Raw genomic sequence first — 144,179 nt, forward strand, 5'->3', positions numbered from 1 at the left:
CTGAGCCCCTCATCGTAATGGAGGCTTGCCAGGAATTCCTAAACAGACGGGATGTTCATAGATCTGTGGGTGATGTTATTGTTGTGACAGTACATTTCCCATTTCTTGATGTACACCAAGTACTGTTTTTTGGTGGACTGTCTGTGGGCCGCTGAAATAATATCCACTGTTCGGCCCGTCAGTCCCAGGTGTAGTAGAGGTGCTTTCAAACTCTACAAATTAATAGGTTTGTATAATTATGACATGGGTGACTTCCCCTTGTTGCGGGATGAACCAGTAAATTAGGTCTATGATGGATGGTGATGCATGGTTCTAATACCATGTCGAGTATCACCGGGAACCATGGTTGAGTAGGCCAATCGGGTACTATCAAAATACCAGACGCAGAGTCTTGCTGTATTTTCCTTAATACCCGACTGATGAGGCAGAAAGGAGGGAATGCATAAATAAACAATTTCCCCCAATGCAGCGAAAATGCATCTGTTGCCGCTGCCCCAGGGTCTGGTTCCCATGAAACACAATTCGATAACTGGTGATTGAGCCTGGATGCGAATAGATCGATATCTGGTGTTCCATACCATGCTGTAATTTCAGCAAATACATTTTTATCCAACATCCATTCAGTGTTTTCATTGAATTTGCGTGACCTGGTGTCTGCTACTAAATTTAGTTTACCTGGTAAGTAGGTAGCTGATATCCAAATATCTCTCTGGATACACCATTGCCAAATTGTGTTGGCCAGATTGTCACATGATGTCGATTTGTTTCCACCCATATGGTTGATATATGCTACCACGGTGGTGTTGTCAATTTGTAGTCTAACATGCTGGTGATATAACCCAGAACAATATGACTTAAGGCCATGGAATGCACTTAACATTTCCAGGTAGTTTATGCCCAGTGTTTGTAATAATGATGCCTCCTGTGCATTCCATCTCCCTCCACAGCTGGAGATGGAATTGGTAGCACCCCAACCAAGTGCACTGGCATCAGTTTGTAGTACCATAGACGGGTTGCTGATAATGATTGGATTGGAACAATGCCCAATGTTATCTTTCCACCATTTTAGTTCCATTATGGCCTCTGTTGGTAGACTCATTGGTCTGTCAAAATGACCACCATTAATTTTGAGTGCTCGTATTTTAGCCCTCTGTAAATTTTGATAATACAAAGGTCCGAATTGTGTGGCTGGAAACGCAGCCACTATTTTGCCAATTATTCTTGCTACCAGTCTGATGGGATGGTTTAGTGATGTCAATGATTTTGCTGCAAGCCTCTATTAAGGCTGTAACCTTTTCTTTCGGCAAAGTCACTGACATGTGTACTGAGTTAATGGTGAACCCCAGATAATCCATTGTGGTTGAAGGCGTTAATTTAGATATAACTGGATTGATGATAAACCCCAGTTTTTCAAATAATAATTTTGTGGCTGTTACCGTTTGTTTAGGTATTCCAAAGTTTTGCCCACAATAAGTATGTCATCTAGATATGCCATTACCATGTGTTTTTGGTTCCGCAGAAAGGCTAGGGTTGGTTTCAAAATTTTAGTGAACAGCCTGGGGGCTGATGTTAGGCCATTAGGTAGTGCCCTGTACAGCCAGCGCTGACCCATCCAGTTGAATTTTAAATAACATCTGTGGTCACCTCTTATGGGTACTGTATAGTAAGCATCTTTTAAATCGATGCTTGCCATGTAGTAACCTTTGGAAATCAATTGCTTAGCAGTAACAAAGGTTTCCATCTTGAAATGAATATATTGTACGAAAGTATTCAAATTAGTCAAATCTATGATGATGCGGCAACCACCATCTTTCTTGTTTTTGATAAAGATATTGGACACGAATTCCTGTGATTCATGTTGGGTTTTCTCAATTACTCCTTTTTTATAAAGCCGCTGTAGTTCAGCATGTGCTTTTGATTTTTCTTTGCCTGTAAGCACGAACATTCGGTTCGGTACATGCTGAACTGGAGGGTTATGTTTTTGTATAAATTCTATGGTATAACCCTGGATACTGCTTAAAATATAAGTGTCGGTAGTTAACTTATTCCATGCATCCAGATAGAAGTGTAATCTCCCACCAACCTCCATGCTCCCTTCAATTCGTAAGGAACCAGACCCACCTACCTCCATGGTTACCAGTGGTAGGTTTGTTACTTTTTCGGCATCCTCCGTGGACGTTGAGGCGCCGGTGTCTAGGTCTGTAGTTGGGTCGGTGTTGAGGGTTTGGGCATTTTCCAGGAAGGCCGGTCTGGGCCATGGCCTAAAAAAGACCGATGTTGAGTGTTCCTGGCCTTCGAGCTTTCACCAGTTTGTCTTGGCCGACTGGTGGGTGCGTAGGGGTGCTGTTTCTGGCCAAAGTAGTTTTTGGACATTGCTTTAATGAGCCCCAGGGTTTTAGCCTCTTCGTCAAGTTCTTTTACCTGTTTGGATAAGTCACCTCCAAATAGTAATATTGGTGGTTTGGAGGTTCCAGGTTTGCACAGGCCTATAAATTTGGGGTCTAAAGCCGGTTGGATGGCACTCTTCCTAATACTATTTAACTCGTATTGGGAGTTGCAAAATAAAGCCAGTGCATCCTGGTGATCTTGTGTCATGTCTTGTTCGTTTAATGTGCGGGCGAAAGCCGTAATTCCTGCTGTTAGGACTTTCAGAACTTTTAGTAGTTTCAAGTCCCTGGCTCTGATTGATGCTCCGACATGTTTCCAAATACACTGGTTGACACTGGGAACATTTAGTGATTTGCAGTTCCCTGGTGGTAAGTGTCTTGCTGTGGTGTCCAATAATGCCTGTCCTTGTAGCTGGTTGAATGACATGTAGTCGATACTTGCAGCTATTTTAGGCTCCAGGTTTTGGCCAGTTTGGTCGGGTTGAATGAACTGGGACACCATATCCAATAGGTTTTCTTCCACCCCATGCACACTAGGAGTATGTTCTGCACACCCCTCTTCAGGGTCAGCCCAGAATTGACCCCCCGTACTCCCCTCTGATGAGGGAGAAACACTGTGCAGCCCTACAAGAGGTACTGCTGTAGGACTTACTAGCTGCCCACTGTGACTAGGCTCCATCTCCCGGAGCCTGCCACTTTGGAGTATTTGCTCCAACAGCCGCTCCAACTGGCTCCTATGCTCTCGGGCACTGGCCGCTCGCGGCTGCTCCTGTTCCTCAAGCCGCTCCAACCGGCTCCAATGCTCACGGGCACTGGTCGCTCGCGGCTGCTCCTCAAGCCGCTCCAACCGGCCCCAATGTTCACGGGCACTGGCCGCTCGCGGCTGTTCAAAGTCGGACTCATCGGAGTCAACGACTCTGTCAGTTTTTTGCTTCGCTTTACCGCCCGGCCGCGGTGTTGATTTGGCCGGTGCGGGAGCGAAGTCGGGCACAGCTGTTCCCATTACGGGAGATTGGTGTGCCGTTGGCCGCTGCTGGCTGCCCGCAACTCTGCGGTTCTCCCCCGCCATCTTTTTCGCAGCCTTCTTGTTTCTCGTGGATCTGTCCATGCCTCCACCTGTGAAGTAAGTGGAAAGAACGCAGAGTCTCCTTACCTGCTGTTCCCGGCTTTTATATTCTGCCGCTAAGGGGAACGTTGTTCCCCCTGCTGTGACTCGTTGCAATGCGTGCAGCGATATGACACGCATGCGTCCTGGCGGGGTTCTTCACGTAGTCACTCACGTGACTCCGAAGTAAAATCTCTGTTAAACTTTGGTGCTTCTAACATGCCACAGCCTTTGCATAGGCGAGGAAATAGAGAGTGATTCACTGCGGGGTTGTCTTTAATTGGGTTCTATGTTTGGACAGTATACACTTCTACTTGTTTGATTTACCCTGTGTGCCAAGTGACATCATTCCAGCAATTCATTTCAAATAGAAATAGAAAAGTCCCATGTGGGCATGTAACTTAATAGGTTGATGTTGTAGAAAGCTTAAAAGCTCAAACTAACTGTATTAATACAAATCTCTTCAACTGTCCACAGAATTTCTCTCAAGTATTGATGGATTCAACAAAAATATATTGAACAATAGATAATTTCTTTTGAGAAAGGTACAATCCATATCTCCAACAAAAGCATTTAATCAAATTGAATTAACCTAATAAAATATAATGTAGTTGAAAGGTACAACAAAGTCCAAAGGGCCATTCTAACATTTTTCGGGAAATGATTGGTGTGGCAGTTAGCAGTAAAGGTTTTTTCAATACGCAGTGATTATAACTTATTTTTAATTATATTTTGTTTTGTTTGTATTTAACAGGCATCTAATGGTATTGGTTAATACCAGAACGTGCATATGGTGCCAATTTGCAATCCTCTTTAATTGTAGTCATCTTTAAAACATAAAATACTAAACTCACATTAGTAGTATAACTTCATTTGGATTTCCTGACTTTGGACCATGAAAGTAACTTATAAAATGGATTAACAGTACCAGAATACCATGCACATTTTAAAAGTGATGTGGTCAAATGTGTTATTGAAGTGTCTCAGGCTTCGATATGCTAGCAAGGAGTTGCATTTATAACAAGATTTGTCCAACTCACAAAAAAAAAAGTTTTTTTCCATTTTACAACCATCAGACCCTGGAAATTATGTTTAAAATTCAATTTTTCCAATGGGACACTGGTTAAAATAAGCCGCAGTTGTGGGATTGAACCAGGTCATATATTTGAATTTATCCTTGGAGATAGAAAGAGAAATTGCCTCGCATCATTGGACTGTGAAGGGAAAACTTATAACAGTGGCCCCTACTTCCCAGTCACAAATCGGCAGTCTCTGCAGCAAGGCAACAGGTGAGAAAGATCAGGCTGCAAACAGTCCATGTTCAAAACGTTCACTGACACTCATATATATATGTGCCATAGATATGGAACAGCCACCTGGGATGAAGCACCTGAGGGGTTTTGTCTGTAAAATTAAAGTAGTGCCAGTCATAAGGCTGAATGAGCATGTGAGATAGAAAATCTGACAGTAAGTGGGAGGGGAAAACGAGGGCAAGTTGTTTCTAGAGTAAATCAAATACTGTGCTTCTTTGTGAACATTGCAGTATGAAAATTGCATACCCATTGGATAATTTGTAACAATCACTGTCAGAATAATTCTGCCTTGCGATGGTTTTCTTCTGAAAATAATTAAAATTACCCTTCCCAATGGCCATATGGTTATAAGAAAGAAAATTATAATCATTCCAATAACAATATGTTAGGAAATGTAAGATCCTGTCATTTTTTATTTAGAGTTTTCAAAAGAGGGTTGGTTGGGCGCTTGAGGGATCAGGTGAAAAAAGTGAACAGAATACCAAAAAGCAAAAATCTGCAAATGTCGGAAATCTGAACTGAAAACAGTGCTGGCAATATTCAACAGATCTTGCATCATCCACGAAGAAAGAAACAGAATTATTATTTCAGTTCAAATACCTTTCATTAGAACTGTGAAAGATTAAGAAAATAGACATGAGAGAGAGAGAGAGAGAGAGAGAGAGAGAGAGAGAGAGCGAGAGAGAGAGACGAGAGAGAGAGAGAGAGAGAGGGAGAGAGAGAGAGAAGAAGAGGAGAGAGAGGAGAGAGAGAGGAGAGACACGAGAGAGAGAGAGAGAGAGAGAAAGAGAGAGCCACGAGATGAGGAGAAGAGAGAGAGAGAGAGAGAGAGAGAGAGAGAGAGAGAGAGAGAGAGAGAGAGAGAGAGAGAGAGAGAGAGAGAGATTATATATATTTTTTTAATTTATTTTTATTTTTATTTATTAGAAGTAATGTACATTACAATGATATAAGCCAAAAATAACATAATACATTTCCTGTACCACTTCATATTTTAAACTTTAAAAAGAAGAAAAGTAAAGAGAATTAGATAGGATAGTAAGTGCGTGAAAGAGTGATCAAGAGTCTCGGCTCTTGATCACTCGGTTTGTACTTGTTAGAATTGAGAAGATTGAGGGAGGATCTTATAGAAACTTATAAAATTCTTAAGGGGATTGGACAGGCTAGATGCAGGAAGATTATTCCCGATGTTGGGGAAGTCCAGAACAAGGGGTCACAGTTTAAGGATAAGGGGGAAATCTTTTAGGACCGAGATGAGGAAAACATTTTTCACGCAGAGAGTAGTGAATCTCTGGAATTCTCTGCCACAGAAGGTAGTTGAGGCCAGTTCATTGGCTATATTGAAGAGGGAGTTAGATGTGGCCCTTGTGGCTAAAGGGATCAGGGGGTATGGAGAGAAGGCAGGTACAGGATACTGAGTTGGATGATCAGCCATGATCATATTGAATGGCGGTGCAGGCTCGAAGGGCCGAATGGCCTACTCCTGCACCTATTTTCTATGTTTCTATGTTTCTAAGAGAGGCCCTTAGAGACGAAGAACTCGAAAAAGAGTTATGAAGCAAGCCAAAGAAAAAGAAAAAAAGAAAAAGAGAACAGAAGATATATTAAAAGTGAAAAAAGAGATAAAAGGGATATACCAACTTCGTATTTTTACTCACCCCTCCCCAGGTCCTGAAACCATTTATTTTCAGAATTATGTTGCACCTTATACTTGTAGTAAGTCGATAAATGGAGACCAAATATTTTGGAAATGGTCTGGTTTCCCTGCTAGGAGGAATCTCATATCTTCCAGGTGTAACATTTCGGACATATTTGAAATCCACATATTTATCGTTGGTGTTGGGGCATTTTTCCAGAATATAAATATGAGTTTTTTTCCCATTATTAAACCGTAATTAAGTAAGCTCTTTTGGGACGAAGTTAGCTCAAGGCTGACTTCCATTGTTCCAAAAATAATCAATTCTGCGTTCGGTTTCAGTATTATTTTAAATAATTTTGTAAAAATTTCAAAAATTTCATTCCAAAATTTTTGGATTTTTATACAAAAAACAAAGGAATGTGCTATAGTTGCTTCTTGGGATAGACATTTATCACAAGAGACAGAGAATATATAACTGCAACATGAGCTCCCAACTTCTTTACTCAATACTCTGACCGATGAAGGCCAATGTGCCAAAAGCCTTTTTGACCACCCCGTCTACCTGTAACACCATCTTCAAGGAACTATGTACCTGCACTCCTAGACCCTTCTGCTGTACAACACTTCCCAGAGCCCTACCATTCACTGTGTAGGTTCTGCCCATACTAGACTAACCAAACTGCAGCACCTCACATTTCTCTGTATTAAATTCCATCAACCATTCCGCAGCCCACTTGACCAACCGATCAAGATACCGCTGCAATTTTTGATCACCATCTTCAATAATTGCAATACCACCCACTTTTGAGTCATCTGCAAATTTGCTAATCTTGCCATGTACATTCTCATCCAAATCATTGATAAAGATGACAAACAGTTATGGGTCCAGCACCGAACACTGAGGCATGCAACTAGTCACAGGCCTCCAGTCCAAGAAGCAATCTACCAAGCTCTCTGCTTCCTTCCATTAAGCCAATTTTCTATCATTTCTTATCCCTCCTCGGATCCCATGTAATCTAACCTTCCAGAGCAGCCTTTGTCGAATGCTTGGGGATATACTGGGGATCGCTCTCCTGAACTTATCATAGAAGAATTACAACTATCAGATGGGTTTGAATTAATTGTGTTTATTCAAAAAATATAATTGTCTTGTGTACTTACTAATGTTTATGTTTCCACTTTTTATATTATATTAATTTTATTTTTTTGGTGTCCAATGGTTCAACTTTGTATTTTTACTAATAGCTGGAATGTTTTGAAGATGCCTGAATAATAGAGATATTCACAAGTTTGACACTTTGTAGGTGCGGCCTAGCTGCTATCATAGATTTCTCATCATTACTGTGTTCGTTGCCATTTACATCTGTACTGTGTGGAGTGTTAGGAACCAGCTGGAGCAAGCTCTGTTACAAAGGTTGTTGCTCATCACATCACTAAAGCTAACTGTGGACTTAGTGGGCAGATGAGCTGACTGGCTCATTATAACATTCTGGGCTACTATATCCCTGTTTTTAAATGCTCCAACAAATATCCAGGATAAATCATTAACTTTGATAGCTGTTATATAAAGGCAATAATCCCAATTTATTTGTTACCAGCTGAACCTTTAGTCAAATCAAACATCTTTTGCAGCCGACATTCATTTACTGTCTGGTGTCAACAATCAGCTGTGTAAGAAGGAACTGCAGATGCTGGTTTAATCCAAAGATAGACACAGAATGCTGGAGTAACTCATCTCTGGAGAGAAGGAATGGGTGACGTTTCGGTTCGAGACCCTTCTTCAGACCAACTGTGTAAGATCTCCTCTTCCATTTGTGCTGTAATCAATCTGGGGGGAGAAGCAATTTTCCAGTACTCCTTATCCATTCACTATTCTGGTTTTCAAACTCCGTTTCAACTTTATTCAACCACTTTCCACTATCTTATAAAAACCTTGCATGACCATCTCACAAAATAATCCAAAAAAAAAGTTGGAACAAATGAAAGTGTCAGCTTTGTTTCTCTTTCCCCTGTAAAAGGCAGCTTTGTTCTCTGAGACTGCCTTCAGTAGGTTACGTCACAAACAGGCTTTTCTACTACTGACAATTCCAACTGTTATATTCCCAAGCAGAGGTGTGAATTCAACACTCATTTACTTCAAAGCAATTGACGACATTGGGTAATGTTTGTACTAATCCTGCCAATTTAGTTACTACCGAAACTGTGATACCGCACAAGAAAGCAAGCCTTGCAGTGCCACAATGAAACAATGACACCAGATGTAAGCATGGTATGTTTTAGCCTGGGGATAGTTATTGCAAGGGACCTCCTGAACATCAGGTACACAGGACTATCTCCTTCAGATAAAAAGACAGAAACTTGGCAGAAACAGGTGAGTTATTATCAAGATTGAAGCAGAAAGAAATAATGAAATAGAAAGAGCAAATGGTTCATTATGGTAAACAAAAAAATAAATTGAAAATATTACATTCAAAATACTAAGTGATCGATATGCCACCACAATAAAACTCCATCATTTAAATTGTTCCTTTTCTGGCACTCTATTCAATGTCATGGCAAATCCATAATTAACTCACTTTGAATGATGTAAAAGACTGCAACCTAGTTTATTCAAACTTACAGTGAAAACCCAGTAATTTCTTAACCCCCTTAAAGTAGAAAAAGAAAACTTCTATAATTATGAAGTTGCTAGTAACATTATAGGGGACTATTGAGGACACTAGTAATAACGTGAGTATGATGAGTGATCATCTCAAAATTAGGCTAAAGAAAATATGGATAAATTCAAGAATTCTAATTCAGAAGCCATTGACTTTCAGTTGATTTTCATGGATCCTGATCTGGAGATGCCTTGAACCAAATGATACATTTGGCACTGGAGGTGAGTGCAGAAAAGCAAAATTGTGATATGTAACATTAATTCATTTCCCACCACTAAACCCTGTGAGCTTACTTCTGCACTGCAGACAATACTGCTTTCTCAATAAATATTGTCTCATATATAGGCAGGCCAATTCAGATCCAACTCCGAGAATGATCAGATCCAAATTAGCAATCTGAAGAATTACTTGTTTTTTATGGACTCTGGCAATCCCATTACTTCTTCATCAGTATTGTCCCCAGACATTCCTGAGTATTATTTTGCAGCTGCTGTGAACAGAAATACAGTTAAAACTTATTCGATGTATAATATTCTCATTTAAATCAAAAATAAAAGACCAATAATAAACAAAGTCTAGGTATTGGCTCCTGCATTACTATTTTGTAATCTTTTCTCCATTTGATTCCAATATTTATCATTGATCCTTTATGCCAAAACAATAAGATCATCTGTTCCATAGACATCGACACAAATATTATATATATTTTAAATACTGCATGAGAATTATGTGTGTACTTCCAGAATTACCCACTGCAGAAGTGTTAATCATATCAGAAAGCTCAACACCTCTGTGGTAACTTTGGAAATTATATCTTGCTTATTTATGACTGGTGAGGGTCTTCTTGATCTGCAACATTAATCAAACAATATGTGGTTACAGTAGTTTGAACGGCCTAAACCAGTTCGACAAAGAAAGGGACAAATTGCCTTGCTAAAAGTATGAGAGCAATTTTTGACAAGCACTTTGTATCTTCTTTTGGAAACTAGCATCTGCAGTTTCTTGTTTCTACATTTCACGGCTCCACTGCAAACTCTCCTCATCCTCCTGGGCTCCAAGGAATAAAGTCCTAACTTACTCAACCTCTCCCTATAGCTCAGGTTCTCGAGTCCTGGCAACATCCTTATAAATCTTCGTTGCACCCTTTCCAGCTTAACATTTTTCCTCGAACTGGGTGACCAAAACTGAACACAATACTCCAAATGTGGCCTCGCTATACTAAATACTCTGACTGATGAAGGCCAATGTGCCGAAAGCCTTCTGGACCAACCTATGTACCTGTGATACCACTTTCAAGAATCTATGTACCTGCACACCTAGGTCCCTCTGCTCCTCCACACTCCCCAGAGCCCTGCCATTCACTGCCTAGGTGCAGCCCATGTTAGACTTCTCAAAACTCAATACCTTGCACTTCTCTGTATTAATCTCCATCATTCCTCAGCCCACCTGCCCAATGGATCAAGAGCCTGCAACAAATTTCGGTAACAATCGTTGCTATCTACAATACCACCCACTTTAGTGTCAACTGCAAACTTACTGATCACGCCTTTTATGTTCTCATCCGAATCATTTAAAATAGATGACACACACCACTGTTCACAGGCCTCCAGTATGAAAAACAACCTTCCACCGTAACCCTCTGCTTCCTTCCATGAAACCGATTTTCTATCAGTCAACTAACCCTCCCTGGATTCCATGGGATCTAACCTTCCAAACCAGTGTGCCATGCAGAACCTTGCCAAAAGCCTTGCTGAAATCCAGCAACAACATCTACAGCTCTGCCCTCATCAACTTTTTTGGTTACCTCTTCAAAACACTGAATCAGATATGTGAGACACGATCTCCCAATTACAAAACAAATGCTGATTATCCCTAAGATATACATGGATTTAGATGTACATCTTAGCCGAAGTGTCTATCGTTAGTTTGAATCAACATCTGCAGTTCCTTCCTACACATCAGACCAACCATGACATTATTGAATGGCAGAGAAGACACAAGGGAACATAGGATACACTTTGGTTCTTATTTGTTGCCTTATGTCCCCACGTTTAGTTTGAAGGTGAAAACAGTGGAAGGAACGGGTTGATTCAAGGTTAGCAATTTCGGACAAAGTAGTTTCCCTTGGGTCCTGCTTTGTTTAATAGTGCGGCCATAGTTTGAATCTGATTCAGAACAAATGGCCAGTTGTTCAACCTCAGAAGACTTGCAGTGAAATTAAAAGTGCTGGACCAATTTGTTCCTGAACTCTGGAATTCCCTTGAGGCACCCTCTCCCTGGATGAAATGCAAACTATTTTAAATTGACCTTAAACAATTTGCCTGTGCTTTAGCTGAACTGTCACTGCTTGATAAAGAATACTGTTCTTCCAGCAATACCGTAAATGATCACACCCATCTGGCTGCAACCAGATTTAACATCTTGTGTAGCATCCGGTCCAGAAAGCATTATGACAAATGCACCTGACACTACTGATTTATGCCTGTTGAGGTTTGAACAGCATATGCACGACACATTAACAGACTGAACCATGTTTACCTAAGGTACCTGAGGCAACTGATAAAGATCAGATGGCAAGTCAAGATGTATGAGAAGAAGGTTCTGAGAATAACTGAAATGCCAAATAGGAAAACTGCACATAGAGGCAGAATTATGCTGTTCGAGATATGAAATGGTAAGATCAGATAATCAAATGGAAAGGAAGACTTTATAGGACATTAATAACTGGAAAGCATTGATTATCAAAAGGAACATAAAAATTACATAAATATGGTACTAAAACAGCGCAAACTAAGAATCTGCAGTGGGTGCAAATCTTTTAAGATAAAAAACATGACCAAAGGCAGATTGAAAAGGCAATTTCTACTATGAAACCTGTCTTATCATACTTACTGAGTATAAAACCTTCCTACGGAAGGTTTGACTTAACAATCAAAATCACTAACCACTTTTTGCGTTTTCACTGTTCACATATCAGGCACTCACACGTTGGTCCATGGGTCATCAAAATGCAGAAAATGAGATGATACTTAGATTTTCTTCATGGATAAACAAGGAGCAAGAACTTGGATTCACAGTCTGATGTCATCCTGTAGTGTTTTGTATCTAATAAAGTAATATTAGATTTACTGTTGTAACTGCAGGAGTTTAAACTAAAAAATCAATTAAATCCAATTTCCTGCCAATATTGTAAAGTTGCAAGTCGCGTTTACAGAACATTAACTCTCATTCACTAATATTTCTCAGCTCCACCCATATAGCCTCGCTGGACGAACCATGAAATCTCTTACCACTGCTGTGACATCCTCCTTAATCAATAAAGTAATACTTCCTCTTTTAGCCCCCCCCCCCCCCCCCCCCCCCCCCGCCCCCTACATCTCCTAAAGCATCTGTACCCTGGAACATTAAGCTGCCAGTCCTGTCCCTCTCTTAACCTGGTTTCTGTAACAGAGATAATGTCCCTGTCGCACGTACCCACCCACACCATGACTTCATCTGCCTTAGCCAACAGATCTCTCGCATTAAAATAAGTGCAATTCAAACCAATTGATTGTTGGTTAGTTTGCAGTTCTAGTTTCTCCCGTTAGAGGATGGATGTGGAGTCTTTGAAGAGGGTGTATGAGAGTGGCTGACTGGATTTGAGGGTAGTAGCTAGAAAGAGAGATTGAACATACTTGATGTGTAGGAATGAACTGCAGATGCTGGTTTAAACCAAAGACAGATACAAAATGCTGGAGTAACTCAGACTGCTTCAGACCGAAGAAGGGTCCTGACCTGAAACATCACCCATTCCTTCCATCCAGAGGTACTGCCTGTCCTGCTGAGTTACTCCAGCATTTTCTATCTTTGGACATACTTGAATTGTTTTCTACAGAGTATCAGAGGCTGAGGGAAGACCTGTGAAGTTTACAAAATGATAAGAGATATAGATGGGATTCAAAGTTAGAATCTCAGGGTGGTAATGCCAAATATTAATAGGGATAGCTTTACGATAATGGTGTTTAATAGCACATGAATATGCAGCAAATGGAGGGATGTGGATCATGTGCTGGCAAGAAATATTAATTTAATTTGGCATCATATTCCATAGCCTGAAGGGCCTGGTCCTGTGCTGAACTGTTCTGTGTTCTATATTGACCTTTTTACCTTGTCCTTTACCAACTGAACTGTCAAGCTGAGGTATCTCTGAGATAATGTTTTTCCATTTTTCTATGAAAATATGTGTTACCTGACCCCCTGTGAAAATGGTTGATGAAAGTGAGGCAAATAGATCTCTTTCAATAATTAATCATGGAAGGGAAGACTGTTGTTTTTTCAGAGCAATTTTTCCAAGATAGTATTCTTTAATTTTGTGATCATTATCCTGCATTTCTGACTATAATTTTGGAATTCACCCTTTATTCCTGTTGCAATTTTTTTGATTGCTACAATTGCAATTCCGTAGATGAGTTTCCTAGTCTGCACAGTCATGGGATAAAAAGGTTTTATCCTTCATAAAGGCTCAAGTAGTCTCATATTTGGGGGGGCAAATTCGTGTTAATAAAGCTCAGTGTTGTGGAGCAGAGGGATATAGGAGTGCAGGAACATAGTTCATTGAAAGTGGCATCACAGGTACATAGGGTGGTCAAAAAAACTTTTAGCACATTGTCCTTCATGAGTGATTGAGTATAGAGGTTGGGGGTGTCATGTTATATAAGACGTTGGTGATGCCGCATTTATAGTATTGTGTTCATTTCTGGGCATTATGATATAGGAAAGATATTGTCATGCTGGAAAGGGTGCAGTGAAGATTTACGGGCATGTTGCCAGGATTCGACAACCTGAGCAATAGGGAGAGGTTGAACATGCTAAGACTCTATTCGTTGGAGCGCAGGAGGGTGAAGGATGATTTTATAGAGGGTTACAAAATCATATGAGGTATAGATCAGGTAAACGCACAGTCTCTTGTCCAGTGTAGGGGAATCGAGAACCAGAGGACATAGGTTTAAGGTGACGAGGAGAAAAGATTTAAAAGCAACTGGATGGGTAACTTTTTCACACAAAGGGTGGTAGATGTATGCAACGAGCTGCCAGAGGAGGATGTTGAGACAGGGACTATTGCAACATTTAAGTAACATTTAGACAGGTACACGGATAGGACTGGTTTAGAGGGATAAGGGCCAAATGCAGGCAGGCAGGACTAGTGTAGATGAGATATGTTGGTCGTTGTGGGCAAGTTGGGCCGAAGGGCCTGTTTCCACACAGTATGACTATGACTCAGGATTTTATAGGCAGATCTCTCATTTTTTAATCGGGGAAGTAATTTTTTTGGGGGGTTTGGAGAGATGGGGGTGAAGGAGATAATTTGTAATAGAGATGGAGTGTTGTCCCATCCTAACCAGGCCAGCTGCATCCATGTACTGAGACACTCCCACAAAGGAGTGTCTGAGTGAAATGGCCTTCTCAGTGAATTGTGCCATCTGCTGGAATCTAAATTAAAATCAAGCTTCATCACAGCGATGTGTTGATTGTGAAGTGAAGACAGTCAAAGCCATGAATCTTTAGCAACAGACGCTTTCTGTACAGTCACAGGGACATCAAGTAATCTTACATTGTATGTCACGTAATCTATGTACAAGTAAGATTTGAACAAAACTTACTCACCAACACAAATATTCTTGCTGTGGCAAATTGACCACATGATGGAATGCATGTTTACTGCGTTGAATAGTTCCAGCAGGTCCTTATTCACATGCGTGTACACCCAATATTACTTTGTTTCAGTCTGTGTGAAGAGCAAGGGTGTTTCATCCCAACCCTGTGCCAACTAGAAGCTGCCATTCACTTTAGTTGCTCAATGTCATAACTACCTGAAGAAAATAAATCAGCCAAGAGGTCTTATGAAACAGAACTTTCTACTGTCACTTTTAGCTTGGATATCTTGGCAAAAATTTTATTTATTAGAAGTACAATACAGTGGTACCTATTTTCAGGTGCCGAATATATGTTGACATGTTATTTCTCTGTACAACTTCATTTTTTATTTATTTTTTTAAAGAGAGAAATGAGAAAGGGAGAGATAGTAGAGAGTAGAAAAACATGTAGTGTGTATAAAAAAAGAAAGAGATGGTGAGGAAGAAGTAAGAAAGAAGAAGGAGCAAGAGAGAGATTAGCAAATAGGCGATAGGAGATGAGTTTTTATATTGTTGATCATCTTTCACCCAGACCTGAAACGATTGGTTTTTACGATACTGTTGCACCACATTTACAAGGATGATCACCTGCTGGGGCAGCACGGTGACGCAGTGGTAGAGTTGCTGCCTTACAGCGCTTGCAGTGCCAGAGACCCGGGTTCGTTCCCGGCCACGAGTGCTGTCTGTACGGAGTTTGTATCTTCTCCCCCTGTCCGCGTGGGTTTTCTTCGATTTCCTCCAACATTCCAAAGACGTACAGGTTTGTAGGTTAATTGGTTTGGTATACGTGTAAATTGTCCCTGATGTGTGTAGGATAATGTTAATGTGTATGTGTAAAGGTATAACTGATTATTTATGACTGATTCATTCTTCACTGTGAACAGAAAAAGGCCAAAGAATGAACAATGAACAATGGTAAAAGCAGTGTCCAGTGTTCAATAATTGAAACAAGAGGTGGGCAATACAGTTATGTTGAGGGACAACACAAGAGAGGATGGATCAAATCAATGTTCTGTTGCTAAGGATGGAATAAAAGAATGATAATACAAAGAAGTGTCTTTTTCAGTGTCGGGGCAGCAGCGGGAGAATTCAAAAGGCAGCTGTTAGATTGGTTGTGTGATCAAGCTTGGCTAATAACATGAAGGCAACGTGTAGCAGAGCGTCACATTGGGAGCGCCCATGTTGGGAGAGAGCCAGTGTTGAGGTGAAGTCTGCGGAAGGATAAGTGTGAGTCTTTGGCTCAAGAGGCTTTGGTGAGGAGGCTGAGCAATGACTGAGCAGAGGGGGGCAGGAGGTAAAGGTACAGTTTGCTGTTTCTTCTGTGTGATTGTTGCGTTTGTTTTCCTCTTGGTTTGAGTACTGTAGTGATTGCAGGTAGAATGGTCCAAGCCCAGGGTCAACAGTGACATAAAGGCACTTCTCAACCAGAAGAAGGGGGCCTTCAGGAATAGACAGGGAGGAGGTGAAACGGGTGCAGAAAGACCAGAAGGCGAGACTGAGACGGGGTAAGGATCACTACGGGAAGAAGCTGGAGCTGAAACTTCAGCAGAACAACATGAGGGATGTGTGGGGTGGTATGAAGAGCATTACAGGCTACAAGAAGGCCAGTGGCCTGGGGAGGGAAAGCAATCAGGACTGGGCCAACGAGCTAAACCTGTGTCTTAATAGATTTGATGGTGGCGCCTCTGCCCACCCACCCCCCTGCTCATTGACAGACTCTCCCCTCAATCGCCCTTCTGCTGCCCTTTCTTTGTCGTGCCTGACCATCAAGGCTGAGCAGGTGAGGAAGGAGCTGAGCAGACTCCGCCCAAGCAAAGCCACGGGCCCCGATGGTGTCAGCCCGAGGGTAATCAAGGCAAGCGCTAGCCAGTTGTGTGGAATACTCCAGCATATCTACAACCTAAGGGTTGAAGAGGGTTCCTGTGATGTGGAAGACATCCTGCCTGGTTCCTGTGCCAAAGAGGACGCACCCCAGCTCCTCCAATGATTGCAGACTGGTAGTGCGGACTTCACACATCATGAAGTCCCTGGAGAGGTTGGTGCTCACTCACCTGCGACCCCTGATTAGACCCTACCTGGATCGTCTGCAGTTCACTTACCAAGCAAAGATGAGAATAGAGGACGCTATCAAACTGTACAACTCCTCCCCTTTCTGTCATGGGGTAGACTAAGACTGACACCCCCCTCCCCCTCCCCCCCCCTCATTCTTTGCTCATCCCCAATCCTTTCCACGTCACTTTAATTTTATGTTTCATGTATTTTGTGTTTTTATGACTGTTGGCAGATCAATTCCCCTCCTGGGATAAATAGAGTATTATCGTAACATATCGTATCGTACAAAGTTCCTCTGGCAAGATGTGGGAAGTCAGGGAAACTGCTGGTATCCATGACGACTAGACCTGTGGGATTTATGTCCAAGTGACCTCCATAGGGAACGGGGGACTCAGCTGGACAACCTCAGGATCATCCGGGAGAATTGAGAGTTTCATAGATAGGAGATAGAGAGAGGTGTTCACACCTAAGATCTAGGAAAGGAGTGGATGGGTGATACTAGAATAGGGAGTAGGCAGAGAGTACAGGTGACCCCTGTGGCCATTTCCCTTCAAAACAGGTATATACTGTACGTTGGATACTGTTGAGCAAGATGATACAACAGGCGTGAGCAATCAAGTCTGTGGCGCTGGCTCTGGGGTAAAGTGGGGAAGGGTGATGTAAGGCAGAGCTATAGTGCAAGGAGACTTATTACTTAGGAGGGCAGGCAGAAGATTCTGTGGCACCAATCAAGACTCCAGCATGGTGTGTTGCCTCCCTGGTGCCAGGGCCCAGATGTCTCTGAGCGGCTTTATTTGATTCTCAAGGAGAAGTTGGGTACATGTTGGCACAAATGATATAGGCAGGAATAGAGATGAGGTCCTGTAAAACGAATACTGGGAGTTAGGCAAAAGGTTAAAAAAAACAGGATCTCCAGAGTAGTGATCTATAGGTGACTCCTGTGTACTAGTGAGGGTAGGAACAGGAGGATAAGACAGATGAATGTTATACTGGCAGGCAGGTTTGCCAGTGCTACAGGGGTGGGTTTAACCAAAATTGGCAGGAGGGCAAGGGGGGAGTGGGGATCCTTGGACGGAGTCAAGGAGGGGGGGGGCGGGGGGGGGGAGTTATAGGGTCAGGTGTTGCATCCCCTGCGGTTGCAGAGGAAAGCACCTGGGGAGGGGGTGGTTTGGGTGTGAAGGGACATTGACCAGGGAGTTGGGGAAGGAAGGTCTCTGCGGAAAGTGGAAAGGGGTGGAGATGGGAAGATGTGGCTAGTGGTCAGGTCCCATTGGAGGTGGCAGAATTGTTGGAGGATTATGTGCTGTATGCAATGGCTGATGGACTAGAAGGTGAGGACTGGGGACTGTCCCTGTTATGACTGGGGGGAGGGGGAGCAAGGGCAGAGCTGTGGGATATTGAGGAGACCCTAGTGAGGGCCTCATCTTTGATGGAAAAGGGGAATCCCCGTTCCCGAAAGAATGAGGACCTCTCTGACGTCCTGGTATGGATCACCTCATCTTGGGTGCAGATGCAGCATAGATGGAGGAATTGGAAGTAGGGGATAGAGACTTTACAGGAAGCAGGGTTTGAAGACGTGTAGTCTAGATAGCTGTGGGAGTCAGTGGGTTTATAATAGATGTCAATTGATAGTCTGTCTCCTGTGATGCAGATGGTGAGATCAAGAAAAGATAGGGAGATGTCGAGATTGGTCCAAGTGAAGCCAATAAATAGGAGTTTCATATGTGCCCTTGTAGTCTAGGTGTTCCAGAACTTGGGGCCAGGGCAATCGTGTCTGTTGTGCATCTGTTGTGATGATTGGCAAAGTTCAGTGGATCAAGGCTGGCTGGGAGGCTGGTGTTGATGTGCGCCTTCACCAGTATCTCGAAACACCTCATGAGGGTGGATGCCAGACCCACGGGATGGTAGTCATCACCTTACCTTTCTGTGGCACCAGAATGATTGTTGCCTTCTTAAAGCAGGAGGGGACCTTAGAATGAAGTAATGAGCAGATATCTCTGAATACCTTTGCTAGCTGGTCCACACAGATTTTGAGATCGTGGCCAAGGGACCCTCCAGGCCAGTTACGTTCCATGGATTTACTCTCAGGAAGGCTGACCCTATGTCTGCCACAGTGACCATTGGTACAGGGGTAACTGAAGCTGATGGGGGCGGGTGATATGTTCTGCCGACTTTTTGTTCGTTCAAAGTGACTTTTGTTCAAAGAATACGGACCAGTGTATTGACTAAAGTCACAAAGGATCTCATCTGCTTCCTCATATCAGTTTATTTCCCAGATCCTCTGACTTCAGTTTCTGTTTGTATGCAATGTGTAGAAGCATAGCCAAGTGATCAGATTTACCAACATGCAGCTGAGGGATGGAACGGTAGGCACCTTTAATGGTTGTGCAGCAGTGGTTAAGGTTGTTTGAGACTCTGATTCAACAAGAGACGTGCATGTATCCATTTCTCTAATTTATTGCATCTCACTGATATCAATGCTCGAGAAACTATTATTCTTATAAAATGTCTATTAGATGTTAGCAAAAGCCTCTGATAATTCAAATTGTGCTTTGCCAGATGCTGGTATTGAGATTCACAAAGAAAGAATTGTGGGGATGTATGTGGACTTGGCTTGACAAAACAGCTCATGTAAATTCAGCGATACTTTGCAGCGAGCATACTCGGATTAATCTCCTGGTAAACTATATTGTTTAAATGCCCCAAATAATTGCAGTCATATTGGAGGAAAGGATTTGAATGTATCAGATTTCAAAGGAGTTAAGCAAATGCTTCCTGATGCCTTAATTGCTGAGTGAGTAAGCCATTGTGGCAAGAAGAGTCTGCGGAGTTATTCGATCTCATCTGGGCATTAAAACTGATTCCAGCCATCCAAGTTAAAGAGTAAAATCAACAGGGTTTCATTATCCTGGAATCCCTGGAATCCCTGCTGGAATCTTACGTGGTAAGGAAAGAGTTGTGCTATTCTATGAACGGCCTGAATAAAGGCACATTTAAATGCTGCCACTTGGGCAAGGCACCAGAAAGCACCTGCAAATTGAGACTTTGGCAACAAGTCAATGCTTTGACAAGAAGAAAGAAAATTATCAAGCAAAAAGAAAGTAAAACCATGTTATTTTCCCAATAGACGTTTGTACAATCTATTGGGGTTGGAAGGGCAGTTTTACTTCATGAAGGTTGTCTGGGTTATGGAAAGAGTGCACAATGGATAAATAGAAGTGACAGGAGTGTTGAGGAGATATATTTGTGTATTACAGAAATGAAATAGACTACCCTAACTCAGCCCATGCAGTGGATGGAGGGCGTTTATAGAGTTAAAGATTCTGGTAACAATTACAGGGGCAGTAATTGGGTTCCACAAACGAAATGTACCATTTTTCATGAGCTCCTTCCTTGTCCTCGCAGAAGTTCAATTTCAAGAGGCAGAGCACTCCAGCTTTAATTACACACTTTAGCAGCTCACTCTGGACGTGAAGCAGGAACTGCACATTTTGACATAAGGGTAAACTTTGGCTCTGACATTCTCTCGTTGCTTGCAGGAATTACAGGAGTGTCAATTTGATGTACATCAGTAACTGTCACAAATTGGACATCTGGTTTAAACAATGTAGAGCCTGGCTGTTCTGAAGAATTTGATGAACTTTTATTGCACATCTGTAGTTATTGAGCTTGGCATTTTCTCAGAGGAATGCACGTTGACCTCCCAAATATAAATCAACCCTGGACATTGAATTTTAAGAGAGGAATTTCACAGTGATAATAGAATCCGATTAGCATTGTTAAAACACGGTTATATTGAAACCTTCACTGTCAAGCAGAAGTGAATGTATCATTTAATGGTCTACCGTTTGGGCCAGTGAGGTTCCTTCAGAGGTTCTCATTTTTAAATGTTTAAGAGTGTCAAATAAAGCAGGCTTTTGCATGTGTATATAGAACCACAAACATTGAGCTCTCTCTCTCTCTTTCTTGGCCAGAGGATATCGATTCACAGCCAGACAGTATAATTTCACAGCAGCCAGCTGTAAGATTGGTAGCCACATTTTAACCACAGCCTGAATCACCAGCCCTGAAACATAAGACTCCTGTAAGTTACTGACCATTTCTCATTTCAGAACATGATCACTGCCCTAAAGCCCTTTTAGTTTTGGATGCTTCTTAATACTTTCTGCTTTAAGGGGAAAATTTTCCTACCACAACCAGAGAGCAATGCTGAACTACCATCTACAATACCTCTTTGATAATAATAATAATAATAAATTTTATTTATGGGCGCCTTTCAAGAGTCTCAAGGACACCTATATGATGACCCTCAGATTATCCTTTGCTGGCTTTACCTTGCACTAAACGTTATTCCCTTATCATGTATCTATACACTGTAAATGAAACCACTGTAATCATGTATGTCTTTCTGCTGACTGGTTCGCACACAACAAAAAGCTTTTCACTGTATCTCGCCCCACGTGACAATAAACTAAACTACTCTTCAGATGAAGATCAAGAATTGTTTTCTTCATAATTACTCTGTTAAGAAATCATTTTCTTAAGGTGATGCTTGGTCTCATGCTTCACCTTAAAGTAGAAATGTGAATTGTTATGATGGATGTTTAATAAAATCTAGAATTTTCATCATTTAAACTACTTTCATTAATGGTTCATCAGCTCTCCTTCCCCAGCGCCAACCAATTCAGCAACCATCACCAATCCAAAGGAAGCAGAAAGCCAGCAGCAGTACATTTCCCACCCCAGTCACCCACCAACTTTGTATATATTACTGTGTGTAAGGAGGAACTGCAGATGCTGGTTTAAACCGAAGACAGACACAAAAGGCTGCAGTAACTCAGCGGGTTAAGCAGCATCTCTGGAGAAAAGGAATAGGTGATATCTTCAGACTGAGAGTCAGGAGAAAGGGGAACGAGATATATAGTCGGTGCTTAGAGAAATGAATGGCAGATATGTAAAAAGCAACAATTATCAAGGAAATGTGGGTCACACAATAGGTCATTGTTGACTGTGAGATGGTTAGGAACGAGTATACAGATGGAAGAACTCAACAGGACAACAGTAAAACTAGTACGACGACTAGGGTAGGGGAGGGACGGAGAGAGAGGGGATGCAAGGGTTACTAAAGTACAGAAATCAATATTCATACGGCTGGGTTGTAAGCTGCCTGTGGGAAAGATGAGATGCTGTTCCTCCAATTTATGTTTGGCCTCACTCTGGAGCAGGCCAGGACAGAAGGGAAAGGGGAGTTAAAGTGTTTGGCAGCCGGGACATCATGTCGGTCGAGGCGGACTGAGTAAAGTTTGGGTCACTGTTCACTGTGATCACTGATGGGTCAAAATTCTGGAATCACATTGGCACACCTAGTAGATTCTAAAGAAGGGTTTCGGCCTGAAACGTTGCCTATTTCCTTCGCTCCTTAGATGCTGCTGCACCCGCTGAGTTCCTCCAGCATTTTTGTACACCTAGTAGAATGTCTGCTTCACAGCTCCAGAGACTTGGGTTCCAATCCGACCTTGGGCGGGGACTGGTGGAGGTTGCACATTCTCCCTGTGACTGTGTGGATTTCCTTTGTGTTCTCCAGTTTCCTTCCACATTCTAAAGATGTATTGGGTGGCCAGTTAATTGACCATTATGAGTTGTCCCTGTGTGTGGCTGAGTGGTAGTTGAAATCTGGAGGAGTTGATGAGAATGAATGGAGATTTTGTTTTTAAAGTGGGATTAGTGTAGAATTCCTCTAAAGTGGGTGGTTGACGGTCAGCTCAGACTCAGTGCTGCAGAGTTCCATCAATTCAGTGGCTCAGGAAAGAGACTCACCATCTCCTTCTCCAGAGCAACGTTTTACTCCAATTACAATTCTTCAGAAAATGAAAATTTTCATGTCTACATGTACATTACAGCAAGACTTGACTTGAGCAGATAAGTGGAAAGTAATTTGTTCACCACTCCATTCTTTTCAATTGCTGTCTCCCCAACAAAACAGGGTCCACTGACCTAACGTTGATATTCAATCGCATCACCATCATTGATTCCCCCCCCAATATCAAGATGGTGCTGGATCTAGGAGACTCTTTGTAAGCTGGTTCCAGAATAGGATCTGCTATCTTCCATTACAATTGTTGCACTCTTTTACATCTTTACTTCTCTTTAGCAGCACACTGTAGATGATTTGATTGTAATCATGTATCGCCTTTTCTTAGGCTGGATAGCATGCAAACAAAAGGTTTCACTGTACCTTGGTACATGTAACAAATAATAAACTAAACTAAAACTGAAGATAGCCAGCTGTATAGCCAAATAAATAGTCTTTGCAAGGGAAGGTAACGCGCCTGCTATTCTATTACAAGTAACACCTCCTGACACCACAAACATTTCCACTGTTGACAGGATGCTCAGCACCCGGATGGGTGGAGCACAAACAACACTCAAGAACATAGAATAGTACAGCACAAATCCTTCAGCCCAGAATTATCACCTCTGCCGCACATGCTTCATATCCTTCCATTCCCTACATATCCATGTCCCCAAGTCTGTGAAATGCCACTATTGTCTCTGCCTCCACCAACAACCCTAGCGACAGGTTCCAGGCACCCACTATACTCTGTGTAAATAACTTGCTTTGCACATCTCCTTTCAACTATACCCCACTCACCTTATAGCGATGCACTCTAGTCTTTCCATGGCGAAAAAAAAAGGTTCTCACTGTCTACCCTATCTATGCCTCTTATAATTTATATACTTCTATCTGGTCTCCACTCAGTCTCCAAAGAAAACAATCCATGTTTATACCACCGCTCCTTATAGCTAATACCCTCTAATCTCTTATATTAGGAAGTCATGATGCATCTCTACAGGAAGTCATGAAGCAGCTCTATGGGACGTTGGTTTGGCCACATTTAGAGTATTGCATGCAGGTCTGGTCATCACGTTGCAATAAAGGTGTGGAGGCTTTGGGGAGGGTGCGGATAAGGTTTACCAGAATGCTGCCTAGATTAGAGGGTTTTAAACTTGAATTGTTTTCTCTGGAACATTGGAGGTTGAGAGGAGACTTGATAGAAGTATATAAAATTATGAGAAGCATCGATAAGGTAGACAGTCAGAACCTTTTATCCCAGGGTGGAAATGCCTCATACTAGAGGGCATAGCCATAAGGTTTAATGGAGATGTGTTATTTTTACACAGAGGAGTGGGATCACAGTGGATTCATCTTCTTGCGTATGGCGTGCACCGCCTAAAGTTGTAGGTCAACTTGGTTTATTTGATCTTTTGTTTGTGCACATTGGGTTGATTGCATTAGTCAAAACAGGATGGACCACATGAAGGTTGCAATCTCCCACCCCGGATCCTGGATTGCATTGCCAAGGTTGATGGTGGGGGCAATTATAATTGTGGCGTTTAAGAGGCTTTTAGATAGGCATGTGGAAGTGCAAGTAACAGAGGGATATGGATCATGTACAGGCAGATGAGATCAGTGCAATTGGACATCATGTTAGGCACAAACATTGTGGGTTAAATGGCACTATACTGCGCTGCAATATTCTATGTTCTACACTCAACATCCCAATCAATGAAGTCCATACAACGTTATTTCTACACTATCTACTTGTGTGTCATTTTCACGAAGCTATGGATTTGGACCCCAAGATCCTTTTTACCTCAATGCCTGACATTTGCCAAGGCTTTTCCAAACTGCTCACCAAAGAGTGACAAAGGCAGCAGGCGCACAGGAGCACCACCACCTGCAGGTTCTCCTCCAAATAACATAATTCTGATGTGTGTATTGCTGCCACCACCACTGCACGTTCTAAGTCCTGGAACTCACTGCCCACAAACTCCCCACTATCATCCCCCACCAACCCCCACCCCACGTAAGATCCCATTGTGAACCACTGCAGTTGTTCAGCAGCAAATACACTTTCTCAAGGGAGGTCAATAAATGTTCTTTCCACATCCCTGCAGTGAACAATAAATAACTTGTGATGGGCAGTAATTGGGGGACTCTCTCTGCACATGGGCTAAAGGTGATTCTTCAACATAAAACAAAATCTGGCATACTGTATAATGTACAGCCTGTTTCCAAATCAATTATTTTTAAATACACACTCGAAGATAATTGATCGGAGTAAGCTACCAGGTTTGTGTTAGTTCAATTTTCAGTTACAGGCTGCTTAAAGGCATCCAGGCAGACTTGACCTGCACTAACAAAGTGATGATGAAGTCAATGAAACTTCCATCATTGTGGGGAGTGTGTACCTGACTCACATCCAACTGATGTGCCGAGCGCCATGCTTCAACCTCAGGAGGATTGCAACAAATCTTAAGTTTCTAGAGTCATAAAACGTGGAAACAGGCCCTTCGGCCCAACTTTCCCACGCCGACCGATATGTCCCACCTACATTAATCCCACCTGCCTGCATTGGGCCCATATTCCTCGAACAATATCCTATCCTTGTACCACACTAAATGTTTCTTAAAGGTTGCGCTCGTACCTGCCTCAACTACCTCCTCCAGCAACTTGTTCAATACATCCACCACCCTTTGTGTAAAAATGTTACCAAGTTCCTATTAAATCTTTCCCTCCTTACCTTAAACCTATGTCCTCTGGTTCTTGATTCCCCTACTCTGGGCAAGAGACTCCGTGTGTTTACCTAATCTATTTTTCTCATGATTTTGTACATCTCTATAAGATTACGCCTCATCTTCCTGCGCTCCAAAGAATAGAGTCCTAGCCTGCTCAACCTCTCACTATAACTCAGGCCCTCGATTCTTGGCAACATCCTCATGAATGTTCTCTGCACCCTTTCCTGCTTGACAACATATTTCCTATAACATGGTGCCCAAAACTGAAGACAATACTGGCTTCACCAATGTCTTGTATAAAATGCAACATGACCTCCCAACTTCTATACTCAATATTCTGACTGATGATGGCCACTTTCAAGGGACCATGTACCTGTACTCCTAGATCCCTCTGCTATACTACACTCCCCAGAGCCCTAGCATTCACTGTGTGGGTGCTGCCCATATTAGACTTCTCAGAATGCAACACCTCACATTTATTTGTATTAAAATCCATCAACCATTCCTCAGCCCTCCTGCACAACCAATCAAGGTCCTGTTGCAATTTTTGACAACCATCTTCACTATCTACAATACCATGCAGTTTTGTGTCAACTGCAAACTTACTAGTCATGCCATGTATATTCTCAACCAACTCATTGATTTTGATGGTAAAATGCAATGGGACCCAGAACAGAACCATGAGGCGCACCACTAGTCACAGGCCTCCAGTCCGATAAGCAACCATCCACCAGCAACCTCTGCTTCCTTCCATGAAGCCCATTTGCTAACCATTCCGCTTGCTCTCCTTGGATTCCATGTATTCTAACACTCCAGAGCAGCCTACCTTGTGGAATATTGTCCAATGCTTTGCTGAAACACATGTATAACAACGTTTACAGCTCTGCACTCATCAACCTTTTTGGCCACATCCTCAAAAAACTAGACATTCCTCCCACATTGCTGACTATCTCTTTTAGTTTCATTTAGTGATACAGCGTGGGAGCAGGCTGTTTGGCCACCGAGTCTGTGCCGACCTGCAATCCCCGTATACTAGCACTACACACTAGGGAGAATTTACCACCTTTACCAAAGCCAATTAACCTACAAACCTGGAGGAAACCGGAGCAGCCGGGAAACCCCATGTGGTCATGAGGAGAACGTACAATCTCCTTACACACAGCGCCCGTAGTCAGGATCGAACCCGGGTCTCTGGCGCTGTAAAGGCAGCTCTACCACTGCGTCACCGTGTCGCCTGCGGTGTTCGGCTCACTGTTCCAAGGCTTTTGTCTGCCGCCCTTCTTAAAAAGAGACACAACATTTGCCACCCTTCAGTCTCCCTGCTGAACCCTTTGGTTTAAATGGAACGGACGCAAATTAGTTTCAATGGTGCTCCCAGATCACTGGAGAAAACAAGCCATTGTGGACGGGTTTCAGCTGATTATATTAATCAAAGGAGGGCCTTAGCGAGTCGGGCAGCATCTGTGGAAAGAAACGCACATGCGATGGTTTCTGGCCGAGTAAATCAGTTCTGAAGAACGGCGCTGTCCCGAAACGTCGTCTGCCCATTCCCTCCACAGATGCAGTCTGACCCGCTGAGTTCATCCAGCGGAGGTACACAAAAATGCTGGAGAAACTCAGCGGGTGCAGCAGCATCTATGGAGCGAAGGAAATAGGTAACGTTTCGGGCCGAAACCCTTCTTCAGACTGGAAAATCGAAGGTACACAAAAATGCTGGAGAAACTCAGCGGGTCCATAGATGCTGCTGCACCCGCTGAGTTTCTCCAGCATTTTTGTGTACCTTCGATTTTCCAGCATCTGCAGTTCCTTCTTGAACACTGAGTTCCTCCAGCGGTTCGGTTTGTTGTTGGCAAGATTCTAGCATCGACAGTCTCACAGAAGGACCCGTTGATTATCAATCGCTTTGGGGCCGAGGGGCTTGTTTCGGCCTGTATGACTATTTCGTCCTCTTCCTCTACAGTCGATGAAAGACGCATCCATTTTCTTAGTGAATGGCAGAATCTCTATACGAAAGTAGATTCCAGAGTACACTTTATATCAATTATAGTGGCAATGTACCCATTCGGCCGTGGAGATGTTGATTGACGTTCGACTGTATTCCTTCGAACAATGTAAGCCCTTTCCCCTGCGGCACGGTAACGCCTTTCCCACTGCTGGGGTGGAGAGACGGTGACCAGTCGGTTTCTGCAGCTTGGGGGGTGGTATCAGAACCATAGCTGTAGCCCTCTCCCTCACTTCCCTGCAGTTTCACCTTCCTGCTCCCACTGCCACCTTTGACAGTTACGTATATAAATACACAAACTGTACAAATTATTTTTCCGTTTTTCTTAGATAAGATTTTCTTAGATTAGATTTTCTTCCTCAAAAACCTGCAGCCAAGTATATTAGAACCCCTTCAAACCAAATAAAACACACAGTTATCTCACAATACGCAAACAACTTCTTAAAAAAAATTCCGAACAACTTACTGATCCATAATTTGATGCAAAAGGGAGATTTTGTTTTCATGTATACATTTGAATGAATACAGAGAATTGCTACTGACTCCGTTAGCACAGTGGTGCCTTACCATTTTTGTCAAAGGCTATTTCCAGTTCAGTCATGTGCTGGACACCTTAAAAATTGGCACCATGAACAAAGCAGTTGAAAAATTGAAATAAATGTGTCTTCGTGAAAATGTTTCACATTAAGTCACTGTTTTGGCCAAGTTCTGTTACTACAGACATCATTTTCCAAACAGTTGGAGCAGATGCTACCTTGAACCCCATGAATGAAGGGCAGCAGCAACCGGTCCAATTTGGGCTGCAGATGTTACATCTGCTGTAGCAGAGGTTTGTACAACACATTTTTGTATTCAAGGCATTTCTGACTTAAAATATAATGAATAAATAAAACACATGTCTGATCGTCTTGAACATTAAATGACTTGTTTGTTTCCTCTGGTTACTTGCAAATTTGTATTATTAACAATTATACATTGCCTCTTGTATATAGGTAGGCAAGTGGTCCGATCAACTTAACACGTTACTTCATTGCTGCTGCTGCTGCTGGGCAAGCGGCTGATCTTTTATAAAAACATTTCACTCTCTCACTTAGATGGAGTCTATTACGACCTGTGGGTTTGCCCGTGCATCTAATAGTCAGTGACTGAATGAGAAAAATCCTATACAGCGCTGCAGACTTGCGTCAGGGGGTCTTTCGTTGAGGAGGAGGGAAGGAGGTGGAGAAACAATTTATCTTTAAAACCGGGGACTGGGTTTGGAAAGAAAGATGAAAGGGTTGGCGTGTGTCCGAACGGTAGTGCGCGTTGCTGGCGACCGGTGCCTGTGTCTATGTTGGAGGGGGGAGGAGGGAAGAGGTTACTGCACCCTCATTGGTAGTGCTGGTGAAGAGAGAGGGGGGGGGGGGGGGTGGTGGCGAGGGTTACGACTACTCTAATGTCAACGAAACGCCCACTCGCACGAGTCCGCTAAGTTGTGGAGGTGGGCGAGCGCTGGCGGCAATATAGACTCAGGACCACAGCTAATGGCTCATCAATCGCCCCCTGCTCGGCAAAGTCCCGCATCCAGGCTCTGACCCCGTGTGTGTGTGTGTGCGCTGTCGCTTCACCGTGCCGCTGAATTCCGTCCCCTCGCCCCATTCCTTGTTGTTTCTCAGCCGATGCTCACTTGCTCCGAGTCTCAGGCGGCCGACGAGTTCTGTACCGCTTCCAGTGAAGGGACGGCTTCGACTGGGCTGCGCCGTTTCATCTGGATATTAAAAGGCTGTCACGATGTTAAAAAGCGCGTTGGCGTCTTCTTCTCTGATTCTCTCCTGCCTTGTGGCGTTGACCCTTCTCACATTCCTCGACGCCAAGGGTAATTTCTACGTTCCGTACCGTTATAACCTCTTCACCTCAGGGACAAGTCCCAGTCTGAAGGGAGCAGGGCGGAGCACTGGCCGGCAGAAGTGAGTTCCTTCTACTTTGCTGAAAGATAAAATACTTGTTAAACCCCTCGCCGTTTCAAACCTCAGCCTATCTTCTGTAGTGTATAATGGACGCGAACTTTGCAAAACTAAACGCGAACTCAACTGGGACGTAAACTCAGACATGTCCACGATTATTTTCTACATTTTCAATCTAAGTTCTTGTTTTCCAAAATAAAATCGATCATTTGCACCATTTTCAGGAAAAGTAAGCTCATTTTGTTTATGTCTGTGCACTTTGTGTAAGGAAATGTATAAACGCATGATTTGTTTTTTTCTGCAGGAATTATTGTGCCTACGTTGTGAAGAAAAATATCACTTGTACGATGCTGGATGGCACAGATACTTTTGTGAAAGCCGAATACCATCAGTGCACTTGGGGTCAAATCAAGTGCCCAGGAGTGGTCATGTAAGTCCCCCAGCGCTGCAAAGAACCGAACACCAACCGAGAGGAAACTGCCTGCGAATTCGCAATTCCACCGCGTGACAGTTTCCAGTCTAGTGGTGCCCTGAACACAATAGACTTTTAGAGACCCTGTCACGGCGGAGTGTACTCTGCAGATTTATATTGACGGCAGCCTCCATCCGCCACGTTTTAAGGGACACGTTTTAATCCGAGCCAAAACAATAACGTTTAAGCAGTGGGGGGAAATTAATGGATGTTGATTGATGTTAAATATCCTTAAACTCCAAATTCATAACTGGACTTCATAGTTAGCAAGCAATACCAACTTTGTTTACTATGTACAAAATATGCACTGTCGTGGTGTTTAGTTGTAGTTTGTATTGAGTGGGTTGACCTGATTTACATTTAAACTCCTCACGTAATATTAGATATTTAGGACTATGGGAACTAGTAGATTGAACTGTAGTCAAACAGCCGCAGTGTTTTTATGCACTGGTGCGCAAACTTGGAGTAATTTACGCTGAATAAAGGGGTTGAGTTTTTGAACGAAGAAACCGCCCTGCACTGCACATGATCATTTATCTTTGAGGGAGTGGAAGCCTCTTTGGTGGAAGCTTGTGAACTCTGGTGCTTTTGCGGCCTCTAGTGGGCAACAAAGGATCAGCGGACATCCCTGTATAGGTATAATAAGTACAATACCTATTCGCAACAGATAGCGTGTTTTATCGTCTTTTGATGGCTTTCGTGACATTAATGTGACTCCCTACCGCCATTAGCATGTTAAAATTGCATTAAGATCAATTTGTAGTGTCTTGTAGATTGAATTGAACAAAGACTGCAGTCAAGACCGATCTTGAAAAAATAACTAACGTATTTTGTCATGCAATCATTTTAAGTACACAAAATTAGTCACAACACTTTGGAATTGTTTTTAATGATGTATGTATGAGAACATGAAGATTTTTTTAAAGTTCTTTTTAAGAACAGAGATATTTAAGGGAATGTGACAATTGCGATAAGTTTTGTACTTCTGGGTGGATCAGAAACTGATTTAAGATAACTGGCAAAAAAATCACAGGTTTGCTGATGGAAGCTTTGATGCAACTTTTGTTACAATCTGGGATGCATTGCCTCGAAGATGGTTCGAAGCTGATTCAGTATTGGTTATCATAGAAACTTACAAAATTCTTAAGGGGAAGATGCAGGAAGATTGTTCCCGATGTTGGAGAAGTCCAGAACAAGGGGTCACAGTTTAAGGATAAGGGGGAAATATTTTAGGACCGAGATGAGGAAAACATTTTTCACACAAAGAGTGGTGAATCTCTGGAATTCTCTGCCACAGAAGGTAGTTGAGGCCAATTCATTGGCTATATATAAGAGGGAGTTAGATGTGGCCCTTGTGGCTAAAGGGATCAGGGGGTATGGAGAGAAGGCAGGTACATGATACTGAGTTGGATGATCAGCCATGATCATATTGAATGGTGGTGCAGGCTCGAAGGGCCGAATGGCCTACTCCTGCACCTATTTTCTATGTTTCTATCATTTAAATGTATACTTGAAAAGGAAAGTAAAAGTATTGAAAAGCTTGGAGAATGGGTAGAGAGTGTGGTTAATTGAATAGCTCTATTAAAGAGCTGACCAAGACATGAAGGGCTAAATTTCTTTCCAACATGGACTAAGATTCACTGATCCATAATTTGATGCAAAAGGGAAATTTTGCTTCCATGTATAAATTTGAATGAATACAGAGAATTGCTATGCCGACTCTATTAGCACAGTGGTGCCTCAACATTTTTGTCAAAGGCTATTTCCAGTTCAGTCATGTGCTGGTCACCAAGAGCAAAGCAGTTGAAAATTTGAAATGTGTATTTGTGAAAATACTTCACACTTGGGCGACCTAATCCGCGAGTTCTGGTGAGTTTACCCTCGACTCGTACTCGCAGCATGGTCGACACGAGGATGTAGGAGGTCTTCTTAACTCTCCTTCATGCTCGAGAGTGGTCTCCGCGTACTCGAGGCCTCAGCTAGGTCGCGGTGTTTTTTTCAATATGTTAAAAAAGGGCCACTAAAAAAGGTCGGCATGGAAAAAATCGATACTTTTTTTACTCGTAGGTTTAGTAGTAGTAGGTCGAAGTAGGTCGGCATGTTATTCGTAGGTAATCGAGGGTAGTCAAAGGTATCGTAGATAGTCTTCATCATAGTCGAAGGGAGGTCGAAGGAGGTCGTCTTCACTCCCCACTATTCGGTGTCCAATTTTCCCGAAGTTAGTCTTAGCTCGTCGTAGCTGGTCTTCAACATAGTCGAAGGAGGTCTTCAACATGTCATTTTTTTCAAACTCTCCTAAACTCTTCTAAACTCGCCAATTAGGTCGCCCAAGTGGGTCAGCCCCTTTAAATTACTGTTTTGGCCAAGTTCTGTTACTACAAACATCATTTTCCAAACACTACCTTGAGCCCCATGAATGACGGGCAGCAGCAACCGGTCCAATTTGGGCTGCAGATGTTACATCTGCTGTAGCAGAAGTTTGTACAACACATTTTTGAATTCAAGGCATTTCTGACTTAAAATCTAATGAACAAAAAAAAACATACCTGATCATCTTGAACATTAAAAGACTTGTTCGTTTCCTCTAGGTCCTTGCAAATTGGTATTTATGACCAATTATAAATTGCCCCTTGTTTGTAGGCAAGTGGTAGAATCTGGGGGGTAGTTGATGGGAATATGGGGAGAATAGATTACAGGGAAAATTAGGGGGATTAGGAATTACTTTCTGAATCCATACAGACTCAATGGACCAAAATGACCACCTTCTGTGTCATGAGAATAATTCAGCATTGTATAGAGGGATTCCCAACAGCATAGCTGGGAACATTGACAGGCATTTTATAAATTCCACATTAAGCATCGGGTTATGGGTAAAATAATTGCATTTGTTTTTTGTTAAATTTGGAGTATTCAGTTATAAACATCATGGGAAGTAAAGGTTGGTCTGATTGAGCAACTTAACCCGGTTCTCATATGTTCCCCCTTGTGTGTCCTGATGTAACCACATTATATGTCTAATTTTAATGAAAAACTCTTTGCCTAATTTGACCAGCTATTTTAAGACAATCAAGAAAGCTAAGCAACTTTGATCAATCAGGTGCTGTAATGAATTTCACAGTTGTCCTTTAATTTAGATTTAATAATAATAGTTGTATTCAAAGTTGCCGAAGGACGCTAAAGCCCAAGATATTCATGAACTTCCAAATAAAGCGTTTTGTTTTCCCATCGATGTTGCGGGCTAAGTTTGGAAACTGCATAAAGGAAACCCAAAAATAAAGGTAATTCGTTCCACTCTGTCTGTGCTCAGATTGAGGCTGATTGTATTAAAGAACACATTCTGCATATTTGAATCAGGATTAACTTTCAGTGCATATCCTGTTAGGATCATATTCAATTTGGCTCCAAACTGTCAAGAAAAAAAACAATCTTTCATCTCTTTAACCCAATTTCCACCAATCTGAATGATCTGGAAATGTAAAAGCATGCTAATGACATCCTTAACATGCCACAAATACATTGTACTGATTAAGAAGTATTTAATTGGAACGGTGCTACTTTTGTCTATGGTTCCATGTCATGATGGAGTGCTGCTACAGTGCAAAATACATAGTTGGTTATAATTTCAACTGCCCAGTTGTAATACATTTTATCGATGACAAAAAACAACAATTTATTTATACAGGTATCGGACTTTTCTAAGACCTAAATATAAAATTGGATACAAGACGGTGACAGAATTGGAATGGAGATGTTGTCCAGGGTATTCTGGTGAAGCTTGCCAGGAAGGTCCCATGGGGCTTCCTGAACTTGGACCGTCACACCCAGGACCAAGGAAAGGTTATTATGGTAAGCATTAATGTCATCAACAAAAATTGTCCTCTTTTTAACTATAGATGAAGTGTTTTACAAAAATGCGCTTGGGGGCTGAATCCAATACAAACCAGCAAGAAACTCGAAGGCTAATCTTACAATGAAATAACCATTTATAATTAAGTTGTAGCATACTTGTAACTTATGAAGTAACAATGTTTTAGTTCAGGATTAATCTAGTGTGATTAAAGCTGGTTACTCTATTTCTATTTGCATATCTTTTATTCATTTACATCTTGATGGAGTTAAGGGTAGGAAAATGATCCTTTTATTGTTTAAGAATGTGTAAGAAAGAACTGCAGATGCTGGTTTACACTGAAGATAGACCCAAATGCTGGAGTAACTCAGCAGGTCAGGCAGCATCTCTGGAGAAAACGACTCCTTCCAATAAAAATCCTTTTATTGTTATGTCAGGCAACAATATCTAGAATCAAGACATCAAGGAATGCTAAGCAAGCAGAAAAATATGCTGAAAATCAACAAACTGCAGATGCTGTAAAACAGGGAAAACAGTAACTTGCCAGCATGTAAAATAATGAATTAAAATGTAATCATGAATGGTAAATTGATTTTTGAAGTCTTAGTGAAGATTTGCATATAAGATTGATTATAGTCTTGGGAATTACACAGTGAAAGCTAATTAGCAGGCCATTTTAATCTAGGATCAAGGAACTGCAGATGCTGGTATACAAAAAAGACACAACGTGCTGAAGTAACTTAGTGAGTCGGGCAACATGTCAGACCCGAAACAACACTTATCCATGTTCTCCAGAGATGCTAACTAACCCGCTGAGTTACTCCAGCCCTTTGTGGCCATTTAAATCCCTTTTCTATTGGCTTGAAAAAAAGGGGTTGTATATAAAAAGACAGCCAATTTACAGCCACCCGTTTTGTACCATTGACAAACTGTGACTTCAGCCTCTTGGTTTTAATTCCTTCAACTTTCATCGAAAATATCTTTACTATTAACTACGTTATGCCAGCAGTGTGAGAAATCTCACAATTACTGAAATATTAAGAATGCACATAAGCCACTTGTTTGACTCGATATAATCATTGATGAGAAGGCTGATGATCATTGGCACTTTACTAGAGAATCTGTCTTGGAATTCCATGTACAAATTCCCCAGTTCCGTGGTTTAATTTCCATATTCAAACAATCAGATTAAAAAATTCTAATTTCTGATTCAAATTTTACAATGTAAAAAATATATTCTTTTTAGCCAAGTTAAGCTTGGACTTATAATACTTGGAAGATGTTCTGTATTAAGGTATTAGTTGAACACCGAATTTCTGGCACCCTCGGTTCCAGAGCCTTTCTGGATTATCCGTTTTACTGGATCAACAAATGGCACACGATATTGAAATGGCAATACAACCTCGTCCACTAATGACACCCCTCACGTATATCTCTAAAGCAACATGGAGTGCCAGAAACTTAAATAAGGTCAATAGAAAATGTAAACTGAAGGTACACAAAAATGCTGGAGAAACTCAGCGGGTGCAGCAGCATCTATGGAGCGAAGGAAATAGGCAACGTTTCGGCCCAAAACGTTGCCTATTTTCTTCGCTCCATAGATGCTACTGCACCCGCTGAGTTTCTCCAGCATTTTTGTGTACCTTCGATTTTCCAGCATCTGCAGGTCCTTCTTAAACAAATGTAAACTGAATGTCAGTGGAATGACCTACTGACCCATCCCCGGCTCCCACCATCTCCCGGGCCGTTTAGAGGCCCAACTTCCAATCCCACTCCCTACTTGCAACGTGCACCATCGAGCCCTTCTTCACCAGTAAAAAGCTGGTGGGATGCTCAGGACAGCCGGAAGGAAGTGTTACAGGTTCAAAGACGAGTAGCTGAAATGGAGGGTGTGTGCAGTAATCCTTGCTCCATCTGAGGGGCGGGGGGGGGGGGGGGGGGGGGGGGGGGGGAGGGGAGGGTGAGTGTCACCTATCAGAATGTTCCTACACGAAACATCTCCTATCCATGTTAGTCATAGAGTCATACAGCAAATGTTCACCAGAGATGTTGCCTGACCCGCTGATTTACTCCAGCACTTTGTGTCTTTTTTATTTAAACCAGCATCTGTGTCCAGCAGCCACTCATAGTTGCCTTAGAGATCACTTTAGCTCAAGCCCATGGAAATTGAACTTCTTATAATCAATAGCATTTTTCGTGTATTTCCATTTGATGAATCGGTCTTTACATTAAGTCCTTCTATTAACAACTTTGTGGAGAATAAACATTAAATTTAGGCACATTTGTTTCATCACTTTGGGGAAGTCCAGGACAAGGGGTCACAGTTTAAGGATAAGGGGGAAATCCTTTAGGACCGAGATGAGAAAAACATTTTTCACGCAGAGAGTGGTGAGTCTCTGGAACTCTCTGCCACAGAAGATAGTTTAGGCCAGTTCATTGGCTATATTTAAGAGGGAGTTAGATGTGGCTAAAGGGATCAGGGGGTATGGAGAGAAGGCGGGTACAGGATACTGAGTTGGATGATCAGCCATGATCATATTGAATGGCGGTGCAGGCTCGAAGGGCCGAATGACCTATTCCTGCACCTATTTTCTATGTTTCTATGTATGTTGGGAGCCAGGAAATGGGAGTCAAATGTAATTCCATTCAATTGAGCATCAATCTATTAATACATGCAACATGTTTCTTCTTGCATCCTTCTTATTTCATCGTTATGATGAAAATTGAAGGCAAAAATACATAGTTTCTATGTTTCTATCCCAATTTGTGTGTATTAATTTTATAATACTTGTCCATTCTAGGCCCTAAAGCTCCGGATATATACGGGGAACGAATAGACCGTTTAGAAGATGAAATGCGACGATTTTCACAGTCATTTGAGAAACTCCAAACAATGGTTAGTGGAATAAGTGATAGCCTCAGGCTATCAATTCAGGAGGACACCAACAAAATGATTGTTTCTTTGCTGAATAATCTTAAATACCCTGATGCCGCAGTAGGCTTTGGATATATAACTGATGGCCTAGAAAGCCTGGGTAAAGGAGAACCCACATATCCACCAGCAATGGGAGACTTGGTCGTCAAGGTGACCGAGGTTAAGGATGTATTGAAAACAAAGAGTGACTTGCTTGATGAAGTTCATGGGATGGTGATTGGCCATGATGGGCAACTCAGGCAACTACTGGAGGCTAATAGACCCTCTTCGCCTATAGCAACTGTGGATTTCATTGATACTTACATAGATACCAAACTCACCAAGTTCAGAGCAGATCTATTAGATGGCTTTGAAAACAAATTGACAGATGTGCAATCTGTCTGTGATTACAAGGTAAAGTTGGTCCAACAGCAATGTGATGAACAGAAAGACATAAACCAAAGGCTTCAGGAAACGATAGATGGGAAAGAATTGGACCTAAAAAAGGAGATTAATAATTTACAGACTCAAATTGATGGATTACCTGTAACCGAAAATTGTTGTGACACAGTTAACTATTTGATGGAAAAAGTCAATACCCTGGAACAGAACATACATGAAATCTCAAACTATCAAAGTTCACTAACAACTCGATTTGAGAATGAACTCCCACAGTTTTCTACCATTAATGTAGAAAATATTTATGACAGCAGGTTAGATTACATTGAGGCTAAAATCAATGCAACAGAGCGAAGTATAGAAGACAATTGTTTGACTGTTGAGAACAACATAAAGGGACATTTTGGAGTCGAATTAGATGGCATGAAAATTCAACTGCATGATAAGCTAAAGGAAATCGAGGGTCAAGTTACAATTATCATTGAAGAGTTAAGTAACGTAACCACACCTGCAAACCTGGAGGGAGAGGTAATCCCAATGCTGGAAACAGAAGTTGCCTTGCTTAAAAAGCAAACTTACCACGATTTGGATAAATTGGAGGGAAGACTTATTGCCCTGGAAAATCTGTGTCCAACAGATTGCTTCTCAGTTGTTGGCAGCATTGACATTCTCAGAACAGATATTGATGACTGCCAGAAAAACTGCCGAGATATTGTGACCCGGCTAGATAAGAACTCTGGCCTACTCAATAAACTCAACCATTCCATGTTTGAAATACAACGAAGAATTAAAGAAGAAGAGGAATCCAGTAGCGTGCATGGAGAAATTACTTTACTGAAGATCAACATCAGCTCTGTTAACAGAACACTAAAAGGGATCAAAGAGGCTGTCAGCAAATATGCTGAGGATTTTGCAAATGTTAACTCAACCTGGGATGAGCATGAACGCAAAATGGTAGATGAAGTTCATCTGATGCAACAGATATTGAATAGCCAAGGTTCCCAGCTTGTGTTTAATGACAAACGTGTCCATGAACTCAAAGGAGATCTGCAGCGAATTAACCACAGGGTAATATCCGACCTCCACAACTGCAAGCACAATGCTCAGGACATCCAGAAGGAAGTGTTACAGGTTGACAGGCGAGTAGCTGAAATGGAGAGTGTGTGCAGCAAACTGAATGCAGTAACAACCAGTCTGGATTTTATTAAGGATGCTTTGGATAATCATGCTGGTGATCTGTGGAGTTACTTAGACCAAATGAATGGAACTCTAATGACATACGGTCATGAAATCACTGGTCTGAAGAATTCAGTGCACGAGTGCAATTCCATGATTGCTGGCATTGGAGACCAGACATTAATTGGTGAGTATTGTATATTCTTTACTAGTGATCAACACAATGTTTGCCAACTGGATGCAGAGTACTAGGCTCAAATTCTTCACCCAGTCCCTTGGAACAAATTCACTTCTATTCCATTATTTTAACTAGTATATATGAAATCAGGGCGAAAAATGTGGTTAAACCCCGTATTCAGTATTAATGCTGTAACTGAATCATGTGATAATACTTCGGAGAATAGAGTTAAGACAACATCATAAACGGCTGAGGCAAATTTCAATTTACTTTTCATTTGAATAAACTAATTGGAACATTGCCTTTAATCTAAGGATTTGGTTTCCAATAGTTGCCATTAGTTTCCAACAGTTTGAAGGGGTGGCACAATGGTAGTGTTGCTGCCATACAGCGACAGAGACCCGGGTTCGATCCTGACTGTATGGAGTTTATCTGAGACTGCATGGGCTTTTCTCCGGTGGCTACGTTTTCCTACCACACTCCAAAGACATGCAGCTTAGTTCGTTTCTGTAAATTGCCCCTAGTCTGTAGGATGCAAAACTGGGATAACTGGTGATTGTTGGTCTATGCGGACTCGCTGGGCCAAAGGGCCTGTTTCCATTCTGTACAGGGCCTGTCCCACCAGCATGTGATTGCATGCGTCTAGTGCGACCAAACGTGGTAGCTTGAGGCGTACGGCCTCGCGGGGCCGGTCCCACTTCCAACCGCGGAGCCGTCTGGAGTTGTGCGGGGCTGGTCCCGACATCATACTCACCAATCAGCTGGGCAGGAGGCAGGCCGACTGAATTTGGACATCGCACGGCGTCGGGCGGTTACGTCATCACGCAACGGCACGCCGGGCGGTGACGTCATCGCGCAACGCCACGCGCTAGGCATACGCCGTCAAGACGCTGCGTACGGCGTCGGGACGCTGCATACGGCATCGACACGCTGCGTACAGCCTCAATGTGGCTGCGGGCCGACAGGCCGTGGTCGCTTGGAATTTTTGGACAGTCAGTTTTTCAGAGCCCCGCGCGATGTCTGGACCAACCCCGCACACCTTCATACGGCTCCGGCGATCAAAGTGGGACCGGCCCCGCGAGGCCGTACGGCTCAAGCGACCAGGTTAGGTCGCGCTTGCCGCATGCAGTCGCATGCTGGTGGGACAGGCCATTACCTCTAAAAGTAAAACTAAATCAACTCGTTTTTAAAAGTTAGAATAGGGAGTTAGGCCGGAGGGTGCTGAGGGATTTCAGTTCATGAAAGAAAACAAGGATTGTTTTGCCAGAACAAAAGGTCATACATTTCTGATAATAAAGGGAAAAACCTTTGCTAATAGGGTTGTGAATCATTAGCCCAGATGCGATGAATGTTCAGTTTATTTTGGAATGAAATTGCTGTATAGAGAATAAGGGATTTATAGCAATATACAGTTAATGGCCAGGCCTTTAAAAGCATTGATATGCAGAGGGATCTTGGAATCCAAGTTCATAGCTCACAGAAGATCATAGAGTTATACAGCACGGAAACAGACACTTCAGGTCAATCTACCCATGCCGACCAACATGGCCGCCCCACCTTCTCTAGTCCCAACTGCCTGTGGTTTGCCCCATATCCTTCTAAACCTATTCTATCAATTTACCTGTCCAAATGTTTCAGGTGGAAGCACAAGTAGATTGATTAAGAAGCCATATGGTATACTTACCTTCATTGCCAGGGGCATTGAATATAAGAGTCATGAAGTCATGATGCAGCTCTTAAAGACTTTGGTTTGGCGGCATTTGGAGTATTGCATTGTAGTTCTGGTTGCCCCATTAGAGGAAAGATGTGGAGGTTTTAGAGAGGGTGCAGAGGAGGATTAATAGAATGCTGCCTGGATTAGAATTGAATAGGGTTAGAAGGAAAGGTTGACCTGCAAGTCTTTGGGATGTGGGAGCACCTAGAGGAAACCCACGTGGTCACAGGGAGAATGTGCAAACTCCACACAGACAACACCCAAGGTCAGTATCAAACCTAGGTCTCTGGTGCTATGAGGCAGAGCTGCTGAGAAGAACTTGGCAGAATGAAGTGGAATGTATGCTTCTTTGCCAAATCTGTTGCCTCGGTTGTGCCAAGTGGCCCATCAGTTTTGCATTAATTAAGATTTATCATAGTTTGATATATAGTAGCTTGCTAGGCCGTTTCAGAAGGCAGTTAAGAATCCACCACATTCCCATGCGTCTGGAGTCACAAAAGCTTAGTTTCATGTTTATAATTATGGACACAAGTTTGTTTTTGTTACAGATAATCTAATGAATTGAAATTGGATAGGACAGTGTTAGAGGCATATGGACAAATGCAGGTAGATAGGACATGTTGGCTGGTGTGGGCAAGTTGGGGCGAAGGGTCTGTTTCCATACTGTAAGACTCAAAAGCACTTTAAAATTGAATTCTACAGAACCTGATAGGGTCATTAGTCAGGTGAAGCTCCTTAAAGATGGCATTAGGGAACTGGAGTTGCAGTTGGATGACCTTGGGCTTGTCTGCAAAAGTGAGCAAGTCATAGATAGAAGTGATAGAGAGGAGGTCACACTTGAGTTGTAGGCAAAGAATAAATGGGTGGCCACCAGAAAAGGAAGTGGGCAGTGAGTTCAGAAATCCCCTGTGCCCATTCCTCTGCAAAATAGGTATATGCTTTTGGATACTGTTGAGAGGTTGATCATTAAGGGGACCAACAGCGGCCAGGGTTGCCTCAAAGGCACAGTGGGGTAGGGTGAAGTCAGGCAGAACAGTAATGATAGGAGATTCATTAGTTAGGGGAACAGACAGGAGGTTCTGAGGCATTAAACAGGTCTCTTGGACGATCTGTTCCTTTGATGGTGCCAAGCTCTGGGATGTCTTAAAGTTCCCACAGAGCATTCTTAAGAGGGAGATGGGGCAGCCACAAGTCAAACGGGTGGCGAAAGGGACGAGATTCTGCAGAGTGAATATTGGGAGTTAAGCAAAAAGTTAAAATGCAGGCTGATAATCTCTGGATTATTACCGATGCCACGTGTTGGTGAGGACAGCAACAGGAGGACTGGACTGATGACTACATGGCTTTGATGCAGTAGACAGGGGTTCAGATTTTTGGACTATTCGGATCCCTTCTGGGGCAAAGGTAACCTGTACAAGAGGGAAGGGTTGCACCTGAACTGGAGGGGTACCACCATCCTTACAGGGAGGTTTGCTCGTGCTCTTTGGGTGGGTTTAAATTAGAATGTCAGGGGAGGGGGGAGGGGGGGGGGGGGACCAGAGCAGCAGGTCAGCAAATGGAAGGTCTGATGAGAAAGTGGAGGTTATGACGAGTAACTCTCAAAGGAAGGACAGGCAGAGGGAGTGGTTCGTGACTATGGTGATAATGAAGGGCTGCAGTGTGTTTACTTCAATGAACTTAGAGCCTGGATCAGTGCCTGGAATTAGGATGTTGTTGTTATTATAGGAAATTGCTTGAGATGGACTGGCAATTCAACATGCCAGGGTTTCAATGTTTCCGACATTATAGAGAGATAAGAGAGGTGGAGGAGTTGCTTTACTTATCGGGGAGAATGTCACAGCCTTACTCAGAGAGGACATACTGGAGGGTGCATCTGCCAAGGCATTATGGGTTCTACTCAAAAATAAGAAAGAAACAATTACTCATGAGATTATATGGCCAGTGGGAGATAGAGGATCAGATATGTAGACAGATTACAGGAAGCAAGAACCACAGGGTTGTTGCAGTGGGTGACTTTAACTTCCCCAACATTGACTGGGATCTACTCATTTCAAGTTGATCAGATGCGGCAGAATTGTTAGGTGTATCCAAGGAGGTTTGCATAAACAGTAAGTGGATAGTCCACGCAAGGAGGGACCATACTGGACCTTGTATTGGGAAATGAGCCTAGCCAGGTGACTGATGTTACTGTGGAAGAGCATTTTGGATATAGTGATCAAAGTATTAAGATTGTTTTGAATAGGGATAGATCGGGATATTGGAGGAAGGTACTTAATTGGTATAGAGCAGATTACAATGTCATTAGGCAGGAGCTAGGGAGGATAAATTGGGAGCATTTATTGGGTAAGTGTACAGTTGACATGTGGGAGTTGTTTAAAGGCTGGCTGATCAAAGTGCATGCTCAACATGTTCCAGTAAAGAGGAGTGATATGGACAGCAATGTAAGAGAATTGTGGTTGACCAAGGAGGTTGTAAACTTGGCCATGAAGAAAAAGGAAGCATATGTCAAGTTTCAGAACGTGCCATCAGACAAAGCTAATGAGGGATATAAAGTGAATAGGAAATAACTCATGCGGGTGGTTAGAATGGCCAAAAATAAGAGGGTGACCAGGGAGAAGGTAGGGACAGTTCAAGGATAAAGAAGGGTATCTATGCTTGGAGTCGGAGGATGCAGGTGTTAAATGAGTACTTTGCATCTGTGTTTACCGAGAAGGATTTGGAGGACCAGGTGGATGAATACAAATATGCTCTGGCAGTTTACAAGAAGGTAATGGTGATGAGGCTCTTGGAGAACATTAAGGTGGATTAGTTCCCAGGGCCTAATAGGTTCTAATCCAGGTTATTCAGAGAGATGAGATCGTGTAGGGCCTTGATGAGGATCCTTATTTCATCTCTAGCTGCAGGCAAAGACCCGAAGGACTTAATGGTGGCCAATATTGTTCCATTGTATAGGAAAGGAAGTAGAGAGAATCCAGGGTACTATAGGCTGGTGAACTTCACATCAGTGCTAGGGAAACTATTGTAGAGAATTCTTCAAGAGAGTATTTACTCCCAATTGGAAGATAATGGGCTAATTTTGGATAGCCAGCATGGCTTTGCATGTGCTGGTCATGTCTTACTAACAATTGAGTGTTTTGAGGAGGTGATGAAGGATGTCAATGAAGGCAGAGCGTTGGATGTTGTACACATTTCAGTAAGGGCTTTTCTAAAGTCCCTCGTGCTAGGCTGGCCCAGAAGATTAAGATGCATGTGATTTATGGTGACTTTGTTGGATGAATTCAGAACTGGCCTATTCATAAAAGACTGAGGGGTGTAATGGATGAAAGATATTCTGGCTGGAGATCTAAGACCAGTGGAGTTCCCTAAGGATCTGCGATGGGACCTCTGCTGTTTGCGATCTTTTAACTAATTTGGACATAAATGTAGATGGGTTGATGAATGTGTTTGCTGACGACACTGCTGACCCACCTACACACCCCTGTTTGGCCATTCCAAAGTGACTTCAAGGTCCACTTCAGGACCCACAGAACTGGAGTGGAGGAATCATTCTATGTGCCAAGGGAATGCCTAAGAAGAAATCAGAGTAAATAAATTGGTCTTTATGAACCTGCACTTTTTATAATTTTGATTTATTTTAAACTTGATCTTGCAATATTTTATTAAAAATGTTCTTGGTTTCTAAAAGTTTCTTTCTAACAGTTTGGGGGGTACCTTTACTATGTAAACCAGTTAATTGGTGTCTGCATATGAACAAGATATAAAATAATCTCAGCGGGTGCAGCAGCATCTATGGAGCGAAGGAAATAGGCAGCGTTTCGGGCCGAAACCCTTGGGTTTCGGCCCGAAACGTTGCCTATTTCCTTCGCTCCATAGATGCTGCTGCACCCGCTGAGTTTCTCCAGCATTTTTGTGTACCTTCGATTTTCCAGCATCTGCAGTTCCTTCTTAAACAATATAAAATAATCTGTTGTATCTACAGTTTGAGACTTAGAAATTTACTTTATGGTCTTAAATCCTAAACTCCAATCTTTTAAATTCCATTCAAAATGAACTCCGGATCTCAGATCCCATCTAATATATGTGGCAATATGCCCATACTTTCTGCTTTTAATCTACTTCCTCTTTTAGATGATAGCATACAATAGTTCAGTTACAAGATTTTAATACACATCTGCACTGCAACTAGGAAACCAATCTTTTACAGATTAAGCTAGAAAATGACTTTTGGAATATCAGTTAAAGTGACATAAGGTGTTCTTTATCCTATTCTTCAAAATTTGGCTCAGACCTTTTAAAGTAATACCCAACACTGAACTACAACATTAGGGTTGTGAAGTTGAAAATTGGTGTTGGACATAGGGATCGTACACTTAGAATTCCTGACCTCGGAGGGAGTCAGAGGCAAAATAGCCACGTTGTTTTTTCCATTTTGCTATATCTTACCAGAAAGTACATGGTTCCCCTCTCCCATCAGGCTAAAGGTAAATAAGTGTGTAAACACACACCTCCAGATTCAGGGACAGTTTCTTCCCAGCTATTATCAGGCAATAAACCATGCTACCAACAACTACAGAACATTCCTGAACTACTATCAAACTCATTGGAGACTCTCGGACTATCTTTGATCGGACTTTACTAACTTTATCTTGCAATTAATGTTATTCACGTTATTCTCTTTATCATGTATCTGTACACTGTGGATGGCTCGATTGTAATCATATATTGTCTTTCTGCTGACTGGTTAGCACGCAACAAAAGCTTTTCATTGTACCTCGGCACATGTGACAATAAACTAAACTCCTGTTTTGCAACTGCCAGACTGGGTCAGAATAGGATCCTCCTGTTACCTTCTCAGTAGCATGACGTTGATATCCCTCCTCTCCCAATGTTCCACCTTGGGAACCAATATACTATATGTAATAGCAACCAGGACTGCACTATGAGGGCTACTGAATGCTTTTGTCTGAGAGGCAACGTGCTTTTTGAAAATGGTAACTGGATTTGAAATTGCCTAATTAATCCACAAATTTCTATCACTGTTACAGTATTAGTCCCTTAAGGGCCTGTCTCACGAGCATGTGACTTGCATGCGGCAAACGCGACCAAACCGGAAGCAGGGACCGCGCGGAGGTCGAGTGATCCCCGTACAGGGCCTGTCCCATCAGCAGGCACCTGCATGCGGCGAGCGCGACCAAACCGGAAGCGGGGGCCGCGCGGAGGTCGAGTGAGTGGCGTGAAGATCGAGCGAAGTCCGCGGGAAGTTCGCGCGTGACGTACGGCGTCAAGACGCTGCGTACTGCGTCGAGACGCTGCGCACGCCCGTCGAGGCGGTGCGTACGGCGTCGAGGCGGCTGCGGCCCGGCAGGCCATTGCCGCGCGGAATTTTTGAACACGGTCAGTTTTTCGGAGCCACGTGCGATGTCGGGACCAGCTCCGCACAACTCCATACGGCTCCGGCGATCGAAGTGGGACCGGCCCCGCGAGGCCGTACGGCTCAAGCGACCACGTTAGGTCGCGCTTGCCGCATGGAGTCACATGCTCGTGGGACAGGTCCTTTATGAATTAAAAACAAAGTACAGGAAATGCTTCAAGGGTCAGGCAGCATTCTGCGGAGAGAGAAACCGAGGAGGATCATTGACAGGAAATGTTAACACTTCTTCTCTCTACAGAATGTTGACTGACATGTGGACTATTTCCAGCACTTTAGTTTTTATGTCTGCTTTTCAGCTTCTGCGGTTTTGATTTTCATACAAAACCTGTTAAATAACTATTTCCTTTCATCTGATGAATGATTCACAGCAGGTGATACCGACAGAACCTGTTTGACCAACAAGCTGCTTTTCCCAACTGCTTGATGAATAAGCAGATTTGGCATAACTTTAACACGTGGTGTAAAATAATGATTTGCTTTTCATCAGAAATCCAATTTAGTTACAGTATTTATTTGAATCAAATTAATATGTCAGTCATTACTGCACTTAAACTGAAATATGTAGGAACACCGGATCAAAGTTGACGACCTGGAGTCTGAACTTCAAATGCTGCGGCACATCAGGGAAGGGGAGATTTACCAGAGTGTTGTGTTTCTGGAGGCAGTCACACCCATTAGAGTAAATGCTTCCAATTTGCTCTGTGGTCAGAAGGAGAGCGTGACTGCAGGTGAGGTAGGAATGGGGATGGTGGCAGATGCAGTGTAAGAGGAAGCTCAGCCCATGAGCTTGTCAAGCAGGTCTGAGATTCTTGCTCCACGTGCAGCCAAACGTGAGGGCTGTCGGAAGGGCGAGCAACTTAACCAAGGGATCAGGGATTCAAGAGGGGAGAGAGAAGAAATGCATAGTTGTTATTGGGGATAGTATAGCGAGGGGAATAGACTCTGTCATGAGTCCCGAAGACTGTGTTGCCTGTCTGGTTCCTGGTCTCGGGACACCTCATCTAACCTACAGTGGAACTAGGAGTGGGAGGGAAAAGATCCAGTCGTTGTGGTCCATGTGGGTTTCAATGACATGGGTCGAACAAGGAAAAAGTTCTGCTAATGGAATTTCAGCAGCTACAGACTAAATTGAAAAGCAGAACCAATAAGGTAATAATCTCTGGATTGCTACCTGAGCCATGAGCAAATTGGAATTGTGTTGAGAAGATAACGAGCTGAACGTGTGGCTCAAAGTTTGGTGTGGGAGAAGTGGATTTATATTTGTAGGACATTGGCTCCTGTATCGGAGAAGGAGCTGTTCTGATGAGTATTGTGAGCAAGTTTGGGCCCCATATCTAAGGAAGGATGTGATGGCATTGGAGACTGTTCCGATAAGGTTTACGAGAATGATCCCGGGAATGATTGGGTTAACGTATGATGAGCCTTTGATAGCACTGGAATTTAGAAGGGTGAGTGGAAGACCTCATTGAAACTTACCAAATGGTGATAGGTCTGGATAGCGTGGATGTGAAGAGGGTGTTTCCACTAGTGGGTGAGTCTAGAACCAGAGGGCATAGCCTCAGAATAAAAGGATGTACTTTTAGACAGGAGATGTGGAGGAATATATTCAGCCATAATCTGTGGAATTTATTGCCACAGATGGTTGTGGAGGTCAAGTCATTGGGTGTATTTACAATGAAAATTGACAATATTCTGATTAATAACAGTATTCAGAGGTTTTGGGTAGGCAGGAGAATGGTGTTGAGAGAAAAAGATATATCAGCTATGATTGAATGGCAGAGTAGACCCGATAGGCCAAATGGCCTAATTCTGCTCCTTTGACTAACAGTATGAACATATGTACTTTATTGTTTCCTGGTAAAATATATAGCTTTGCGAAGCTGCAGTTAAAACCTATGAATGCATCCAGGTCTTCATTAACACATCTTCTGGCAGCAATTTCTTTCAATACATCTACAATGCCACAGTGTCACCATATTCATAGAGATTTATTAAGAAAGTTGAGGTTTGATGCAGTGATGAAAATGCTTGGATCTTGCCTGGTCAGAATACCATAAAAATAAGTGACGTACCACTTTTTAGTTTATGAAGAGTAAAATAATATTACTGGCACTTATTGCATGTTCAACCACATTGATCGTAAAAAAACTAATTTGACAAGGTCACAAGTTTATTTCTGAACAGCATATGCCAAAATTATTTTCAAATTTGCTCCAATCCATGGTTGTAATCTATTTAGAAGAAATAACATAAGTATGACAACTTTCACATCCATTGCTTTCTCAAAAATGGATTGATTATGGTTAATTGAATGAGTGTAGATGATTAATGATTGTTAGTGTCACTAATATGCAAGGCTTAGACAGAAATAGGTGACGTTTTGGGTCGAATCGTCACCTATTCCTTTTCTCCAGAGAGCTGCTGTCTGGCCTGAGTTACTCCAGCTTATTGGGTCTATCTTTGGTTTAAAACAGCATCTGCAGTTCCTTCCTGCACATCCAAGGCTTAGACTATTGATTCTGAATACGACTCCATATGGGCTGGAGAATTGAGATTCCAACGTTTAAATAAATTGGAATAAATTGGAAAAACCTAACTTCACTGAAGAAACTATCATTTTGTCCATTAATTTCATGTTGCTTCCACATATCTTTCAAGAATGAAATCATCTTACTCAGTGAATGAAGAAGGGTTTCGACCCAAAATGTCACCCATTCCTTCTCTCCAGAGATGCTGCCTGACCTGCTGAGTTACTCCAGCTTTTTGTGTCTATCTTCCCTAAACCAGCATCTGCAGTTACTTTCTACACATCTTATGAGGCTTATAGCAATGTAACATAATTGCCTTTAATTGGCCCAACAGGTCAGTAAATTCATGGGCTATTAAAAATGAATAATAAACAGTGGCTTTGCCATACATGTCGAATTTCAATGAAGACAGAAATGCTTTTAATAAATAGCTGGTGTTTTTATAATTAAGCATTGCACCCTGCTTGTTTGCAAATAATATCCAGGCGTAAGGAATTACAGATGCTGGAATCTTGAACAAAACAGTGCTGGGAGTACTCAATGGGTCGGGCAGCAACTGTGGAGGGAATGGACAGGCGACATTTCGGGTAGGCACCCTTCTTCATTGTTGACAGTCTGAAGAAGGGTCCCAATCCAAAACGTTGCCAGTTCGTACTGTCTGCCGATGCTGCCTGACCTGCTCAGTTTCTCCAGCACTTTGTGCTTTACAATTAATATTCATTTGCGTATGTCAGTCAAGGAGAGATTATTGGCCCAAACATTAAAAAAAACTTGTTCTGTTTTGAAGTGTGACATGCGATCATTAATATCCATTAATGCGGTACAGTGTCAATTTAGTTTTAATCCTAGAGTCGTACAGCGTGGAAATGGGCCCTTCTGCCTAAGTTGTCCATGCCGACCAACATGCTCCATCTCCATTTGTCTCACCTGCCTGTGTGTGGCCCACACCCCTCTAAACCTGTCCTATCCATGTACCTGTCTAAATGTTTTGTAAGTGTTGTGATTGAACCTGTCTCAAGCACCAGCTCATTGGATATATCTACCACCATTTGTGTAAAAAACATATATAGTGACCTCGTCAATGTTTTGTACAACTGTAACGTGGCCTCCCAACTTCTATACTCAATACGCTGACTGATGAAAGCCATTGTACCGAACGCCTTCTCGACCATCCTATCTACTTGTGATGCCACTTTCAAGTAACTATGTACATGCACTCTTTGATATCTCTGCTCTCCAGCTCTCCTCATAGCCCTGCCAGAAATACAACACCTTGCACTTATCTGTATAAAACTCCATCAACCATTCTTCAACCCATCTGTTCAACCGATCAAAATCCTGCTGCAATTTTTCACAACCATCTTCACTATTTACAATATCACCCACTTTAAAGTAATCTGCAAACTTACTAATCATGCAGAGAAAGGAACTGCAGATGCTGGTATTAATTGATGATAGAGACAATATGTTGGAGAAACTCAGCAGGTAAGGCAGCATTTCTGGAGAAAAAGGGAGAATGTGCAAACTCCGTACAAACAACAGTAGTCAGGATCGAACTAAAGCAGAATCCCTAATTATCAAGCCTAATGAATCAATTTCTGACCTTGTCATCCAGTTTACAATTTTTTTTGCAGTTTGGTATCCGATAGTTAGTTATGCTTCAGACTGACACTCCAGTGGAGTACTGAGAAGGTACAGTGGAGTATTGGGAAGGTGTGGCACAGTGGTGGAGTTGCTACCTTGCAGTGCCAGATACCCGGGTTCGAATCTGACTATGGGGGCTGCATATATACGGAGTTTGCACCTTGTCCCTGTGACCGAATGGGTTTTTTCTGGGTGCTCCGGTTTCCTTCATCATTCCAAACATGTGCAGCTTTTGTAAATTTCCCCTAGAATGTAGGATAGAACTAGTGTATGGGTGATCACTGGTTGGCGAGGGCTAGGTGTGCCGAAAGACCTGTTTCCACACTATCTCTAAACTAAACTTTGATTTAAAGTTTCATTGACAGCACATCCACAGACTATCCACTCTCATGTGCATGAAGAAAAATCACATGGCATTATTTTGAACAGAGATGATTTACCCAGAATGCTGATTAATATTTATCCTTTGCTATACTTTGATAAAGAACAAATGATCTAGACATGAGAACTCGATGTGCTCAAATTGACGGCCACTTTTCCTACACAAACTAGGGATAAACCAAAAGCACCTCAAATTCTTCAGTGGTTTGGGGTATCAGAATATGTATGCGAAAGATGATAGAAATTCCTTTCCTTTCTTGTGTACATAAAATTATTAAATTGCCATGATCTTTCAATTAATACCATTACAAAGTGAACATAATATCTGGGTATGTCAGAAGGTCATGTGATAGGAGCAGAATTAGGCCATACGGCCCATCAAGTCTTATTTGCCATTAAATCACGGCTGATCTATCTCTCCCCCAACTCCACTCTCCTGCCTTCTCCCCATAACCCCTGACACCTGTACTAATCAGGATTATATCTATCTGTGCTTTAAAAATAACCATTGATGACCTCCATAGCCTTCTGTGGCAAAGAATTCCACATGTTCACCATCCTCTGACTAAAGAAATTCCTTCTCATCTCCTTCCTAAAGGAACGTCCTATAATTCTGAGGCTATGACCCCTAGTCCTCGACTCTCCCACTAGTGGAACCATCTTCTCCACATCTATCCAAGCTTTTCACTATTCCAACACTATACACTATTCACTATTATGTCTACATTAAAAGAGTAGTTTACAGTATAGTCGGCACTTACTGTATAAGATCCAAAGGAGTGCATTTCCTCTCAGGCCTGTTATAAACCTGTAGTACAATCAAGTCAGACACAAATGTTTCTTTAAAAGGGGATCAGTAGGAGCCTCTTGAGAGGAGACAAAGCTAAAACCTTCCAAACTTTGATTCTCTCCCACTTGGCACGATTTTGTACCCAGTAGCTTAGCACAAAGTGCCCAGTTTTCTTAACCTGAGAATGATATTCTAGCTTTTCTTTTCTCCTCCTGCAATCACTGGGCAATCACTGTTATCCCCATCACAATCAGTGGTAGGAAAATGACTAATTTGGCAGGTTTAGCAGCCATAAGCAACAGCCATGATATGCATTACATGCTGAATGTATTAAGAAAGCTGCATTGCAAGGTCAATGATCAACGGCAACACTTCAGACAGAACCATATTGAATGCATCAAAGGTGTTTCTTTTTGAACTTTGTTCAAGTTTTTGAATTCTCTGCATGTACTGGTTTAATATGAATAATAGCAGAGTTCGGGAATATTTTCCTTGATAATTGTGCCAAGTTTCACTTCAATTTATCCTTTGTGTTTCTATCCATCTGGCGTTGAAAGTAGTTTTGTTTAGATTACAGATACAGTGTGGAAAACTGGCCCTTCAGCCCACCGAGTCCATGCCAGCCACCCGTACACTAACTGTATCCTTTGCACCATGGACAATTTACAGAAGCCAGTTAACTGACAAAATAGCAAGTGTTTCGAATGTGGGAGGAAATCAGAGCACCCGGAGAAAACCCACACTGTCACAGGGAGAATGCACAAACTCCGTCCAAACAACACCTGGAGACAGGATCGAATCTGGGTCTCTGGCGCTGTAAGGCAGCAATTCTACAGCTGCACCACTGTGCCCCCCCCCCCCCCTTCTAAATATAAATGAACTGGTTTAGTTTAGTTTTAGTTTAGAGATACAGTGCAGAAATAGGCCTTTCAGCCCACCGAGTCCACACTGACCAGTGATCCCCGCACATTAACACTATCCTACACACACTGGGAACAAATTACACATACACCAAGCCGATTAACCTACATACCTGTATGTCTTTGGAATGTGGGAGGAAACCGAAGATCTTGGAGAAAACCCCCGCGGTTACGGGGAAAACGTACAAACTCCGTACAGACAGTACCCTTAGTTGGGATCGAACCAGGGTCTCCGGCGTTGCAAGCAGTGTAAAGCCCCTGTCCCACTTAGGAAACCTGAACGGAAACCTCTAGAGACTTTGCGCCCCACCCAAGGTTTCCGTGTGGTTCCCGGAGGATCCCGGAGGTTTTTGTCAGTCTCCCTACCTGCTTCCACTACCTGCAACCTCCGGCAACCACCTGCAACCTCCGGGAACCGCACGGAAACCTTGGGTGGGGCGCAAAGTCTCCAGAGGTTTCCGTTCAGGTTTCCTAAGTGGGACAGGGGCATTAGGCAGCAACTCTACCACTGCACCACCCTTAATGTGTGCAATGTTTAGTCCATATACCTGTATTAAGCGCATCTACCTCAGGTCACAGCATTGAAGCTGAGCCCTCAAATCCTAATAACAGTGTCATCAAGTATTTTAATTGGCATGAACAATTTGGAGCAGAAGATAAATGATTCACCAACTGTACACTGTGATATTATAAAACACTGATAACTCTGTGGTCAATTAACTATATAGCACTGCCATAAACCCAATTAAGGAAAGCATAAAGTACAAAAATCGACCTTATTTTACAGTTCTGTTTACTGTTCCCAACATAGGAGGAGATCTGAACAGATTTTTCCCATCACAAATATTTCCTGCGTTGGCAGTATCCAGCTGGCCAAAGCAGATTTTATTTATCCCAAGAATACTTACGTTAAATAGATCCAATATGCACGACTGTTTTCCATTATTGAATGTTGCTGTCCAGGTTTAGTAATGGATTTTATTGGTGAATTTTCAATTCAATCAGTAAACTCGTCTAATTTTTCTCTTAGTTCTATCACTGTCTCCTTCGTTGATATTCATCGCTCGTATTTTATCAACAGGAAACAAGGGTGTTACAAAACAAGTTATATTTTCTGTTGGTCTAACTGAAGAGCCCTTCACAGCTAATAATGGGGTTTTAAGGTTCAACAAAATTCTCATCAACGATGGAGGTCATTACGCAACCACGACAGGTATGACATCACTGGAAAAGCATGCAGTTGAATGAATGATACTTTATTGTTACATGTATGTAAGTTACCCCTAGTGAAATGCAACAACCTAAGCTGTACGCATGTGTCGCCACGTATTGGCGGCAACAATGTTACATAAGTATCGAACAGTTCTATCTACTGTCAGCTGCTGCACGTGGCAGTGAACCCCCCCCCCCCCCTTTGCTGGTTCCCCCCCTTTGTTCTCAACTCGGGTCAGGTGGCAATTGCATGGCTGGTGCGGTAGTTTATCACTTCAATCCATCTTAAACCATTACACGTCACAGAAGCAAATCATTACTGTAAATTGTTGATGTGGTGCTGGAGTCTGCAGCGTGGAGGCTGTGGGCCTGGTGCTGAGCATGGAACTGGGGTGAGGCGAAGGCTCCGGCCCGCTGGTGGGTCACCATTCCTTCTATCCAGAGATGCTGCTTGTCCCGCTGAGTTACTGCAGCAGTTTGTGTCCTTCCACACCTATCCTATCCATGTACCTGTCCAAATGTTTTTTTAAATATTGTGATAGTATCTGCCTGCACTCTCTCCTCTGGCAGCTCGTTCCATATAACCACCATCCTTTGTGTGAAAATGTTGCCGCGAAGGTTCCTATTAATCATAATCATAATCGTAATTTATAAGCCAAGTATGTTTTGCAACATACGAGGAATTTGGTTTGCCATTAGTCATAATAAAAAGGCAACAAGACACACAACTACATAAAAATTGACATAAACATCCACCACAGCGGCTCCTCCAGGTTCCTCACTCGGATGGAAGGCAATAAAGTCTTATCTTCTTTCCTCCCGCGGTCGGGGGAATTGAACCATCCGCGACCGGCGATCGGGTTCCCACGTCGGGGCGGTCTAAGCTCCTGCATCGGGGCGGTCGAACTCCTGCAGCTTGGTTCCCAAAATCCGTCTCTCACCAGAGACTGCGTGCTTCATGGTGTTAAAATCCGCGGCTCCCGCAGGTTCGAGCACCAAAGGCCGACCCCTGGCAAAGGGATCGCCCACTCCGATATGTTAAAGTCCGCAGGCTCCGCGGTTTTCGAGCTCCAGAAGTCCCAAACAAGAGGGCGCCAACTCCACGATGTTAGGCCGCAATCCAGACGAAGATAAGACACGGAAAAAGTTGCATCTCCGTTGAGGAAAGAGACAAGAAAAGTTTCCCCCAACACCCCCCCCCCCCACCACCACCCACCACCACCACCACCAACACCTCACACATAATACAAATTTAAAAATATACTAAAACATACATTTTACAACAAACTAAAAACACAAAAGAAGGAAAAGACAAAGACAGACTGTTGGCGAGGCAGCCATCTGGTGGCATTAAATCTTTCCCCTCTTACCTTAAACCTATGTCCTTTGGTTCTGGATTCCACACTTACCTGTGGTTCAGAGAGGACATCTGAATACTGCCCAAATACTCTTGTCAAATTGCTATTTGTGAATAAATTCAGAGAGCCACACAGCATGGATACAGGCCAAACAAGATGCCCCATTGAACCAATAGCCTGCATTTGGTCCATTTTCTTCTAAATCTATCCTATCCATGTGCCTGTCCAAGTGTCTTTAAAATGCTGCTATACTTACCTGTCTCAACTACTGACAGCTGTTCCATATAGCTGTTCCATATAGCCACCAAGGGCTGAGTGAAAAAGTCAACGTGTAGTAACCTATCGAATCTTTGCACTCTCATCTATGTCCTTTGGATCTTGATTAGACTCACCTGGGTAAAAAGACTGCACATTTACCCAATTTATTCCCCTCATAGAACTGAACAGTACAGTGCAGCACGGCAAAAGAACAGGCTCTTCAGCCCACAATGTCTATGCTGAACACGATGCCAAGACCATCTCATATCAACCTGCACATAATCCATATCCCTCCATATGCTTACAGAAAAGTCTCTTAAATGCCACTACCGTATCTGTCTCAACCACCAACCCTGGCAGCGTGTTCCCGGCACTCATCGCCCTCTGTGTAAAAATAAAGTTGCCCTGCACATTTCCTTTAAACTTGTCCCCTCTCACCATAAAGCTATGCCATCGAGTATGTGATTTATTTTCTTCCTGGGAAATATCTTCTAACTGCCCCTCATAATTCTATATATTTCTATCAGTTTTCCATGCAGCCTCCAGCATTCTGGAGAAAACAATTCAAGTCTGTCCAACCTCTCCCTGTAGCTAATACCCCCTAATCCAGGCAACATATTGGTAAACCTCCTCTGCACCCTTTCCAAAGCCACCACATCCTTCCTGTAATGAGGCAATGAGAACCGCACACAATATTCCAAATGTGGCCTAACCCCTATAAAGTTGCATCCTGACATCCTGACTCTTATACTCAATGCCCTGACGCCTGACCAATGGAGGCCAGCACACCATTTGCCTTCTTTACCTATCTATCTACTTGTGTTGCCACTTTCTGGGAGCTACGGACTAGGACTCTGATCCCTCTGTATATGCTGGTGAGGGAAATGCCATTCATTGTATATTTTCCCCTTGCATTTGACCCCCCAATCTCGCACATGTGAGATTAAATTCCATTCGCTAGTTCTCCGCTCACTTCTGTAGCTAATCTATATCCCGTTGTATCTCTTGACAGCCGTCCTCGCAGTCCATGACCCCAGCAACCTTGGTGCCTTATGCACTCATTAACCAACCAGTCTACGTTTATGTCCGTTATTTATATATATATCACAAATAGTAGAGGTTCCCCCTTGAGATTGTTCTACAACGGTCAGAGACATCCTGGACATTAGCACCAGGGAGACTACACACCATCTGCTGTCTGTCCCCAAACAGGTCCCCTATCTCAATTGCTGTCTGACTTTTCCATTCCTGCCTGAGGCTCAGAGCCAGACCTGACATTGCACATCAGACCACTGCTGCTGCTACTCTCTTCCAGCCTTTCCTCTCCCACAATAGTAGTCAAAGGGGCATGCCGGTTGTAGAGGGGAACACCCCAGGGGATCCCTGCCCTTTCTGCCTACCCCCTTTCCTGGTGGTCACCCAACTACTTCCTATTTGTATTTGGGAGTGATCACCTCACTGCCCGGATAATCCCGAGGTCATCTAGCTGCAACTCCAGTTCCTTCATGTGATTCTAAAGGAGTTGCATTTGAACACACTTACAGCAAGTGTAGACCTCAGTGGTACGTGAAATCCCTCTGACTTCCTGCAGGTGGAGCATTCCAATATTCCACCTGTTTGTTCATTCGCTCGTGTGTCAGACGATGGAACTCGCTGTTGGCCTCCGTCGCCGTACTGTAATCTCAATGAAACAGACAGTAGCTGAACCTGCCATTTCCTTTTCCTCAGCTCTTCTCACTGAAGCCTCTTGAGCCAAAGCCTCAGTTCTGCACTTGGCCTAAACACAGCACTTCAACTGCACTGCACATCGCCCACACCTCCGCCCGGCTGCCCTCTCCCAACACCACCACTTCCAAAAGGACAGTCTGCTGAACCTTCCCTTCCTTCTATTGAGTGCTCAGTCAATCAAAACCCTGCTTCTTTAAATGCCCCCTCCCCCACCTTCTCAAAACAAACTCAACTTTTCTGCCAATTTTTCAAAATTGAAATCTCTCCTCTCAAAATGGCCACTCACCCACTCTCTCCCTGACCTTTGTAGGTATAAAAAACTCTGTTCTGTGACTTCCCTTCTGTTTTATTGGCTGTTGTGTCTCTTTCTCAGTCAATTAAACACTCGCAATGGCCCACAATGTTTGTGCTGAACATGCTGCCGTGTTAAACTGATCTCATCTGCCTTCATATGATCCATATCCCTCTATCCCCTGCAATTCCATGTGCGTATCTAAACGCCTCAAGCATCACCAGCATATCTGACTCCATGGCCACCCATGGCATTGTGTTCCAAGCTCCCACCACTTTCTGTGTAAAAACATATGCCCTGCACATCTCCATTAAACTTACCCCCCTCTCACCTTATAGCTATACCCTCTGGTGTCGGACATTTCCACCCTGGGAAAATGATTCTGACTATATATCCTATCTATGCCTCTCAAAATTCGATATCTACTGTTGGGAGCGATGACCTGGTCTATGCCAGGGATGTGCAGCAGTCAGTCCTGTGACAGAGCCTGGCTCTGAGGCAAAGCCATAGCGGCAGGAGACTTGTTACTTAGGGGGCAGACAGGCAGGAGATACTGTGGCACCAATTGAGATTCCAGGATAGAATGTTGCCTCCCTGGTGCCAGGGTCCAGGGTCCCAACCAGTCTCAGAGCAGCTGCATGACATTCTCGAGTGGGAGGGAGAGCAGCCAGAGGTTGTTGTGTATGTTGGCACAAATGGCATACAGTAGGTAGGAAAAGGGATGAAGTCCTGCAAAGGGAGTGGCAAAAGGCAAAACAACAGAAACTCCAGGGTCGTGATCTCTAGATTACTCCCATTGCCAAGTACTAGTGATAGTAGGAACTTGAAGATAGGACAGATAATGCATGGCTGAGAAGGTGGTGCATGGGGCAGAGATTCAGATTTTTGGACCATTGGGATCTCTTCTGGGGCAGGGGTGACTTGAACAAGAGGAATAGGTTGCACCCGAACTGGAAGGAAGCTAATATCCTGGCAGGCAGATTTGTTAGTGCTGCACATTGGTGGTAGAGGGTCTGCCCGAGCGTTGCTCACCACCCAGCAGAGTGAGATGTCCGTCAGGGAATGTTGCCGACTGGCCCACTGCAGACTGCAGGAGTACGTGCTAAGGGACTCGCTGAAGCTTGGTGCAGCCAACGCCAAGGCTCGGTGGGGGAGGGCCACAGTCTAGGGTCCTTCCGCTGCTGGACATGGGGGGCACAGTATGGTGGAGACGCCCCTCAAATTAAATTAAATTAAGGGAAGGTATCCCACACCAGAGGGCCACATGAGTGGCACGGGTGGGGGACATTTTTTGTGGAACTTGAAATGTCAGATGGAAATTTTCGCACTGTGTACACATTGTATATATTTATTACTTGAACAGGGGCCACAGAGTGGCACTGGTGGGGGACTGTTTGGTGAAATTTGACAAATGTAAAAAATTGTACTGGAAAAAGTTTGTATAGTCTCCGAAAATGTCGGATGAATTTTGTTTGAATGGTTCAGAAATTGTATATATTTACCAATTGAATAAAGTATATTTTGAAATAAAAAAAACATTGGTGGTAGAGGAAGTGTTTACGATGGTGAATAAAATGCATTTAATGGTGGATAGTGCTAATCAATAAATTGTTTTGTCCTAATCATCCTGGGTGATGTTAAACATTTTGAGCATTTTGGACCTTATTAATTCAACCAGGTTGAAAATATTCCATTGCATTTGATCTGTGCCTTGTAGGTAGAGGTGTGACTTTGAAGGTTTAAGAGACCATTCATCAAAGGTTACCCATTCTCTTACTCGCTATTTTGGGTCAATTATTCAATTGAACATTTATTATCTTCAGGATGCTGATCTGCATGTGGGAAATCAATGGTAGGTGATGCAAATCTTATAGAAAATAGTTATCGCCAGGCCATTGTGTGGTGTGAATGGAAGTGGAACTTCAGACCAATGCATCAGTTCTAGACACTGCTCAATAGAATATAAAGCTCTCTTTATCTTTGTTTTGCAGGTATATTTACTGTTCCTCACAGTGGACAGTATTTTATTAGCGCTGTGTTGACTCCGCAGAGAAATGAACGCATTGAGGCGGTGCTGACAGTATCCAACGTAAGCATTGCACGAGCGGATACTGCGGGCTACAGGACTGAACTACTAGAAATTGCAATGGATAAAACTGAAAAACATCCTGGAGGTGGCCTTGCTGTATTCAGCCTAATCTTCAGGCTGAAAGCTGGTGACGAAGTCAGTGTTGTTGTCATGTCAGGAAAATTAGCTTACACAGGAACAGAGGAGCTGTACTCGACTTTCAGTGGTGTTTTACTGAATGATTTACCAATGCATAGCTGACAAAGCCAACATAGCATGAGCAGCTAGAACTGAAAGAAGTAACCACCATTTGATTTTAAATGATTCCTGTATATCTCACAGCGAACAAACTGGAAATACTTGTTTCAAACGTAGACATCTGGCAATCTGAACGATACTAGAACGGTAATGATGCATGGCCAATCTAGATTTTAAAATCAAGAACCACTAAGTAAAACAAAACTGAGTTGCTGTATATTCAAGCTAAATATGTTTGAAAATAAGGACTTTAGATTACTGTCCATGTGTTAATCCTCCGATAACAGTAATATCTTGCCAGAAAAAGACAGTGCTGCAGTAACTCAGTGGATCAGGTAGCATTCCTGGAGAGCATGGATGGGTGATGTTTTGGGTTGGGACCCTTCTTCACCGGTCTGAAGGTGGATCCTGACCAAAATGTCACCTATCCATATTCTCCAGGGATGCTGTCTGACCCACTGAGTTACTCCAGCAATTTGTCTTTGTCTGAATGAGTTAAATAGCTTAAGATTTTATGAGCGACCTTAAAATAAATGTTTCAGTTGGGGCCATTTAATCTAACTAATTTTTCTCTTCAAAGTAAGTCCCACAAAAAAAATGCAAAAATGCAAGAGAACTGAACAGCATGAAGTACAATCTGGTGCACAACAAGTGCCGGGGTAAATCAACATTTGGAGTTCAAAAATGTCCTGTATTGGTTTGAATATTATACTGGCATAACCATTGCCTGCTAAACTGTATATCAGGGTATTAGCGACCATCAGCCTGTATAATACGGTTAGATAATACAACCAGGCTAAGTTTTGTTTTCTTAGACATTATGATTCAGGTAGCCTAAAACATCCATGTAGTTGCCAGTGTAATTTATTTTGAAATGTAAACTGTAATACTTTATGAAAATCCTTCATTCCCTTATGCAGGCTGACCTACATAATCCATGGCAATTTTCATTTCTTCACTTTAAGTTGATGGACATTGCCTTTCATATTAAAATATCCAAAGATTTAGAAAGTAGATAAATTAAATTAACGGTAGTTACCTGGACTCAACAGCAATAAAGAGCAAATTGAGAAATGAGGGAACATACATTTATCCTCTTATGCGCAATAACATTATTTCTATCAATATGCCAATCATGGTCAGTTATAACAGAGAATTTTGATCAAGAGGTCTTAATCTTTTAGCAGTTGGCAACTCGTAAGCTTTCAGTGTTTGAACATTATTGATCGATAAATTGTTTTTACATCAGAGCATTAATTAGATTAGTGCTATATTGCATTTGTAATATTCAGTAACACACTTTTATGGCAGAAATTAAAAACTGCATCTTCAATATTGGTATAACATGTTACTGAGTGGTTGTGAATGGTCAAAGATTGTGAAGTGGATGAATGTATTTAACTGAAACTAGTTGTGTTAAAAATAACATTCAAGTACAGATTATAGCACAGTAATTACTTAAGTACTTGATCAATTTACTATTTTAGTGAGTTGACGGTAGACTAGTTTAGTTTAGTTTAAGAGATACAGCTTGTAAACTGGCTCTTCGACCAATCGAGTCTGTGCCGACAAGCAATCACTCCCGTACACTAATTCTGTCCTACACACGAAGGACAATTTACAGAAGCCAATTAACTTACAAACCTGTACGCCCTCCGGAGCACCTGAAGAAAACCCACATGGTCACGGGGAACAAGCAAACTCCGTACAGACAGCACTCGTAGTTGGGATGAAACCCAGGACTCTGGCGCTGTAAGGCAGCAGCTCTACCCACTGTGCCACAGAGGAAACTGCCAGAACATTTGTAGTGATTTGAAATATTTGTCCAAAAATGTATTGAGAAAATCTATAATTGTTAATATTTAGTAATTAATGCTAGCATTACATTGCAGTTCAGACATTTTTTTTTAATATAACTAAGAATTGTTCAACATACACATGAACTTGAAATCCTCTTGTTTTGTATATTAGTGTACATCTTTGAACATATGAAACTTGGTGAAAAAGCAAGTTTCTGGTGCTATTTCTGTAAATTAAATACACATTTTCTACTGTTTAATTTAATGTTTGCAATAAACATGGTTTAAAATTATGCCAAATACAGAGTGAAATCAATTATGTAACTTGTTATAGTTCATACACGATGACAATCTTGGATGTTCATGTGAGTTAAAACAGTGTACAATGGAAAACTGGGCAATAAAAATGGAAAACTGGGCAATAAAAATCTTTCAATTTGTAAGCACGTAGATTGTTTGAAACATAGCAGATCTATGTCTCAGAATAGGCATCATTAACAATGGCATTGGGTTTACTACAGAAAATGGACTGGGCACGCCTTATCAAATTGGTCTTGCCATTTCCAATGCCTGATGCCAATGCAGCAACGTAATTCCCGACATGTAGACAAGGGTTTCGGCCCGAAACGTTGCCTATTTCCTTCGCTCCATAGATGCTGCCTCATCCGCTGAGTTTCTCCAGCACTTTTGTCTACGTTCGATTTTCCAGCATCTGCAGTTCCTTCTTGAACATAATTCCCGACATAATGTTCCTTTACACACGCGCCCTTCCCAATCATGAAAGGCACAATGTTACAACCTGGCCCTGAGCCACCATAGACTGCACTTCACTATCAACCTCTAAATGCATGCATTGGGCTCCCTTTTCCCACAGAACCTGAGATCTGGACATAGCTATTAGCTCTGCACTAGTAAGTGTACAAAGAAAAGATGGCCTTGATCCTCACACAATCAGTTCTGGCGCACCTTGCAGCAACTGACTTTTTAAAAATATATTAGTTGTTCAGAGGCAGAACATAAATATTTGGAAGACATAATTGACTGCCTCTCAGAGACAAGAAAAATATTAGTGGTGGTACAACAGCGGTGCATTCTGTATCAGGTGTTGATTTTGGTGTTAGACAAACTTATTGGAATCCGTAATGCCTAGAGCAACATTACCTAAATATGAAAGAGAGACTTCTTTGAAGGTATCAGCAGACTTTAGCAACAAGCCACGTTCCAGCTTTGGAATAGAAAGGGTGAATGCAGAGTAGGGTAATCAACGACCAGATGACATAGGTTTAAGAAGGTGAGAAGGGAAATATTCAATAGGAACCCGAGGGGTAACTTTTTCACACCGAGGTGGTATATATATGGAACAGCAACCAGAGGAGATAGTTGAGGCAGGTACTACAATGATATTTAAAAAAAATATTGGGATGGATACATGGATAAAAAAAGTTTAGAGGGATATGGGCCAAATTCGGGCAGGTGGGTCTAGTTTAGATGGGGCACCTTGGTATGGACATGTTTACAGATACAGTGTGGAAATAGGCACTTCGACCAACCGAGTCCATGCCAACCAATGAGCACTAATACACTAGTTCCATCCTATACCCTATGAACAATTTACAGAAGCCAAATTAACCTACAAACCTGCAGACCTTTGGAATGTGGAAGGAAACCAAATTACCCAGAGAAAACCCACATGCTCACAGGAAAACATGCAAACTCTGTACTGACAGCATTTGTAATCCGGATTAAACAGCGGATAGCGCTGTAAATCAGCAACTCTACCACTGCACTATTGTGCACGCAATGCTCCAATTGCAGCATAACCAAAGGTTTATCGAGCTGCATTCTGAGTCTTATAATATTTTGACCAATGAAAGGAAGCATACCATAAGCCTTCATCACCATTCTATATTCATATAATGCCACTTTCAGGGAGTTATGGACCTGGACCCCAAGATGCCTCTGTGCATCAATGCTGGCAAGTGTCTTGCCATCACCGTATACCTTAACCATTGTTATATTAAACTACCAATAGTTTTCTCATTGATTAACAGATTAGCTTCCCCCACTGATATCCCACCTGGGCTACATTCAGACCAACATTTGTCACCTACACAGATTTCCTCTTTGTAAATCTATCCCCGAGATTTCTCAATATAATTAAGGGAAATTATGTGTTTCCGACTTTCTGAAAATTCAGTTTAGACAGTTCTCTGGAATTAAACCATTACGTAACCCAAGGACCCCAGTACATTTTAAATATCCTGAATTCAACTTAAAGCTCAAACTTTAGGGAAGTTTGAAGCAGTGGCAATCTTCCACAGTTGAGATCAATGGCAACACATTAAGATTATCTGTAGGGGGCGCTCCTCTGTGTGCAGCCATGTCAGCAGCGCGTCAGTTTTTCCAGCTTTTTTTATTTTTTAGTATGTTTTAAAGTGTGTATTTTGTGTTTCTTCGTGTGTTTTGTGTGGGGGGTGGTGTGGGGGGGTAAGGGGGAAACCGCTTCGGTCGCCTCCTGCATGGAGAGGCGACTTTTTCCAGGTCGCCTCCCCCGTGGCCTAACATCAAGGATCGACGCGGCCTTTCCCGGAGACACGCCCGGGGCTTCAGCGGCGGGCGCAGCGTGGACTCTCGGCATGGAGCGGGCGACCCTCGCTGGGGCTCGCTGGAGGGGAGCGCTCCGTTTCGCTGGCCCGGGGCAGCCGGCAGCCTGAAGTCGCAGCCTGAAGCCGCGGTCTGCACAACTCCAGCTGGTGCGGCGTCTACAGCCCGGCATCCCTCGTTGGGGACCCGGGGGAAGAAGAAGCCATCACTGCCGGCCCGCGGCCAACTTCTACCGCGGGTGCGGCATGGACTTACCATCACCCCTGGAGGGGAGCTTCGACCGCCGGCCCTGCAGTCTACGGTGCTTCTGGCTGCGGCGGGGACTTTAAATCTCGACCGCCGGCCTGCGGCCTACAACAATCTAAAGCCGCGGTCTCCGGTGGGGAAGAGCCGATCCTGGACTGACTGGACTCTGGTCCTGTACACGGGGGGGAAATGGAGGAGGACTGGCCAAATTTTTGTGCCTTCCACCACAGTGATGAATGCTGTGTGGTGGATGTTTGTGTTACAGTTTTATTGTGTGTTCTTTATTATTGTACTGCTGCTGACAACCCAAATTTCCACCAACCCTGGTTGTGTGGCAATAAATTATATCTATCTATCTATCTATTAGGTGCACAAACCGTTGCTCTCAAAATAGGCCCAATATATGCAGCACTCTTGAAGTTGCCAATATCTAACGCAGCAAAACCCAGCCATGCACCAGCACTCGGACAACTCCTCATACGTACTGCTTGACCATGACCCAGGTAACCATCTCCCATACCGTTACCAATCTCATCATCTCTAGCGATTTCCCCTCAACGGTATCCAACCTTATATTTCCCCTACCCTGTATGGCCTGTTTCTATCTCCTTCCCAAAACCAGCAAATAGGACTGTCCTGGCAGCTTCATTGTTCTTGCTTGCCACCCCAAACCCATCTCCAAATATTTAGATTCTACCTTGTCCATCCCCCCCCCCCCCCAACCCCATAATCTACATCCAAGACACCTCCTGATTTCTTCAACACTTCAATAACAATTCCAAGGTCCCAATTGCCTCATCTTTACCATGTATTTGCAGTCCTTTTACACCTCCATTCTATACCAGGAAGGTTGCAGGCCCCCCCCCCTCGTTCTTCCTTGAACAGCTCCAATCTGCTACAATGCCACAACAAAGTTGTTTCTGCATGAGTTCACTGCACTTTGTTCTTAGGTTTATACTTATTTTTCTTCAGTTTTTCTCTTTAACCAAAACTCCAACAGTCCAGCATCCTATTGTTTGGAAATTCTGATGGTTTAGCATCTGGCTCGGTCATTAGTTAATTAGCCGAGGATTGAGAGTGCAGATGGGATTTAGAACCAGAACTGGGGTTCAAGGGGGCCGTCGGGGCTGGGGTGTAGGCAGGGTGTGCAGTCAGACTGGGGATGGGATCAGGAGCATCAGGGGCAGGAACATGGAGCTGGACCCACGGAGCAGTCTATTTAAAAATGTGCTCACCAAAATTAATGGAAAATGTATTGTCTATCTATATATTACTAAAACTCTCATCTTGTTTGTTTGCGAGTCTGCGTGTCTGTCTGTGTGTCTGTCTGAGTGCCTGTCTGCGGGTCATGCCCTGAATTACGCCAAAACGGTACACGATAGCGCTACAATTTTTGGACCACCTTACTCACCAATCATTTGAAGTTGCAGTGGCAGTTAGCAGCAGCTATGACGTCACAATGGGATATAATTTACATAAACGGCCCTTCAGCAGGGCTCCACCCACAATGACATCACAATGGGATCTAATTTACATAAAAAAACAAAACAGCAGCTTCCACCTCACAATGACGTCAAGGGCGGTAGGGAGGGGAGAGATGTTATGAATGGAGGGAGGGAGTGACTGAGGGCAAGGGAAAGGAGAGGTGAGGGGGAGAGGGGAGGAAAGGGGAGAGAAGAGGGAGGGTGAAGAGGAGGGAGAACGAGTGTTGGGGGATGAGGGGAAATAAGTTGGGGGGCTATGGGTGAGTGATGGGAAATTGCGTTGGGGGAAAGAGTGAGTGGTGGAAACGGGTTGCATTGGGGGAACGCGTGAGTGGTGGAATATTGCGTTGGGTGAACGGGGCCCGACGGGTCCCACTTGGTCTAGTACTACATTAAAACGTGAACAAAAGTGAACTAAAATCATGTTTGGATATTAATTGGAGCAACATCCAATAGTCCAGAAAATCTGCTAGTCTGCCAAGGGTGTCAGATTATCGGAATTTTACTGCATTTGTTCTGGTGGATTCTCGCAAGCAGAGTCTATTTATCTCCCTATTGCTAAACTATCTATTCTAAGGGTATTAACATTGAATTAGACAATTTTAAGTAACTACATAAACCCCCACCCCTCCTTTTTTCCCCAATCCCCTGTGCCCTACCTGGACCCGCACCTATTAGTCCCTTCCCACTCCTCTTCCACCTACATTCCTTCCTCAACATGCCTATCAACCACCCTCCCCCCTCATCTGTATCCACCTATTACCTGCCAGGCTTTGGCCTGCCCCTCCTCTCTTCCAGCTTTCATTTCCCTACCCCATAACCACAATCAGTCTGAAGAAGGATCCTGACCTAAAACGTCACCTATTCTTGAGATGCTGCCCTGCTGAGCTACTCCAGCACCTGTGTCCTCTATTCAAAGGGTGATTGTATATACCAAACTCCTATTAAAATTATATTCTGAGAGGAACTTAGTCCAGAATAATTTGAAATCATCTCTAATTTTAATACTATAATTCCAGCAGATGAGTCACCTTGCAGGTTTCATTAATTTTGCACCAGTTGTGGCAGGAGAGCAGTAGAAAACCTGCAAACATTTAGATATACTGATGGCTTACTGGATAATTATCTCCCATAAAAAAAACCTCAGTCTCTGTGCTAACCTAGCTCATCTCATTTAAGGCAGCAGATGGTTCTTGGCATTAATCCTCATTAACCTCAGTCTGGGGAAATTCGGCAAGTCTTCCCAGTCCTGATTGCTATCTAGTGGTTCATAAACATCAAATGATGACATAATCAGGCACTGGTACAATGCCTGTTCTGGATTGCCTGCCTAAAACTTTCAGGTTAGGACACCCATCATTGTTTTCAATTCAACCATCTGTATCCTTTCACTAAACACATGATGATCATTAAAAACGATTTAACCTTCTTAAAACAATATAACCCATGAAGAAAATGGGTGGAGATCCAGCTTCAGTTGTGAGTTGTCTTCTTATTGAAGTCTTGCAGGAACAGTATACAAGATAACAAGTGAGGATTTAGGGTGTTGGGAGGAGAGTTAAGGAAAAGGACCAAAAAGGTGACAATCTCAGGACTACTGCCTGTACCACGCGACAGTGAGAGTAAGAATAGAGCGAGGTGGAGGATAAATGCGTGGCTGAAAGACTGGTGCAGAGGGCAGGGATTCAAGTTTCTGGATCATTGGGACTTCTTTTGGGGAAGGTGGGACCTGTACAGAGAGGATGGGTTGCACTTGAACCCGAGGGGGACCAACATCCTGGCGGGGAAATTTGCAAAGGTCACTGGGGAGACTTTAAACTAGAATGGTTGGGGCGAGGGACTCAAATAGAGAAAGCTAGTAGACCGAATGGGAGGCAGGAAGCAGAAAAGGGAAGCACTCGGACACAAGAGGAGAAAGAAAAAAAAGGAAATAAACAGAGAAGAAGAGACGGGGGGTTTCTTAAATATGCATATTTTAATGCTAGGAGCGTTGTAAGAAAGGTGGATGAGCTTAGAGTCTGGATAGACACCTGGAAGTATGATGTTGTGGCGATCAGTGAAACATGGTTGCAGGAGGGCTGTGATTGGAAACTAAATATTCCAGGATTTCATTGCTTCAGGTGTGATAGAATTGGAGGGGCAAGAGGTGGTGGTGTTGCATTGCTAGTCAGGGAAGATATTACAGCAGTGCTTTGGAAGGATAGATTGGAGGGCTCATCTAGGGAGGCTAGGGAAGCGGAAAATCAAAATGTGACAGGAGGATCCAGAATGTGTGAAGATAAAGCTCTAGATGTAAAAGGGGCAAAAACGAAAGGAAGGGTAGTAAAAATCATCTGAAAGTGCTTTATCTAAATGCGCGGAGTATTCGAAGTAAGATAAATGAATTAATGGTGCAATTAAGTATATATAGTTATGATATCGTGGCCATTACGGAGACATGGCTGCAAGGGGATCAGGACTGGGAGTTAAATATAGAGGGGTACTCGACAATTAGAAAAGATAGGCAGGAAAGAAAGGGAGGAGGGGTGGCCCTTTTAATAAGGGAGGGAATAACGGCAATGGAGAGGAAGGATATTGCGTTGAAGGATCAGGATAGTGAAACAGCTTGGGTACAGATAGAGAATAACAAGGGGAAAAAAACACTAGTGGGTGTGATTTATAGACCTCCAAATAGCTGTGACGCTGTTAGTCAGAACATAAATCTGCAAATAGTTGACGCATGTAAAAAGGGAACTGCTGTAATCATGGGGGACTTCAATTTTCATATTAATTGGGCAAACCAAACTGGGCAGGGTAGACTAGAGGAAGAGTTTATAGAATGTATTAGAGACGGGTTCCTAGAACAGTATGTCACAGAACCGACAAGGGGGGAGGCAATCTTAGATCTGGTCCTGTGTAATGAAGCAGGATTAATTAAAAATGTCATAGTTAGGGACTCGTTGGGAACAAGTGACCACAATATGGTCGAATTCCATATTCAAATAGAAGGGGAGCAGGTTGAAACTCAGGCTAGGGTGCTTAGTCTAAATAAGGGGGATTATGAAGGTATGAGGACTGAGCTGATCAAAGTTGACTGGGATAGCAGACTCAAGAATAAGACGGTACATGAGCAGTGGTGTACGTTTAAGGATCTACTGTATAACCTTCAAGAAAAATTTATTCCTATGAAGAAAAAAAGGGGTAAGGGTAAGAACAGTCAGCCATGGCTCAGTAAAACTATAAAGGATAGTATTCGGCTGAAGGCAAGGGCATATAAGGTAGCCAGAGATAGTGGGAGGGTAGAGGATTGGGAAGCATTTAAAGGTCAGCAAAAAGTAACTAAGAGATTAATTAAGACGGGGAAAATAGACTATGAAAGGAATTTAGCGAACAACATAAAAACTAATAGTAAGAGTTTTTATAGCTATATAAAAAGAAAAAGGGTGGCTAAGGTGAACGTTGGTCCATTGGAGGGTGAGACTGGAGAGTTGTTGGTGGGGAACATGGAAATGGCAAAGGCATTAAACGAGTATTTTGTATCAGTCTTCACCATAGAAGACACAAAAAATATTCCAACGCTGGATAAACAGGAGGCGGTAGGAATGGAGGAGCTAAATACTATTAAGATCACCAAGGAGGTGGTATTAGGGAAATTAATGAGACTGAAGGAGGATAAATCCCCTGGGCCTGATGGATTACATCCAAGGGTCTTGAGGGAGATAGCAGTGGGGATTGTGGATGCATTGGTGATAATTTTCCAAAACTCCCTGGAGGCAGGAACGGTCCCAGTGGATTGGAAAATGGCCAATGTAACACCTATATTTAAAAAAGGAAGTAAACAGAAGGCGGGTAACTATAGACCGGTTAGTCTAACATCGGTGGTGGGTAAAATGTTAGAGACAATTATTAAAGAAACACTAACGGGGCACTTGGATAAACATGACTTCATCAGACAGAACCAGCATGGTTTTGTGAAGGGGAAATCGTGTTTAACGAATCTGCTCGAATTCTTTGAGGAAGTAACAACCCGGGTGGATAAAGGGGAACCGGTGGATGTGGTATACTTGGACTTCCAAAAGGCTTTTGACAAGGTGCCACATAAGAGACTATTGCTAAAAATAAAAAATTATGGGATTGGGGGTAATATATTAGCATGGGTAGAGGATTGGCTAACAAATAGGAAGCAGAGAGTGGGGATAAATGGTTCATACTCGGGATGGCAACCGGTAACTAGCGGGGTTCCGCAAGGGTCGGTGCTGGGACCCCAGTTGTTCACAATTTATATAAATGATTTGGAGGAGGGAACCAAGTGTAATATATCAAAATTTGCGGACGATACGAAAATGGGAGGGAAAGTGGGGGATGAGGAGGATAGGAAGAGTCTGCAAAAGGATATAGATAAGCTAGGTGAGTGGGCAACAACTTGGCAGATGAAATTTAATACTAATAAATGTGAAGTCATTCACTTTGGGGAAAAAAATGATAGGGCAAGTTATTTTCTAAATGAGGAGGAGCTGCGTTGTAATGCAACGCAAAGGGATCTAGGGGTATTAGTACATGAATCACTAAAAGTCAGTATGCAGGTGCAGCAAGCAATCAGGAAGGCCAATGGAGTTTTGGCCTTTATTGCTAGGGGGATTGAGTATAAAAACACGGAGGTCTTGCTGCAGCTGTACACGGTATTAGTGAGACCACATTTGGAATACTGTGTACAGTTCTGGGGTCCATACTTAAGAAAGGATGTACTAGCCCTGGAGGCAGTGCAGCGAAGGTTTACAAGATTAATTCCTGCAATGAGGGGATTGACATATGAGGAAAGGTTAAGTAAGCTGGGACTCTACTCTTTGGAGTTTAGAAGAATGAGAGGCGATCTCATTGAAACGTATAAGATCGTGAGGGGCCTTGATCGGGTGGATGCACCGAGGATGTTCCCAATGATCGGGGAGGCTAGAACTAGGGGACATAGTTGCAGAGTGAGGGGGGGCTCTTTTAAAACTGAGATGAGGAAGAACTTCTTCACCCAGAGGGTGGTTAGTTTGTGGAATTCACTGCCCCAGGGAGCAGTGGAAGCAGAAACGTTAAATATATTTAAGTCAAAAATAGATGTTTTTTTAGCTGCCAAGGGGATAAGGGGCTACGGGGAGAGGGCAGGGATATGGACCTAGGTATGGTTAGTATAGTAAGACCTGAGTGATCTCCTGGACAAGTGTCGATCGCCTGGATTGGGGTCGGAGAGGAATTTCCCGGATTTTTTTCCCGAATTGGACCTGGGTTTTTATCCGGTTTTTTGCCTCCCCCAGGAGATCACGCGGTTCTTGGGGTGGAGAGGGGTGATAGCGGTATAAAGGGGAGGGTAGTGTCTTGTGTTCTGTGTCTTGTGTCTACTGTTTGTGGGTAAGTGTGTCTGTTTAGTGTTCAGCCATGAGTGAATGGCGGTGCGGGCTCGACGGACCTGGTGGTCTACTCTCGCACCTACTTTCTATGATTCTATGATTCTATGAATCTGTTCCCCTCTACTTACCCTCTCTGCCACCTGGCAGAACTTGTTCACACCCTCTACTTTTGAATCCACTCACTTTTTTCAAGTCAAGGGAGTGGCCATGGGCACTCTCATTGGCTCCAACCATGCCTGGCTTTTTTTTTTGGTTATGCAGGAGTGTTTGTTCCAAAAAAACACTGGCATAATCCCCAACTTTCTCTGCTACAGCAATAACTGCATCGGGGCTGCCTCCTGCACCCGTGCAGAACTCATTGATTTCATCAACTTTATTAACTTACACTTTGCCCTCAAATTCACTTTGACCATCTCTCTCCCTTTTCTTGATATGTCTTTCGACATCAGTGGACTACTGTCTACTATAAACCCACTGACTCGGTTATCTGGACTGCACCTCCTCCCACCCTGCCTCTTGCGAGAATGTCATCCCCTTCTCTCAACTTCAACTTCTCTGCCGCATCTGTACTAAAGGTGTGGTTTTCCACTTTAGGAAATCTGAGATGTGATCTTTCTTTTGTAAAACTGGTTTTCCCTCTGCTGCTGAAGATAGATCCCTCACGCATGTCTCTGTGTCCCACAGTTCTGCTCTCACTCCCCATCCAGACGGAATAAGGAAGGGTACCGAACCAAAACGTCACCTACCTATGTTGTCCGGAGATGCTCCCTGACCCGCTGAACTACTCCAGTACATTGTGTTCTCCGGAACAAGGATGGAGATCACAAGGTCCTTATCTTTCACACCAGCCTCCACAATCAACACATATTCTCCAACCTTTCTGTCACCTTCAACATGATCCCACCACTCACAACTCCACCATATTCTATAGAGACCACTCCCTCTACAACTCCTTTGTACACTCCCTCTACAATTCCTTCACCCCAAACTGTCCCCTCCACCTGTATTTTCCCCTGCAACCACAGGAGATGTAAAACCTGTCCCTACACCTCCTTTCTCACATCCATCCAGGTACTCCAGAAGTCCTTCCAGGTGAGTCAAGGACTCACATGCACTCCCCTAACCTCGTCCATTGCATTCGGTGCTCCCGATATGGTTTCTTTTACATCGGTGAGACCAAGTGAAGATGAGGCAACCATTTCACCAACAAATTACACCCGGTCAACATAGGCATGTCGGTACTCCCGGTCGCTAACCATTTTTCTCCATACCGACCTTTCTGTCCTGAGTCTCTTCCATTGCCAGAGTGAGGCCACATACAGTCGAGGAACAGCAACTCCTAATGATATGATTTGTTCCTCCTAATGACATGAACATTGAATTTTTCAACTTTAGCTAATATCCACTCCTCATCCCCTTGTCCTCCCCCTATTTCTTGTGCTCCTTTCTGGTGAAATGCTTAATGATATTCCAGTTACTAAATATAAATATTCATATATTTATTTCTTGAATGTGTTACTTAATATTTGACCCAGGACAAAATATTTAGTTCAAAAATAACATGTCAGGCACACAAATACAAGTTCATTTTTTCTTTAATTATTCCAGTTACATCTAAGACATATTTAAGAAATAGATAATAGCATTCGTTGGAACAAGTTTACTTTAACAATTGTTAAAATTACAGTAACCTGCCAATGTAATAAATAAAATAGTTTTGAAATTTCTGCTTCCCTTTCCATGGTATATTACAGTTTGATTCAGGTGTCATTTTCTTGCATTATAGTTAAGACTTCCCTGAATATGCCATGGATCAAAAAATATCCTTTGGATGACATATGAAAATTGAATGCATCAGGTGCATACCTTGTAAGATTGAGCCATTTTAACTGAATCTGTAACTACAAATTAGAACTGCAAAATAATTAAGAATTAAATAAGTGCTTGCATTACTGTTCAAGAAGCCCATTTTTTTCCAGACTAAATAGAACTGTAATTATAGCATTATAATTAGCATTATAAGCATTTGCTTTCGGTGCTACTCTGTGCATTGATTCAGACTCAGAGTGTTTGTTTTATATCAGGTGAGCATCTACTATGCAATTTGTACCTTACAAAATGTTGATTTCATACAGGTAGCACAAACAGCATTGTTAAAATAGAAAAATAGCTTTAAAAAGTCATTGTTTACAAATGTTTGAACTTTCACAGAAAGAACATGCATTCAAATGATCTCCTCCACCAATGTCCAACTATTGCTTGCTGCATGGTAACAAAATAATTCCTACATTCGGATCAAAATGGGACCTAGCAAGTTATGCATTTATATTGAGTGAAATAACAAGGCAAATATCGCCATCTTTAAAACCTCCTACATACCGTGTGATAACTGTTTCCATAATGCAATACAACTGCAGTTCTACAATTTCCTTGTTTTCTCTTACAATCATCTCAATATCATGCACATCTCTCTATTAAGGACTGGTCTATACTCTTAATGCTTGAAAAAGAACCAAAAGAGTCATGATTGAAACAAGAGGAAAAATAAGATTTTTGTTTTCCTCAGGATTCTAATGCACATGGCACACCATCTCACCACCATCAAGCAGTTACCTCAATGCCTAGTCAGTTTAAAGATTAAAATTCATTGGTCTGAGGTTGACCACACATGCTTGTTAGCTTAATCTACCAACTGCCTTTAATTTCACTATTTAGCATATTTATTAAATATTTTAATCTAACTCATTAAAAACCCATACATAAGGTTTTTAATGGTTTACTTTGCTTTACTGCATTTAATTTTACTATTGATTTCCATGCCATACTATAGTGTTTCAGAAGAGATTTTCAGGCATGGTAATTAAGACTTACGGTAATTCATTGCACAGGCATGGGCAAGTTGGGCTGAAGGGCCTGTGTCCATGCGCTATGCCTCTATGGAAGCTGAGGAAATCTAATTATGGAACTGTAGAAGTCTTCATGACAGCAACAAAGAAATATATAGATGGCTGAATTCATGTATTATGTGGTAACTTTTCCTTAAAAAGCTGAAATGAACAGATGTCATATTGATTGTCCACAGTTTTCTCAGATTACAGGTAAATGTAACTTCTTATCAGGTGTCTTTCATGGAACATGTTAGGGCTCACTGCAAATACTACAACTCTTAAAGGTAGTAAACCCACCATCAGACAGTGGCATTTAAAATTCCTTACAATTATTCCATCCTTCTGTATCAGAGGAGTCACATTTCAAAAAGTTAAAAATTTAGTTAGGGTAAAGCCTCCTTTATGTTGAAATGTTTTGCAGTTTCATATGATGCTAGTTTGTTCTCTTAACGTTCGCTTTGTACCACACCTCAGCAGTTGGGAAATACCTTTACAGTCCAGTAACATTATGACATCCCCCCTCAAAACTCTATAGCATGACCTCCAACTGCATACTTGATGTTTAATTCACGTAAACTCTCTGTGGCCTAGCCTCTAAGTACCTTTCCCCATTCCCCCTCTTCATCAAGTCCTCTTGTTACTTGCTGCTCTTTCCTCCACATTTGATTCTACAATGTGTTAAGACAAAGACCCTTCTGTGTATTCATGTCCATTTTGTACTTGTTTTGCTGAACCCCTCTCACTCCCACCCACAAAAGCATAATCGTTGGGTGCAAATTTTCATAGCTCTTTTGCAGGTGAAGATTGAGAATTCAAGAGTCTTAGCCATTAACAAGAACTTTACTTCAGATTTGCATCTAATTTCTACCATATTGATATGGCAAGTTTTGATTAATTTGGAAAGAAAAGATTTCTACCACCTCTACCCTCTTAGGAATGTCATAAAACTATTCTCTCTAGTTGAAAGTGCTATACCACAGGGCAATGTCTTTCAAAGCCAAAAGGGAATCTCTAATCAACTGCAACTTATCAATAAACTAATTGTAGTTCTTTGAGGGGTTTTCCTAAAATTATCAATGTTTAAAGTGCGAGATGGAGGAAACAGCAGTGCGAGTCTCATCACAAGTTGCAACTATTGAAACTCCACTTGAATTCACAGATTAATATTTACAACTAGCATTTTAAGTCAATTTTGAGATCTATGGCCTTCAAATCAGAAGTTACAGCTCATAATATGCTATAATAGAATTTTATAGGCCTAAAATCGTTCAGAGTTTTTGCAAGGTCTATTATTCTTTGGTGTTTTTAAATTCATTGAGTTCATCCAGATCAAGCTGAAGAAGTGGTTCACGCCAAAATGCAAAATGGCTGTATTCAGGGTAAACAAAAGCAGAGATTCTTTCTTGTGCTATTAGTGGAAATACATGTTCGACTAATTCACCCAATCGTGAATACCTGAGGAGAGAAAAGAAGACTATCTCAGATTTATAGACAATTTTCCATGAATCCTGACAGAGAACATGCAACAATGCAAACAATCTATGCTATAATCACACCAGACATGCGTAACTTCAAAAAGGCCATGCTGATCACAAAGGCAGTCACTAATGTAGTCTAGAAACAAGCAGAAATTAGAATTGGGTCACGTTGGATGTCATAATGATAAATATCAAATTGTTCTGCAGTTAGCTCACAGAGACACTTATGTAACATTAAGCTGCATCACCACGAATGCTAAAGATTTTATTTATAAACACATTGTTGTAAAAAATTAGTTGGCTAAAAGATCATTTGTTAAGACAAATTACAGATGAGTCAGAGTATAGGAGGGAGATTGATCGACTGACGAAATGATGTCAGAAAAACAACTTTGCTCTCAACATCAGTAAGACCAAGGAACTGATTGTGGACTTTGGTAGAGGAAGAACGGGGATCTACAAACCACGTCTTAACCACAAAATATTTTTTGCATGATTAAAATCTTAGCAGACTTTGGCATTTTACATACCAGCACCATAATCATAACAATGCTTATGCTGCCATTTTGCCTCACTTTGTGTGAACGTTAGGAGCTCAAGGGTTAAATAATGTTCTCCAAAAACATCTTTACAGGAACAGGTTTCAGAAATGTGCTGCAATGTAAGTTTTGTTTAAATAGTTTTTAATTATTTACCCGAGGCTTCAGGATTTTCTTCTCTCACACGCCACACAAAATTGGCACAGAATTAAAAGCAGAGTACCGTGCAAAAAAGTACGATGTACCTAGCAGGCAAGTTTAAGCACTATGAGAAGGTGTTCATTGTCTTAAAAAACAACTATACCCACTGCTAGTAGTAAAACACAATATGTTGGAGCAACTCATTGAATCAGGCAGCATCTGTGCAGTGAATGGAAAGGCAACATTTTGGGTTGGAACCCCCTGTTCAGACTGATTGTAGTGGGGGGGGGGGGGAGGGGGGAATAGAAAGCTGGATAAGAGTTGATGGCAGGGGAGGGGGGGGGGGGAAAGAACAAAGCGTGGCAAGAGATAGATGGATACAGTTGAAGGGGTTTTGATTGGCAGATGGGTGGACAAGAGTTAGAGATGAAAAAGGAAACAAAAGGAGTGTCAGCTAAGAAGAAGAGTGAAATGTAAAGCCAGAGGAAGGAATATAGGTGGAAGGACATGCGAAGGGAGCTGGGGCACAGGATAGAGAGGGGAGGGGGTGGAGCGGGGAGGGGGTGGAGCGGGGAGGGGGTGGAGCGGGGAGGGGGTGGAGCGGGGAGGGGGGAGTTGGAAAAGGGGGGGAGTTGGAAAGGGGGGAGTTGGAAAGGGGGGAGTTTGGGTCTTTGCCTAACATTGGAGAATTCAATACTCATACTTTTGGGTTGCAGTCAGTTAACTGTGGGAACCTGTTGGTTTATAGTAGTCAAAAACTAAGAAATCCTCTATCCATGTTGAAGAAGGGTCACAAGCCAAAATGTCGCCCATCCACGTTCTCTAGAGATGCTGCCTGACCTGCTGAATTACCCCAGCACTTTGTGCCTTGGGATAAAGTAGACATCAGTTGATAATCCGTCCCATGATGGTGACACAGAGAGACGAAGATAAGGGAGTGAGGCGTCAGAGATATTCCAAGAGATTTTGAGTGCAGGATGGAAATATGTGGTAAAGTCGATCAAATCAACGTTCTACAAGGTGCAGAAGGCAGCATAAAGCTACGCGCACAGCTGCACAGCAGAGACGCACAGGTGATGAACATAGAAGAGTACAACACAAGAACAGACCCTTCAGCCCACAATGTCATTGTTCCTCCCCCTTTTGATCACTCAACCTATCCACTGGTTATGTTGCTCATGCTTCCTACAGCCCCCTCACCCTTCTGCACAGGGAGCATGAATCTCAGACCTGCTAAAAAAGCTAAAGGGCTGAGGCATCCTCTAACACTGCCTCTGGAATCCCCCCTATATGCCTTGCTTGCAGTCAGACCCACCTTTGCCCGACTACGGACCAAATGGGAAGTAGTCAATCTAACCGGTGTGACTACCTCCAAAAACACAGTGTCCAGGTAATTCTCCCCATCCCTGATATGCCACAGCATTTTAACCTGACTTCGGGTCATCAGCTTTGAGCCCGAGTTCCTCGATCATGCAACACTTGCTGCAGATGTGGCCATCAGGAACCACCAAGGGGTCCACCAGCTCCCACATCAGGAAGCTGTAAGAGGATCGAAGGGATCAGATGAAAGATTTCTTTCACCTAGAGGTTGCACTTTGGAACATATTACCTGGGAAGGTGGTGGAGACAGGTATTCTTACAACATTTTAAAAGTATCCAGATAACATTTGAATCACCAATGCATAACAAGCTACAGACAAGTGTTGGCATCTGGGGTTAGTATAGATGGGTACTTGACTGCCGGCATGGACAAGGTGGGCTGAAGAGCCTATATATGTGCTGCATGTCTCTACGAACACCACCTTCTCTGGGTAATCAAATATATAAATAAGCAATGTATATTACATATTAGCTACATGCATTTCACTAGAATTGTTATTAGTTGTTGGATATCTGCTATGTTCATCTAACAGTAATTTTAAAAACTACCTTCACTTTTAATAAACTAAATTTACATTGGATAACATCACTGACTTACGAAGATTTGTTGCTTTTAGTTTGTTCCTGAATTAGCTCTCCTTTTGGATTTACAATGAAAATTCGACTTTCTTGCACGTTAACTTCTTTATAGGCATAGGCATCCTATAACAAATATGAAAGAAAGACCGTAAGCATTTAAGTACATCCGATTTGATTACACTTAGTTTTATTCACCCAAACGCACTTCCAAGAATTGGTTTTACATTCACACTGGCTAGGCACGGCAGCAAAATATTGCTAACTTCAATGTTAAAACAATACAAAATCCAAGCCTCAGAATTACTTGACACATGAAATTTGCTGGTTTCAACAGTGATGTTTTATCCAACTCAAGGTATGAACATTCCTGAAGAAATTGAATAATCTACACGGTCCATTTACTGTAACTGCAAGAATTCCCCATTAGTTGTTTAGATGGTACCAACGTCTTCTCAGCAAGACGATGTCCTTTCAGCAGCAAAGGCAACTCACCCACCAGTCTCTAGAAATATTTAAGTACAAGATGCAATCAGTTTTTATTTCACGATACTTCACTTACATTAGTCCTGTTTCCAAAAGCAGCATAAAATGGGGATCTGTGTGGATTAAATAGATTCCTGATGTCATTCAAGCAGTGAATTTTGAAAATTTCTGGTTTCTTCTCGATTACTTCTCTGAAAAATAGAACAAAAAGTTTCAGCTGCTGTATCACCAAACCTACTTTTATCTTTACCAATAAATATACATTGACAATCAAAAGGAACACCTATTTTTTTTAAACATGTTCAACAAATAATACTCAGGGAATATTCTAGTCAATGCTACAAATGATAGTGGTGAGAGAGCATTTGGAAATCTTAAGGACCCATGGTTAGTGATCCTGGGTTGAGGCACAGAAACAATCAGATATTTACTGTGGTAAGTACCTACTATATTGTTATAACAGTGAACTATTGTTGGGGCCTGGAGAATAAGCAGGCTTTAAGTGCATTTATACATGGGTAATGGACTGCTATTATTTGACCTCGCCCAAAATGGGAGAGGCACATCTGTGGTAACTGTAACTTTTGGGTCTATAGAATACATCCAGAATTTGAAAAGTAGGTTTTATATATTATATTATTTTAAAAACGCTGACAGAAAAACAGGTCCCTGAAATTCCAGGAGCATTGTCAATCAAATAACCCATTGTTCATGGACAAAAGTCAAGTGTATTCAAGTATTGCAGTTACAATATAGTTAAATACATTTTATTTGAAAACAGTATCGCTGAATGTTAAAAGAAAAAGAAACATAATTAATATTTCTATCTGGAAGTAAAAATCACCAGTATTCTCTCCCAGTGCTAAACAACTGTACAGCAGCATAACTACAGTATTTAATAACTGATGTCTAAATAGCAGAAAATAAGAGAGAAATCTTAGTTGAGTTAATAGAGATGTCCGTTATCATAACTGACAGATTTACCCATTACGAGTAACAGTACATTTTATAATTGAGCAGAAATGGTGTATATACTGATATGGCAATATTAAAGATAGAAGTTATTATTTAAAGTGGAAAACCATTATGGAATTTTCACCAATAAATATGTATGCACTCCAAGGCTAAAATTATGCTTTTAATAGCTAGATTTGAGGGCTGAGAGATAATGGCAACTTTGCCTTTCTTAAGATAGATAAAAATTGAAAAGTATAGTTACCTGTGTAATGCTGAAATTAAACTACTAGGAGCTAGCAGGAGTGGTCCTCTAGGAAGTACAGTACCTCTGTCATTAACCCAGTGTAAGTAACCCCTGGTTATATCTGCCATTCCTATTGCACGTGCAGAACAGTAAAGAAATTTGTAGCCATTCCTGTATAAAAGGCAAATAATATCAATTAAAATGGTATTCTTCACTATGATCTTGTATAAAAGCCATCACAAATTATTTTGTGGTCATGATATTTAATAAAGTGGATATGATTTCAATAAACCTACCAATTCAGTTTCAGGTTTTCAAATTCAGGTAAAACAGTTTAACTGAACATTCACTAAAGTAATAAATATATAAAAAATAAACAATGTATATTGCAGATCAGCTACACGTGGAAAAATACATACTCGTGTATCTTATGATAGAGTTTTGCAATCCCCTGGTGAGTCCAGTCCTTGCCCAGTTGTGGTAAAATATGACCCAAAGCATCGGATCTGAAAATAAATAAAATCATTAGTATTTAACAAGTACATTTAAAAGGGACACTGAAAAGTCATTAAACTAAATTCAATTTCATAAATTATTGAACAAAAGCAAAAATTGTCCAGATGTGGCCTGACAAAAGAAATTATTTCGGATGAACGAATTGGAATTAACTTGACTTGGTTTAAATAGTTTCCAGCAGCACCTGGCTTTCGGGATTATAAGCCATTAGGAATTATTCAGGAGTTATAAAAAAAATTAAATGGAAGTAGCAGCCGTTAATTCATACCAAGCACCAATTACCGGAAGGTCTGGCCTTATATACACTAAAAGCAGTAATCAGTTTGAAGTTGACACTAATGTGGGTGCTAATGTAGATAATGACAATAGTTATTTGAAATTACAGCAAGATCTTCATCAGCCAGGCAATGGGGCTGAGGAATGGCGAATGGAGTTTAATACAGATGAGTGTGCTGTGAGATATTGTATTTTGGGAAGTCGAACCAGGGCAGGACCTTCACAGTGAATGGCAAGACCCTCTACATTGTTGAGCAGAGGATATAGGAGTGTAGGTACATAGTTCCACGAAAGTGGCATCACAGGTAGGTAGGGTGGTCAAGAAGCATAGAAGTTAGGATGTTATGTTACAGTTGTATAAGATGTTGTTGAGGCCACATTTGGAGTATGGTGTTCAGTTTTGATGACCCTGCTATAGGAAGGATGTCATTAAGCTGGAAAAAGTGCATAGAAGATTTATTAGGATGCAGCCAGGATTTGAGGGCTCAAGCTATAGGGAGTTGGGACTTTATTCCTTGCTGTGCAGGAGGATAAGGGGTGATATTCTAGACGTGTATAAGATCATCAAGGGGATAAATACATGCTCAGAGTCTTTTACCTAGAGTACGAGAATCAAGAACCAGAGGACATAGGGTTAAGGCGAGCGGGTAACATTTTTTATAGGAACCTGAGGGATAGCTCCTCTCATTCACGGAAGGTGGTGGGTGGGTGTATGCAATGAGCTGCCAGAGGAGGTAGTTGAGGCAGGTACTATAACAACATTTAAAAGACATTTGGACAGGTACATGGATGGGTAGGATTTAGAGGGAAATGGGTCAAAAACGTGTAGTGGGACAAGCGTAGATGGGACATCTTGGTTGGCATGGGTGTCAGAGATTATGAGGAGAAGGCAGGAGAATGGGGTTAAGAGGGAAAGATAAATCAGCCATGATTGAATGGCGGAGTAGACTTGATGGGCAGAATGGCCTACTTCTGCTCCTATCACATGAACTTATGAGCTAAGCCAAAGGGCCTGCTTCCAAAATGTATGGGTGGGAGTGAACACCAAATGAGCTGGGACCTTGCAGTGGGAGCCAGCTAGTGAAAGGGCAAACCAGAAAGGAGTGCCTGACCCTGTTAGGAACAACAGTGAACACCCGTACACTACATACATGCCCCAACCTACGTAGGGGTTATGTCCCTTTAAATGTCAGGTTTTACACAAGTCATCACCTTGAAACAAGGTAGAAACAAAGAACTGGTGAAGCTGGTTAACACTTAAATACACAAAATGCACAAAGTGCGAAGTAATTCAGCAATCAGGCAGTCTCTGGAGAATATGGACAGGTGACATTACGGGTTGGGACCCTTCTTCAGACTGGTTCAGTCTGCTGAGTTACTCTAGCACCTTAAAACTAGGCACTGATGCAGCTGGTCTCAATCAGATAGATACAAATAATTTTTTAGCCAAGTATGTAAAAACATACAAGGAATTTGATTTGCCATACAGTCATACCAAAAAAGCAGCAAGACACACAACTACATAAAACTTAACATAAACATCCACCACGGCGCACTGTGATGGAAGGCAATAACGTATTATCTTCTTCCCTTCTTTTCTCCCGCAGTCGGGGCAGTCAAACTATCCGCAGCTGGGGCGATCAAAGCTCCCGCAACCGGAGATCGAAGTTCCCGCAATCAGGACGATCGAAGCTCTTACGGTTGGAGCTCCCGGAGTCGATCCCCAGCAAAGGGACCGCCAGCTCCACGATGTTAGGCCGCAATGCGGACTGAGATACGATACAGAACCAATGAGCCCATCGTGACCAACTGCCGCAACGTCTGGTTGACGCGGCTGTCATTGCCAATCACGTTGTAACCCCTGGCCGACAGCACTTTCCTGATGTCGCTGCCACCGACTGGATGCACTCGGGTCAACTTGGGGCTCCCTCCCCTCTCACCGGCTGCCGCTTCTTCCTGTCAGCTATGGTTTTGGCCGCTCCCCGTCCACCTCTACCACCTCCTCCTTCTCCTTCTCCCCAGTCGCCAACATCTACCACCTTGGACACTTTGGCTCTGGAGAGAAGTAATGGCCTACAGGTAGAAACAGCAGCTGGTGAGAGGGGAGGGTGATCGAGCGTGTCCTGTCAACGGTGACCGAGCGTGCCCTGTCGGAGGCAGCAGCCTGAAGAAAGCGCTGCCGGCCAGGGGCTACAACGTGAGCCGCAACAACAGCAGAGCAGCTGCATCAACCAGACGGTGCGGCAGCTGGTCAAGATGGACTCACTGGTGCGCCTTATAGAAGCTTTTGGTGACTCGGCTGGGAGTTATTATCCTCTCCTTCCCTCATTTTCGCTCGCCTTCCCAGTGTCACACTGGAAAAGCAGTGAGCCCAGGTGTTTATATCCATGAAACAGGCGGTATACCCTCTCCGTCCTCTCCACACTCCCGTTGCAATAACACAGGTAATTCAGGAAACAGGACAACCTATTACGAATTAATCACATGTGCGAGTTTATCTAACTCATCTATTTCACAAGTCAGGAGTATCCAGAGAAAACCCACGGGGTCATAAGGAGAACATACTCTGCATTCAGCACCCGGTATCAAACCCGGTTCTCTACCACTGTGTCATCATGCCATCCTTCTTCAGCCCAATTTTATGTTTTCTCCTCATCATCAATAACTTAGCTGGAGATTCCTAATAAGTCCTGCTTATGAGCGTAAACCAGCAAAAATAATGATTATAGGCAGACTTACTTTGTTATTGTCCCGTCAATATCAGATATAATAATCTTATCATCCCAGTTCCAGAGATAAATGGTACCTTCACATCGACAGGTCCCCTGATACTGAGTTGTCACACTGAACACGGCATTATTTGGGCCATCTTTCAGATTAAGGCTGTGCTGTAAATTATAAGACAACAAATAAATGGCGAATAATTTAACATTGTAAAATTAAATATAGCCATTTTGGGCTAAACAATAAAGTGCCATCTGTCTGAACTACTTAACCAGGAAAAAAAATTCAACTTGCCAATGTTTCAAGGCTGCTGTATTTCACACATTCATGAACATATTATGATGGTGATTAAATGTAAATGCACAAATTTCATGAACTGTTTTAAAATAGAAATTAGACGCTATAACTGCAGCATTTAAACAACAGCATTAAACCATGATGCCTAACAGCAAAACCGTCAGAACAAAGCGTTCCAATATTGGCTTCATTAGCTGCCTCATAACCAACTAAACTGAAGAAGTTATTTTGAATCCCTGGAGAATGCTTAAAGAGAGTTGGAAAAGCTACAGAAAAATAATCCGAGCTTTAAAATCTACACATCCCACAGGTTTTCCACCTCAAAGTATTTCTCCCTCGGCCGATCCGTTGCCAATGTCGAAACTAAAAAACATATACACTAAGAACAAGTGAAATCACCTATATGAAGCAAATAATAGATTAGCAGGTAATTAAGAGAAAGGAGTAAAACAGGCAGTCAAAGTATTAATTTTATACCTTAATCATAATTAAAATAACTCATCTTGGTAATTCTTGGTGAGAATTCAGTGGATCTGCCTGCACTTTCCTAAAGCCTTTCTTGGTGATGTGTGGAAAATGTGTGCCATGCCCATCAGCAAGCTTAGCCTTTAGGGGGAACAAGAAGTTCTTGTGCATACAACTGGACATACACAAATTTAAAATTTACACAACCTCCATCTACTTTTATACCATCTGCAAACTTACAAATCATGCCAGGTACAATCTCATCTAAATCGTTGAAAAGCAATGGGCCCAGCACTGATTCCTGAGGCACACCACTGGTAACGGGAGTTCTGCTTCCTTCTAAAGAGCCAATTCGCTGCGCAGTCAGCTAACTCTCCCTGGATCACATGTGGTCTAACCTTCCAGAGCAGCCGGCTATGCTGAACTTTATCAAAGTCATCGCTGAAGTCCATATTGACAATATCTGCGGCTTTGCTCTCATCAACCTTCAGCTACAGAAATGGGTGGATAAATGCAGATGTAGTTTAATCCGAGCAAGTGTGAGGCGTTGCACATTGGGAGGTCGAATGCAAGGGGGAAATGTGCAGTTAACGGAAAAATCCTAGACTGCATTGAGGGATTTTGAGGTACAGTCCCATAGATTTTTGAAATGGCAACACAAGTAAATAGAGAGGTAAAATAGGTTTTTGGTAGGCTTACTGAATATCTATATTACTAAAAGTCTGATCTTGACCGCTTTTGACCCATTGTGCTGCAATTTCCGAGAGGACGCCGCCACCTACGGCTGTCATTTTTGGCCACCTCGCTCAGAGCCCCCGTCCGCCTTCCGGGACCGGAGCATTTTTCCCCATCGATTAAAAATCTATTAATGTTTTTTTTAAATCCGTCATTCTCTCTGCTGCCCCCGCCGGCGGCAGGTGGGAGGAACTATAAAACCAGGAATTATAGTGCCTCATTAAGTCTCTGCCAGACCCAGGAAGCGAGAGGATCACGGCTCTCTGAGCTGTGAATAACGCTGTATGCGCGTCTACTCCACGGTGAGTCCCCTCGATGTGGCTGTAAAGTGGCTGCTGCCCAATTGATTGCCTCGCCTTTTTAAAAAGTTTGTGTTTACAAAATGAATTTTGGTTGTCAGGTGGCTGCTGCCCAATTGTTTGCCTCGCTTTTTAAAAAGTTTGTGTTCACAAAATGAATTTTACTTCGGAGTCACGTGAGTGACTACGTGAAGAACCCGTCCAGCACGCATGCGCGACATTGCGTTCACGCAGATGCAACAGCGACGAACGGGAGTACAGGCACTCCCGCTACAAGCCTGAAGGAACGGACCGTTAGGTAAGTACTTACCTACAGATTAAACTCGCGACTTTGCTTCTCTTTGTTGCTCCAGGGGAACTGGAGACAGCAAAGCAGCACAGAGCGAAGGAACGTTCCGTCAGTGGAGGGGGGAGAGGCGGCACCGGGACCGCACACGCTGCGGTCCACAGTCAAGGTACTGAGCCGATGCCCAGTCCGCTAACAGCTGTCTGACCAACAGCAGCAGACTGGAGGGAAATTCAAATACCGGCCGGTAATCCCTGCATCTCCCGACAAGGAGACTCGCTGCCCGAGAACCGCTAAATGCCGCCCGAAAACGGCAGGCAGCCTCTAGCAGCAAAGCCAGCAACCAAACCTCGGGCTGGAGACAGACACAGAAGATGGAATCGGCACTTCAAACAAGAGCAAGTGTCTGTTCTCCAAGCCAGAGTAAGGTCATGGAGCCAAAAACTCCAGCGAGACTTGCCTCAGGAACAGGGGCAAGTCCGCCAAGGGAGCATAACACTCCCACTCCAGTGCCTACAGCACTGGCCATCTCCCTTGTCGAGGGATTGATGGCGACCAGGGCTGGGCTGGTCAAGAAGAGGGGTCACTGGCTGAACAACATCGGGAGTATGCTTGAGGTACAGGATCGAGAAGAGCTGCTGGGTGTGGCCGCTATGTTGCTCCACCACTAGCGAGATGGCTTTTCAGTCTCAACTGATGGCCAGCTTACTACTTGTTCTTTTCAAAAAATCTCTCCAAGACAGGTAGTCATGAGGCGTTGGATTTTATCACACCTCCCCTAAATTGCATTTACTCAAAGTGCCCACCGTTATTGGGGGGTACATTGAGCATAGCTTTTTAAAACCCAAATATCTTAAATTGCATTTGATACCCCTGACGTCGGCTATCATTTTCGCATGCTCATTCCAGAGGGGCAGGGTAGTATGGCAAAACACCTGACCCTACTGTTCACAGATGCTCCGCAACTTCTCAGGAAGTTATAAAACCTGCCCTCAACCTAAAAAATTCACAGGACTGTGAGAACGCCGACCTCACAACCACAGATCCTGCTATCTGGCTAAGTTATCAAACCAAGCCTAAGTTATCAAACCAAGCCTAAGAAAGTATCCAAAATATTCGGCATCAAGAGGGCAGGGCCTGGAATGAGCACCACACAAAACCAGACAGCAGTACCTCTACGCGTCCACCAGTAGGCGTCTACTTAATAATACTGGTGAAAGCACGGGGCCCGCATGCCAACCCCCAGTAAGCCCTTTCAGGCCAGGGTCCAGAGCGGGCCCCATGGAAAATGCGCCACCCCCCAACAACACCATCCCAACAGACAAGGAACCAGAAACCGAAGAAATGAACACACCACTAAACAACAGTGAAGACAGATAAGTATGGTTTCTACCATCACTTAAAAGGTGAAGGGTTTGTACTAACGGGGGGGGGGAAATCACACCTGGGTTGGGAACGTGAAGAACTATCACACTTGGTAGTCATACACCAAAAGTATTCAAGGATAAAAATTGAATTAAGAACCCATCCCTTCCCGGCCTTTTGGCTAGATCAAGTATAATATCTGTTTTTTCAGTTAATATCCGATACGTCCCTTATCTAGGGACCTTATATTACCAGTTCAGCATGCACCCCAAGGTGTCTACCCTCCCACTAAAAGAACATGAGGGACTAGCAAACTGGAAAAGAAAACCAGGGGTCATAAAGAAGACTATATGAACCTTTGGTACCAAGAAACCAAGATGGTGAATGTCGCACCATCATTGATATACAAGGGATCATAAAAACCTAATAAGAACCTTTGGCACCAAAAAACCCTAAGATGGTGAATGTCGCATCGTCATTGACTTTACCACTTGAGTATTCACCAGGTTACACACTTATGGAATATTGTACTACTAACCATGGATTCCTAGGATACTTTATGGTAGACATCAGCTTAAAAGATGCATACTATTCAGTACCCATTCATAAAATTTTGGAGATACCTATTTACCTGGATGGGGTAACTAGGGCAGTATAAATTATTGACTATGGCTAATACAAGCCAAATTGTTCCCAGATATCCAAACCAGCCCTGACACTATTAAGGAACAAATCGTCATGGCATGTCTCTATGATATTAGCAACGACATATTCATGGGAATAGCTAATCAACAGGTTTAGCGACTATACTTATTTAGCCGAGCCTGTCATACTATCCAGATAGATCTACGTTGACACCATCCACTACTATTGACTATCTGGTATTCAATTAACTCTGCCCACTCATCTATAACATTGCCATAGGAGTCAGCATATGACACAACCTGTAACAATTAATGGTATCAATCAACCAACCACACAACAGTGGCTAGAGTAATTGGGAGTTAGTAGCAGCCTTTTCAGCTACTTAACTTGAACCTTTCCATTAAAAAGGTGCTAATGTTTTAAAACTAAAAACCCACACCCAGAACATGGTGGCAAATGGACTAATCTGGAGTCGTCATCACTATAGACACTGGGCGTAAAACCTAGTTGGAAATATTGAGTATGTTCTATTGGTAAAGCATATTATTCTGTAGTGCACCATTTTGCATGTTCGTTTATAAATTAATAACATCACAGTGGTGGCATACACCAACCACTTGGGCAGAATAAATCGATATCATGTGATAATTTATTTAACAATTGGTAACCAAGGTCGTCAAACATATTCGACTATCAGCAAACTTACCTACCAGGTGAACTAAATATTGTAAACAGACATATTAAACCAAAGTATTTGCTGAAATTACAAAGCAATATGGAACACCAGATATCGATTTCCCTGTATTTCAATTGAATCACCACGTACCGATGTATGTCGCTTGAAACCAAACTTGAGGCAGTGGCAATGAATTCATTCTCGCTGAACTAGGGGGGGCGGGGGGGGAATCTAATCTATGTTCTCCCCCTTTTTTTCCTACCTCATCAGCCAGGCACTACGCACATGCCACGATAAATTAAACTACTGGGTTGCAGAATTGGGAAGACCACTGCTGGGCCTGGATTGTCAAAATAGCGCTATCGACACGATGATAGCATCCCATCGCATATCCATAGGGAACTTACTTGGCGAACATCAAGAAGTGGGAAGATACTATTCAAATACAGGAAATACATATTCAACTACAACAAAACCTGTACTGGAGTTCCTGGCAGGTCTTCACCACAATGAAGGACTCAGCTACTGCGCCATCAACACAGCCAGAAGTGCTCTGTCAGCCTACTTAACTCGGGCACCAGGACTACAGGCCATAAGGGTACCTCCCGCTGGTGATCAAATTCAGGAGAGGCAAATCCCCCAGACCTAGGTACACCCAAATCTGGGATGTCAGTGTGGACCTGACGTACTTTAGGGGATGGTCACCAGCCAGGTCCCTCACCCTGGAACAGCCCACCCTGAAGACGGTCATGCTGATGGCCTTGTCTCAGCACAAAGAGTCCAGTTTCCTCCATCTACTACGATTGGACAATATGGTCTACTAGACTATGTTACATTTACCATTAGGGGCTGGTCAAACAGAGCAGACCAGGAACATCAGGTCTAGTCATGGAATTCCGGGCTTACCCACCTGAACCACGGTTTTGTGTCATGACCCACTTATTGAACTACATCGACACAATAAGTATCCTCGAGGGAGAGAAAAAGCCTTATGGGTCAGCCACAAGAAACCTTATGGTCGGGTGACGAGCCAAACTATCTCAAGTGGCTCAAGCAGGTACTGGGAGTTGCTGGAGTACATACTAACGTGTATAAATCTTGCTCCACCAGGGCAGCATCCACATCAGTGACTAAGAGGATGGACGTGCCTATGGACCACATCCTGGCTACAGCGGGGTGGTCTAGGGAGTATACGTTCCAAACTTTTATAACAAGCCGCTGGCAGAACCTGTATCGTTTGCAGAAAAAGTATTAGAATCTGCAAATATATAATTTAAGCCCGGGGGAGCATTTTGGTCTTGTTATTGTTAATAACACCATTATTGTTTTTACAAACAGATTCATGGTTGATTACGATAACATACTTCCTCCCTCGAATGACCGGCAGCGAGTGAAGTATGAACTGTTACACGGTTTGAAATCACAGAGCTTTAAAATCTTCACGTAGTCACTCACGTGACTCCGAAGTAAAATAGTAAGATTAAACGAGAACTTACCAGTTTGAAGTTTGATCTGTATTTTATGAGGAGTTACGATGAGGGATTACGTGCCCTCCGCTCCCACCCTCAATAATAGAGATCAAACTGGTATCTAAGCTCTCCTTTTCTTTACTATATTTATTTCAATTACTGTGTCTTTCTGTGATTCCACACCACTGCTTTGAAGTATGTCGCGCATGCTGGACGGGTTCTTCACGTAATCCCTCATCGTAACTCCTCATAAAATACAGATCAAACTTCAAACTGGTAAGTTCTCGTTTAATCTTACTATTTTGGTTGTCAGGTGGCTGCTGCCCAATTGTTTGCCTCGCCTTTTTAAAAATTTGTGTCCACAAAATGAATTTTGGTAGTCGATTGGCTGCTGCCAAATTGTTTGCCTTGGCTTGGCTTTTAAAATTGTTGCAACAGTTGGCTGCCAGCCCAAGAATCCATTCTGCCCACAATGTCTATTCTAGCCCTCTGTAAACCAGTACCTTCGGCCCGCAACACCCATACTAGCGCAACAGAAAGCCCCCCCCCCCCCCCCCCCCCCCAACCCCCCAACCCCACACTGGCGAACAATATTGGAATTGGTGGAGAGGTGGAATATTGCGTTGGTGACCAGCCCTCCCGTGTGATGCTGGGACCCAACGGGTCCAACTTAGTCTAGTAAGAGATATGAAGTCATGTTTCATCCTTATAGGCGGCACTTGGCGAATTGCGTGCAGTTCTGATCCCATTACAGGAAGAATGTGGAGGCTTTGGTGAGGGTGAAGAAGAGGTTAACCAGATTGCTTCCTAGATTCGAAGGTACTAGCTACGAGAAGTTGGTCAAGCCTGGATTGTTTTCTCTAAAACGCTGGAGGTTGAGGAGAGATCTGATGAAAGTATCCAAAATTATTAGAAAGATAGGATAGACCAAAGGCATGTTTTTTTTTTTTTAATGCAGAGAGTGGTGGGAGCCTGGAATGTGCTGGTGGGGTTGTGGTGGAGACAGATATGATAAGAGATAGGCACGTGAATATGCAGGAAATGCAGGGATATGGATCACGTGCAGGCAGAGGAGATTAGTTTAATTTGGCATCCTGTAGACACAAGGAACTGCAGATGCTGGAATCTTGTGTGGAACGCAAAGTGCAAGAATAACTCAGCGGGTCAGTCAGCATCTATGGAGGTCATTGATATGCGATGTTTGAGTCAGGATGCTTCCTCAGACTGTCTGGAATTGATGTACACCAATTTGCTCTTGCCTTTCTCCAAGTGAAGAGCCATCACACTACACAAGTTTTTGCCTTTGAAGCACTGTGGAATGTCCTGGGGGGGGGGGGGGGGGGAGGAGGGGGAGTGGGTGACTATGTATAAACACTGCTGTAATTTCTACATGGTGAAACCAAAATGTATAAAAATGGCTTTTATTAAAATCTGACAATGTGCACTTTAACCACGTGATTTTTTTCTATTCCAAATCGTAAATTGTGAGGTACAGAGGCAAATAAATAAATGATGGGTCTTTGTACCAAACATTATGGAGGCAAACCATGCTGTTGTGCACCCCAATAAGATGTTTTCTGCAGCGCATCTGTAGAAGTTGGTGAGAGTTGGTGGTGACATGCCGAACTTCCTAAGCCTTCTAAGGAAGTACAGGTGGTCATGTGCTAACCTTACAAGCTACACCAAATATTAAAAACTATACTTTTTTTCTGGGTTAAGTTATAATATATTTGTTGCAGAGATTTAAGAACTACTTTCTTACCAGTTTTTCAGTGGACAATCGGAGTGATTTTTTGTATGTTGCTGTGCTGCTCGGACAAGGCGAATCTCGACATTTAGAAATAGGCTTTGGACGGTCCTTAATAGTACTGAAGTCATCATCACTAGATGTTAGTTCTTCCTTACGCCTGTCCACAATGCATTTAAAAGTTATCATTGGCAACATATTAAAGCAGTGACACACAGGTATCCTCAAAACATGTATAAAGGAACAAGTATGAATTAGTATGTATAGTACAGGAACAATACAAAGCACCAGCTAGCAAAAGTCTAATGGTGTTGAAATACAGAACATCAGTGTGCATAAAGACACAAGACAACAAACTTACTCAACTCGCACCTAAAGAAAACTAAAGGAACTGTTCTAACCTAAAAGCTTTATCACAAAGGAAAGCTCTTTTCACTCAAATTATGGTCAAGGTAACTAAAAAGCTGCGCCCCTTCCAAAGCCAACATCTATATAATTTGAACATTCTCATATTACTTGTATATTTTATCTGCATATATTTCTTATATACTTGCAATGGTCAAGGGTTTTGGCACATTGGCCTTCATCAGTCAGAGTATTGAATGTAGAAGTTGGGAGATCATGTTACAGTTGTACACAACATTGGTGGGCAACATTGAGGGTATTGTGTTCTGCTTTCATCACCATATTATTGGAAAAATTGTGTCAAGCTAGAAAGAGTGCAGGGAAGATTTATGAGGATGTTGTCAGGCCTCGATTGCCTAAGCTACAGGAAGTGGTTGTAATAGCAGCGCATTTGGAAAGTAGTGACAGGATCAATCAGTCAGACAATAAACAATAGGTGCAGGAGTAGGCCATTCGGCCCTACGAGTTAGCACGGCCATTCAATGTGGAAAGCATGGATTTATGATGGGGAAATCATGCTTGACTAATCTTCTGGATTTTTTTGAGGATGTAACAAGTAGAATGGATAAGGGAGAGCCAGTAGATGTGGTGTATCAGGACTTTCAAAAAGCCTTTGACAAGGCCCCACACAAGAGTGTGGGTAGGATATTGACATGGATAGAGAACTGGTTGGCAGACAGGAAGCAAAGAGTAGGAATTACCAGGTCATTAGCAGAATGGCAGGCAGTGACCAGTGGGGTGCCGCAAGTCTCAGTGCTGGGACCCCAGTTATTTACAATATATAATGACGATTTAGACGAGGGAATTAAATGTAACAGCTCCAAGTTTGCGAATGCCATAAGACTGGGTGGCAGTTTGAGCTGCAAGGAGGCTGCTATGATGCTGCAGGGTGACTTGGATAGGTTGGGTGAGTGGGCAAATGCAGTATAATGTGGAAAATGTGATGTTATCCACTTTGGTGGCAAGAACAAGAAGGCAGACTATTATCTGAATGGTGCAAATTTAGAAAAGGGGAGATTCAATGAGACCTGGGTGTCCTGAAAGTCACTGAAAATAAGCATGCAGGTACAGCAGGCAGTGAAGAAAGCAAATGGCATGCTGACCTTCATAGTGAGAGGATTTGAGTATAGGAGCAAGGAGGTCGTACTGGACTCGTACAGGGCCCTGGTGAGACCACACGGAGTATCGTGTGCAATTTTGGTCTCCGAATTTGAAGAAGAACATTCTTGCTATTGAGGGAGTGCAGCGTAGGTTCACCAGGTTATTTCCTGGAATGGCGGGACTGACATATGATGAAAGAATGGGTCGACTGGGCTTGTATTCACTGAAATTTTGGATGAGAGGGGATCTTATAGAAACATATAAATTCTTATGGGATTGGACAGGCTAAATACAGGAAAAATGTTCCCCATGTCGGGGGAGTCCAGCACCAGGGGGTCACGGCTTAAGAATAAGGGTTAGGCCATTTAGGACTGAGATGAGGAAAAACCTTTTTACCCAGAAAGTTGTAAATCTGTGGAATTCTTAGCTACAGAAGGCAGTGGAGGCCTATTCACTGGGTGTTTGCAAGAGTTAGATTTAGCTCTTAGGGCTACGGGATATCACAGGATATGGGGAAAGCTGCCAGAGGAGGTAGTTGAGGCAGGTACCTTTATAACTTTTAAGAGATGTTTGAACAGGTACATGGACAGAACAATGTAGGTGGCGCATGTCGGTCGTCGTAGACAAGTTGGGGTGAAGCTCCTGTTTCGATGTTGTGTGACTATCACTATATGCTTTCCATTGGTAGTTGTTACATGAATGCCATGATCAAGATCCTGTCACACTATTTCTTGAAACTGAGACCCACTACGTCCTTTACAGAAATAATAAAGAAACCAACTGCCAATCTCTTTTTTACAGCTTTGCAAATGTTTGATGTGTGTGTTTTTGTGCATTGTATAAATAACCAGTAAAAGATGGAAGATGCTTCCTGTTTGACAACAACGTGGTGATTTTTTACTTGTTAAAGAATTCAGCATATATTCAGTTTTTGCACATTAAAAACAAAATATCTGTAAACTGTACAAAGTTTTTGAATAATCTGTGTAGTTGGCAAGCGACTATTACCTGCAACCTTCCAATAAGCCAGTCTGTTTAGCATCTCCTGTTTGACTTTGATCTTCACCCATTTTGGTAGCGGATTCTGGCTAAAAAAATAACAGAATTAAATTTAGTAACACCGTAACATGGTGTCAGAACATCAACTTCTCCCTCGATGTCAGCAAGATGAAGGAGTCATTGATTTCAGGAAGGATAGTGGAGTACATGCTCCAGTCAGCATCAATGGTGCTGAAGTAGAAACTGTTGAGAACTACAATTTCTTTGGCATAAATATTACTAACAATTTGTTGTGGGCCAACCAGACTGAAGTGACAGACCAAAAGCACATCAACTTCCTCAGGAGATGGAGGAAATTCAGCATGTCTCCAATGACTTACAAACCTCTACAGATGCTCCGTAGATACTGTTGGGTTGCATCAGAGCTTGGTTTGTGAACAGCTCTGCCAAGAACGCAAGAAGTTGCAGAGAGTTGTGGATGTAGCCCAGTCCATCACACAGTCCAGACTCCCCACCATTGACTCTAGTTATACTGGAACTGTTACACTACAATGTTGAGAAACTATATGCTGCAATCTGGTGTTATTCTCTTTGATACTTTTTAAAAAACCATTCAAAATTGATGATGGGTTTAGTTATTATTGTCACATGCACCGAGGTTTTGCATGCTACCTAAAAAGATCAGATATACTATACATAAATACAATCGTCAAACTGAAGTACAATAGAGCAAAGAGGAATCCACGGAGTGTATGACTTGATTGTATTTATGTATTTCACTGTACCTTGGTACATGTGACAATAATAAACCTAACCTTAAGATTTCATACATTTATGAAACCTAAACCAGGCAACAGCAAAATTATCATGAAGAATTAATTACTCGGCCTGTACCTTAAATACATCTAAAGGGGAAAAGCAAATGTCCAGTTTTATAAAGTTATCTTTTTGCTATGTATTACACTTCTTAGTTATTGTTCTGACACCATTCTCTAATGCATTAGGAGAGATGGATTCTTTCTAAAATTAATCAAAATGTATTCACTATTTACCACTATCAGCTGTCCAAATGATTTACAACCAATTTAAATCATGCGTAAAGTTATGTAACTCTAAACAGATTTGCAACAGGATTAGAAACATAGAAATTAGGTGCAGGAGTAGGCCATTCGGCCCTTCGAGCCTGCACCGCCATTCAATATGATCATGGCTGATTAACTGGCATGTCTCCCATGACTCTTAAAAAGCACCATTGAAAGTATAGTCAGGTTGTATAACAGATTGGTTTGGGAACAGCTCTGTCCAAGACCACAAGAAATTGCAGAGTTGTAGATGTAGCCCAGTTCAGCGCACAAGCCAGACTTCCCACTGTTGATTTCATCTACATTTCAAACTGCGTTGGAAAAACAGCCAACATAAAGACTTAAAACACTTGTCCAACCCCGGTCATTCCTACTTCTCTCTGCTCATGTCAGGCAGAAGGTAGATAAGCTTGAAAGCATGCACCACCAGACTGATGGACAGCTTCTTCCCCTCTGTTATCTGTCCAATTCACCTCTACCTTATTGTGGACATTGGACTTTGTCTATGGAACTGATGCGCTACAATGCTGAGAACTAGATACTGCACTTCCAGGCTTCCTCTTTGCTCTATCTATTGTACTGGAGTTTGACTTTACTGTATTTATGTATAGTATATCTGATCTTTTTGGATAGCATGCAAAACAAAGTGTTTCAATGTACCTCGGTACATGTGACAATAATAAACATAAACCCATCATCAACTTTGTTGAATGGTTTTCATTTTGCTTTATTTAGTATTCCACTGAAAATGGTAAACCAGAGGAAGGGTCGTAGACAGGTTATGTAGGAATGCAGAAAGATGGGGGAAAATTTGAGGTTTATTACTTTAAGAAGAATATTATTTAAATAAAACACTGGTAATCAGAGAGATCTGGATGGCCTTGTGTAAGAAACAAAATTAGCTTGTAGCTACACCAAATATTTAAGAGGCAACTGGAATCTTTTCTTATTGCAAGGAGAAGGTTTCCTTACTGCAAGAGTATAACAATAAAAAAGTTTTGCTGCAACATTGGAGGGCTTTTTTAAGACCAATCCTGAAACACTGTACAGTTTAGGTGCCTTTATCTAAGCAAAGATGCATTGATAAGGCCGCACTATATTAATCTCTTGGATAAGCATCTCAAAAGGAAAGATTAAGAGTGTATCTTATTGCTCATACATTGCAAAACATGATGATTATTATTGAAATGCATTATATTCTGAAGATTTAACAAGATAGGTGATATGTGGGTGCTTATTCTTGTGATGGTCTAGAACTTAGGGGCAGGATAAGGAATTGTTCATGTAACACAAAGGTGAGGAGGGATTTCTTTCAGATATTCTTTCCCTCAGAAATGCGACTGGGTCCCACTTAGTCTAGTGCTGTATAAATTTATAAACTATGTAAAGGAAAATCAATTATTATTGGCACTAAGTGGGAAAATGGGGCTAAGGCCAATGATCAGAACAGTTGTGGTTGGATTGTAAGTTAGAACAGGCTTGATGGTCTGTATAGCCTGCTCCTGTTTCTTCTTTATATTTTTTGATTTGTGTGGAAAAAAACATACCTCTTTCGCTGCATTTTTTCTGCGCCAGGAGAACCACCAGCCACCAGTCTTTTTTGGCATCTTTTCTTTTACCAACTTGTCTATGGTAGCCTGCTCAGTGGTAGAAAAATTAAAGACATTCAATTGAGAATCAAATAACATGAATGAAATTATTAACGTCCCACATAAATGCATCACATTTTTGGTTTTCGTCTCTATAAATCCCATAATTATTTGATCCTAATGATTTATGATAGCAGGAAATACCACTGAACATAATAATATAATTGAATTTTGAGCTGATCTGCCTTGAGAATATGTTGTCATATCACAAATAAAAACAGAAAGTACTTGATGTCCACAGATCAAGCAGCATCTGTGAAGAGAGAGAACTATAACATTGCAGGTGTCAGCTTTCCAGTATCTACAATTTGTTTAAAATATTAGGACATGGTTCAGTGTCATTGAAGAATGAAACCTCAAACAGATATGTAATTATCTTCTGCCTTAATGCTTTATTGTAGCTTGCACCTTTTCTCAATTGCACCTAAAAGGTATGACTTCACAGCTGCTTCACAGAGCTGTACAAAATTCATGTGATTCACCATCAACTTGAACACTTCAGGAATGCTGCAAGATTAATTACTGATCTAACTAGTATTTCAATTTTATTGAAATATCCTAGGGGTTATGAAATAAAAGTATTTAATAAAACAGCATAAGCAGATATTAAGGAATTTTTTCAAGTGTTTTGTCAATTATATTTTAAATAAAGGAGCAAAGAGTGAGGTTTAAGGAAGCGAGAACTACGGAGAAAATACAAGAGGCGAGGGTCCTAGCAAATTAAGTCATGAATAACAAACCAAATTAATATAGGAAAATGCAGAAGTACAGAAATGGAGGAACACAGATGGAAGGCCATAAAACCCAAGGAAGAGGTTAGAGATAAAAAGGAGCTAAGCGATTGAACGATTTAGAAAAGAGGGTAAAAATGTTTAAATTACACATTCCTTGGCTGTGAGCTAATCATAGCTAGTGAAGGCAGGTTCATAAAGACGGGCAGGATGAGAGTTTAGGATATTTAAATTTAAGAAAAGGACGATGAAACAGACAGAAATGCATCGTACTAATCAAATCATGCAATAAAGGTGGGTATAAAGATTATATCAGATGAACTGACGCATAAGTGAATTTAGGAGATGGTTCAAAGGTGAGAATAGGCCATCTTATGGTTCAGGTACTGGTATTGATTTATTATCGTCAGGTGTAGCGGGCAGAAGAGTAGCCATTGTAGTTGGGTGTGCATAACCTCTTTGGTGAAAAGGATTATAGGGACAGTAGTAAGAACTTAATCTCTCCAGTAGGTCTTTCAGGTATAGTTTGTTACTTAAACTCCACGAAACATGAATCTTACAAAACATCTTACAAAACAGCATAACTGTACCTTGGGTAAGCTTTTCTGAAAGGCTTGAATACAGAGAATCATGGGAGCAGCAACAGCCCAGTTGTAATACCTGTGAGAAACAAAACATTGAGGAATATAATGTTAATATTAAAATAATTTATACTTTTTGTAATGACTTCACCTCTGATTTGCTACGTTCATGTAACTGTGTGGGTTTCCTCTGGATGCTTTGGTTTCCTTCCACATTCCAAAGACATGCAGATTAGTTGGCTTCTGTACATTGTCATTAATGTGTATGATAGAACTAATTATCGTTGATCGCTGGTCGGCGCGATCTCGGTTGGCCGAAGGGCTGCATCTCTAAGCTAAAACTAAAGTCAACTTTATTTTTGTCAATATTATATCTAGATAAATACAATACCTTGATAGAAAATTTGCAGGCTAATGATTTCAATTTTTTTCCCCCACTTTTGTGAAAATTCTACAATTTACATTTTAAAATACCACCGTTAAGAGCTTCAATCATTCCGTTCATATTTATTTGGAGTTAACAAACTTACTTTTTATTGATTCCAATAACCAGATTTGGATCATCAATTATTCCAGGATTTTCCACCAAATCTTGGTAGGTGACCATATGTTGGACAAATTTCCCTGTGATGCAGATAATAGCCAGTTATTTCTAAGAATATAACAGAAAACGTTTCTTGGGTGCAGATAAGAGCAGTAGTGGCAAAGCAATAGAGCTGCTGCTTCACAGCTCTATGGACCCGGGTTCAATCCTGACTACAGGGGCTGTATGTACGGAGTTTGTATTTTCTCCCTGTGACCGCATGAGTTTTCTCCCAGATCCCAATCACAATCAGGTTTGTAGGTTAATTGGCTTCTCTAAATTGCCCCTAGCACGTAAGACATAGAACTAGTGTGAACAATAATCATCATGGACCCAGAAGGCCCTGTTTCCATGCTGTATCTCTAAACCTAACGGTAAAGAATTTAACATTAACATCTCAGATTCGTAAACAGAACAAAAATCAAGCTAAATGATGGACTGATATGAAAATGTCCAATACACTCCAATGAGGAAAAATTGCTTGTGAATTGTTCTCTTGGTGATGTGTGTTAATTTATTGTTATCCTTCTCAGCAAGTACTGATAACACATTCCTATTTAGATAATTCTGTATAATCTGTGAAAAATAGTTAAACAATGGATATATTGTACTATTCCAAACAATATTTTTGAAAAATAACAAAATATTAATTAGTGGACTGCAATTAGATGTATTAATTTTAGTAGTAGCATCTAAATGCTGTGTTAAGTGAGACTAGGCTGATGACATTGGTAGCAAACTTAAGGGCCTGTCCCACTTGGGCATCATTTGTACGTCACGCAGGTGGCGCGCAAAGATTTTGTGAATCCCAAAATCCTGGGTTGCCGCACGCGACTACGCTTCACTGCCTACGCCACCACGTCTCACCACGCACCATGCGCGTGTAATGCACGCCATGCGCGCGACACTACACAAGCGTGACGCGTAAATGATGTCTCGTCGTGCATCGTGACGCGTAAATGATGTCGCGTAAATGACGCGCAAATAACGCCCAAGTGGGATAGGCCCTTTAGCCACTTCTTGGACTAATCTTCAGCTTTCTTCTCCTACAAATGCTTGAATGTGGACCAAGACATTAGCATGACTGAATCATTCTGCACCAGTGAGGTAGGGGACTATTTTAAGCATGACTATTGAGATGACTTTTGCGATATTGCACCAGAACAAGCCTTGTTAAATGTCTATTTACATATTTTCACACAAATCTGCTGAGAAATAGCAAAAATACTTTTAAGAGAACTGAAAAAAAAGTGACACTTCACATCCCTATGAAAACCAAAATAACAAAATTCTCCAAATAAAATCTCCAGAAGTTAGCAGTCAAATAAACAGTGGATAATTATCACTTCAGGCAGCAATTGTTCTTCAATTTACTATACCTTGAGATATCTCATTGTTATCACTGAGACCGCCACAGAGGGAAAGATGTACATCGGTTAGCTCACTAGCTGAATCGGACAGATATTCCGTGCCACTATCTGCAGCTGCACTTCCTACTGATTGTGGAGATTGGGACTCTGAATGTGTGCCAGATTCATTCAACAGTTTAGAACCCAAATCTTGTTCACTGGAAAGAAAGCAGCCAGTTAGGTCCAGTACATATATAAAAATAAAACTAAGATATTTGACTGAAATGACAAATAACACTTTAATCTTTAATGATCACAAACCATAAAACAATGGGAGGAAGGAACTGCAGATGCTGGTTTAAATCGAAGATAGACACAAAATACTTCAGTAACTCAGCGGGACAGGCAGCATCTCTGGAGAGAAGGAATGGGTGACGTTTCGGGTCAAGACCCTTCTTCAGACAATGGCAATTTGATTACTTAACTATAAGAGGTGGCCTATTCAATCCTTTGAGCCACTACAGCCATTCAACAGGATAATGGCTGATCCAATATACAACAGGATAATGGCTGATCCAATAGTCCTCAACCCCACTTACCTGCACTTTAGAGTTATATTTGGAATATATGCTATTTTGAAGATGGATGCAAAGTTTTGGTTCACTTACGTGCTATTTCACTGTCCCCTGTAATTAATGCCACATTCTTGCTCTTTAGGGGTCCCTCAGTTACCCTCATTCTTTTCAGAAATGCATTGAAACTCATTGCTTATTTTGATATTACTTCCCAGTTATCTCTCATACACTTCTCTCCCCCCCCCCCCCCCCCCCCCCCCCTCCCCCTATTTTAGTGTCTCATTGTTGATCCTTGATAAGTTCTGGTCTACCACCTGCCACTGAGAATGATCTGTTTATTGATTTAATGTTTTCTTTCATTTCCTTTGTTAACCAGTGAAGATAAGATCCACTGTACTAGAAGGAATTAAACTCTCATTGTAATTTGAGGAGCGATCCAGTTCACCGGAAGGAAGTGGTTGAGCAAGACCTTGTTGAGTTTCCGTCTGGCAAACAGCAGGGGAACCATTTTATAGTCAGCACAGTCATATATGTCTCCTCTTGAAGATGGTCACCCTGAGAGATTTGCTGGCATTCATGTAGCAACATTTGCAACCTCAGGATATCCAAAAGTACTTCACAGTTGATGGAAATTACCTCATAAGTGTGGTAATGTGGGAAATCTAAATAACTAAGTAATGCTACAACTAATATAATGTAAAGCACTGTACACAATGCTTTGTAATCCAGAATTACAAAAGATTAGCAAGCAGCTGGTGAAAATAGGAAGACAAATGGCATTGATGGCAAGGGGTTTGTAGTTCAGAAAGGGGTATTATTATAATGGTTTGGGACATTGGTCAGACCACACTTGAAGTGCCGTGTAAAGTTTTGATCCCCGTATTTTAGAAAGGATATACAGGTATTGGAGGCTGTCCACAAGAGGTTCATTTGGCCAACTCTTGTGAAGTGAGGTTGATGCTATCATGAACACCTAAAGAAGATGGATCTGTATTATTTGCAGCTTAGGAGGAGCAGTGATCTTCACAACATATGCAAGATCCTAATGGGTCATGACGTAGTTCAGATGTTTTCACGTGGAAATCCAATCGAGGTTATTATCATATGCAGAAGTACAGTAGGTAAAGGTACAATGAAAATTTTGATTGCGGATTTTTGGGAGGTTTGAACAAGGTTCAAAAGGATTCTTAAAACATGGGAGCAGATTTAGGCCATTCAGCCCATCCACATCTACTCCACCATTCAATCATGGCTGATCTATCTTTCCCTCTCAACCCCATTCTCCTGTCTTCTCCCCATAATCTTTGACATCCTACCTAATCAAGTACCTATCAATCTCCGTTTTAAAAATACCCACACAGCCGTCTGTAGCAAAGAAATTCCTCATCTCATTTCTAAACGTACGTCCTATTCTTAACGCTGTGCCTTCTGGTACTAAACTCTCCCACTAGTGAAAATATCTTCACATTCACTCTATTCGGGCCATTCAATATTCTGTAAGATTCAATGAGATCCCCCTTCAGTGAGTACAGGCCCAAAGCTATCAAACACTCATTTAAATTTGAGTTGTGTAAGAATTACATCTCATTGAGGATGAATGAATTGATTCTCATTGAATCTCTGGAATTCTCAACTATGGCGTGTTGTGGAGGCTAGATCTCAGGATGGATTTGAAGAGGAAATGGATAAAGTTTTGAAAGGTCAGGGTGATCGTATTGAGAACTGATAAAGTGGGCAATATGCAAGACCCAGTAAGTTTGCCTTCAGATTCTTCATGATTAATACAATAAATTAAAGTACTTTTATGGATCTACTGAACCTTTTTACTGACTTGGTTTTATCTGTACATTTAGCTGTTCTTTGTTTATACACAATACCTCTTAGGAAAATACAGAGCTGCAACGTTAGGATCCAGCTTTTGTAGGTCATCCAAATAGATATCACAAGGACCCAGATGTTGGCTTCTTTTAGATCCACCTATCCAAGAAAAAAATACATTAGTATGTACTCTTCAAACCTGCCATTTATTAAAAAATTAACAACTAAAAGTAGAATTTAAATATGGTTGTTACATTTTGGTTTTAACACCTGTTACATATGATTACTTTTAAATCAAATATAAGTTAGTTTAGAATGGGCTATTAATATTGAAATAGTGACTCAGCATGGAAACAGGCCCTTCGGCCCAACTTGCCCACACCGGACAACATGTCCCAGCCACACTAGTCCCACCTGCCCGCGTTTGGCCAATATACCTCCAAACCTGTCCTATCCATGTACCTCTCTAACTGTTTCTTAAATGTTGGGATAGTCCTTGCTTCAACTGCCTACTCTGGCAGCCTGTTCCATGCCCCCACCACCCTTTGTGTGAAAAGGGTACCTCTCAGATCCCTATTAAATATTTTCCCCTTCAATTTAAACCTATGTCCACTTATCCTTGTGGTGCCTACTCTGGGCAAGAGACTCTGTGCATCTACCCAATCTATTCCTCTCATGATTTTATACATCTCCATAAGATCACTCCTCATCCTCCTGCGCTCCCAATAAACCTCTCCCTATAACTCAGGCTCTCTAGTCCTGGCAACATCCTCGTAAATCTTCTCTGAACCCTTTTCAGGTTAACATCTTTCCTATAGCGCAGAGGATCATGAGCGCAGAGGATCATCGGGACAGAGCTACCAGCCTTGGAGGGCATCTACCACACGCGGTGCCTCAGGAAGGCCCTCAGCATCCATAAGGACTCATCACACCCCTGCCACGGTCTGTTTCAACTACTTCCCTCCGGCAGACGTTACAAGGCCTTCTACGCCCGAACCTCCAGACTCAGGAACAGTTTCATCCCAAGAGCTATAGCGGCTCTGAACCGTCCCTAATGAGTGCCCCCCCACCCACCCCCTTTGGACAGTCTCCCTCAGATGGTCACGTCAATCAATTCAGCTTGTTTATTTATGTATTGTATTTATTTACCTTTCTTGTACATCAGTGGAGCTGCACACTAAATCTCGTTGCACTGACGTGCAATGACAATAAAATATATATTATTATTATTATTATAACATGGTGCCCTGAACTGAACACGATATACTCCAAATGTGGCCTCACCAACGTTTTATAAAACTACAACATGACCTCCCAACTCCTAAACTCAATACTCTGACTGATGGCCAATGTGCCAAATGGTTTTTTGACCACCCTATCGGCCTGCGACTCCACCTTCAAGGAACCATGCACCTGCACTCCTAGATCCCTCTGCTGTACAACACTCCCCAGAGCCCTGCCATTCACTGTGTAGGTCCTGCCCATGACAGACTTCCCAAAATGCAACACCTCACATTTCTTTGTAATAAATTCCATTCCTCAGCCCACCTGGCCAATCGATCGAGATCCTGCTGCAATCATTAGCCATCTTCACTATCTGCAAAGCCGCCAACTTTTGTATCATCTGCAAACTTGCTAATCTTGCCATGTATGTTCCCATCCAAATCATTGAAATAAAGCGCAGACTATGACAAAAAAACTACTTCTTTAACCATTGCAATTTTTGATCTTACATAAAAATACATAAAATGAAGTCTGGGCCATGTCAACTGGTGCAAGCAAGGTGTCCATAATTTAATTTTAAAATAATTACCAACAAAGCATAATGTAAATTAGGGAAATAGGTTAGAATGTCCAGTCTGTGCTTTATTCACCTCTTCAAGACACAAGCTGTCATATCAACCTGCACAAATTAATATTTTAGTTTGATGTAGAGTGACCAAGTGAGAAGTAGTTTAAGGGGCATAATTTACATGAGATTCACTTATGGGTCAAATGAACCGTTTAAGATTATTCATCCTACATCCCTTGATATTCAATTGGACTTTGAAGAAACATTTGCAATGTGAGTTATGCAGATATCCGGAGCTTTGATGAAAATTAAGGATATGCAGGGCCAGATTTAGATGAAGAGAGGCCCTAGGCTATTCCACTTGTGAGGCCCCTCCCAATCCCCCACCCCCATGGCGAGAGGACAATGGAGAGTCCACCAGATTGACGCCTATGTGCAGCCGAGCGTGGCCAATGAGATAAGGGCTGGAAAGCTATGCTTTTTATTTATTGCCAGTGCTAGTGTCGACATATCGGCTTAAAACATTATTATTCTGAAATGAAGGGCAAGGAAAATTACTGAAGTGTTGTTTAGAGACTACAGTGTGTTGTGACAGCATATGTAGGAAAGGCCTATGACAGTGTCAAAAATATTATAAACCAGGCCCGTACGAAGCTTTTCAAAAAGGGGGGTGGCATGGGAGGATTACAAAAAATTATGTGAAATAAGTGCATATCACAAGCACGAAGCTCAAAGACCCTTGCGGCCGGGGTCCAGGGCCCACTTAAGTGCCATGGAAGCTCTGGGGTTTTAAATGCTCTCTGGTGCATTCTGAACCTTATTTTGGAGCATTTTTACACCAAATTTATGACCAATATTGCAGAAATAATTTTGGTTGTCAAGAGTAATGAGTGGTTGGAATGGGATGATTGGGGTCCATTGTTGTATTTTTTTTTTTAAATCAAGAATTGAAGTTAGCCTTGCTTTAATAATCAAGTTGTACTGTAAAATGTTATGTAAAATGTTATAAAGGAGCATGCAAACACTGTAAGTTTTTGCAAATACTGTAAGTTTTTGCAGTAAATAAAACCTTATTTCTGAAAATGTTTTGTGTGTTGATTTCATTGCCTGTTCCTATTCGACTGTGTTAGTGTGTGCACATTAAAAATATGATGCAAAATGAAAGTTGCAAACTATGGAATACATATTTTTCAGCATTGTTTTCAAGGAAAAGAAAGCAGTTCCAATTGTTTGATATTATTCATATGGAGAAAATATAATTGCTCTAAAACCTTCCTTAATTTTGCAATTTCATTAAAGATAACCCCCCTTCCCCTCATCCCCCTCCTCCTTCCCCATCCCTCCACCTGTCTCTCCCTCCACCCGTCTCTCCCTCCACCTGTCTCTCCCTCCACCTGTCTCTCCCCTCCCTCTCTCCACCCTGTCTCAACCCTCCCCTCTCACATCCCCCTCTCTCTCTCTCCCTCCCCCTCAGCGAGGCTCCGACTCCGCGCCGCAGACACTGCAGCCACCCCCCCCCCCCCCCTCGGAGAAACGGGCACTTCCGCAACGCAATATTCCGCTACTTACCTGGAGTAGACACCTAGGATCTTTTGTAGACACGAGGCATCGAGGTGATTGTGTGGAGTGCAAATGGATATCTGAACCCGCCCGGGCCCACTGCACATGCGCGGAGATAGCGTCATTTTGCGTAACTACTGCGTCATCGGCTTCCCCCAACTGCACATGGTCGCAATTTTTTTCCCCAAAACCTCCAGCGGGTCGGAACCAGAATTTCGGGTAATTTCCATCCAAGTAGAAACTCTGATAGCGCTCCAACCTTTTTTTTGGGGGGGAATTTTTTTACTCTGGGGAAAAAACACCTTGGCCGGAGGCCCCCTAGATTTTGAGGCCCTAAGCTTAAGCTTGTGAAGCTTGTGCGCAAATCCGTCCCTGAGGATATGCTTTGTGGTTGCTCACTAAAAATGGATAATATGAATCACGTAAATCAGCACCTCTGAACCTTTGTCACTTGTGTGGAAGGGACCTTTGTTCTCAGATTGGTCTAATCAGCCATCACTGTAGACATCTTTATATTAGAGACTAGATGTCATGGTCTTACTCTAAAATGAGTGCCAAACACTAACAATATTTTAACTTTTATCTTAACTAGCGTGAATGGGTGATCGATGGTCTGCGTAGACTCAGTGGGCCAAAATGCCTGATTCCATGCTGTATCTTTCAATCAAAAACTGCATCAAAATCAACATAAATGTAAATGTAATGTAACTAAACTCATTTCAAAGGTGAAAATAAACTTTATGAATGATGCTAATTTGTTTTTCATCATTTACCTTTCTTTTTATCCATTTCATCTGTTTTTGCACTCTCATCTCTGAGTGTTGTCTGCTGCAGTGGACTGTTATTGCTTTCTAAAGGTGGATTTTCAGTTTCTGGCTGCAAAATTGCCTGAAAGACTTCACCTCCCTCTGCTGGCATAGATGTTTCAGCTTCTGAAAGTGAACTTTGGTCCAGAGTATTTGTCACAGAAGACACAACTTCATTTTGTTCTTCCAATGGCCATGAGCTGTCTCCTAGGAATGCTGGTTCAGCCTCGGATGGAACTGCTTGTTCCGCAGATGTTTCAAGCAAGGGGCTTCTTTGGGTCCGAGGCTGTGGCTTGAAAACTGTTATGGTGTTGTTGATTTCAGAGGAACCCGAAGTAGTGGTTTCTGCTATACCATTGTCCATGATGACTCGGAAATGTGTATGCTCAGAAGGCATAATGGTAGCCACTCTTGGTTGCTCAGACTTTTCTATTTTACTCATCTATAAAAAGTAAAGGGGTATTATTGTGTTTGGGAACATACTTTGCTAAAATTTCATTTCACAGAGGGAAGAGAATTGCTGGTTGAAACATGGACAATTCCCTTCTCCCCCACAAATGCAGCTCAACCTGCTAAATTCCTCTAGCAGATTGCTTGTTGCTCCAGATTACAGCATCTGCAGTCACTTGCATTTTGCTAAAAATTCATGATTAAACAGTCAACAAAAATGAGAAAATGCTAGGAATAGATATGTGTCATCAGGTTTGGAACATTGGCATTTTCCAACACGTTCCAGTTAAATAAAAAATAAACAATCGTCAGATCTTTTGTGATATTTATCTTTCATCTACATCATGTTTGTGAGATTCAGCAGCTCACCCCCAAGATTATTGCTCTAAATTTACTGAGATGAATCATGTTGGAGATGGAACTATTTGAAAAGCTCTAGGTCAGCGGTCTGCCCGAGTTTATGAAATACAGAAATGTTTTACGAACTGCCTTGAACTAAAAAAGATTAAGTAGCTTAAAGTTATTAATAAGTACCGTACCTGTGGAAAACCACCCCATGCCCACTGCATCCGAGACTCTGTTCCTAAAAAGGATCCTTCATGTGACTTTACAACCAATTCGGAGTCACTTTTTGGTGATGACATTCGGTCATAGGAATGACTAAAATACAAAATAAACTGTAAGGCAAACTTCATTACTACATCAGAAACATGAACTTAAATGTTCTTTAACCAACAATTGTACCTCTCAATAGAAGACCATTCACCATCTGAATATGGGTAGATTTCTCTTGAATGGAATATGTTTGAATCTTCATCAGGTAATTTAGAAAATAAAAGACACATTTCACTGCAGTAGAAAAAGAAGTACAGAACTAAATTTTACATATCTTGCAGGGAAATCTTTTATCAGGCAACTGCAGTAAACATTGATCTTTTTTAAGAATTGGCATTTAAAGATTTATGACATTATTTCAATTGAGTGGCATTGATGGCATAGAGCGATTCCTACTTCCCTACATTTGGCACACTGCCCTTTGCTATTCATATATCTGTTCAAATTTCCTTTAAAAGTCGTAGTTGTATCTTTCTTCTATAGCTTCCTCTAGCAGCTCATTCCAGATACGGACTGCCCTCGTGAAAATGTTTTCACAGAGATCTCTCTTAAATATCTCCCCTCTTACCTTAAGTCTATGCCCCTTATTTTTTTTAATCCTCTACCCTGAGGAAAAAGACAGCGTTATCTTTATCAGTGCCCAACGCGATCTTGTAGAAACAAGAAACAGCAGGTGCTGGTTTACCAAGAAAAGACACAACATTTTGGAGTAACTGAAGAACACTCTGAAGGAGCATGACCCAAAACATCACCTATCCATGTTCTCTAGTAATTCAGCCTGACCCGCTGAGTTGCTCCAACATTTTGTGTCATGATCCCTCATGATCTTGTACACCTCAATAAGGTCATCCCTCAAGTCTCATACGCATTAAAAAAAAAACTACCATCCTATTCAACAACATCCTATAATTCAAGCCTAGGTAAAATCCTTCCGCACTCTTTCCAACTTATTGACATCCTTGCTGTAGTTGGGCGAGAAAAACTACACTCCAAGTGAGGTCGTACTAGTGACTTGTACAGCTGCATCATGATGCCTCAGCTTTTGCACTCAATCTATTTTCCAATGAAGGCAAGCATGCCAAACACCTTTTTCACCACATTGACATGCCACTTTTAGGGAACCATGCACCTGCACTCCCAAACTCCTCTGTTCTGTAATACTCTCTCACAAATCTGATAAAGATTTTTTAAAGAGGATACCAAGAGTATTTATGAGGGCAGGGCAGTGGACATTGGCTATATGGAATTTAGCAAGGCCTTTGACAATGTCCTGCATGGTAGACTTGACCAGGAGATACTTTAAGCCTCTGCCCTTTGGCTCCAAGCCAATTTTGTATCCAATTGGCGATCTAACATTCCGGACAAGCTACACGCATGTGCAGGAGTAGGCCATTCGGCCCTTCGAGCCTGCACTGCCATTCAATATGATCATGGCTGATCATCCAACTCAGTATCTTGTACCTGCTTTCTCTCCATAGTTCCTGATCCCTTTAGCCACAAGGGCCACATCTAACTCCCTCTTAAATATAGCCAATGAACTGGCCTCAACTACATTCTGTGGCAGAGAATTCCAGAGATTCACCACTCTCTGTGTAAAAAATGTTTTTCTCATCTCAGTCCTAAAAGATTTCCCCTTTATCCTTAAACTGTGACCCCTTGTTCTGGACTTCCCCAACATCGGGAACAATCTTCCTGCATCTAGCCTGTCCAACCCCTTAAGACAGGGGAGAAATAGTTACGCGTCCAGATGGGATACAGGGGAAAAATAGGTGCAAGTCCAGGTGGGGAGGGGAAAGGTGTCGGGGAAGATGGGAGAGGGGGGGGGGTTTTGTAGTTACGTAAATTGGAGAATTCAATGTTCATACTGTTCAGAATTCAATGTTCAAGCGGAATATGAAGTGTTGTTCCTCCAATTAATAAATACCCTACCTTGCAGCAGCACTTCGTAGCTGGTCTTCTGAACTAACATCCATCTCGGGTACATCTTGCTCATCAGAAGAGGACTCCTGCTCATCTTTCTTTGAATTCTCTGGTTTGTGCTTCCTTCTGCGACGTCTTTTCTTTTTGGTTGAAGTGCTATTTACTGTATTATCGATTTCTTGCCCAGTAAATGGACTTGGAAAAATTTGATTCATAGCCAAATCTGTTTGTTTTGTAAAATAAGCTCCTTCAACAGGAATTGGAGACGTTGTTAAGTGTGTGGGAACAATGCCCTGAGAGAAAAAGTGTCAGGAATCAAATTGACAACGTCATCATGTTTAAACTTCAGGTGGTTCCTTGTCATTTCTAATGGTAACTACAGAAAGAGCCGTGGCTTTATAAAATATCTATTCCTGACCTCTGGACAAATGTAATCATAGATCTGATGTAGGAAATCAGTGTGAGCAACCAATGTGCACATCACAAAGACAGAAATATAAAGAGAAAAAAATATTGACATCTTGGATATATAAACCTTAATTAGTATAGATAAATAGGATTAGAAGTGGTGTATGAAAGAGCGTAGTAGACTAGTTCCATCCTACACACTAGCCACTTACAGAAGTCAATTAACCTACAAACTTGCACAATTGTGGGAGGAAACCAGAGCACCCGTAGAAAAACAACGCGGTCACAGGGAAAACATACAATTCCGTACAGACAACACGGTCAGGATTGAACCCGGGTCTCTGGCTCTGTAAGGAAGTGACTCTACCACTGCACCCACTATATGCTTTGGGTTGAATGGGAATTGAAAACAAAGATGTCCTAACATTAGAGCTCTGCTATTGAGAAGCAAACCCAGGAGAACATTTCGCCCAGAGCACTGGTGGATTCAAAATGATAGTGAATGTCAGAATTTTAGAGATTAAGATAGATTTATGTTACGTAACAAACATGAAGTTTAAGTGCAAAATAGCCCTAATTTAACTGCATTCAATTCTAGAGACAGTAAATAACAGCATACCTCATTTTTCTCCGTTTCTTCCACAAAGAAAGCCTCTCCATTGTGACCAAGTTTCATCTGCAGCTCTACAGGTTCTCCATTGATTTCTATGTCAACCTGAAATACAAATGATTAGAATGTAAAGCAGTACTGGCTTTATATAGCAGTAAAGGACTCATCACCCACACCAAATCCTGGCATCACATCACTCCAGTCCTCAAACAACTTCACTGGCTTCCCATCTCCCACCGGATCACCTACAAAATCCTGGTCCTCACCTACAAAGCCCTCCACCATCAGGCCCCCCCATATCTCACTGACCTCCTCTCCCCCTACCAACCCTCACGGTCCCTCAGATCCACATCAGCCGGTCTCCTCTCCATCCACAAGTCCAACCTCCACAGTTTTAGGGACAGAGCCTTCTCCAGGGCAGCTCCCAGGCTCTGGAACTCCCTCCCCCAACTGATCCGCAATTCCGTGTCCCTCACCATCTTCCAGTCCCGCCTCAAGACCCATCTCTTCACCTCTGCCTATCTTTAGCCCCACGTCCCCCTCCCTTTTCATCTGTGCATTAATTGCCTCATATTGTGTTTTGAATTGAATTCTGTCTTTACTTTGTGTACTAGTCATGTCTCTACTATTTATTTCATTCCCCTTACATGTTTTTCCTCTACCTGCTAAATTTTTGTAAGGTGTCCTTGAGACTCTTGAAAGGCGCCCATAAATAAAATGTATTATTATTATTATTATTATTGTAGTATATCATTATTCCTGTCAAACAGCAAATCTATATACAAAGGTTTGTTATTTTTTTTAAACTGCAGATGTTGAAGGTCTGAAATAAAGATATAAAAAGGTGGGAAATAGCATCTGTGTAGAGAGAAACATAATTAAAGTTCATTTCAAAGAGCCTTCATTCGAACAAGGAAAAAGACAACAGAAGCTGATTTTAGCTTGCAGAGAGGATGGAGGTTGGGAGGGAAAGAACAAAGTTAATTTCTCTGGAAGCAATGCGAGGCTGGGAAAGCACATCCCGGACCCGCAAACCCTCAGCATAGGAGCACCGCAAGGCTGCGTACTCTCCCCTCTCCTCTACTCTCTCTACACAATGACTGCACCTCCACTGACTCCTCTGTCAAACTTCTCAAGTTTGCGGACGACACAACCCTGACTGGACTGATCCAGGATGGGGAGGAATCTGCCTACAGACAGGAAGTGTCACAGCTGGCGTCCTGGTGCCATCGCAACAACCTGGAGCTCAATGCTCTTAAGACAGTGGAATTGACTGCAGACTTTAGTAGAGCTCCCCCTCCCCTCACACCATCAACAACACCACAGTCACATTTGTGGAGTATTTTAAGTTCCTTGGAACCATCATCTCCAAAGACCTTAAGTGGGGGGCTACCATCGACTCCACAGTCAAAAAGGCACAAGAGGATGTACTTCCTGCGGCAGCTGGGGAAGCACAATCTACCACAGGCAATGATGGTCCACTTCTATACGGCCATCGTAGAGAGTCTGTCCTCACCTTCTCCATCATGGTTTGGCTCAGCCACCAAGCATGACACCCGGAGGCTGTAGCAAATCGTCAGATCAGCTGAGAAGGTTATTGGCTGCAACCTTCCCTCCATTGACGAACTGTACGCTGCAAGAGCCAGGAAGCGAGCGGGTAAGATCATCTCTGATCCCTTTCATCCTGACCACAAACTCTTTGAATCACTTCCCTCTGGACTGTCAAAGCTGCCACAGCCAGACATAAGAACAGCTTTTTTCCACGAGTAGTAGTTCTACTCAACAACCAAAAATCTGTAGCTTCCTTTTGTTATGGTATTTAATTTAATTTAAATGTTTAATCAAGAATGTTTTATTATTGTTTAATGTTTTATGTATCATTCTTAACTGTCACTGTCTGTCATGTTGTCACTTGCGGGCGGAGCACCAAAACAAATTCCTTGTATGTGAATGCTTGGCCAATAAACTATTCATTCATTCAAATTACTTCCTCAACAGCATATTTCCATGGCAAACCAGATCTAACCCTATCATGGACATAGACAAAAAATGCTGGAGTAACTCAGCGGGACCGGCAACATCTCAACTTCTTCAAAGTAGACATACCTTGAGGAGATTTCACAGTGGAGCGGTCAAAATGTGTAGGAAAGAACTGCAGATGCTGCTTTAAATCGAAGGTAGACACAAAATGCTGGAGTAACTCCAGCATATTGTCTCTACCTATCATGGATATTTCCTTTATTCTTTCCAAGCAGAGACAAAAACTGTCAGCTCACTTAAAAAGCACCTGGATTAGCACCTGATGCGTTGTAAAAGCAGAAAACAAAAATAGCCCAAATCATTATTTTTTGCCCATGTGGACACAATAAGTCGAATGAAAACACATCAAAAAAGAAGCGCTTATAGCAAACATCAACTGCATGTTATTATTCTAGAACCTTGCACAATAATTCACAAGGTATCTTCATATGGAACATTTATAACATTAATTGTCAAAAGACAAAGGAATTTAATGAAATGAAAACCATAAACATCTCACAAGAATTATTGTGATGTTAATTAATGATTTTAATTTACTTCAGATGTAAAATACTTTGAGGACATTGGTAAGATAAGAGAAATCTGTAAATTAGACCGTCGCTGAGGACAATGAATGAAGCTCATGCAAAATAACTTACCACCTTCTCTTTTGATCGTAATACACCCAACTTGCCAAACCGAACATGGAAGGGTGAACAAAGCAATGATCCATCTGGCTGTCTCACCACTATGACATCAATACATCCGGTCAAGGTAGCTGGATTCAGTCCTTTGTAAAGCTCTTTAACAGTAACGAACACCTGCTCTGCCAACTGCCCCACATAATTCATGGTTTGGGACTACAATTAAACTAAGAAAAAAAAGTTAGAATCTGTGGCAAACTCAGTATATGCTCCACATTTTTAAATAAATATAAAAGATGATTAAAAGTATGCCTCAAATCTGCACCTTCAAATTATAAGCTCTCATAATTTGGTCAACATAATCTTCCTGCAATATAATATAGATTAACAATAAAAGTGACTTTGTACCTTGGAGACATTTTATTGTGCTTTACATAGTCATAGAGTTAGTCATACAGTGTGGAAACAGGGCCGTCTGCCCAACTTGCCCACATCAACCAACATGCTCCATCTTCCATACACTCTTCCCACCTGCCTGTGTTTGGCCCATATCCCTCCAAAACGGTCCTATCCATGTACCTGTCAAAATGTTTCTTAAACGTTGTGATAGTACCTGCCTCGACTACCTCCTCTGGCAGCTCTCCCCTCCCCACTCTCGTCTGGTCGCCTCCCCACCCTCGTTTCCTCTCCCCACCCTCATCTTCCGACTCTCATTCCCTGACATCCATCCACTTTCACCCTCCCCACAATACTCTCACTCCTGGAGCCCCCTTCACACTCCTCCCCCTACCCCCACCCCCCCCATTCTCATCTCCTTCTCCGTCCCCACTCACCTCCTCCCCACTCTCACCTCCTCCCCATCTCAACTTCCCCCCCTCTCCTTCCCCCCTCTCTCCCATCCTCCTCTCCACCCTCTCCTCCTCCTCTCCACCCCTTCCCTCTTCCCCTTCCCTCTCCCCCGTATCCTCACACTGGAACCCCCGCACTCCTTTCTTCATTCCCTGACACACACTGCACCGCACCGGATTGTCACCCCCCTCCCTCCTCCCCTCTCTGTCACTTGCTCAAATACCGAAGATCACGGCCTCTGATGCCAGACATTGAGCCGTCAGTGACCCGTTTGGAGCCGGTTCTCGGGCCTCTCTCTCAAGGCCTCCATCCGACCAGCTCCACGGCGCTGCTCTTTGTCCGCTGACATTGAGAGGAAAGACGCAGAGTTGCTGCAGAGGCCGCCCTCACCGCCAAGCCGGCACCTCGGTGAAAGGTAGCTCCCTGGCTGGAGGCGACTGCCCTGGACCGGCGTCTCCGGTGGCCGCGGCTCAAAGTCCACAACATCCGCCAGCTAGCCCGCCCCTCGACGGCCACGCGCATGCGTGCTGGGCGCCGCGCTGGGTGTGTGTGCATCAGAGCTCCTCAAGGAGGCGCTGGAGTAACTCGGGGGGGGTGGGGGAACAGACAGGAAGCATCTGGAGATAAGGTCTCCTCCACTATCCTAGTGAGTGAGGCCCAACATTATTTGGAGAAACAGCACCTCACATTTCAATTGTAGACACAAAAAGCTGGAGTATCTCATCGGGACAGGCAGCATCTCTGGAGAGAAGAAATGGGTGACGTTTCGGGTCAAGACCCTTCTTCAGACTAATTAGGGATAAGGGAAACAAGATGTGATGATGTAGAGTGATAAAGAACAATGAATGAAAGATGTGCAAAAAGTAACGGTGATGCTGCTGGAGTCAATCATAAAAGATGAAATAGCGGCATATTTGGATAACAGTAACAGGATCGTCCAAGTCAGCATGGATTTACGAAGGGGAAATCATGCTTGACTAATCTTCTGGAATTTTTTGACGTTGTAACTGGGAAAATGGACAAGGGGGAGCCAGTGGATGTAGTGTACCTGGATTTTCAGAAAGCTTTGGATAAGGTCCCACATAGGAGATTAGTGGGCAAAATTAGGGCATATGGTATTGGGGGTAGAGTGCTGACATAGATAGAAAATTGGTTGGCAGACAGGAAACAGAGGGATTAACGGGTCAGAGTGGAACACACACATCGCTTCCTTCACCAGCCCGTTATGCAGGCGGAGGACAGGGCAAGCGGGGCGAGCGCTGTCTGTGTGTAATTCACACGGTGCAAAGCCAAGGTGATGCCACGATGAACAGGAAGGTTGGCGCGTAATTAAGACGGCTAAAGCACAGTGTACGGTAAGTCCTTTAAAAGAGGGGGGAGACAGGGTGGGAAGAAGGAGTGGAGACACTTTTAAGAAGTCAGATACATGGCTGTGAAGCTCGGCGGACACTTAACAAATTGGTTCTGGAAACTACTGCTTAAGTATTTTTTCCCAATAAGTCAATGAAATTCACCAGTCAGCACCGGCTACAACCTACGAGAACCTTCGACCTCCTGGCAACCCATAGGACCTCCTGGCGACCCACCTACGGCACGAGAATTCGCACCACTCTCCATGGCAGCTTCATTCTAGTCGCCACTAATTTTTCAACATGTTGAAAAATTTGCGACGACCATAATGAGGCCGTCACTAGTTCCCAGAATGTGGGAACTCCTCACGACCATGAAGGCGACTCCACGGCAGCCACCCGCGAACATGTGGCGACTGCATAGTCTCCTGAGTCGCCTAAAAAGTCACCTAAGTGGGACAGGCCCATTAATAATCACAATTTTTCTAATCTCGACATTAAAAGTGTCTATTGACTTGGCCTACACAAACATCTGTGGCAATGAGTTCCATAGATTCATCATCCTCTAATTAAAGAAATTCCTCCACATTGCCCTTCTAAAGGTATGTCCTTTTATTCTGAGGTTATGGCCTCTGCTCCTAGACTCTCTCACTAGTGGAAACATCTCCATATTCACTCTATCGGCAAGTTTCATTGATGTGTCCGTCCCCTCATCCTAAACTCCAGCAAGTGCCTTCAAACGCTCATCATATGTTAACCCAATCATTCCTGGGATCATTCTCGTAAAATGAGATGATCATTCTTGTAATATGCACCAGGAACGGAATAATGATATTCTGAAGAAGGGCCCTGACCCAAAAAGTCACCTATCCATTGTCTCCAGAGATGCTGCCTGACATGCTGAGTTACTCCAGCACTTCGTTCCTACCGATGAAATTCTTACCTGCTGCAGCTTTATAGTCACAGTAACACAGCAATGTGATGATGATACAATAAACAACAAATAAATATACAATATATAATAAGTATACTAGGAAACAAGAGCATAATAGTGCAAACCCAAGTACGTTGTGCAGCCTTATACATAGTCCATAATAGATCGTTGTCTGGTTAGAGTGGTGCAATGTGGTTTAAGAGCTTGATGGCTAAAAGTAAGAAAGGACCTTCAGGTTCTTTAACCTGAAGGTCCTGGTTTTTAGGTGCATTCTTCATGATGGTGGCAGCAAAATCAGAGTATTGGAATTGTGGAACTAGACTTTTTGCAGTAAGTAGAATACTTTTTCATACGTTTGGCAATAACTTTTCTTCAGAAGTTTGTACCACCAAATAAAAGTTTCCAATGGAAACAGTACTATGAATTAAACATACATGTACTTTACAACAGGTTATTGCAAAACTCTGTTTTGATAATGGTAATTGAATATAGCATAGCTACTCTATATTGGTTTCGTCTAACTAGACTGTTTACAGTGAGTGGAATAATTTTTTATAGGGTTGGCAATAACATTTCCAACGAAATCTGTACCACCAAATAAATGTTTACAAATGATCGAGCGCCATGAGTTATATATTCTAATGCAGTTTACAACTGTTTTTTGCAAAACAGTGTGTAGATAAAGGCAATTGAATGTAACATTGTGGTGTATTGGAATTGTCAAACGAGAGCATTTGCAGTAAGTAGAATACTTTTTAATACGTTTGACAATAACTTTGCTTCAGAAGAATGTACCACCAAAGAAACGTTTCCAATCGATACAGCGCTATGATTTACATATACAAATGCAGTTTACAACAGGTTATTGCAACGCTCTGCTTAGATAATTGCAATTGAATGTAACATATATACTCTGTATTTGAATCGTCAAATTAGACTATTTGCAGTAAGTAAAATACATTTACATATGTTGGCAATAATATTTCCTAGGAAGGTTATACAACCAAATAAAATTTCCATTTGATCCGGCGCCATGAGTTACATATTCCATTGCCGTTTTCAACTAATTATTGCAAAGTTATGCTTAGATAATGGCAATTGAATGTAACCTGCCTACTCTGTGATGGAATCTTTAAATAGACAGTTTGCACTACGCAGAATACTTTGTCATCTAGTTGGCTATAACTTTTCCTAGGAAGATTTTACAACCAAATTAACATTTCCAATCGATCCAGCAGCATGCATTACACAAAGTAATGTTGTTTTCAACAGGTTACGTTGAAGTTGTGCTTAGAAAATGGCAATGCAGCATAATACAGCTCTCCTGTATTGGAACCGTCTAACTTGACGGTTTGCATTAAGTAGACTACTTTTTCATGTGGTTGGCAATAACCTTTCCTAGGAAAGTTGTAGTACCAAATATACATTTCACATCAATCCACCACCATGAATTACATATAGTCATTTTCAACAGATTATTGCAAAACTGTGCTTAGATAATGGCAATTCAATGTAATATACAGTGTCCTCCATGATGCTGAGGACAAAGACCCATCATTTATTTATTTGCCAATGTACTCCACAATTTGAGATTTGTAATAGAATAAAGCACATGTGGTTAAAGTGCACATTGTCAGATTTTAATAAAGGTCAATTTTATACATTTTGGTTTCACCTTGTAGAAATTACAGCAGTGTTTATAGATAGTCTCCCCATTTCAGGGCACCATAATGTTTGGGACACATCAATGTCATGTAAAAAAAGTAGTTTAGCGAGACAGGCAGGTTGAGTTAAATAATTTTTATTGGCAAACAAAAGTGATAATTAAACTCGGTGCACGCGTGCCTGGTCAGCAAACACTAGAATAGCTCCTGCTGCTGGGAGGAGCGCAGACGACTGAACAGAAAACCCGCAAACGAACCCCCGCGGTCACGTGATCGAGCCAACCAATGACGAGGGTTTGAACTTCCCCAAACCACCACTTAGTGCTGCTACAGTAGTCATGTTTAGTATTTTGTTGCATATCCTTTGCATGCATAGACTAATTGAAGTCGGCGATTCATGGACATCACTAGTTGCTGGGTGTCTTCTGTAGTGATGCTCTGCCAGGCCTGTATTGCAGCCATCTTTAGCTTATACTTGTTTTGGGGGCTAATAGAAACATAGAAATTAGGTGCAGGAGTAGGCCATTCGGCCCTTCGAGCCTGCACCGCCATTCAATATGATCATGGCTGATCATCCAACTCAGTATCCCGTACCTGCCTTCTCTCCATACCCTCTGATCCCCTTAGCCACAAGGGCCACATCTAACTCCCTCTTAAATATAGCCAATGAACTGGCCTCGACTACCCTCTGTGGCAGGGAGTTCCAGAGATTCACCACTCTCTGTGTGAAAAAAGTTCTTCTCATCTCGGTTTTAAAGGATTTCCCCCTTATCCTTAAGCTGTGACCCCTTGTCCTGGACTTCCCCAACATCGGGAGCAATCTTCCTGCATCTAGCCTGTCCAACCCCTTAAGAATTTTATAAGTTTCTATAAGATCCCCTCTCAATCTCCTAAATTCTAGAGAGTATAAACCAAGTCTATCCAGTCTTTCTTCATAAGACAGTCCTGACATCCCAGGAATTAGTCTGGTGAACCTTCTCTGCACTCCCTCTATGGCAATAATGTCCTTCCTCAGATTTGGAGACCAAAACTGTACGCAATACTCCAGGTGTGGTCTCACCAAGACCCTGTACAACTGCAGTAGAACCTCCCAGATCCTATACTCAAATCCTTTTGCTATGAAAGCTAACATACCATTCGCTTTCTTCACTGCCTGCTGCACCTGCATGCCTACTTTCAATGACTGGTGTACCATGACACCCAGGTCTCGCTGCATCTCCCCTTTTCCTAGTCGGCCACCATTTAGATAATAGTCTGCTTTCCTGTTTTTGCCACCAAAATGGATAACCTCACATTTATCCACATTATACTGCATCTGCCAAACATTTGCCCACTCACGCAGCCTATCCAAGTCACCTTGCAGTCTCCTAGCATCCTCCTCACAGCTAACACTGCCCCCCAGCTTAGTGTCATCCGCAAACTTGGAGATATTGCCTTCAATTCCCTCATCCAGATCATTAATATATATTGTAAATAGCTGGGGTCCCAGCACTGAGCCTTGCGGTACCCCACTAGTCACTGCCTGCCATTGTGAAAAGGATCCGTTTACTCCTACTCTTTGCTTCCTGTTTGCCAGCCAGTTCTCTATCCACATCAATACTGAACCCCCAATGCCGTGTGCTTTAAGTTTGTATACTAATCTCTTATGTGGGACCTTGTCGAAAGCCTTCTGGAAGTCCAGATACACCACATCCACTGGTTCTCCCCTATCCACGCTACTAGATACATCTTCGAAAAATTCTATAAGATTCGTCAGACATGATTTACCTTTTGTAAATCCATGCTGACTTTGTCCAATGATTTCACCACTTTCCAAATATGCTGCTATCCCATCTTTAATAACTGACTCTAGCAGTTTCCCCACTACCGATGTTAGACTAACTGGTCTGTAATTCCCCGTTTTCTCTCTCCCTCCCTTCTTAAAAAGTGGGGTTACGTTTGCTACCCGCCAATCCTCAGGAACTACTCCAGAATCTAAAGAGTTTTGAAAGATTATTACTAATGCATCCACTATTTCTGGAGCTACTTCCTTAAGTACTCTGGGATGCAGCCTATCTGGCCCTGGGGATTTATCGGCCTTTAATCCATTCAATTTACCCAACACCACTTCCCGGCTAACCTGGATTTCACTCAATTCCTCCAACTCCTTTGACCCGCGGTCCCCTGCTATTTCCGGCAGATTATTTATGTCTTCCTTAGTGAAGACGGAACCAAAGTAGTTATTCAATTGGTCCGCCATATCCTTGTTCCCCATGATCAACTTACCTGTTTCTGACTGCAAGGGACCTACATTTGTTTTAACTAATCTCTTTCTTTTCACATATCTATAAAACCTTTTGCAGTCAGTTTTTATGTTCCCTGCCAGTTTTCTTTCATAATCTATTTTTCCTTTCCTAATTAAGCCCCTTGTCCTCCTCTGCTGGTCTCTGAATATCTCCCAGTCCTCCGGTATGCTGCTTTTTCTGGCTAATTTGTACGCATCATCCTTCGCTTTGATACTATCCCTGATTTCCCTTGTTATCCACGGATGTACTACCTTCCCTGATTTATTCTTTTGCCAAACTGGGATGAACAATTTTTGTAGTTCATCCATGCAGTCTTTAAATGTCTTCCATTGCATATCCACCGTCAACCCTTTTAGAATTAATTGCCAGTCAATCTTGGCCAATTCACGTCTCATACCCTCAAAGTTACTTTTCTTTAAGTTCAGAACCATTGTTTCTGAATTAACAATGTCACTCTCCATCCTAATGAAGAACTCAACCATATTATGGTAACTCTTGCCCAAGGGGGCACGTACAACAAGACTGCTAACTAACCCTTCCTCATTACTCAATACCCAGTCTAAAATAGCCTGCTCTCTCGTTGGTTCCTCTACATGTTGATTTAGATAACTATCCCGCATACATTCCAAGAAATCCTCTTCCTCAGCACCCCTGCCAATTTGATTCACCCAATCTATATGTAGATTGAAGTCACCCATTATAACGGTTTTGCCTTTGTTGCACGCATTTCTAATTTCCTGTTTGATACCATCTCCAACTTCACTACTACTGTTAGGTGGCCTGTACACAACAGCCACCAGCGTTTTCTGCCCCTTAGTGTTACGCAGCTCTACCCATACCGATTCCACATCCTCCAAACTAATGTCCTTCCTTTCCATTGTGTTAATCTCCTCTCTAATCAGCAACGCTACCCCACCTCCTTTTCCTTTCTCTCTATCCTTCCTGAATATTGAATATCCCTGGATGTTCAGCTCCCAGCCTTGGTCACCCTGGAGCCATGTCTCCGTGATCCCAACTATATCATAGTCATTAATAGCTATCTGCACATTCAACTCATCCACCTTATTACGAATGCTCCTTGCATTGAGACACAAAGCCTTCAGGCTTGTTTTTACAACACTCTTACCCCTTATACAATTATGTTGAAAAGTGGCCCTTTTTGATTTTTGCCCTGGTTTTGTCTGCCTGCCACTTTTACTTTTCACCTTGCTACCTATTGCTTCTACCCTCATTTTACACCCCTCTGTCTCTACGCTCACACATTTAAGAAACCCTTTCCCTTTAACTCCATCCTCCACTATCCCATTCGACACCCCACCCCCCTTATTCAGTTTAAAACCACCCGTGTAGCAGTGGCAAACCTGCCTGCCAGAATGCTGGTCCCACACCTGTTAAGATGCAATCTGTCCCTTTTGTACAGTTCCCCCTTACCCCAAAACAGATCCCAGTGATCTAAGAATCTAAATCCCTGCCCCGTGCACCAGTTCCTCAGCCACACGTTCAGGTCCCGTATCTCCCTGTTCCTGCTCTCGCCAACACGAGGAACTGGAAGCAAACCGGAGATAACAACCCTGGAGGTCCTGCTTTTCAGCATTTTTCCGAGCTCTCTAAAGTCACGCTGCAGAATATTCATCCCCTTCTTTCCGACATCGTTTGTGCCAACATGCACTACCACTTCCGGATGTTCACCTTCGCCCTTGAGGATTTTCTGCACTCTGTCCGTGACATCCTGGATCCTGGCACCAGGAAGGCAGCACACCATCCTCGCATCCCGTCTGTTGCCGCAGAAACCCCTGTCCGTACCTCTCACAATGGAGTCTCCCACTACAATGGCGTTGCCTGCCTTAGGCCTTTTTGGTTTTGGCTCAACAACCCTATTCGCATCACAAGCCAGTCCGCCGCCCAGTGTAAACACCTCTTCTGTCCCGACAGCTTCTAAGTGGGTGAACCTGTTCACAAGAGGTACAACACCCGGGGATGTTGGCATTCCATGCTTCCCTCCCGTTCTCACTGTCTCCCACCTTCTCTCTTCCAGTACCTTAGGTGTAACAATCGTACTGTAGGACTTGTCGAGGAACAACTCCGTTTCTCGGACGAACCGGAGGTCATCCACTTGCTTCTCAAGTTCCCCAACACGGCCCTTCAGGAGCTCTACCTGGATGCACTTCTCGCATTTGTAGCAGCCAGAGGCACCAGTGGTGTCCTTGACCTCCCACATACTGCAAGCATCGCACTGAATCAGCTTGCCTGACATCTCCTTCTTTCGTCTCTACCTCTCAAGCGTATTGCGTGGTTTCCTCTCCTCAGCCTCCTCGCCGAAGACTCTCGAGCCAAAGACTCACACTTTTCTCACAGGGCATTTCCCTCACAAGGCCGCTCGCTAAGAGCCGTCTTGCTTAAATTGACTGATAAATTGCCTGATTTACCAATTTACAAACCAAATTCCTCAGTTTTCAACTGTTTTCCCGGCACTAACTCACTTCTATCCTCCCACTTGGGCTAGAGCCAATCAGTCGTATCTCTTGCTAAACTCCTGCTGCTGTTGCTCCCAAAACTACAGCAGTACCTAATCCCCTTCATTTTTCTCTTCAGCATATAAAAAGCATGCTCAATTGGGTTCAGATCGGGCGATTGACTTGGTCACTCAAGAATTTACAATTTTTTATCTTTGAAAAACTCCTTTGTTGCTTTTGCAGTATGTTTGGGATCATTGTCTTGCTGTAGAATGAACCGCCGGCCAATGAGTTTTGAGGTATTTGTTTGAACCTGAGCAGATAGGATGTGTCTATATACTTCAGAATTCATTGTGCTACTACCATCAGCAGTTGTATCATCAATGAAGATAAGTGAGCCAGTACCTTCAGCAGCCATATATGCCCAGGCCATAACACCTGTGTTTCACAAATGAGGTGGTATGCTTTGGATCTTGGGCAGTTCCTTCTCTCCTCCATACTTTGCTCTTGTCATCACTCTGATATAAGTTAATCTTCATCTCATCTGTCCACAAGACTTTTTTTCCAGAACTGTGGTTGCTCTTTTAAGTACATTGGCAAATTGTATCCCGGCCATCCTATTTTTGCGGCTAACCAGTGGTTTGCATCTTGCAGTGTGGCCTCTGTATTTCTGTTCATGAAATCTTCTGTGGACAGTGGTCATTGACAAATCCACACCCGACTCCTGAAGAGTGTTTCTGATCATCGGGCAGGTGTTTGGGGGGGTTTTCTTTATTACAGAGAGAATTCTTCTGTCATTAGCTGTGGAGGTCTTCCTTGGCCTGCCAGTCCCTTAATAAGCTCACTAGTCCTCTCTCTCTTCTTAATGATGTTCCAAACAGTTGATTTTGGTAAGCCTAAGGTTTGGCTGATGTCTCTAACATTTTTATTCTTGTTCTCAGTCTCATAATGGCTTCTTTGACTTTCTTTGGCACAACTTTGGTCCTCATGTTGATAAACAGCAATAAATGTTTCCAAAGGTGATGGAAAGACAGGGGCAAAGACTGGGCGCTGAGAGCTCTCTTATACCTGCATTAAGGAGGCAATTAAACACACCTGAGCAATTACAAACACCTGTGAAGCCATGTGTCCTAAACATTATGGTGCCCTGTAATGGGAAACTATGTATAAACACAGCTGTAATTTCTACATGGTGAAACCAAAATGTGTAAAAATGGCCTTTATTAAAATCTGACAATGTGCATTTTAGCCACATGTGATTTTTTTCTATTACAGATCTCAAATTGTGGAGTACAGAGGCAAATAAATAAATCATGGATCTTTGTCCCAAACATTATGGAGGGCATTGTAACTACTCTCTATTGGAATTGTTAAACAAGACTGTTTGTAGCAGAGTACTTTTTCCATATGGTTGGCTATAATTTTTTCCTAAGAAGGTTGTCACACAAAGTAAACATTTCCAATCAATCCTGTGCCAAGAATTGCACATATTATTTCAGATTACAACAGGTTATTGATTGTAATATAGCTACTCTGTATTAGAATTGTTGAACCAGACTGTTTGCAGTAAGTACAATCAATTCCTTTACATAAGGTTGGCAAAGTTTCCTATGAAGGTTGCACAACTAAATAAACATTTCCAATTGATCCAGCACCATGAATTACATATACTAATGTAGTAATGTGTTATACTAAGCCATGCATAGTTACTGGAAATTGAATGTAATACAGCTACTCTGTATTGGAATAATCTAACTAGAGTGTTTGCAGTCAGTAATTGTGCAGCTCCTTAAAGACCACGTTAGGCCTATTACCTTCCAGGATTTGTCCTGCCGCTCCTCTCTTTCAGCTTACTTCCTCCCCCCGCCGCCGCCCCCCCCCCTCCCCCGACCCCTTACAAACAGCCAGAAGGGTCCCAAACCGAAACATTGCCTATCCATGTTCTCCTGAGATGCTGCATGATCTGCCGAGCTACTCCAGCACTCTGTGCTTCTATACTCAATACCCTGACTGATGAAGGCCATTTACCAAAACCTCTTCAGATTGTTGACCTTGTCGTGGTGAAGAGGCTTGCGTGCCCCCATGATACCGAGAGCGATGCCGTCAGAAGCACCAGCTTCTGTTAGGGCCACCCATGGCGGTAAATTCGAGGATGAGGGTCCAGACTAAGAACGATCCAACCTACAAGACCGTAACAGCGGACCAGGCGGATAAAGTTATCTTGAACTCAACGGCTGTGAAGGCGGATGAAGGCTGCAACAGATCTATCAGCTCCAATCGTCTTGGTTCCCTTGCCATTGGAATTAGTTGATTGATTTGTGAACGACCGTATGCTTCTTGGAGTGCAACATCAAGTACACGTTAAACAAACACACGCACAGGCGTCTTCGTTCAGTCAGCAAAATTACCAAAAGCCTTTTTTACCACATCTACCCGTGATGCCACTTTCGGGGAACTGTGCATCTGTACTCCTCGAAACCTCTGTTCTACAACTAATGATGAACAGATACCGGTATACTAGAACCAAACACAGTCAGTCAATGAGAAAAAATATGTACAAATCCAGAATCAACAAATGTACCCCCTGGGTAGGGAAAATTTACCCCCAGGTTGGGAACCCTTGCTCTAGAATATCTATCAAAAGAACACGTGAGGAAGGATTATCTAATTAGATCCTCTATCCTGTTCTGGCTTCCAATAAGATTAGATCAGTGAATTATCTGTCTGGTATTTCTCACAGACACACGAGTATCTTGTTAACTTAAGTCCATCAATTTACAACATTTCGGAAGAGTTCAAGATTTCTGGCACCTTTCCAATTTTGTTCTTAAAAGGAGATAAAAGAATGCAGATGCTAGAATCTTCAGCCAAAAAAACGAACTGCTGGAGGAACTCAGCGGGTCAGGCGGTATGTGCGCATACTGTCGTTGTGTCCTTGGGCAAGACACTTCACCCACCTTTGCCTGTGTGTGAATGTGTGTGAGTGATTGGTGGTGGTCGGAGGGGCCGTAGGCGCAGATTGGCAGCCACGCTTCCGTCAGTCTGCCCCAGGGCAGCTGTGGCTACAGAAGTAGCTTACCACCACCGAGCGTGACTGAGGAGTGAATGAATAATGCGATGTAAAGCGCCTTGAGTATTAGAAAGGCGCTATATAAATCCCATCCATTATTATTATTACAACACTCCCCAGGGCCCTACAATTCACTGTAAAGGTTTGACTTCCCAAAATGTAACACGGCACACTTATGTCAAGTCAAGTCAAGTCAAGTTTATTTGTCACATACACATACGAGATGTGCAGTGAAATGAAAGTGGCAATGCTCGCGGACTTTTGTGCAAAAGACAAACAACCAAACAACCAAACAAACTATAAACACAATCATAACACACATATTCTTTTACATAATAAATAATGGAAGGAAAAACGTTCAGTAGAGTTAGTCCCTGGTGAGATAGGCGTTTACAGTCCGAATGGCCTCTGGGAAGAAACTCCTTCTCAACCTCTCCGTTCTCACCGCATGGCAACGGAGGCGTTTGCCTGACCGTAGCAGCTGGAACAGTCCGTTGCAGGGGTGGAAGGGGTCTCTCATGATATTGTTGGCTCTGGAGTTGCACCTCCTGATGTATAGTTCCTGCAGGGGGGCAAATGAAGTTCCCATAATGCGTTTGGCCGAACGCACTACTCTCTGCAGAGCCTTCTTGTCCTTGGCAGAGCAATTCCCAAACCAGATGGTAATGTTCCCGGACAAGATGCTTTCCACCGCCGCTGCGTAGAAGCACTGGAGGATCCTCGGAGACACTCTGAATTTCCTCAATTGCCTGAGGTGGTAAAGGCGCTGCCTTGCCTTACTCATGAGTGCTGAGGCGTGTGATGCCCATGTCATATCCTCGGAGATGTGGACTCCCAGATATTTAAAACAGTTCACCCTATCCACAGGATCCCCATTTATCCTCAATGGAGTGTACGTACCTCGGTGACTGCCAATCACCCCCCCACCCCCCGGACACTTATTATCACTTATTATTATTTATTTAAATCATTTGCTATGTCGCTCTTCCAGGGAGATGCTAAATGCATTTCGTTGTCTCTGTACTGTACACTGACAATGACAATTAAAATTGAATCTGAATCTGAATCTGAATCTGTCCTCGGATGATGTGCCCTCCTAAAGTCCACGATCAGCTCCTTCGTTTTTTTGATGTTCAAGAGGAGGCTGTTATCCTGGCACCAGAGTGCTAGACCAGCCACCTCCTCCCGGTAGGCCTTCTCGTCGTTGTCTGAGATCAGGCCCACCACCACAGTGTCATCAGCAAACTTAATTATTGAGTTGGAGCTGAACCTAGCCACACAGTCATGTGTGTACAGGGAGTACAATAGGGGGCTGAGGATGCAACCCTGGGGCGATCCTGTGCTCAGGGTGAGGGACTTCGATGTATTCCCTCCCATCTTGACTACCTGGGGCCTGGCGGTGAGAAAGTCCAGGACCCAGGCACACAGGGAGGTGTGCAATGAACTCTATTACCATTCTGCAGCCCACCTGCTCGGCTGATCAAGATCCTGTTATAATTTTTGATAACCATCTTCACTGTCTATAATACCACCTACTCTAATGTTATCTATAAAACTACTAATCATGCTGTTGGAGGGAATTTTGTCTTTAACATGTAGCCTGAATCTGGCTTCATGTCTGGGCCAGTTGCCCACTTAATTACGGCTCAGATAGGAACACTTTTGTGTCATCTGCAAACTTGCTCATCATGCCATGTACGCTCTCATCCAAATCAATGATACAGATGACAAATAGCAATGGGCCCATCATCAAATCCAGAGGCACACCACTAGTCACGGGCCTCCAGTCCAAACAACAAACTTCCACCATCACTCCTCCTCCCATTGAATGGATTTACTAAATCTATTACATTACAGAGAGTGGTAATATTTCATCTCTGGTTTACATTAGTCAATAGGTCATTTCTTAATTTCTTGCTTCCATTCAATCGTCAGTACAGATGAATCAAATTTCAATTCATGTAATAAAATCTTCTAACACAAGAGGTCACTGTAGCCCACCATGTGTTTGTGAATGATAGTTCTACAAGCAACTGGCAATTATAATCCTATTTCCAGGTTACGGTTGAGATACAGACGAAGGATTTTCATCGAAACTGTATCTCAATGCATCTGGCCTTTAACAATAAATTCAACGACTTTTCTTTTCAAAAATGTATCTAATTCCTCCTAATTAATGCTTTCCTGACCACTACACATAATGGCATATTGTAAGTCTCTTTACAATCAATCTATCCATGTACCTGTCCGAATGACAATCTCACTACTTTTACTCATTCATCATTGAAAACAATTAAATATTTACTTCCTCAAAAGCACTTAAAATAGCTCCATTAAACATTTTCCTGAACAGTGACACCAATAAATATTTCTTGTTATTTCCCTGTTAAAGTTAGATTGATAAAACTTGAAAATGAATGTCTAAACTAAATTTTAATTAGTGGCTTTTCTGAAATGATCAGGGAATGACAGTTTTTTTTGTTTTTTTTTTAATTTTATTTTAATTGGAAGCAATTGCACAAAAAAATGACTTGACAGTTCCACAACTCTAGCACAGCTTCAATTTTAACACCTTACAAACAGAATATTAAATTGAAAAGAGAAGAGAAAGGAAAGAGAAAAATGAAAAGAAGGAGAAAGAAGAGGAGATATGTCCGTCGACCCAACCATGTGCCCGCTCACCCAGCCGTACAATCAGTTTTGAGTTTGTGTTCAACCATTGTATTGCTCAAGAAATTCAATAAAAGGAGACCATATTTTTAAAAATTGTTCCGGTTTGTCAATCAAGATAAACCTAATTCTTTCTAGATGTAGTGTATCTGTCATTTCCGTAATACACAACAGTTTATGGGCTGACGTATAATTTGAAAACTCACGTGCCCTATATTAATATTTAAAATACATGTTTTGTATTGTAAATGCATATCATTGCATCACCAAAATTTGGAGATGTGATTGCAGATGGCTGAAACCTTGTTCAAAGAGTCAGTTTGATCTATCTTTCAGTCTGATAAAGGGTTCCAGCCCAAAACAGTGCCTATTCCATTTCTCCAGATCAGCTGAGTTACTCCAGCATTTTATGTCTATCTTTGGTATAAGCCAGCATCTGCAGTTCCTTCCTACACATTTCCAAAGCTGGTTCATGTTAAAACCCCATCAAGCATAGTGTGTAAATGATAAGGAAAAGAGGCAGCCAAAATAGTAATTGATCAGCAAATTTAAAAAGGATATGGAAGAATTGGTTTGGTGACAATGTATCCAATTCTGATGTTGGTGGTGTGGTATTGTGGATAGTGACTATGGTTGTCAAAATTTGCAGCAGGATCTTGATAATGTGGGCTGAGGAATGGTTGATGGAATTTAATACAGAGAAATACGAGGTGTTGTATTTTGGGAAGTCTTAACAAGGGCAGGACCTACACAGTGAATAGTAAGGCTCTGGGGATTGTTGTAGAGCAAAGGGGTCTAGTAGTGCAGATACATAGTTCCTTGAAAGTGGCATCAGAGGCAGATAGGGTGGTCAAAAAGGCTTTTGGCATATTGGCCTTCATAAGAGTATTGAGTGTAGAAGTGACATTGGTGATGCCACATTTAGAGTATAGTGTTCAGTTTTGTCACTGTGTTATAGAAAAGATGTTATGAAGCTGGAAAAGGTGCAGAGAAGATTTATGAGGGCCTATGCTATAGTGAGAGGATAAGCAGACGATGGCTTTATTTGGAGTCCAGGAGGATGAAGGGTGGTGTTATGGAGGTGTACACGATCATGAGAGGAATAGATAGGGCAAATGCACAGAGTATTTTGCCCAGAGTAGGCGAATCGAGATCCAGAGGAAATAGGTTTGAAGTGAGGAGGAATGGTTTACTAGGAACCTGAGGGTTACTTTTTTTACACAAAGGGTGGTGGGTATACGGAACGAGCTGCTGGAGGTGGTAGTTGAGGCAGGTACGATCATAACATTTGAGAGACATTTGAACAGGATCAGTTTAGAGGGTTATGCGCTAAGTGCGGGCAGGTGGGGCAAGTGTTAGATGGGGCATGTTGGTCGTCATGGACAGGACTGACAACCTGTTTCGATGCTATGATTCTACGATGTCCATCCTGTCTATATAAAGTTAAACAATTACCCACCAAGCTTATTGATGTGGGTAATTTGAGTTAACAGATTTAACCATGTGTAATTTTACAGAATAGTCGTGGAGTCAAACAGCATGGAAATAGGCCCTTCAGCCCAATTTGCCCATTCCTACGAAGGTGTCCCATCTACAAGAGTCCCACCTAACCACATTTGGCCCATATCTCTCTAAACATTTCCTTTCCATGTACCTGTCCAAATGTTTCTTAAATGTTGTAATAGTACCTGCCTCAACTACCTCCACTGGCAGCTCGTTCCATATCCTCACCACTGTCTGCATGAAAAAATTGCCCCTCAGGTTCCTATCTTTCCCCCTCTCTCCTTAAACCTGTGAAATCGGAGTAAACCGCTAACGAATGGATATGAACAGTCCCTTCCCCCAAACTAGCAAGGCGAATAGGGTGGGGGAGGGACAGAGAGAAAGAGAGAAAGAGATAAAGCAAGGGTTACTTGAAATTAGAGAAATCAACATTTATATCGCTGTGTTGTAAGCTGTCCAAGCAAAATGTGAGCTACTGTTCCTCCAATTTGCATGTGGCCTCACTCTGACAGTGCAGGAGGCCCAGGACAGAAATGTCAGTATGGGAATGGGAAGGGGAGTTAAAATGTTTGGCAACCAGGAGATCGTGTTCACTCCATATCCCTTCCTTATCATCTTCTCCACAGCCAACAATGGGCCATTGTAGGTTCCTTGGCCATCGTTGCCGGCTCTGTACCTTTTCTTACCTCTAGTTTCCCTCTCCCCGACTCTGAAGAAGGGTCTCGACCTAAAACATCACTCAATCCTTTTTTCAAAAGATGTTGCCTGACCGGCTAAGATACTCCAGCATTTTGCGTTTATCTTCGGTGTTATCCAGCATCTGTAGTTCCTTCCTACGCATAACTGGTATACTTTTATTAAGTCTGTCTGCAACTCCAGCCTCCTCCACTCTCTAATCCAGGCAGCATTTTGGTAAATCTGAACCCTCTCCAAAGCCTCCACATCTTTCCTATAATTGAGCGAATAAAACTGCACGCAATACTCCAATTGTGGCCAAACCAAAGTCCTACAGAGTTGCATCAAGATTTCCTAACTCATATATGCAATGCCCCTAGCCATGAAGCCAAGTATACCATATGCAAATCGTTGATGTAAACCACAAATAGCAATGGGCCCAGACTCAATTCCTGAGGCATACCACTAGTCACAGGACTCCAGTCCAAAAAACAACCTTCCTCCATCACTCTCTGCTTCCTTCCATGAAGCCAATTTTTAATCCAGTCAACTAGCTCCCCCTGGATCCCATGCAATTTAATTGGAAGAGCAACCTACCATGCAGAAGTCTTTCATCACTCCCTACCATGCTCCTGCCTATTCAGTGCACTGAATAATCTTTCATCATCATCCATACCGACTCCCAGCCCCTCACATGCCTCAGTCCTGTATTGGATCCCACCCTTTTGCCAATCCAGTTTAAACCCACCCATATGCCTGCAGGATATTGGTTCCCTTCCAGTTCAGGGAATCTGGAAATCACTACCCTGACATCCTGCCTGTCAGCCTGCTGCCTAACTCCCTAAAATCATTTTGCAGGACCTCATTCCTTTTCCTTGTCCCAATGTACACAACAACATATGGCTGCTCACCCTTGAGAATGACATGCAGCCACTCTGAGGCATCCTGGACCCTGGAACCAGGGAGGCAATGCACCATCCTGGAGCCTCGATTGCTGGCACAGAATCTCCTGTCCACCCTCCTAAATAGCGAATCTCCTATCACTAATGGCTCTGCCCGACATTACCATTCCCAACTGTGCCTCAGAGCCGGGCTCAATGCCACAGCCCTGCCCGCTACTGCCACTCACCAGAGACAGGTCATTCCCCACAACAGTGTTCACCTGTCTTGAAGAGGAATGGCCACAGCGGTCACCTGCACCCTATATCTACCCACTTCCTATCGGCCACACACCTACTCTCTTCCTGCACCTTAGGCGTGACCACCTTGCTATGTCTTGACTAAGCGCCAGTTCCCTAATTCCCGAATTCCCGGCTTGTAATGGCACCTGGCCACATTTCCCACAGGGGTATTCATCAGGGACACCAGTAGTTTCCATGACTTCCCACATACTGCAGGAGGAATATTGCACCATTCTACCTGCCATCACTACTGCATTAACTAAACCAGGAAAGAAAAATCCCATGAATCACGCACAACAGCACACTGTACCTATTCCTCCTGTCCCCTTCTTTTCAGCCTCCTTTCCTCGGACTCCTCGTCGAAGACTGTTGAGCCAAATACTCACACTTACCCTCAACAGCACTTCAGCTCAACACAGCCTCCCTCCTGACATGATCGTTACCAATAGGCAGTTCCGCTACATCTCGCCTTCTTTATTAACAGGGTGCAATAATCCCCTGGCTAGCTTTTAAATTCCCCCACTCCTTCTCCAACAATAAAAGTAACGGGTTGCATCAATCCACCGGCTAGCTTTTAAATTCTCCCGCTCCTTCTCCGACAATTAAATCAACAGACACGAGTCAAAGGGAAATAGAACATACTAGACTAAGTGGGACGCGTTGGATTCCATGTTCACGCGGGAGGGCTGGTCCCCCGATGCAATATTTCACCTCTCCACCAATTCCAATATTGGTGGCCAGTGGGGGGGCTTTCTGGAGTGCTGGTATGGGTTCTTGGGGTGGCAGCTCAGTCCTTCAAGCCTGATCTGCTGGCAGCTAACTCACGGCTGGTGGGCTGGCAGTTGACTCATGACTATTCCTTGAAATCCCATTTCAAGCAGGGTGCAGGGCCACCAAATTCAAATCCATGTTCCTACCATTTCAACCAGGGTGCAAGGCCACCAAATTCAAGTGCAGTTTCTTACCACTATGAGCAGGGTGCAAGGCCACTGAATTCAAGTGCAGTTTCCAACCACTTCAAGCAGGGTGCAAGGCCACAGAATTCAAGTGCAGTTTCCTACCATTTCAAGCAGGGTGCAAGGCCACCAAATTCAAGTGCAGTTTCTTACCACTATGAGCAGGATGCAAGGCCACCGAATTCAAGTGCAGTTTCCAACCACTTCAAGCAGGGTGCAAGGCCACCGAATTCAAGTGCAGTTTCATACCACTTTCAGCAGGGTGCAAGGCCACCAAATTCAGTGCAGTTCCATACCACTTCAAGCAGGATGCAAGGCCGCCAAATTCAAGTGCAGTTTCATTCCACTTCAAGCAGGGTCGAAGGCCACCAAATTCAAATGCAGCTTCATACCATTTCATGCAGGGTGAAACGGCCATAAAACCACACAAGACACCAAACTCACAGTTCAGTAGACATTCAGTGTGTTCAGTTGATTCACAGCTCAGACAGAGTCATGACCTCTCCCTCCCCCATCATGCAGAGACTGAGCCACACCCACACTTCCGGGTTTTATAACCCCTCCCCCTCCCACTGGAAAAGGTGTGGCTTTCAGGGCATGGTTGACAGGAGAGAGATTCTCAACATTTTTTAAACACTAATAACACTTTTATTTTTCATTGATGGGAAGAATTCTCCGCACCTGCTCAGCAGAGTGGGGACTGAGTAAGATGGCCAAAATTTACAGCCGTAAGTGGTAGCATTTTATCTTAAATCAATATACAGTGCAAACAGGAAGTAAGTGCATTTGCAGTAGTTCCTTTTAACTTCAAGCCAAAGCACCCAAGCCGCCATTTGCAGTGACTTTCAACTTCAAGCCAAAGCACCCAAGCCACCATTTGCAGTAAGTAGTGCCTTTCAACTTCAAGCAAAAGCACCCACCATTTGCAGTAAGAAGTGCCTTTCAACTTCAAGCCAAAGCACCCAAGCCACCATTTGCAGTAAGTAGTGCCTTTCAACTTAACTTCATGCCACCATTTGCAGTAATTAGTGCCTTTCAACTTCAAGCCAAAGCACCCAAGCCACCATGTGCAGTAAGTTGTGCCTTTCAACTTCAAGCTAAAGCTCCCAAGCCACCATTTGCAGTAAGTAGTGCCTTTCAACTTCAAGCCAAAACACCCAAGCCACAATTTGCAGTAAGTAGTGCCTTTCAATTTCAAGCCAAAGCACCCAAGCCACCATGTGCAGTAAGTAGTGCCTTTCAACTTCAAGCAAATCACCCACCACCATTTGCAGTAAGTAGAGCCTTTCAACTTCATGCCACCATTTGCAGTAAGTAGTGCCTTTCAACTTCAAGCCAAATCACCCACCACCATTTGCATTAATTAGTGCCTTTCAACTTCAAGCCAAAGCACCCAAGCCACCATGTGCAGTAAGTAGTGCCTTTCAACTTCAAGCAAATCACCCACCACCATTTGCAGTAAGCAGTGCCTTTCAACTTCAAGCCAAAGCTCCCAGGCCACTATTTGCAGTAAGTAGTGCCTTTCAACTTCAAGTCAAAGCACCCAAGCTACCATTTACAGTAAATAGTGCCTTTCAACTTCGAGCCAAATCACCCAAACAACCATTTGCAGGCAGTGCCTTTTTACTTCAAACAAACCATATTTTCATTTTCATTTTCAAACCACATTAAGGGTACTCACAGTTGTGTAGACATTTGTTCAGTGTTATTCAGAGCTCATAGAGACGTGACCCTTGGCTTCATCCATCTTGTAGAGACTGAGTGAGGGACACCACTTCCTGGTTTTATAGTCCCTCCCCCTCCCTCCAGCAGGTGCAGCAGATAGAATGGTGATTTTTTTAAACTTCAAGCCAAAGCTCCCAAGCCACCATTTGCAGTAAGTAGTGCCTTTCAACTTTAAACCAAAGCTCCCACGCCACCATTTGCAGTAAATAGTGCAATTCAACTTTAAGTCAAAGCACCCAAACCACCATTTGCAGTAAGAAGTGCCTTTCAACTTCAAGCCAAATCACCCGCCATCATTTGCAGTAAGTAGTGCCTTTCAACTTCAAGCAAAGCACCCAAGCCACCATTTGCAGTAAGTAGTGCCTTTCAACTTCAAGCTAAAGCAACCAAGCCACCATTTGCTGCAAGTAGTGCCTTTCAACTTCATGCCACCAATTGCAGTAAGCAGTGCCTTTCAACTTCAAGCCAAATCACCCGCCACCATTTGCAGTAGGTAGTGCCTTTCAACTTCAAGCCAAAGCCCCCAAGCCACCATGTGCAGTAAGTAGTGCCTTTCAACTTCTAGCAAATCACCCGCCACCATTTGCAGTAAGTGGTGCCTTTCAACTTCAAGCCAAAGCTCTCAAGCCACCATTTGCAGTAAGTAGTGCCTTTCAACTTCAAGCCAAAACACCCAAGCCACCATTTGCAGTAAGTAGTGCCTTTCAACTTCAAGCCAAAGCACTCAAGCCACCATGTGCAATAAGTAGTGCCTTTCAACTTCAAGCAAATCACCCGCCACCATTTGCAGTAAGTAGTGCCTTTCAACTTCAAGCCAAAGCTCCCAAGCCACCATTTGCAGTAAGTAGTGCCTTTCAACTTCAAGCCAAAGCACCCAAACAACTATTTGCAGGCAGTGCCTTTTTACTTCAAATAAACCATATTTTCATTTTCAAACCACATTAAGGGTACTCACAGTTGTGTAGACATTTGTTCAGTGTTATTCAGAGCTCAGAGAGACGTGACCCTTGGCTTCATCCATCTTGCAGAGACTAAGTGAGGTACACCACTTCCTGGTTTTATAGTCCCTCCCCCTCCCTCCAGCAGGGGCAGCAGAGGGACTGGTGAATATTTTAAAAACATTAATATCTCTCTGATTTTTCATCGATGGGAAAAATCCTCCGCACCCGTAAGGCGGAGAGAGGCTCTGAGCGAGGTGGCCAAAAATGACGGTCGTAGTTGGCGGCGTTCTGTCGGAAATCGCAGCACAGTGGGCCAAAAACGGTCAAGATCAGAGATTTAGTAATATGTAGATTACAGGTAAGAAAATAATAGTTTGGGTCAGCTTGAAAGAAAATGGGGGAGGAAGATGGACGGATAATAGTTAAAGAAAGTCATCAGTTTCTGGTAAATCAGAATCAGCCTGTGAGATGAATGCCCAACTCTTATAAGAGAGCAACTTATAAATGGCAAGAAAAGCCGAAGAATGGGTAAATTCATTGCATTATTTGTTTTGATTTTCTCCGTTATTAATTTCCAATTTATGTTGATGGCAGTATCAATTTCAACGTTAGTCTATAGTTATAACTATTTCAATATTTCAGTAATTTACTGCTCACACCTCAGTGTGTTAAGACGTCATCTTAATTAGGGCACGTGGTCTGATTACATGGATATGGGTTCTGTGCAGGTAGATATGTGTTGGTCTTGGCATCATGTTTAGTACAGACATTGTGGGCTGAAGGGCCTGGGCTTGTGCTGTACTGGTTCGATGTTCTATGTTCTGTAACTTAATATGTGAATCTGAGTTGGATTTCTGTTGTCAGAATTATGAGGGAATTTGGGCAAAAGGTGTGTGGCAAGAGTTGGCTCCCAGATTAGTTGCAACCTCCTGCGAATGCTAATCAACTGAGGATGACCGTCCTTGAGCTGATCCTGAAGCCCATGTTTCGGATGCTCCGGGACACCGCTGCCCAGGTGTTTGAATCCACTTTAATGAGTATGTAGACTTCCTGCATGTACAGTATTATAAATCATACTGCCACCAACAGTGGATATCTTATGACAGACTGACAGCTCAGAGAGGAGTTGCAAGCTTGAAAATAAATTCTCAATCACGACTGACACATTCATTAACATTTTACAAGGAGCGGCAACAAGCAACGAGTACCTTAGAGAATTTCATTGGCTGAGCTTTGCAAAAAATAATGTCAGAGTCCAACTCAAAAAAAGGAATGATTTTCCACAGAATTGCAGTGCTGTCGAGGGCTGCTCCAAACAAGAGACGATTTGTGATTCCTTCCATTGCCCTGTTCAACTTATTGTTTAAAGTCATAAAGTCATACAGTGTGGAAACAGGCCCTTTGGCTCATCTTTCCCGTGCTGACCATGCTGACCAACCTATCTACACTAGTCCCACCAGCCTGCATTTGGCCCCATATCCCTCTAAACCTTCCCTATCCATGTGCCTGTCCAAATGTCTTTTAAATATTGCATTAGTACCTGCCTCAACTACCTCCTCTGGCAGCTCAGCTCGTTCCATATAACAATGTATGAAAAAGGTGCCCCTCAGGTCCTATTAAATCTTTTCCTTCTCACCTTAAACCTATGACTTCTGGTTCCTGATTCCCCTACTCTGGGTAAAAAACAGTGTATTCACCCGATCTATTCCCTTTATGATTTTGTATACCTTTAGAAGATCACCACCTCAGCCTCCTGCATTTCAAGGAATAAAGTCCTAGCCTTCCCAACCTCTCCCTATAGCTCATGCCCTAAAGTCCTGGCAACATCCTCGTAAACCTTCTCTGCACCCTTTCTAGTTTAGCTACGCTAATTGTCATCTGCATTAGTATGGTGAGAAACAGGCCCAGTGACAATCTTGCCGGCAGCAATGACATATACTCAGATAATACACAAAAACAAAAATTACACACAAAATTCTAAAAGAAAGAAGACTGCGCAAAACTAGAAATAAGTGCAAGAATATATTTGGAGAAAAATACAATGGTAGTGCAAAGGCTGTTGTTGTCTTGTCCCTGCGAGCATTCCCGTCCGTCTCCTCTGCACCATCTCTGAATAAACCAATTCTTTATCAAGTTTATCCACTGGTCTATGGGTTTCTGTTTCATCAAGCAGTCTCTGCGCGACGCTGTGTCAAGCACTTCCTCAAAATCCATTTGGAAAACATCCACTGCGTTCTCTTCATCAACCTTCGCTCTTCAGCAAAAAATACAATCAGGCACGTCAAACATGATCTGCATTTTACAAACCGCTGCTGGCTCTCTCTGATTAACTCAAAGTTCTCCATGTGTCAGTGAGGTTTTATCGTGATAATTGTTTCTGAATCCGAACCCACCACTGTTTTGGTTTTAGAGATACAGCGTGGAAACAGGCCCTTCGGCCCACAGAGTCCACACTGACCATCGATCTCCTGCACACTGCTTCTATGTCATCCCACTTTCTCAAGAGTTCAAGAGAGTTAATTGTCATGTGTCCCTGAGAGGACAATGAAATTCTTGCTTTGCTTTAGCACACAAAAACATAGTAGGCACGAATACAGAACAGATCAGTGTGTCCATATACCATTGTATCAATATATACACGCATGAATAAATAAACTGATAAAGTGCAAATAAACAGATTATGGGCTATTAATGTTCAGAGTTTTGTCCGAGCCGAGTTTAATAGCCTGATGGCTGTGGGGAAGTAGCTATTCCTGAACCTGGTTGTTGCAGTCTTCAGGCAATTTACAGAGGGCCAATTAACCTGCAAACATGCATGTCTTTGGGAGGGAACCAGAGCACCCGGAGGAAACCCACATGGTCACAGGGAGAACATGCAAACTCCACACAGACAGCACCCGAGACGCTGTGAGAGTAATTCCAAGTTCACTTGGAATATTGTGTTCAGGTTTGGTCATCCTGCTATTGGAAAGATGTCATTAAGCTGGAGGGGATGCAGGACAGATTTACAAGGATGTTGCCAGCACTCACATCAGTGCCTTCAAGAATTCAAGGCGCAGCACAGTGGAGCAATGGTAGAGTTGCTGCCTTACAGTGCCAGGGTCCTGGGTTTGTTCCTGACTACGGGTGCTGTCTACACGGTGTTTGTACATTCTCCCCGTGACCGCGTGGATTTTCTCCAGTTGCTTCGGTTTCCTCCCACACTCCAAGATGTACTGGTTTGCAGGTTAATTAGCTTTGGTAAAATTGTAAATTGTCCCGAATGTGAAGGATAGTACTAATGTACGAAGTGATTGCTGGTTGGCGCAGACTCTGGACTGAAGTGGACACGCTGTATCTCTAAACTAAACTAATCTAAAGTAAAATATCAATGCAACTTCCCTGCTTTTGTTCCCTATGTCTTCATCTATGAAAACCAGGATCCTGAAGCTTTCTTTGCATAATTTCATAACCTTCAAGTTTTCAGCAGTGGAAAATGCACAGAAGGTTTGCTCAGCTCCAAGTCCCACCAGTTGAGAGGTGAGTTGTATGCACCAGTCAGGCATGGCTCCGTCAGTGACGCCCGGAGGTCTGTAGCAGAAACACACGGATAAGTGACACAGATAATGTTTTCTCACCCCCCTCGCATTCTGACTCACATTCTGAAGAAGGGTCTCAACCCAAAATGTCACCCATCCGTGTTCTCCAGAGATGCTGCCTGACCCGCTGGGTTACTCCAGCACTTTGTGTCTGTCTTCGACAGAGACACTGTTTGGCATCACGTGCTCAGAAATTGACAACGTCACTCAGAACTAAACAAGACATGCCTGCAATCGTACAAGGAAATATTGTCCCTGTCACTAAAATCAGCAGATATTGAATGGAGAATATTGCAGAAACAGGTCCTTCGGCCCACAATGTCCATCCGAACATGACACCAAGTTAAACTCATCTCCTCTCCTTGCATTCCCTGTGTATCCATGTGTCCATCTAAAAGTTTATTGAATGCCACTATCGTATCTGCCTCCACTACCACCCCAGCAACGTGTTCCAGGCACCCACCACTCAGTGTAAAAAACATTCCCTGCACATCTCCTTTTAACTTTGCCCCTGTCGCCTTTAAATAATGCCCTCTAGTTGCATGTTTACCCTGGAAAAAAAGACTCTGACAGTCTACCCTATCTATGCCTGTGTGTGTTTGTGTGTGTTCATTAGTGAGTTAGTGTGTGTGTATGTGCATTTGCGTTCATTTCCGTGTGTTTGTCTGCATGCACATGTGTGTGTGTCAGTATGTGTCTGGATGTGTGTGTGTGTGTGTATGTGTGTCTGTGTGTGTATATGTGAATGTGGGTGGAGTTGACACTTTCTACACACAGCCTGTGAGACAGACAAGCCCTTTGTATTCTCTCTGCTGCTTAAATGCAGAGTTAGTCCATGTGACCTCAGATATATTGCTGTTCAGGTTAGCGGCATGTCTCCTGATTAATTGCCGTATTGCGGTGTAAGAATAGCAGCTTGGCTTGTGACTGCAGCTATAAATAGATCTGATGTTGCCTGCAGTCTATTAGGACCCAGCTCTGTAAAGCACTAATGGAATAATGGAGTTTTGAAGCATAGTGGCACATTGCAAAAGGCAATGGTTAATTAGTTGTTCTCCCCCCCCCCCCCCCCCCCCCCCAATCCAGGTGTATTATAGCTCTGTGAGACATTATGGGCCATAAAAAAATTAACCAGCTAGGGACTCAACGATGCCAGAATTACAGTGTAATAAATGTCCCTGGTCCACCCAGTTCACCATTATAAGATTCACAGTTAGTCCTGATGGAAGGTCCTTGAACAAAAATATGAACGGTTTCTCCTCTCGAGCTGCTGCCTGGCTAAAGTGAAAAGCTTTTTTGTTGCATGCTATCCAGTCAACGGAAAGACTATGCGTGTTTACAGTAAAGCCGTCCACAGTGTACAGTTACAGGATAAAGGCAGTAATATTTAGTGCAAGTTAAAGTCCAGTGAAGTCTGATTAAAGATAGTCTGCGGATCTCCACTGAGGTACATGGGAGGTCAGAACTGCTATCTAGTTGGTGATGGGATGGTTCAGTTGCCTGATAACAACTGAGAAGAGACAGTCTCTGAATCTGGAGTTATGCGTTTTCACATCATCTTCTGCTTCCCGCACTGTTCATAGATGCACCAAAACTTTTTAATATAATGCCCGAGCATTAGCAGGTGGGGACCTTACATTAAGTTTCCGTAGCAGTCTTCTTGACCTCAGGACCTCACGAAGTGCCTCTCTTGCTTCAGGAGTCTCAATGTGTCAACAGGTTGCATATCCATGTGCCTATCTAAAGGCCTTTAAAACGCCACTATCGTATCTGCCACCACCACCACCCCCGGCAGTGGGTTCCAGCCCCCCACCACTCTTGTAAAACAAAACATGCCTGTAATCGTACCACAAAATACGGCTCCTGTCACTAAAAGTCAGGAGTCATAGAATGAGGAATAATGTAGAAACAGGCCCTTCGGCTTAAAATGCCTATGCAGAACATCATGCCATTAAACTTATCTCCTCTGCCTGCATATGATCCATATCCCTCCATTCCCTGCATATCCATGTGCCTATCTAAAAGTTCCTTAAACACCACTATTGTATCTGCCTCCACCACCAGCCCTGGCAGCGTGTTCCAGGCACCCACCAGCGTCTGTGTAAAAGACTTGCCGCACACATCTTTCTAATTAAAAGTCTCATCTTTTAGTTGGATTATCAGCCATGATCATATTGAATGGCGGTGCAGGCTCGAAGGGCCGAATGGCCTACTCCTGCACCTATTTTCTATGTTTCTATCTTGACCACATCCTGTTTGCGCTGTATATTGATTTTTTTTTAAAGGCTACCATATATCGCTATGATATTTGGCCATCTTACTCACAGTCCTCCTCCGCTGAGGCAGCCTCAAGGATTTTTCCGATCGATGAAAAAAAAAAAAGTTATGAGTGTTTAAAAAATCTTGCGATCAGCTGATTGGGCCTCTCGCCTGTCAATCACCACGATGAAGGTAGCGCCCCTTCCAGAGGGGGAGGACTATAAAACCCTGGATGCCTGGACGTGAGTCAGTAATTCTGGAAGAACGCGAGGGAGAGTCCACAACTGTAATTCTAAGCTGTGAATCAACTGAACTGTGAGTCTGCAATGCACTTGCAATAAATGATTTGTTAGCCCTTAATGACAATGCAATGAGTTGTTTGGCAATTTTTTGGCCTGCACTCTGCTTGAAATGCTATGAAATGGAATTTGGTGGCCTGGACTCTGCTTGAAATGCTATGAAATTGAATTTGGTGGCCTGCACTCTGCTTGAAATGCTATGAAATTGAATTTCATGGCCTGCACTCTGCTTGAAATGCTATGAAATTGAATTTGGTGGCCTGCACTCTGCTTGAAATGCTATGAAATTGAATTTGGTGGCCTGCACTCTGCTTGAAATGCTATGAAATTGAATTTGGTGGCCTGCACTCTGCTTGAAATGCTATGAAATTGAATTCGGTGGCCTGCACTCTGCTTAAAATGCTATGAAATTGAATTTGGTGGCCTGCACTCTGCTTGAAATGCTATGAAATTGAATTTGGTGGCCTGCACTCTGCTTGAAATGCTATGAAATTGAATTTGGTGGCCTGCACTCTGCTTGAAATGGAGTTTCAAGGAATAGCCATGAGTGAACTTCCAGCCCGCCAGCCCTGAGTGACTAATTTGCCAGCCCACCAACCCTGAGTGACTGAGCTGCCAGCCCACCAACCCTGAGTGACTGAGCTGCCAACCCACCGGCCCTGAGTGACTGAGCTGTCAGTCCACCAGCCCTGAGTGACTGAGCTGTCAGTCCACCAGCCCTGAGTGACTGAGCTGCCAGCCCACCAGCCCTGAGTGACTGAGCTGCCAGTCCACCAGGCCTGAGTGACTGAGCTACCAGCCCAAGAATCCATTCAGCCCACAATGTCCATACTAGCCCTCTGGAAACCAGTCCCTTTGGCCCACAACACCAAACTGTGGAAAAGATTCTGACTGTCTATCCTATCTATGTCTCTCATAATATTATATACTTCTTTCAGGCCTCCCCTCAACCTCCGAAATGTATCACTGCAGGACACTAGCAGCCACGCTTCCCATATCGATCAGTGACCACCCCACAGTGGACTGAACTATAAAAGGTGCTATATCAATGCAAATTCCTTTCCATGTTTGATTTGCTTCAGTTGACTGTATGTGTGAACCGATCCAGAAACTGAACAAGGCGGGAGGTGATCTTGTTAATTTTAGCAGAGCAGCGATCGATAACCTTCACTCCAGAATACCCCACCAAGTTATGGAAGGTTAATTGGAAAAGATGACCCAGCACTTTGTTCAGCTCATGAATTGTGCCACTGTTTCTGTCACTCTTGCGTCTCTCTCCCCTCCCTGTCCCTCCTCAGCTCAGCGATACTTTCAAAGTCCACAGTGCAGCTCACCTGATAACGTCACTCAGGATTTTTCGTAATCCTTCAGGAGCTGGATGTATAGGGAGAGGTGCCAAAGATATTGCAGAAATGTTCTCCGGCTGTTTTCCACAGCAGCAGAGTTAAAAACTATCAATGTTTCCTTTATTATCACATGCACCGAGGCACAGTGAGATTCTTGGTTTGCATACAGATCAGTAAGATTAGTGCCATAAATCAGTACAATCCCTGATTAAATACATAATGTATAGAAACAGCCCAATGAGTCCATGTGCAAGTCGCCATGTTTTGATGTCATTTCACAGCCCAAATTGTATGGTGGCACAGTGGCGCAGCGGTAAAGTTGCTGCCTTGCAGTGCCAGAGACCCAGGTTAAATCCTGACTATGAGTGCTGTCTGTACGGAGTTTGTACGTTCTCCCCGTGATCAGTGTGGGTTTTCTTCAAGTGTTCTGGTTTCCTCCCACACTTCAAAGACGTACAAGGTTTGTAGGTTAATTGGCTTTGGTAAAATTGTAAATTGTCCCTAGTGTGTTGAATAGTATTAATGTACGCTGATCGGCATGGACTCAGTGGGACAAAAGGCATGTTTCCACTCTGCACCTCTAAAGTCTATAGGTCATGGAGTGGTACAGCACTCTCAACAGTTCTTTGCCCACTATCAACCAACGGATCCCATGTTAGTCCTGTTTTTTTAATCCGCAAGAGGGAGTGACAAACAGTCAGGTTGCTGTGAAGGATAGATTCCTCCATCTATGATCAATAACCAGAATTCAAAATGGGTAGAAACCCCCACGTTGAGATATGCATCTACTATATTTGAACTCAGACTTATGTCAGGGTCACGCCAGGTCATGGATCGCCCTGTGGGTTGGCTGGTGATCAGACCACACACTTTCTCTCTCTCAGCTTCCGCCCGGGGAACGCTGTCAATGGCTCGACATCTTGTGGCAAAAGCTGCCCCTTGGGAACACTTGGTTTTGAAACAATGAGCTTTAATCACTCCCTGCCAAGCAGGCCGATCCTCCATTGTAAATGTGAACATCCATCACCAGCAACGTATTATTTTGAATTCCCCACACAGCAGCTCATCTTATCCTGAGAACCTCCTCCCCGTCCAAAAATAGCGGCTTGTGCAATTGTGGTTTCACTGAAATTGATCTCATAATTGAAATAATTCTTTGCTGAACCTACAGAATAGTTGCACTGAATACTCCCTAGTTACTGGTTTAAATCTTCAAAAAAATCTTCTTATAAATAGAGTGAACAGCAAAGTTATTTATGATTTTCAACATGATCTGTCCTTCACCTCTCTGTCTGCCCCTCCCCCCTCCTCTCTCTCTCACACACTTCTCTAATCTCTTCGATTTACCTTGATTTTCCTTGCCATCCCCCTCACCTTCTTCTCTCCTAGCTCACTCACCCTCTTTTTCACCATTTCTTTTCGCAAATCCTGGATAAGATTTTTATCTCCCAGTTAACGACACTAAGACAGATGGCCGCTGAGCCAGACACGGGGTTGATACCAACCTTGCACATTGTGTGTGGAGTTTGCACGTTCTCCCTGTGACCACGTGGGTTTCCTTCCACATCCCAAAGACATGCGAGTTTGTAGGTTAATTGGCCCACTGTAAATTGCACCTAGTTTGCAGGGAGCGGATGGAAAAGCGGGATAACGAGTGAACAGGTTAAGGTGGGCATCATAGACATGGTGGGCCAAAGGGCCTGTTTCCATGCTGTATCACTAAAGCTAAAACTAAAAGAAGTGGCTAGGAGCAGGTGTCGACCACTCGGCCCCTCAAGACTGTTCCACCTTTCAATGTGATCATGACTGATCTCTGTTGACCTTAACTTGCCAGTTCCCCGTCGCCCTCAACTCCTCGATCGCGCCAACAGTTATCTGTCTTCTCCTTAGAGATATATAATGATTCGGCCTCCACCAAGCAGAAAATTCCAGAAAATGAATAACCAGCGTCTTATGTTGTAACTCATTCATGATTCTCTCACTCAGTAAACTGTCAGTGGAATCCTGCTGGGAAAATATGGCTGCCTTTTCTTTTGCATGGCAACAGGAACTGGGCTTCAATTATCCTTCTCTGAAGTGTTCCGAGGCTAACACAAGTCAATCTTTCTTACTCTCCTGAATCTCCCGCTG

General features: G+C 42.7%; 2 protein-coding genes and 1 pseudogene across 4 annotated transcripts; 2 read left to right on the forward strand and 1 right to left on the reverse strand.

Annotated features, from left to right (window-relative positions):
* Window positions 1-28,844: 28,844 nt before the first annotated feature.
* LOC116986290 (EMILIN-3-like) lies at window positions 28,845-61,020 on the forward strand. Of its 2 annotated transcripts, none has more exons than XM_033041672.1 (6): window positions 28,845-29,265; window positions 29,658-29,783; window positions 33,508-33,671; window positions 36,474-38,348; window positions 52,829-52,960; window positions 58,587-61,020. In XM_033041672.1, the coding sequence occupies exons 1-6, from the start codon at window positions 29,069-29,071 to the stop codon at window positions 58,922-58,924; spliced, it is 2,832 nt and encodes a 943-aa protein (XP_032897563.1). In that variant the 5' UTR covers window positions 28,845-29,068; the 3' UTR covers window positions 58,925-61,020. The 2 variants fall into 2 exon arrangements, with proteins under 2 accessions (XP_032897563.1, XP_032897564.1); XM_033041673.1 differs by having other exon boundaries at window positions 29,060-29,356.
* Window positions 61,021-72,005: 10,985 nt separating this feature from the next.
* Window positions 72,006-113,674, reverse strand: LOC116986292 (phosphatidate phosphatase LPIN2-like). Of its 2 annotated transcripts, none has more exons than XM_033041676.1 (20): window positions 113,552-113,674; window positions 112,328-112,539; window positions 109,659-109,754; window positions 108,641-108,924; window positions 106,841-106,945; window positions 106,636-106,756; window positions 105,614-106,088; window positions 101,548-101,647; window positions 99,126-99,313; window positions 97,694-97,787; window positions 97,173-97,242; window positions 95,750-95,839; window positions 93,130-93,209; window positions 90,631-90,775; window positions 82,647-82,795; window positions 79,535-79,621; window positions 79,134-79,286; window positions 77,991-78,105; window positions 77,451-77,554; window positions 72,006-74,769 (listed from the first exon to the last, which is right to left on the reverse strand). In XM_033041676.1, exons 2-20 carry the CDS (start codon window positions 112,517-112,519, stop codon window positions 74,604-74,606), a joined length of 2,814 nt encoding a protein of 937 aa, XP_032897567.1. In that variant the 5' UTR covers window positions 112,520-112,539; window positions 113,552-113,674; the 3' UTR covers window positions 72,006-74,603. The 2 variants fall into 2 exon arrangements, with proteins under 2 accessions (XP_032897567.1, XP_032897566.1); XM_033041675.1 differs by having other exon boundaries at window positions 113,385-113,674.
* Window positions 86,240-86,350, forward strand: LOC116986531 (annotated as a pseudogene).
* Window positions 113,675-144,179: the final 30,505 nt, after the last annotated feature.

The sequence above is a fragment of the Amblyraja radiata genome, chromosome 23 (assembly GCF_010909765.2).
Source record: "Amblyraja radiata isolate CabotCenter1 chromosome 23, sAmbRad1.1.pri, whole genome shotgun sequence".
In the NCBI taxonomy this organism is placed as follows: Eukaryota; Metazoa; Chordata; class Chondrichthyes; order Rajiformes; family Rajidae; genus Amblyraja; species Amblyraja radiata.

What these genes read in the sequence shown, in the direction of transcription:
- LOC116986290 (XM_033041672.1), top strand. Translation starts at nt 29,069, where the DNA reads ATGCTCACTTGCTCCGAGTCTCAGGCGGCCGACGAGTTCTGTACCGCT. An exon ending in ACCAAGGAAAGGTTATTATG is followed by an intron (nt 33,672 to 36,473) that starts GTAAGCATTAAT and finishes TGTCCATTCTAG; the next exon opens with GCCCTAAAGCTCCGGATATA. An exon ending in TGGAGACCAGACATTAATTG is followed by an intron (nt 38,349 to 52,828) that starts GTGAGTATTGTA and finishes TTTTATCAACAG; the next exon opens with GAAACAAGGGTGTTACAAAA.
- LOC116986292 (XM_033041676.1), bottom strand. Translation starts at nt 112,519, where the DNA reads ATGAATTATGTGGGGCAGTTGGCAGAGCAGGTGTTCGTTACTGTTAAA. An exon ending in AAGAAACGGAGAAAAATGAG is followed by an intron (nt 108,925 to 109,658) that starts GTATGCTGTTAT and finishes TTTTTCTCTCAG; the next exon opens with GGCATTGTTCCCACACACTT. An exon ending in CTTTTGGAAACAGGACTAAT is followed by an intron (nt 77,555 to 77,990) that starts GTAAGTGAAGTA and finishes TATTTGTTATAG; the next exon opens with GATGCCTATGCCTATAAAGA.